Source organism: Astatotilapia calliptera, unplaced genomic scaffold (assembly GCF_900246225.1).
Source record: "Astatotilapia calliptera unplaced genomic scaffold, fAstCal1.2 U_scaffold_17, whole genome shotgun sequence".
NCBI classification, from domain to species: Eukaryota; Metazoa; Chordata; class Actinopteri; order Cichliformes; family Cichlidae; genus Astatotilapia; species Astatotilapia calliptera.
Genome location: NW_020535696.1, coordinates 170,808 through 314,986, shown reverse-complemented (window position 1 = coordinate 314,986; position 144,179 = coordinate 170,808). Strand labels below are relative to the sequence as shown.

The 144,179-nt window shown below is 39.5% G+C and overlaps 4 protein-coding genes, 5 long non-coding RNA genes and 1 pseudogene across 9 annotated transcripts; 8 read left to right on the top strand and 2 right to left on the bottom strand.

The window, feature by feature from the left end:
* The first annotated feature begins 22,733 nt into the window (after nucleotides 1-22,733).
* Nucleotides 22,734-23,783, top strand: LOC113017646 (uncharacterized). Its single transcript, XR_003271528.1, has 3 exons — nucleotides 22,734-22,997; nucleotides 23,108-23,374; nucleotides 23,754-23,783. It is a non-coding gene; the product is annotated as an uncharacterized LOC113017646 (long non-coding RNA).
* A 14,695-nt stretch (nucleotides 23,784-38,478) lies between these two features.
* Nucleotides 38,479-41,195, top strand: LOC113017640 (zinc finger BED domain-containing protein 1-like). The gene is made up of 3 exons (XM_026160782.1): nucleotides 38,479-39,827; nucleotides 40,004-40,256; nucleotides 40,446-41,195. Exons 1-3 carry the CDS (start codon nucleotides 38,710-38,712, stop codon nucleotides 40,860-40,862), a joined length of 1,788 nt encoding a protein of 595 aa, XP_026016567.1. The 5' UTR covers nucleotides 38,479-38,709; the 3' UTR covers nucleotides 40,863-41,195.
* A 6,430-nt stretch (nucleotides 41,196-47,625) lies between these two features.
* LOC113017651 (uncharacterized) lies at nucleotides 47,626-48,644 on the top strand. Its single transcript, XR_003271533.1, has 4 exons — nucleotides 47,626-47,853; nucleotides 48,054-48,173; nucleotides 48,310-48,325; nucleotides 48,405-48,644. It is a non-coding gene; the product is annotated as an uncharacterized LOC113017651 (long non-coding RNA).
* An 18,131-nt stretch (nucleotides 48,645-66,775) lies between these two features.
* On the top strand, nucleotides 66,776-134,675 carry LOC113017644 (uncharacterized). The gene is made up of 15 exons (XM_026160787.1): nucleotides 66,776-67,041; nucleotides 90,487-90,765; nucleotides 90,881-91,156; nucleotides 127,080-127,343; nucleotides 127,466-127,744; nucleotides 129,229-129,492; nucleotides 129,615-129,893; nucleotides 130,677-130,940; nucleotides 131,588-131,704; nucleotides 131,864-131,879; nucleotides 131,959-132,050; nucleotides 132,436-132,492; nucleotides 132,591-132,650; nucleotides 133,004-133,066; nucleotides 134,338-134,675. Exons 1-15 carry the CDS (start codon nucleotides 66,966-66,968, stop codon nucleotides 134,460-134,462), a joined length of 2,511 nt encoding a protein of 836 aa, XP_026016572.1. The 5' UTR covers nucleotides 66,776-66,965; the 3' UTR covers nucleotides 134,463-134,675.
* On the top strand, nucleotides 72,631-76,338 carry LOC113017645 (immunoglobulin superfamily member 1-like). Its single transcript, XM_026160788.1, has 6 exons — nucleotides 72,631-72,869; nucleotides 73,933-74,199; nucleotides 74,683-74,961; nucleotides 75,071-75,352; nucleotides 75,555-75,854; nucleotides 76,010-76,338. The coding sequence occupies exons 1-6, from the start codon at nucleotides 72,743-72,745 to the stop codon at nucleotides 76,321-76,323; spliced, it is 1,569 nt and encodes a 522-aa protein (XP_026016573.1). The 5' UTR covers nucleotides 72,631-72,742; the 3' UTR covers nucleotides 76,324-76,338.
* On the top strand, nucleotides 108,704-109,616 carry LOC113017652 (uncharacterized). The gene is made up of 3 exons (XR_003271534.1): nucleotides 108,704-108,720; nucleotides 109,107-109,139; nucleotides 109,512-109,616. It is a non-coding gene; the product is annotated as an uncharacterized LOC113017652 (long non-coding RNA).
* Nucleotides 109,619-119,692, top strand: LOC113017641 (Fc receptor-like protein 2). Its single transcript, XM_026160783.1, has 13 exons — nucleotides 109,619-109,751; nucleotides 111,162-111,434; nucleotides 111,569-111,835; nucleotides 112,841-113,113; nucleotides 113,312-113,578; nucleotides 114,062-114,338; nucleotides 116,348-116,469; nucleotides 116,606-116,621; nucleotides 116,701-116,792; nucleotides 117,178-117,234; nucleotides 117,331-117,390; nucleotides 117,731-117,793; nucleotides 119,072-119,692. Exons 1-13 carry the CDS (start codon nucleotides 109,706-109,708, stop codon nucleotides 119,194-119,196), a joined length of 1,938 nt encoding a protein of 645 aa, XP_026016568.1. The 5' UTR covers nucleotides 109,619-109,705; the 3' UTR covers nucleotides 119,197-119,692.
* Nucleotides 117,941-118,982, bottom strand: LOC113017649 (uncharacterized). Its single transcript, XR_003271531.1, has 3 exons — nucleotides 118,794-118,982; nucleotides 118,631-118,720; nucleotides 117,941-118,552 (listed from the first exon to the last, which is right to left on the bottom strand). It is a non-coding gene; the product is annotated as an uncharacterized LOC113017649 (long non-coding RNA).
* On the bottom strand, nucleotides 133,301-134,166 carry LOC113017650 (uncharacterized). The gene is made up of 3 exons (XR_003271532.1): nucleotides 134,060-134,166; nucleotides 133,897-133,986; nucleotides 133,301-133,818 (listed from the first exon to the last, which is right to left on the bottom strand). It is a non-coding gene; the product is annotated as an uncharacterized LOC113017650 (long non-coding RNA).
* Nucleotides 134,676-140,263: 5,588 nt separating the features above from the next.
* LOC113017637 (carcinoembryonic antigen-related cell adhesion molecule 5-like) overlaps nucleotides 140,264-144,179 on the top strand; it is an 8,192-nt pseudogene continuing 4,276 nt past the window's right edge.

The following is a 144,179-nucleotide window of genomic DNA, read 5'->3' as shown; positions in this document are numbered from 1 at the left end:
CCGGTATAATGTTAGGCAACGATAGGAAAATGAAATATCGCGATAGAATATGAGTAAAACGCGCATGCGCAGTGCCTTTGTTTTCATACGCACATGGCCGATTGTTGAGTGAAACAAATGAACCAGAATTGGTTTGTAAAAATGGTGCAACTTCAGTGATGTGGAACTGGTTTGGTGTTTGTCCGTCAGCAGAGATGGGCAGTAACGCGTTACTTGTAACGTGTTACTGTAATCTGATTACTTTTTTCAAGTAACGAGTAAAGTAAGGGATTACTATTGCAAAATCGGTAATTAGATTACCGTTACTTTCCCGTAGGAACGCTGCGTTACTGCGTTACTAAAACCGTGATTTTTTTTGCGAGAATGTCTCATGACAGTGACGTTGGTGACAGCAGCTGTGTGCAGATCAACAATGGATAATATATCGAGTGCGGGAGAGAGTATGAGCGTGCAGCGTTTAAAGTGTGGAAGTACTGACCTTACTTTGAGTTTGATTCCATAAAAAGTGACAAAAACATTAGCGTCCATCGTGCGTGGGAAGAAAACTTCTTTTTACAGCGAAAAAAACCCCTAAACTTCCGAGCAGGCACCGAGTAGCTACGACGTGATGGGAAACTCACAGAGACACTCGCGCGGATTCTTCAACTGACCGCAGCACACCTGCACCAGGGTAACCCTCCGCCTACCCTGCTCCTGCTTTACAGGTGAAAATAGAGCAAAAGGACCGCTGAGTCTTTGACTTTATTTATTTTCTGCTGTGTTTTACTTGCATCTGTTTGAAAGAGTGAGTGAAAACACAAAAAATATTTTATTTTATGTGCTGGAATGTGTAGAAAATAGGTTTAAATGTTAAACTAATTTATTCAAGTCAGAGAATGTTGCATATAATTAAATGTTTTGCTTGATGCATAAAGTTAAAAGATTAAAACTGATAAAACAAGTTAAAAAAAGAGACTTTTCCATTTGATTACATTTTGTATGATGGATTATGTAGAAAAAGTAGAATTGGGCTGAAAGATCTATCACTTTATCACCTCTTCAGGTTGTAAATCGTGTTTTTAAAAAGTAACTACGTAACTAAGTAACTAAGTAATTAATTACTTTTGAAAATAAGTAATCAGTAAAGTAACGGGATTACTTTTTTGGGGGAGTAATCAGTAATTAGTTACTGATTACTTTTTTCAAGTAACTTGACCAACACTGTCCGTCAGATACACGACAAAGCACATTTTTTTGCAGAACATGCAAGCGGTCGTCGTTATTGTCGTATTTGTCGGACTAAGATGCTCTTAAATCTGGGAGTAATCTGGGTCCTAAACTCTGTATGCTTCAGGTCAAATGAACACTGCAGCATCACTGAGAGTTAAAAACTGTCTAAATTCTTTCATCTTTAATAAAACGATCAGCATTGCTGCTTTACCAGGTGTAACTATGAAGTTTAACTTCCAGGCATCCATGAAAACAAAATTTATTACATTTAACGTAGTTAGAAGTTAGCAGGAAGCTAGCGGAAGTTAGCTCGCTAGTTTCGCTAGTTACCTAAGCATGATATAGCATGTTCTGACTGAGAGATTTCTGAAAAAATTCAAACGTACAGCTCTGCTATCACTTCCAACATAAATGAAGACAGGAAACTAAACAGCAGTGACGTTTGTAGGGTTACTGAAGTTGGGCTAGCTGGTATATAATGATGTGCTACGTGATCGCTAGCGACACAGCTATGTTAGCATAACATAAACAGTGAAGCTGGAGGACGAACACTAACACTTTTCCACTTATAAAAGTTAACGTTAAGGTTCCTGATAGTTAGAGACAAATTCAGTCGCATGGCAGGATGCTGTAAACGGACCAAACTTCAGTCAGGAGAACAACTGAGATAATCCATCCACAATACAAGGTTAATATACTGCAACAACATGGGAATAGAGCAGCTGCCAGAGAATTCAACATTAATGAATCAATGGTACAGAAGTGGAGGAAGCAAGAATGAGTCTAATAAAGTTTGATTTATCTGACTGCTTTGTTTCACTTAATGTGCCTTATAATCCCGTGCACCTTATGGTCCGAAAAATACGTACTGCACACTGCAGTTTAATGTTGCAAAGCACCTCTTTTTAACTTCAGTGGATATTATACATGGTTATGCTCAGGATATGTCAGCCCATTTCTACTGGAAATGCCTTTTAGTTAAACTTTCAGCAAGGAATTTGCATTTGCACTGTTACATTTTTATAAAGCTTTAATGTACATAAAAACCAGCTTCTTGTTTAAGTGAAAATAAATGGAAGGTTGTCTTTTTGCGCTAGTAATGTTGTGGAGTTGTATTTTGTCTCGCATCAATTATATCGTCAGTTATATCGTTATCGCAAATTTTCAAATATATATCGTGATAAATATTTTTGGCCATATCGCCCTGCTCTAATCATGATACCATTTGAAGCACATGCGGTAACGATATATATCACGATATATTCTTTTCTTCTGTATAACGTATTTTTCACACTATAAGGCACACTTAAAATCCTTTAATTTTCTCAAAAATTGAGAGTGTGCCTTATGTATGAATTCTGGTTGTGCTAACTGACCTCGAACCGATTTTGGCGTGCAGAAATCTGTTAAAAAATGTTTTAGTACAACTTTGGTAAGCCACACTGCTTGATGGATTGTCAGAGCATTACGGCTGCCATAGTGAGGAGCTTCGCGGAGTAATCTGGGTCCAAAACTCTGTCAACTTTAGGTCCCAAAGTCAAACGAACACTAAGAGTTAAAAACGGTCTAAATTATTTCATCTTTAATTAAATCATCAGCGTTGCTCCTTTGTCTGGTGTAACAATTAAGTTTTACATCCATGCATCCATGAAAACAGAATTTATTAAATTTAACGGAGTTAGAAGTTAACAGGAAGTTAGCTCGCTAGTTTACACCTAAACATTTCATGCCATGCTCTGACTGAGAGATTTTTGAAACTAATTAAAACGTACAGCTCTGCTACCACTTCCAACATAAATGAAGACAGAAAACTAAACAGCAGTGGCGTTTGCAGGGTTACTGAAGTTGGACTACCTGGTATATAATTTTGTGCTACGTGATTGCTAGCGACACAGCTATGTTAGCATAACATTAGCACATTGAAGCTGGAGGATGAACGCCAACTTTTTTTCCACTCGATAAAAGTTAACGTGACAGATTCTGGTGGTTAGGGACAAATGCAATCGCATAGCAGGATGCTATACACAGGCCAAACTTCAGTCAGGAGAACAACTGATATTATTCATCCACAATAAAAGGTTAGTTATTAATATACTGCAACAAAATGGGACTAGAACAGCTGCGAGAGAATTCAACATTAACGAATCAATGTTACGGAAGTGGAGGAAGCGCAGTTTTTGGCTTTCCCCATATTTCAAAAGTGCTTCATCTCTTTGCTATGACTGTCGCCCGCCATAATTTGCAGATGATAATGGTTTTAGCCGGTGCGATGCTTTCGACCAAAACAGGTGCAGCTTGATGACATCATCAACATGCGCTATCGCGATATAGCGATATAGTCAAAATCTCTATCGTTGGCCAAATTTATATTGTTTCTATCGTATATTGTTTATATCACCCACCCCTAATCTGGATGGCCGCTAACTTTCTGCTCCTTAATTCAGATAAAACTGAGGTTATTGTACTCGGCCCTGAAAAGCTTAGAAATATGGTATCTAACCAGATTCTTACTCTGGATGGCATTACCTTGGCCTCCAGTAACGCTGTGAGGAACCTTGGAGTCATTTTTGACCAGGACATGTCCTTCAACAGTTCATAACTTCTCTTCAACTCATTCATGTTAACTAAAAGGTAAACCTGTTTCTCCATCACCTGTTCAGCTCTGATGATTCAGTAAGGACATCTCCTGGTTTCATCTTCATGTTTCCCTCTCATCACATAACCAAACCGATATCATGACCAGCAGTTTTACAGCTGTGGCTCCAGCCAACATCAGCTGATACTAGAAATTAATATTAAATAAATTCTAACAACAGCTGATCAAGCTTAAAAGTGCTGCTGTTGTTTAGCGCGACATCAGCTGGTTTCCTCTTTCTGGCGCAAAGTGGGCGAAAAATAAAAAAGAGAGAAAAGCCGATCAGCTGATCATTGATCAGTTTCATGATTGAAGTAGAAACAGGAGAGGGAGGGTGAGAGGATGAGAGAAGAAGAGGCAGCTGTGCAGCGTAAACACAGAATAACTCCAGCTTTGCGTCTTTTTCATTGTAGCTGAAGTCCGGGACAAAATGTGTTCCTTTTCACCTCAATACGAAACGCGTAATATTTTCTCTGAATACGAGACGATTCCGTTTTTTACAGGACGGTTGGCAACTCTAATAATTAACCTTATGAACAAAATAAAGGTCAACATCAGTAACATAGCACCCACCCAGCTGTATAGAAACTCCGTCATGCTAGCTAGCACGCAGTACGAAAAAGTCAGCATAACGAAAATAAACTCCACCTAAACTTGGTTTATATCTGACCCAGATGGACTGCAGGTTATAACTTCTTACCTGAAGTTCAGTTCACCTGACACTCTCGGACCAGCGGCCGCTTCGGGTCTCTCTTCTTGCCTCCCTTTTCCTTCATCCACCTGCTGCCTCCACCACTTGCTAATGTTATTGAATCTGTGGAAGCTCCGCGATAGCCACCACACGAAGTAACGAATAACGAACCTATCTAAATCCCAGTAACGAGTAACGCGTTGCTGGTTTTGGCATAATAACTAGTTACCGTGCTCGTTACCACAATAATAACGTAGTTACTGTAACGCGTTACTTAATAACGCGTTAGTCCCAACACTGCATACAAGGTCTTAAATAATCAGGCCCCATCTTATCTTAATGACCTTGTAGTACCATATCACCCTATTAGAGCACTTCGCTCTCGCACTGCAGGCCTACTTGTTGTTCCTAGAGTATTTAAAAGTAGAATGGGAGGGAGAGCCTTCAGTTTTCAGGCCCCCGTCTATGGAACCAGCTTCCAGTTTGGATTCTGGAGACAGACACCATCTCTGCTTTCAAGATTAGGCTTAAAACATTCCTTTTTGTTAAAGCATATAGTTAGGGCTGGACCAGGTGACCCCGAATCCTCCCTTAGTTATGCTGCAATAGATGTAGGCTGCTGGGGATTCCCATGATGCATTGAGTTTTTCCTTTCCAGTCACCTTTTTCAATCACTGTGTGTTAATAGACCTCTCTGCATTAAATCGTACTTGTTATTAATCTCTGTGCATTTTATCCTGTCTTCCTTCTCTCACCCCAACCGGTCGCAGCAGATGGCCGCCCCTCCCTGAGCCTGGTTCTGCCGGAGGTTTCTTCCTGTTAGAAAGGAGTTTTTCCTTTTTTCCAAAGTGCTTGCTCATATGGGGTCAATTGATTGTTGGGTTTTCTCTGTATGCATTATTGTAGGGTCTACCTTACAATATAAAGCTCCTTCAGGTGACTGTTGTTGTGATTTGGCGCTATATAAATAAAATTGAATTGAATTGAATGTCTCTCTGATGTGGAGAATAGATGTCTTCAAATGTTCTGTTAGCAAGATGTTCTGTTGAATTATCATTCAAAGACATAAATGCATCACGAGGTACATTTAAAAGCAAAAGTCTTATTTTACATTTTTAATAAAGGTGCTGTTAATGAGCAGACGTTTAATCAACATCAGCAGCAGCAAGTGTACTCCTCTCTTCCTGTTGGTTAGTTTTTCATCAATTTATCATATTCTGATGCTGTTTTCAACAAGACTGTACTTATTACATCTGCTGCAGGTTTTAAAATAAATGTTATTTTCAATAATATTTGTGTTTAAATTAGCATCACAAACATGAGGTGACTGATTTTCTCTGACCTGCAGGTGATCATTGTGGCTATGAGATAATCAGAAGGTTTGAAAACACTGAAAATGGTAAAGTATAAACTTTCATTAATATTGAGCTTGTGGACGCTGGATGATTATATAATAACTGTGTTTAACATTGAAGTCCATGCGTCCAACTATTTTCTTACACTTGGGTGCCAGGTCATGGGGGCAGCATCCTAAACAGAGAGGGCACATCCTCCAGCTTGTCTGGGGGAACACCAAGGCTTCCCACACCAGCTGAGAGATATAATCTCTTCAGCATTTCCTTGTTTTGCCCCAGGGTCTCCTCACAGAGTGACATGCCTGAAAAGCTCACACATGAGGCATCCTTGTCAGATGCCTGAACCACCTCAAATGTGGTTCTACTCTGAGCCCCTCCCACATGGCCAAACACCTAACGCTATCTCTAAAGGAGAAGCAAGCCAAACTTTGAAGTAAGCTTATTTCCACTGCTTATATCCACGATCTCGTTCTTTGGGGTCACTAACCCAGAGCTTGTGACCATAAGTGAGGGTAGAGATGTAAACTGAGAGCTTCACTTTTACGGTCAGTTCTCTCTTCATCTTGACGTACCGGTACAGTGGACGTAGCGCCAATCTGCTCCCCTCTCCTCCTGCAAGTGGTTTGCCTATAGGAGGGTGGACCCATGTCCTTTTTTTGGGCTATGCCCAGCCGGGCCCCATGGACCAATGCCTGGCCACCAGGTGCTTGCTCTTAGGCACCCTCCCCAGGCCTTGCTTCATGGGGGCCCATTAACCTTTTCAAGGGCAGAGTGAACTGTTCCTTTCATTCAGGTTTTTAAATTATTCTTTGTCTGGTCCTGGGTGAGGGACCGGATAAAATTTGCCATGGGAGACCCTACCAGGGGGCAACCCCCCCTCCTCCAACAACAACACAGCCCCTGGGATCCATGGGACACACGAACCCCTCCACCACAATAATTTAGAGATTCACGGAAGGGAACATTAACATCAGTAAGATTATTATTTCAGGTCCTGCAGAAGATGTTTACGCCAATGTCGCATCTGTGATTCAGCTCAAAGTCATTAACAAGACAAGTGAGTGCACAAAACGCGAGATTTAAAATGCAAAATATACATTGGTGATTATTCTCCTCGACAATGAATGCATTTAAGCAGAGAACAGAGGGAGTTTGTTTTGAAATGCTTTCATTTGATCACCTTTACAGGGCAACGTGGTGACGCAGAGGAGAGCTCTGACTACAATAATGTCAATCTGTCAGGGTGCTGGGTCGTTGACCAAAGATTCTGAGGTTATTTTGCTTTTGTGAGTCTCTCTGTGAAAGTGTGAAGATGGTCTAAGTTTAAGTTAAGAAAAGACAATGCAGTGTCTCAAAAATGACTTAATAAAACAAGATTGGACTATTGTATATAAACACAAGGATGTCAATAAAGCCTATGAGGCATTCTTAAGCATATTCATGGCCTTATTAGAGGAAAACAGCCTACTTATTGAAGACAACAGGAAAGATAAGTATGCAGGAAGACCATGGATGACAAAGGGACTGCAAAATGCCTGTAAAAAAAAGAACACCTTATATAGAGAATTCATTAAAAAGTGAACTACAGAATCTGAAAAGAAATATAAAAGTATAAAAATAAATTAACTAACATGATGAGAACTTGTAAAAAAGAATACTTCATCAAAAAGTTAGAAGATAATAAAGATAGCATGAAAGGGATATGGAAGGTATTAAATAGTATAATAAAAAATGGACCAAGGACTAATGACTACCCTGGGTATTTTGTGGAAGGGACAAATACTATTAGTAAAATGAACGAAGTAGTAAATGGATTCAATGAATTTTTTGTAAATATAGGGCCAAAACTGGCTGCGGAAATAAAGGTTTATATGATAGAAAGGGAGACTGGAGGAAACATTGAAAGGAATGCAAGTTCAATGTTTTTAAGAGCAGTGGAAGAGAAGGAGATATATGATATTGTCAGTGGACTTAAGAACAAAACGAGTACTGACTGTCATGATATTGATATGGTAACGGTAAAGAAAGTAATTGATGGTGTTGTAAAACCACTGCAATATATTTTTAATTTGTCTTTCCAGGAAGGGGTTTTTCCACAAAAATGAAAGTTGCAAAAATTATTCCTATTTATAAATCAGGTGAAAAGCATTGTTTTACAAATTATAGACCAGTGTCGGTACTCTCCCAGTTTTCTAAGATACTGGAAAAACTATTTCTAAAAAGATTTGATAGCTTTGTGGATAAACATGATTTGTTGGCAAATTGCCAGTATGGGTTTAGAAATAATAGATCAACAGTTTTGGCATTGATGGATTTAATGGAAGAAATAACAGAATGTATGGATAACAAGAAGTATGCACTAGGAGTCTTTCTAGATCTAAAAAAAGCATTTGATACTGTTGACCACAAAATTCTAAAAATCAAACTGGAAAAATATGGGTTCAGGGGTGTGGTACTGGATTGGATAAACAGCTATGTGATGAATTGACAGCAATATGTACAAATAAATGAGTTTAAATCTAAATTGATGGATATTGAATGTGGAGTACCTTAAGGATCAGTATTAAGTCCGAAAATGTTTATTATGTATATAAATGATATTTGTAAAGTATCGAAGATACTAAAGTTTGTAATTTTTGCAGATGATACCAATATACTTTGTTCAGGTGTGGAATTTCAACAGGTTCTGGAGGTGATCACACAGGAGTTAAAGATATTAAAGAAGTGGTTTGATAGAAACAAATTGTCCTTAAATTTAAATAAAACAAAATTTATGTTATTCGGAAACTATAAGAAAAACATTAACATTGAAATTTGTGTCGATAATATATATCTAGAAAGGGTTAATGCCATAAAATTTCTTGGTGTGATCATTGATCAAAAGGCCTGTTGGAAATCACACATCACTTATGTGAGGGGAAAGTTAACACGGGGCATTGCTGTCTTGGGGAAAGTAAAACAATTTCTGGATAGGAAAACATTGTATATGTTATATTGTGCTTTGCTATTACCATACATGAGTTATTGTGTAGAGTTTTGGGGAAATACATATAAAAGTAATATTCAGACTATAATCATAATGCAGAAAAGGGCCATTAGACTAATAAATCAGGAGGGGTATAGGGCTCACACAAATGCACTCTTTATTAGGACGCAAGCTATAAAATTCCAGGATCTGGTGAAGTTTAAAACAGTGCAAATAATATATAAGGTAAGGAAAGGGATGCTCCCAATCGAAATGGTTCTTAGAAAGAGAAGGGAGGTATAATTTTAGAGGGAAGTCGAATTTAAAATTACAAAGAGTAAGAACAACATTGAAAAGGATGTCTATTTCAATAGCGGGAGTTAAATTCTGGAATGAGTTAAAAGAAGAAATAAAGGTCAGTAGTGATATAAACCAGTTTAAAATAAAACTCAAAAAAGAAATATTAAATAAGTATAAGAATGAAGAAAATGCAATTAACCCAAGACAACAGTCAAACTCATGTTTATTTTCTTCTGCAAATTAGCAAATCTAAATATAGTTTTAGTTGAACATGTAAAAATATTTTTTTGAGATGTTATGTTCTAAGTTGAAGGCAGTGTATACGTTTTTGTTGTTCAAATTTAGATGATGAGGATGTAAACCTGAGGGGGTAGGGCTAAATAAGTATATACTTCTGCGTACTCCTTTTCAAACAACTGTATGGAATGATTTTATGAAACGTTGGTGAATGTATATGTTTGAAATAAAAAAGAACTGAACTGAACTGAACTGAAGTTTATACAGTTTAAGCAGGAGTTTAGTTCTTTCTATGTTTCCGAGTTTTCTTGATTTCCAGTTTATGGTTTATTGTCTGTGAGGTTCCACTTGTGTGTTTGTCTCATCCCTGTGTCGCTTGTGAGAGTCTGTCGTGTCATCCATGTTTATGCTCACTCGCCCTCCGTGTGTCTTAGTTGTGTCAGTGTGTTTTGTCATCTCTTTTGTCTCTCTGTTTGTTTATCCCCGTTTCTGCATCAAGCTCATGTGTTCATGTACTTCCTGTTTTATTTTGACAGTATTTCATCCCGTGTTCAGTGTGTTTGGTTTGGCTTCCCTGTCTCGTTATATTTAATTCATCAGAGCTGTTTTCCAATGTGTTTCCACTTCACTGATCACCCTCTTGTGTATATATTGTGTCTGTTGTCAGCAGTGTTGGTCAAGTTACTTGAAAAAAGTAATCAGTAACTAATTACTGATTACTCCCCCCAAAAAGTAATCCCGTTACTTTACTGATTACTTATTTTCAAAAGTAATTAATTACTTAGTTACTTAGTTACTTAGTTACTTTTTAAAAACACGATTTACAACCTGAAGAGGTGATAAAGTGATAGATCTTTCAGCCCAATTCTACTTTTTCTACATAATCCATCATACAAAATGTAATCAAATGGAAAAGTCTCTTTTTTTAACTTGTTTTATCAGTTTTAATCTTTTAACTTTATGCATCAAGCAAAACATTTAATTATATGCAACATTCTCTGACTTGAATAAATTAGTTTAACATTTAAACCTATTTTCTACACATTCCAGCACATAAAATAAAATATTTTTTGTGTTTTCACTCACTCTTTCAAACAGATGCAAGTAAAACACAGCAGAAAATAAATAAAGTCAAAGACTCAGCGGTCCTTTTGCTCTATTTTCACCTGTAAAGCAGGAGCAGGGTAGGCGGAGGGTTACCCTGGTGTAGGTGTGCTGCGGTCAGTTGAAGAATCCGCGCGAGTGTCTCTGTGAGTTTCCCATCACGCCGTAGCTACTCAGTGCTTGCTCGGAAGTTTAGGGGTTTTTTTCGCTGTAAAAAGAAGTTTTCTTCCCACGCACGATGGACGCTAATGTTTTTGTCACTTTTTATGGAATCAAACTCAAAGTAAGGTCAGTACTTCCACACTTTAAACGCTGCACGCTCATACTCTCTCCCGCACTCGATATATTATCCATTGTTGATCTGCACACAGCTGCTGTCACCAACGTCGCACTTGCTTACGTCACTGTCATGAGACATTCTCGCAAAAAAAATCACGGTTTTAGTAACGCAGTAACGCAGCGTTCCTACGGGAAAGTAACGGTAATCTAATTACCGATTTTGCAATAGTAATCCCTTACTTTACTCGTTACTTGAAAAAAATAATCAGATTACAGTAACGCGTTACAAGTAACGCGTTACTGCCCATCTCTGGTTGTCAGTGCATCTGCTAATCCTTATGTCTCCATGTTCTCTCAATCCTTCAAAGGTGCTTCAAGGTATTCCCAGTGTTCCAGGTTTCCTGTTACTTTAAGTTTCAGCTTTCCCAGTTTGTTTGTTTTTTCTCAGTCAGTTCTTTGTTTATTTTTGGTTAACCTGATTTGGTTCATGTTTGTTTCCAGCCATGAAAATTGATTTTGCCTCTCATTGTCTGCATTTGGGTCCTTACAAAGAGCCACAGAGTCTGCAGCCACAGATTGTGACAAAATCCAAATTCAGCCACAGCTCTAAAGTCTTAACAGCAGCTCTTTAGCTGTTTTTTCTCTTTAAAGTCTCTTAAATACTTGAAGTCACTTTGAGTGACAAGGAGAAGGTTTTGAATTCAAACCAATGATCCTGATGCCTGAGTTTATATTTCCCCACTTCGCTCAGTGTGTTTCACTTGTTTCTCTCCCATTAGATAGTAATTTTAATGGACTTTAATGTACTGCAGATCTGTTTTTCTTTTTAATTGTTTCTTGTATTTGTAATATATTATAAATGTCTTTCTGTGAAGCACTTTGTAACTTTGTTAATAAAAGTGTGACATAAATAAACTGTGTTGTTGTGTGTCAGACTGAGAGTACATGTTACAGCTGTTCAGTGTTGTGCATGAATCCACTGAAAGAGAGCTTTTATTTAAAGGCACTCATTGTAATGTAAAACAGGGTACAACCCTCCAAAATGAACTAAAGCTATCAACATAATGGGAAGTAACAACTGCTGTGACGTTATGCTCAGCAGCCTTTTTACTGTAAAGCAGTTTTTCCAGTTTTCTCAGGGAGGTCTGGCCTGTACTTTCATGTAATACCAATTTATTTTGACAGTGTCAGTCTCATGTTCACCAAAGCCATGAAAACTCTGTGTATGACATATAAATCTTGATTTTCTATTTCTATTTTATGTATGTTATTACACTGTAGATTCTTTATTATCTGTTCAATAAAGTGAGCTGGTAAAAATCAAATCGCTACTACTTAAAATATAGTTTCTAACTTTGTCTCCTCCTTCATGATTTTTTTATGCACTGAAATTAAAGGAGCTCCTTGTCACGATCCTGGGTCTTATGATCCAGTGTTTTGAGTTTTAGTTCATTTTGATGTTTATAGTACGTTTAAGCTCATTGGGTCTCCTATGTCCATTTGCTTATTAGTTCCCCCTTGTGTTTCCAACCCATGTTAAGTCTCCCCTGCTCTTCATGTGTTTCATGTCTGTGTCTTACGTTGTCAAGTTCTGGTTGTCATGTTTCCTATTTTATTTTGAAGAGATCTTGTGTTTTTATATTATGGTTTATGTTTTGAGTCCTTTGTTGTTCTTTTTCTTGTTTCCCTAGGTCTCAGTTAGGGTTATCATAGGTTTAGTTCTTTGGCTTTGTAATATGGCTTCCCTGTGTTCCATGTTGTGTCTACTGTGACGTTTTTGTACCATGTGTCAGGTTCCTATGTTCTGTCTCCCCAGTTGCTGTTAAGTTTACATGAAGTTCAGTCAGTGTGTTTCCTGTTTTACTTTGAAGGTCTGTGTCTCATGTCAGTGTTTCTAGTTTTGCTTCCCTTGTCTCGTCCAGCCTGATTACTCCCAGCTGTGCTCTCCTTCTGTGTCTTGTTCCCTCGTTATCCCTCTGTGTATTTGAGCCCTGTGTTTCACTTTTTCAGTGTTGTAGTCTCCCTCATGGCTGTGTTTCCCTGTGTGTTAGTTAGCCATGTCCCAGTTTAGTTTTCCCATGCCATTTTGCAATAAAGCAGCTTTTGAGTTTAATTTCGTTGTCGTGAGTTTTGCGTTTGGGTCCTTCTCCTGCCTGTACACAGCCGAAACATGACACTCCTGATTTCTGACTGAGCCACATAGAGAAGAGGAAACACAGCCTGTGGTTTGAGCCACAAGTCTTCCTTTCAGCAGATTTATGATTGATTCATGTTCTCATCAAACTTCACACAGCAGAGAGGAAACAAGGAGTTCAGACAAAGAGCACAGCGGGAATTTCATGAGCAGCTGTTTTCCTGATTGTTGATTTATGATCTGTTCATTTAGTGCTTCTGTGTTCACTTTATTGCTACATGTGTTACTCGAACATTTTATGTTATTTATTATGAAAGAACCATCAAATTTATTGTTTAATTTAAGTTCTCATATTTTACTTTTTAGAGGCAAATTCATTTTCATATTAATGATATCATTTTCTGTGTGTGTGCTCCATATGTGCTGTACTGTTCTTGAATCACAGGTGGAGGTGATTCTGTGTGGAGTTTGCATCTGTGTGGGTTTCCTCCATGAACTCCAGCTTCCTAACAGCTGTTCTTATCATTATTTATGATATGTTCATTTAGTTATTCTCTTTCCACTTCACTGCTACCCGAAATCTTGCAAACAGAACATTTGAAGTCATCTATTCTCCACATCAGAGAGACATCAGTACTCAAGGTCGGTCCTGTGACAGGCTTTAAGCGTCAGTGTGGATATACAGATACAGCTCCTTATCCCATATTTCCCATGTCAAACTCTGAACACAGCTTCCAAGTCCAATCACTGGACTGTGCTTACAGCTGGTGGCCAATAGAGGGAGACATTAATCCATTTATAATTTATTGTAAGGAGTGAGAAGATGTTGATATGACTGAAGAACAGACAGAACAGAGGAATGATATTGACTTTGGACCCTATCATGAAAATAATCAGGCCCTGGATGGATGTCATAGTGATCAAAGCATTTACATTAACAAAGTTTAAAAATACAGTTTCATTAATAAAGTTTTATTGGACTCCAATAAATAGTAATCATGGGCGTATCGATCCAAATATTGATCATTTTGATACCAACATTTGTATCGATGTTGATCAATACGAGTGTAATGAGCTTGATGCTTCAGTTTCTGTTCTCCTGTATGCACCGCTGCAGTTTCATCAAAGAGGCAACCTGGCTGTCTGTGTAAATGCTGCTGCTTTCAGGTGTCACAGAGCAGCCACAGTTTGCTTCTCCTCTCTTGTGTTTTATGTTTTACTGTCACCTGACTCAGCAGTGCCAGTAAAACAAGTAAGCAAACGTGCTCAGCTAACCAGGACCATCCAGCAACCCAGTAAGTAAAGAATATCTATGTAGATAACTGTGGTAATAGTGATAATTCAGTTATATTACTTTAATTTATAGTGGAAATGGCTCATTCTTACTTTAGCCAACTCCTAAAGTCGCAATTATGCTAAACCCTTGATATATACATTTATCTAACTGAAACATTTGAATGAAAACAATTACAGGAATTGAAACAAATATACCAAACATAGTATGACTCAGATTTAATTCAATATAATTACCCTGTTGTGCTAAATGTGAAAAAGATACTGTATGATTACTGTAGTTAAAATACTATTAGATGTGCTAGATTATTGTTTTTATCTCTGTCCCAGGTTTGAACTAATTAATAATCCAAAGGAAAAAAGAAAACACTTAAAGGTCATGAAAATTCAGTCAGAATTAGCAATCTGATGATGGAGCTTAATTATTAAAAAGTATTGGTACTGGTATCAGTCTTGTATTTTACTTGAAATCAGATTAATATCAAATCTTGCATTATTACACACGTCTAGAAATAGTGAAATATTAAATTTATTTATCTTAAAATTTCAGCACCATGGACAGCGCACAAGGTTCTCACTGCTGTGCTCTCTAACACGTGACTGTATGTCGTGGTGGACCTGCACAAATTTAGCTGCATGCACATATAGATCTCTCTTTTACAATTATGGGCATAGGTTAATAATTTCTGTTAAAAAGAAAAATGAAATAATTTACTGTTGTACTGTTTCTAGGGTCCCTGTCCCTGGCTATATGTGTATTCTCTGAATGTATTCTCTTTGCAGCATTTCACTGCAAAAGTGTATGTATATTTGAATTAAGAAATCTCAAGAGAATCTGTCACTCTCTCTACCCACAAAACCAGATCTGAATATATTTTTCTTTGTGTAACTTCAGACAGTCAGATCCTTGTCATTCTCCACCTTTCTCATGCAAAAACACCTCTCAAATATAAACACTGGGTTGTGTTTAGAGCTGGTATTCAACAGAGGGTGCAATTCAGTTATTTTTTATTGCAATGCATTAGTCTGCTTGTCTGAGTGTTAAATATTTCCCAGAGTTGTGATGATAAAGGAAAAAGACTTTGACTTCAGAGTCTATTATTTACATCACAACATGTTGCAGAAGAAAAATAAATCTCTGTGTGATGTAAATGTAGGTGTAACTGTGTCCAAAGAACCAAGATCAGCATCTGAAGAGGCATATGCCTGCTGAATGGCCTCCACAACCCTGTGGAACAATTGTGACTTAGACAGGGGTCTGCCCAGAATTCCACAGTGGAAGCTCACAAAAAGCTGGTCTGTCTACCTGAACGACCAGATTTGCAAGACATGCTGTGACAAAGCACAGAGATGGCACAGGGCAACCAGGCCTGCAACCTTGTCCAGGTCCCCAGTGGGAGATGTTCGTAACTGTTGGGCCGGAGGATCACCACTTTCCAGTCCAGCAACCAGCAGCAGCATTGTCTGTGTACTGACAGAGCTCATTAATCCACCTGGCAGATTTTATGGCCAGCAAAACAAAGTGGTTTTCAGGGACAGACATTGCACTACAGCAACCTCCAGCATCTCAAAAGCACAGCACTGAAGAACCAGATCCAGGACTCATGGGAGGAAATGGGGGACCAGTCCTTCTATTTGTAAGTTACTGGGTGTCAGTCTGAAACTGTTTGCTAGTGTTGTTTTTAGACAGTAAACGTGACGAAACTATTCAGGAAAAAACACACATACATATTGTTTATCATGACTCTGGCCTATAAACACAATTTAAAAACTGGTATATATCACCCTGTTGCTTTGTCATCTTGAAGTGGTCGTGGGATTGGCTTACCACGACTACTTTATTCTTCCTCAGTCGAACAGCAGCACTCATGCGATTGTTTTGCCCCCTAAGCTCCAGGTGTTGTGCCAAAAAGTGGTCATCTTCCAGAAAGTGATTGCCGTCCACAGGAGCACGCGCAGTTACTTAAAGCCGTAGCACCCAGATGACTTACGTAGATAGCTACTTCTGTGCAACTGATATAGGATGTGGTAAGCTGAACACAGCTTCAACCGTCTGTTGACAAAAAGTAACGCAACCCCACCACATGCCGTTGCGTAACGGTTTGTAACGGTAACGATGTTGTAATGATAGAAATAGCAATTAGTTAGATTACTCATTAATCTGAAAAAAGTAACCTTGTTAGTAACACCGTTACTTGTAACACCGTTATTCCCATCACTGCAGGTAGGTGGGGCAGCAATTCACTGAGCCTCTGGCACACTCGTCAGACGCTTTCATGAGAAGCGTTCTTAAGGAGCTGCACAACGGTTGTCTCGTGTCGGAGTATTGTCCTTTTCAGGGGTGTCTGTGTAACTGCTCACCCACCTACCGGAGCTTGTGGAGATCATCTTCTCCGAGTCTATACAGAGATTCAATTCACGTCCCAGCACCTCACCTCTCAGTCTCCCTCTGTGCCTTTTAAGTCTGGCTTCTAATAACTTCCCCAGTGTCTATATGTCAGACTGTATCAAGTAAGCTCTCCAGTTCTCGTTTATTTTCCCGTTTGTGTTCTTTTCGGTTTATGGTAAAACACCACTAACACTATTATCCCTCCCCCTGAGATCAAGTGCGCCACCAGTGTATGTTCACCCTGCACGTCCTGGCTCCGTGTTTCCATACATGTCCTGTCTTGTAAATACGTTCCTTCCCTGTGTCTGTTATGACAATGACATGGTGCCCTGGAATCTGTACGTCAGACTGTATCAAGTAAGCTGGCCAGTTGTCATTTATTTTCCCATTTATGTTCTTTTTGGTTTCCGGCAAAACACCCCTAGCGCTACTGGGTCCTACTGGGAAAAGATGGAACGGTGACCCCCTTCACCTGGGACAGGAGGACCTTCAGAAAAGGGAGTCCTGGACAGGTGTAGTGGGACAGCTGGAAACCAGGCCATGTGGGGCCAAAGTGGGGCCACCAGGATCAACCCCACCTCCTCGGTCTGGACCTTGCAAAGGAATGACTGGAGGAGGAAATATAGAGGGAAGGGAAAAGCATTTGCCAGGTTGTCACATGCAAGGGGAGGGACATCGTTCTGCAGGGAGATGAACAGATAGAAAAATGTTGACTCTCTATATAAAAAGAAAAAGGTTGTCTTCTGCCCTGTCTGTTCTGACGATGACATGGTGCCCCTGCAGACACAACAGAACTTGCTTGAGTGCCAGGGTGACAACTTGAAGCTCCAGCATTTATGTGTGAGACACCCAATGACTGATCTAACAGCTGTTGAGCCGAGAGCCTTCATGGACTGTACACCAACCTGTTGGGGAGTCATCTGTGAGGACTAACTGGCAGTCACGGGACCCATCCCTTGGCCCTCCTCCAGGATGGAGTACCCTCCACAGATGGAGGGCTCGATGAAGCCCCTGTGAGACCACCACTGTTGGGACTGTGTTAAAATATGCTTCAGTTTCTCACATTTGCTGAAAGCTGAAAGTCTGAGTTTCATTTAAAATGAATTCAGGGGTTTGGGTTGGGGTGGGACTAAGGAAGTTTCAGAGTACTATTAAATGGCAGATGACTCAACCTGTAGATGATAGTACATATGAGTCTAGTGGTTCCGGTCACCCCCTCCCCGTTTGTTCTTTGTTTCTCTGAGCAGACTGTGATGACTGCATGTGTGTAAAAGACTGTTGTTGGTTTATTTTTATCTGCTGAAAATCAGACACCACAAAATTTCTGTCTGGGCCTCCAAGAAAAGAGGAAATGCAGCCTGTGGTTTCAGCCTGAAGTCTAATGTTTGTCTTCTTTAAAGTCAACACAGCACAGTGGAAATGTGCAGGTATGACAATGTGTGAAAACAGGTTAAAAGTAGCTTTATTGTGGTGATGACACATGCTGGACTAAAGAATAAATAAAGCATGTGGGCATCAAGAGAAACGGTGAAAAGCTTGTTTCTCACGCTCATGTCTTTAAGAGTCTCTGCATGGACATGCTGTAAATGTTCATTTATCTCTGAAATAAATAAAATCATCCATCACTCTCTCTGTCCACAACATCATATACAGACATGTTTTCTTCTCACTGCAACTTCCAAACAGGCCAGTTCCTCACAGTATAACACAAAACTCCAAAGTATAATCACTGCTTTGTAACCAGCAGAGGAGCCAGTAAATCATCTAAACCTACTGATACTAATGTGTCTGTTTGGCTGCTGTTACAGAAATGGTTCCTACACCTGTGATGATGACGTCAGTGTTTGACTCCAAACTGTCTGCTGGACTCTGCAGTATCACAGAGACTTGCTGTCTTCAAGCCTCATAACATATTGATATGTACTGAAACTTTTGCACTTATGTTAACATATAAACTGCAAATAACATAAAAACATGAAGTAACATCTTAATGTATTTTACCTTTCCCACAGAAAAGTGGAGGGAAGGAAAAACACACCTGCTGTTCAACAATCTAAAACACTTCGATATCGACATGTTTGTGAGTGTGTGTAGATGATACTGCAACAAACCTTAATCAAAGGTTATCTTTATAAGAAAGTGTTTGACAGAATAAGGATAGATGCTGTGTTTACATGCTTTAACTATTATTAATATTATAGACTGTATATTGAGATTGAGAAGTGAGAAACTGAGGTACACCTTATTCTCATATGGAGGGGACTACCCAATTGCAAAGTTACCACACCTTAAAGCTTTCACTGCTGTGTTGTCCTTTTGGACTCTAATGTGGGCGGAGCCTATAGTAGCTTTCATAGTGTGACAGATGAGGTCCAACTAGACAGGTTATGGAGAGACAGACAACCATTCATGTTCACATTCACACCTGCAGGCAATCACCTGAATCACCAGTTAACATAATAATATATGACTTTGGAGAGAACCCAGACAGGTGGAGGGAGAACATGCAAACTTCACACAAAAAGTCCAGCTGGTGGATTCTAACAGGAAACTTTCTTGCTGTGAGGCAACAGTATGAACTACTGTATCTATGTGCCACCTTTCTATTTCTGGTTTAATGTCTGTGTAGGTTCTCAGTCATCCAGCTCATGGTGGTCTAAGAAGTTTGGAAGGAAAGTGACTAAACTTCTTTACATTTCTGGAAGATGTGTCACCTCTCATCTAAGAGGCTCTTTGACTTCTAAAAATAAAACAGTAGATAGTCTCAGGTATTTTAACCTTAGTGAGGGTTTTACTTTAAGTGGGTCAAAGACCCACAATTAATCACGACATCACATGAGCCAAGCTGTGAAAAAAGGTGTGGGTCATTATGGACCTATAAGTTTTTGGAGTTAAAAAACACATTCATGAATCAAACCTAATCAGTGTTCTGTGTTTGGCTTATTTAGTGATTCAAAAATACAAAAGAGTGGCAGCACAAATAAAAGTTTTCAGTTTGACTGTTGTTTTAGGTTCAGTGCTGCCATCTTGGATCGCTAACTCACAGTCTGTGTGTCTGCTCAGACTTTCCAAGCGGTAAATGTGAGTTGTGTTCCACAAAAAAACTTTTCGACTGGTAACTCAGAATTTCCAACTTCTGTCTTATTCAAAAACTATCACCAGAGATTTGGGATGAGAACACTTTGAGACCTTTCCTCCCCCCATCATGTGACGTACTGAGGTCACCTGAGGAAAGTACCATGGACGGGTTGTGGCACAAGGAAGGGATCTCAAAACTACATTGTAGGTGACTGACAGCTGATGCCATAAGGCACCAACTCTGGTCATTCACAGTGGACATAGATGTACTTTTTCACTCCTCTTTCAAACCGTCAGTATTTTCTGTTCAAAATGTGAACACTGGCACCTTCGTATGAGTGATATTTGATATGATATTGGAAGCAGATGAAACCAAATAAATATTTGGAGATCATTGTCTGTGCATAATCCTGGAGAGTGAGTGTGGTGGCCAGAAACTGAAAACAACACATTTTGGGAAAACAGCATTCATGTATCGCACAATAAATGTCTGTGGATGTTCAGAAACATTTGCTGATAAGATGACTCGAGATAAAATATTCCAACATTATGATGATCCACAGCACACTGCACAAATCACATAAAAGTCTCTGAGAATAAAACATAATTATGAGCTGGTAAAATATGTCACCTGACCTGAAACAACAGAAGGTAAGAAGCAAACACAAGAAGCAAGCCTGCATGTTTGCAGTGGACAGGAAATGTGAACACGTCACACAACTGCTGTGGTCAAAGCTACAGGAGCTGTTTGAGGTTTGTATAAAGGAAAGGAAGCACAGAGAGGCCACAGTCAGAAGAAACACTCTGGTCTTATCTGTATTAAATGCAGCTTCTCTTTTTATTATTGATGTAAAGTCAAAGTGTTTGAGATCAGCTGAGGATCAGAGTGCAGCAGGGCTGGATGTGAGGATGGGGCACTCTTTGCTCTGCATGACGGGGTTATTGTGTAAGTACATTTGTGACATTGTTTGAATGGCACTGATTAATGAAAGTGTTTCTCATGTGTGAGAATTAGAGTGTATCACTGGTTTGAAGTGTTTATGTGAGAGTTTGAACAAAGCATATTTGTGATGTTTATGAAAGTTACAGACAAATGTTGGCTGGTTCCTTGGTTCAATTTAGTCTGGAGTATCGTGTTGGATACATCGCTGCTTGTTGCACTTGACTCACTGTTGTGTACAAGTTCATATATTAATAGTGTTTTATGCACAGAAATATTTTGATGAGCAGTAACTGTGTCATGTGAAAATTAATCTTTAAAAACACTTTTGTTCATTTTGATTTTGATTTTCTGTCAGTTTGATCCTGATGATGTTTAATCTTTACTTTAGTGCTCGGTTCTCTCTTCTACGTTAATGCTGAAGGTGAGAAATGGTTCTTTGTTTTCTTCACATTCATATAATATGTATAATTTTGCTCTGATATTTTGTATTTCATGCACCATTTTAAATCACACCCTGTTTCTCTGTTTGTGCATCGTTTTATTTAAGATACTAAATGGGTTTATAAACAGTGAGTGAGTTAAATCCTGCAGGTCTGTGCAGTCACTCTGTGGTTTTACTCAGAATATTAATTAACTGCTTTAATTTGTTTCATAAAAACACATCTTATTATTTTCAAGTCCAAATGTCACCAGGATGCAGTAAATCTTTTGACTCTTAACAGCAGCAATAAAAATCAGTTCAGCTTCAAAATGACTTGATGCTTCCATCAATCTCTAACTTGATGTGTTTATGTGAACAGTTCCCAATAAGCCCACCGTGATCCTCGAACCATCCTGGCCTCAGATATACAGCAGTGAGACAGTCGCTGTCAGATGTGAAGGAAGTCAGTCGCTGTTTGTATGGAGAGATGGCACATTAATCAGACCTTCAGCATCTGAATACAGAATCAGCAGAGCTACTGAGTCTGACAGTGGAGGATACAGCTGCTGCACCATGAGTCTTTCAGTCTGCAGTGACATCTTCACACTGACTGTATCATGTAAGTTGGACACATTTCATTGAGTCATATTGTTCTTTGTTTTAGTTTAGTAACAAAATCAGAGAAAATCGTAACAAACATTAAACACAGATGTGATGATCTCAGTTTCTTCAGTACCTGCACATGTGTAGTTTCCACCACTGCAGCTCAGAATTATGACACAATTATTTTGTTTTTATAATTTATTTGAAGTTGTGGATCAAACATGATCAATAAATACAGAATGAGCAGAGCTGCTGTCTGACGATGGAAAATACAGATGCTGAAAAAAGAAAAGGCTGATCATCAACAGAGAAGAGTTCTGTTATCACATCACAGCCCTGGTTGGGGTCGGGGATAGCATACAGTATGAAAAACATCTGTGTGAATTATGACTGATAAATGCTGCTGACTGTGCACTGGTTATGCATCTTTATGCATAAATATTTATGTGATCATGATCCTTAAAACAAACATTTAAATAAAAAACAGATTAACAAAAAATCTGAAAATAAGAGTTTCCACAATCAACTGGCCTCAGATCAGCTAACAGTGTCTAGTTCACCTGTCTCTGCATTTAGGAGTACAGTTTGGTGGCAGAGCATAAAAACAGTCTCACCTGATTCTTGATTCACTCTGATAAAGTTTTCATCATGTTATATACATCCAGTGTTAGCTCCTGGCTCTCTAGCTGGCTAACAGTTAGCTGAGATACCTGTGCTGTCCTCATGTGTGCTGCTGCCAGTTGTTGATTCTCATCAAATTTGCTTTGAAGTCACTTTTTTTTCTTGTGCTGTTGGTGCCTGTTTGCATCAAGTGTGATGATCACACTGAGATCAGGGACCGACCTACCTGAGAAACCTGAGATCTATTATTGAACTCCATCCATCTTCTTAACCCATCATCCAGGGTCGTGACCTATTAAGCACTTACTGAATTAAAAAAATACATAAATTGTAAATTAATAAAAATAAATTGGATTTTTTTAAAATTACTATTGAATTTTTATCTTGAAATCTTTATTTGTTATATAGCAAAGTTTTTCTTGAAGAAACTGACAGTCTGATGTTTGTCTTTCCTGTAACATCAACAGCAAGTAAACCCAGAGCCACACTGACAGCACAAAGTTCAGTCATACCAGCAGGGGGCAGTGTGACACTGAGCTGCTCTGTGGAGGGCTCTGCTGGCTGGAAGTTTGACTGGTTCAGACGTGATTCACAGTTTTCTGGAGGTCAGAAAATAGGAGCTGGAACATCAGAGCACACGATCAGTATTTCAGAAGGAGGCATCTATTACTGCAGAGGAGGGAGAGGAGATCCAGTTTTCTCCACAGAGGACAGTGCTGCAGTTACAATTCAGAAACAAGGTGAGGGAGAAATTTTGTTGTGAAATAAAACGAAACATCATGATTAAACTGAAGTAGCAATTAATTTGTGATTTTTTTCAGTTTAATATTTGTGTTTATTTGTTTGTTAGGAAAAGTTTGGGCTGCTGTGAAACTGCAGCACAGCTGGTCTCAGATATTCACTGGTGAGACAATCACTCTCAGATGTGAGATTCAGGGAGGTGAAGGAAAGGTGTGGAAATATGAATGGACAGCACCCAACACAAACAGCCCTCCAACATCCAGTGAATACAGGATCAGCAGAGTTTCAGTGTCCCACAGTGGAGACTACAGATGTCGGGGTAGCAGTGACTATCTCTTAACAGGATGGAGTGATGCCTTCAGACTGACAGTTTCATGTGAGTTGGACCATGATTCATGCTGACATTTCATGTTTTCATGTTTACATCTGTCTTAACAGGAAAACTCCAACAATGATCCAGCTGTCTGCAGGCAGCTCAGGACAACAGTTTTTCTCACTGTGCAAACAGAAAGGAGAGACACCATGGAGGCTCTTAAAATATCAGCAATGTAAAGAGGAATGTACAGAGATGACAGTTTGATAAGAGAAATGATAAATCAGTGAAATCTTTAGTTTGTTAGACAGTCTAATGTGTCACATGCAGGGAAACTAATTTTTTTTAATTACTCTGTGAATGTTTAAAGTGTGATTAGTGCTGTAAGAAATGTATTCTTTATGATGATTTAATTTTTTCAATGGTTTTGTTTCTTCAACAGCAAGTAAACCCAGAGCCACACTGACAGCACAAAGTTCAGTCATACCAGCAGGGGGCAGTGTGACACTGAGCTGCTCTGTGGAGGGCTCTGCTGGCTGGAAGTTTGACTGGTTCAGACGTGATTCAGTCTCTTCTAAAGCTCAGCTCATGAGAGGAAATGAAGCAAACAGAGTTATTAGTGTCTCACAAGGAGGTCTGTACCACTGCAGAGGAGGGAGAGGAGATCCAGTTTACTACACAGAGGACAGCAGTGACGTCACTGTTACAGAAACTCGTGAGTTTAATTGTTTTATTTCTACCACACTAAGAGGTCATTATGTAATGTGTGCTAACAACTTTATCTAATAGCTGTGAGTTTATTAACCCTCAGATAAGTTTTCTGCTCATTAAGATTACTTGGAGAGGTGGGAAAATAGAAACATTTAGTGAACTTTGTTTTTGATTTAAGTCCACAATTGTGAGATTAAGGACTCACCCTCACAGAGAATGTGCTCTCCAAAAAACATCAACAAAACAATTCAGACCTTTAAAAAATGTGTTTTAGCTACAAAACCTCAAATTGAGGAGAAAAGTGAGATCTTGCAGTGAAAAGTTTCAGATTTTGTTTTAATAACAAACAACAAAACAAATGTTTCTTTGTTACAGTGTTGATGTAAACACCAGCCGTACCTGCAGGTGTAAACATGAGACTGTGCTGTAACAATGTAAACACTGTATATGAGAGTTGTGTTGGATCTGATTGTTCAGTGTTCAGCATGGTGATGGCTGAGGGATCAAAGCTGTTCCTTAGTTTGTTAGTTTTTGTCTTTATGGCTCTGAAATGTCTGCCTGAAGGTAGACATTCAAACAGTGCATGACCTGGGTGAGATGGATCCTGAAGGGTTTTCTTCGTGTTCCTGAGACTGCGGGAGCTGTGCAGGTCTTCAAGTGAGGGCAAAGGATGGCCGACTATCCTCTGGGTGACCTGTATAACCCTGTGGAGCTATTTCCTCTGTGCTACTGTGCAGCTGTGCTATACAGTTCTTCATGTAGCACAGTATGCTATCAAAAACCAGCTACAGGTCAGGGTGTTTGAGAATATCTCAGTGCATCCTGATGAAGCCGTCCTGCCTGTCGACAGGTTTTGACTGTCTTTGTGCTGATTGTAGCTATTTTACTAAGTGGGATGTGGCTGTGATCAAAACAGTTATCAGTGGTCAGACTGGCCTGAGGTGTGGTTTAACCCTGTAGCCTGTTTGAGGTTGATTTTTTTTCCACTCATGTTACTCTCATGTTTTAAACATCAGAATTTTTATGTTTCTATTTGTGTCTAACTGGATATTTGTCTGTGAACAGTTCCCAGTAAGCCCACTGTGACCCTGCAGCCATCCTGGACTCAGATATACAGCGGTGAGACAGTCACTGTCAGATGTGAGATTCAGGGAGGTGAAGGAGCTCAGTGGACGTATGAATGGAGAGCAGCCAAGTTAAACACACCTCCAACATCCAATGAATACAGAATCATCAGAGCTACTGAGTCTGACAGTGGAGGATACAGCTGCCGGGGCAGAAGGGACTATTTCTTCTCAGAGTGGAGTGATATCATCACACTGACTGTATCATGTAAGATCTTTCATCCAGAGTATCTAAATAAGGAAAAAAGCACTTCTTCTTTCTTACAGCTTTATAACTGTCTTTCATGTTGGTCAGTAAAATGTTTAGTTTTTATTCCAACAACAAAAACCTGAACAGCAGCTTTTTATTCACAGTGAAGAGAACAAAACATATGAGAGTAACTTATCTGCTGTGCAGCTCTAATACATGAAAGATGAAATGCAGAACAAATGCTGAATCTGTCTCAGCTGCTCCACCACATCCACTAAGAAACATTAAATCCACTGATTGTTCCTCATGTGTGTTTTTAACTTAGAAATGCAGCAAATTAAATATGAAAGATTAGTGTTGTGTTTGTGTGACAGTTGTACAGTTTGTTGCAGCTTCACCATTAAAGTTATGTGATAATTATTATTGACATATTTCCACCAAGTTATTTCAACTGGTTTGATTCAGTCATTGACTTTTGTTCTTTTTCTAAACTGAACTGCAGATAAACCAAAGGCGAAACTGAGAGCTGATAACACAACTGTTCCAGTAGGGGGCAGTGTGACCCTGACCTGCTCTGTGAACCCATCATCATCATCTGGATGGAAATACTACTGGTACAGAGATGAGAAATCCTCTGAAGCCCTGACCACACAAGATGCAGTTTTCCACTCAAATGGACAAATCAGTGTCTCACAGGAAGGACTCTACAGGTGCAGAGGAGGAAGAGGAAACCCAGTTTACTACACAGAGGACAGCCAGGAAGTTCACATTAACATGACTGGTGAGTTAGTATTCAGCAACAATGTTGAATAGATTATTGATTGAGGGTTACTATGAAGGTCAAACAGCATTATATCTCATGGTAACCTCTTTGGCATTGTAAAAATGATCTTATTGAAAATGGTTGAACATGAATAGTCATGTAAAATGTGGAGTCTAGAGAATCAGTGTCAGGAATGTGATCCAAGGAGAGGAGACTAGGTGGGATTATGAATGTGAAACAATCATTTTCAGCAAATCTCCAAATCAACATAAATTCACAATTAGTTCTGTAGCAACTCTACAAGTAAGACTGCAAGTAGTGTAGAACAGGAGTCACAACATGAAACCACAGAGCAGAGTCATGCTGACAGTTTCTGACAGGAAACAGAAAATCTCAATGTAAACATCAGTTTTTGTTTCTTTATATTAAGATTTCAGATCCAAAATCTGACATTTTCTAGTTTCAGGTTTTGGATGTGAAAGAAGTTCATTTATCGTTCCGTTCATCATCGGACTTGTTAGTGGAATTATTGTCGTGCTGCTGCTGATCTGTCGCTATAAACAGATAAAGGGTGAGAGACTTTCTGTTTGACTTTTTAAAGGAAAAATAATTTATTTTGATGCTGTGACACTTTTAAACAAACTGATGTAATAATCTTTGTGCTTTTTACAGAACCCTGTTGTAACAGGTTGGTGCAGCAGTTTATTTTCATTTATATAACTTCAAATGAAACTAACTTTGAATTATTCCTCATTAAATTTTCATTATTTGTTTCAGTCTCACTCAGTCTCAGAGCACCAATCAAAGCTCTGCTTCACAACAAACATCCAACCAGAATGAAACTCAGGTTTACTCCTCTCTTCTTCATGGTGAGACCAGAAATTATTACTTTTTTCTTTCTCTTTAGAAAAAAAACCATCTTTTATTAAACAAAAACAAAAATAAATATTTTTTTTTCTTTCTTATTTTCAGTGACTTGTAGGTGATCTTTCAGTCTATGAATCAATCAGAGGCTCTGGAAACACTGGAAGTGGTACAAACAGTATAAACTTTGATAATAGCAGAGCTGTAAGAAATGTAAATATTTATTCTGACTGATCAAACTTCATTATTTCAGCAGATGAATACAACAACGTCACATCTGGATTTCAGCTTGAAGGTCTTGATAAGAGGAGTGAGTACAAGAAACATGAAATGTAATAATTGGTCGAATGTTTTTGTAACTTGTGTAATTTTAGAGGAAGACAGTCTCCATGTTATTAACTACAATAATCCATCATCACAACAGGCAGACATGATGGCACAGAGGAGAGCTCTGACTACAATAATGTGAATCCTGAATCAGCCTCATGTACAAATGTGAACTCTACACACACTGAATCATTAGTAATCAGATTACATGTGCAGTAAAATGTGTGACATCATTGTTAAAGTTTCAAAGTTTTGTGGAGCTGATGAGCAGAATCACGACTGGTTTTAGTTATGTTGTGTTTCTGTTGTGGTGTCTGAATAAAATAGCGAGCCTCTTAAATTTGCAGTTCTGTGTGATTAAAGAATGAAAGTGTAAATTAAAGGTCAGAAAGCATCATCACATCTCTGGCACCATTTTGCAACAAATGCATGTTCAAATACATTTTTACCTGTATTTAACTTTTAACCCAAATACCTATGTATTCTGATTGTTTTAACCACCATACCAGTGCTTGGTCTTAAACCAGTTTAGCTTAGTAGCTCACAAATACATGAAAGAGGCATGTGTATGCTGGCAGGGCAGGCTTAGCTTTAGCTTTAACATTCTCAAAATCACTTTTTAGAACCAGTAAACAGTCATTCTTCACTGCCAACAGCATATTAACATTCATATTCACAATATCAGGATACAACAGGGAGCTTATTCAGCTAAACGTCCTGAAACAAGTGCAAAATAAAACCAAAATGGCGCCCGCGGCTGGCTAGGCTTCGACATTTTTCCAGTCCTTCTACTTCATAAAACGTAACAAATAACAGGGTTTACCCACTGATTTATACCCCCACATTTAGCTGTGTTTCTTATCAATATTTTACAATGTTTTAATATAGTTTTACCGCAAAACAGGGAAATGATGAGACAGAGGCTGTATCCCAATTCAGGGTCTGCAGCCTCAAAAGCTGCATTTTAAGGCTAATTACGTCACAGCGACGCAACAAAGGCTGTCCCAATTCAAAAGCTGCTCGAAATGCGGCCCTCAAATGCGTCCTTCATTTCCCTGAATTTTAAGGATGTGGCTGTCACTACCCGATCCGTACCAGAAACCCGATTGGTACCCGGCATGCGCGAAAGGTGTCTACTTCCGGTCGAAGCGTTTTACGATAGTTACAGGTCAGAGTATCTGTTAAGATGTTAAGAATAATAAGTATCTCTTAAAATGTTTGCAATAATCAATCATTTCAATATAATGTAGACAAAAATGAAAAATAAAAAGATAGTTATGGATCAGGACTCACCGATCCTTACTGCGCATGTGCAAAGTACTCCCCAGTGTACGAGGATACTGCCACCTGCTGACCGAGTGAATGAACCCTATTGTAAACCGAATTAGCGTCATTACAAACGTGTGTTAAATTTGATTTAGTGATAGTCGAGTGTGTTTAATGCCTGTCTGTGTGGAGAGGATTGATTGGAATAGTGATGATGATGTCTGCTATCACTGTCAATTGTCAGTAAACACTTCATCTGGCTGATGAATCTTCACGTGACATGTTACAAAGTCTGTATTACTAACTCTGTAATTAGGCGCCATTCTTCTTATTTTACGGCGCTGTTGTTCAATCAGGGAACGCCCTCTGTTGAGGAGAAAAGCATAAATTTGTTTATATACGAATTATCCATTGTTTAACCCTTTAAAGCTGGTCGGAGCGGACACGCTCCATTTTGCATAACTATTTTTAAATCCCGGTAGCACTGCAACCACATAAGCTAGCGCAATAATTTTTTTTGCATATGAAACCGGAGGAGTTGTACTTACATCTGATGCCATCAGCTTCCTTCCACATAAAGCTTTGCAAAAACTGCATAAAAAGCACTTGCAGGAACAAAAACATAATATTCCAGAAACACGCTTTGCCGATCCAATCAGCTGTTCGTAACACTTCCTACGTCGATCAGCGTGAACTATCACATGACCGCATGACCTGCCCGAAACCGGAAGTGACGTCATTTTGCGGAAATGTAGTTTTTTACCATCGTGGCCTTATGAGCCTATACTTGTGTTTTTAAAAGTTATGTTTGACTTTATGACTTTCTGCGTCGTTTCTGGGATGCTTAGGACTCATATTGCACTGCTGGAAATATTTTATTTTGATGCATATGCTGTTATTTTGAAAATTTGCACTATAATATATTTTTTCGTTTTTCCTGCAGTATATGAAAATTGGTGTATCTCAAAAATAAAACTATGAAGACACTTAAAATAATTTTCCTTTGGTGGGAAACTAGTTTGTGCAACTTTTTTGTATTTACAGTTTTGAGGGATAAGCCTCTTAAATTTCATTAAAAAATCAAAAACGATTTTCAATTATTTTGTAGTTTATTGCACTTTTTTGCAATTTATGTAATTACTATGCACTTAATGCAGACATATTATTAAAATTTGGGCTATAATGCTTGTATTGATGTATAGCAACTTGAAATGCTCCAAAAAATGGCTCTACAACATAAAAATATGCTATAAGCCCTGGCGGACGTGGTTCTATGGTAGGTCTTAAAGGGTTAAAAATTAAGTAAATTAAGTGTTTAAGTTCATCTCTGAATGTTTGTAAAGCATTCCTATGTTAAGCTTAACAACCGATATGTGGAGCGCCGACGTCTGTTCGTTTTCATGGCCTGACTCTGCATTGTCAAGTCTGACTGTACAATGGATAGACTCAAGTTTTACTTTGCAAAACGCAGTGTTGCAGGCTAAACAATTTTTTTGTGGTTCAAAAACACTATGAAAATTACTTTTTTCATACTTACCACTGGATGTCTATTTATGTTGAGCTGTAAGTATAAAAGCATCCATTCTACAAGTTCTTGTTTTTTGTTTGTTTGTTTTTAAGTTGTTGAATGCAAACATTATTTTGTGCTGATATTACACATTTTTCAGAACGAAAGAGTTTTTGGAATCTGCATAAAATTGCATTTTAAATTGCTTTTTGAATATTACTTAAATACTTACATTTAAAGTTCTGCTAATAGTTTAAATAAAAAGATCCGTATTGCTGAACTGTGGAATATTTTTGGTGCAGAGTATGTTTTGCATACAGGTATAAAAGAATAGCTTTAGTGTTTTCTTTTTTAAAACTTGACTTTTATTGATTATAAAATACACTATATCGGATTCATATCAGTATCAGCAGATGTCCAATTTTATGATATCAGTTTTAGACATTTCTACTCAAAATCAACAACCTTCGTTTTTGACATGAAGAACTTTGGAGCTGTTGGACACCAGAGCAGACTGTTTTTGACCTCTGTTTGTGTCACTTGGAGAAATAAAGAATACAGTAGACTTTTTGATTAATGCAAAAAAAAAAATTAAACAATGAAACAAAAATACAGTAAATCCAGATCTACTAAAAATACAGTTTTGAGAAACAATATCAAGCATTAAAAGATCAAACTGGAAACATAGAGATGCAGCATAATGTTTTTTGTTCTTCTGAGCAGGCTCCAATGCCTGCATGTCTGTCAAACTGTAGATTATGATCTATTCTGCCTCAGGCTTATTGTGAATCTACTGAAAAACATCATGGTTTCGAGTCAGGCTACCTAGAAAACAGGAAATGCAGCTTGTGGTTTCAGCCAAAAGGGGTCTGTTAAAACGTGCATAGAGCAGCGTGCAGCAAGCAACAGCGAGTTGCAAAAAGCACAGTGGAAGTTTCACTTTGATCTCTGTGTGGATGGCACATGTTTATGTTTATGATTTATCTGTACTGAAATGATAGTAATAATTATCACTGCTACATGTAAGCATGCATAACATTCAGTGAAAACGGATCAAAAACTGTTGTCATGATGACACATGGTGGACTACTGATAAAAACTGTGTGGGCATCAAGAGAAACTGTGCAGAGTTTGTTTCCCACATTGACAAGCAACTGCCCTCAAAAGTCTCTGCATTGACATGATGTAAATGCTCATAGAAATCTCAGTTACATGTGTCTGTGTTCTTAGATCCCTTCTGTTGAACTCTGTAATAATGATTGATAAAGAGAGAAGCTCAGCTGTCAGCTGATCACCACCTGATGGTGAGTTGGATCAGATGGTGGGAAAGGATGCTAGACAGGCCTGATACACCATACTGTGAAGTGAGGGTGTGCTGGGGGCAAGGTCTTCAATTCTCCCCTCCAGCACAGTTTTGATAGCATAGGGTTTCGATAGGGAGACTGGGGACATGGGATTCAAATAACTTATGCTCTGCATCAGAACTACTGTATTAAATTGTGGCTGCAAAGTGGTTGTTGCCTCTCGTGATGATCCACGAACCAAAAGGTGGACACCTGAGGTGCATGGAGCCATCAAGTTAAAGTGGTGGGTGAAGTTGTGGGACGCAGGAAACAAGTGATAGGTACCAACGGGCCAAATGGTGTGTGGCTCTGGCAGTGGCTGAAGCAAAAACAATAAGGCTAGAGAACGAGACTTATTGTCATCGCCAAAGTGATTCTGGAAAACCCCTCAGTCAACTCAGGAGGGAATAGCGGTGCTCTACTTACACAATGTATAGTCCAGGTTCTGCTCACTTAAACTGAGGATACAGTTAACCAGTAAAAAGAATACTTCTACCTCTACAGTAGCTCTGTTTTGAGCTCCGACAACAAATTTGCTAAATTGTTATTTGTTTTAGGAAAAAAAAGAACAACAAAACAAACAAACTACACATTACAATAAAAATGTATCATGTGTTGGTAACCGTTCAGAGTTAATTCAGTCATATTGCTGGTAATACACCACAACATCTTCTGATGGGGTGTTATACATGCAATTAAATAGTTTGGAAAGAGGGCAGGACTTTGTAGAACTGGTTTTATGGAAGTATACAATATACATAAGTATACATAAGTTTACAGTTTATTTCTTTAGTTTTATGAAGGATGTAATTCAAAACATTTGTAAGTTAAATACTAGAAATGCATACTTTACATTTCCACATGGTAGAGTTACATAAACTTGATCCACAACATGCAGTTTTCAAAACAAACCTTTTTTTTATTGCAGCTTTAAAAAAAACAAAAATTTCACATCACATATTTGGATTCTCTTAACTATTTTTTGACCTTTAGTCAGATGTTCAGGTCTAGTCTGTATGTTTATGTCCAAGTAATACAAATAATCGTTTCAGATTAAATGTGTTAGTACTTAATGTTACTTTGCTATGCCGTCAGATAATAAATGTAACTGTGAATGTAAATGTTGTCTTTAGATTTCATCTTAAGCTTTAGCTTCAGTTCAGCCACACAGTGAGTCATTTCCTGTGTTTCGGGTCACAGCCAAATTTAAAACATATTTCCAGCACAAAGTGAGAACATTCACAGATCTATTCTGAGGCTGAGCGAGCTTTTTCACTTCAGTGCTACATGATAATCTTTAATCTAACAGTCAAATATATTTTATATCTTTTTATAAAGTATGGAGGAAGGATTTACAACATATTTCCTGTTGTAAACAATCAAAAGCAAAGACTACAAACATACAAAACTCTAACAAAGGTGAGACTTTGATACTTCATAAGTTAGAAACCCTGTGACTATTTAAACAGCAATAAAAATACACCTGTGATTTCCATTATCCAATGGGCATTAAATACATAAATAAAACATGCTGTGAATCAGACCTTTCTCAGTTTCATACCTGCCACCTCAGTCTGATGGTCGGCATCACAACATAAAAACGTAAAGAATCTCCAGAATGACTCAAAAATCACATTTTTAGTTTTAAGAAAGATGAGAATGGTATAGGAAGATCTGTGCATGAAGAACAAATTAGATTACAACTCACCAGAGCTGTCTTCTATATGCAAAATACAGTATAAATGTGAGGTCAAGCTAAAAAAAAAGGAGAGAGAGAGAACGAGAGAGAGAGCGATACATCAGACTAACAGTTACTTAAAAAGATAAATAAATGAATAAATAAATAAATAAATAAATAAATTAATTAATTAATTAATTAATTAATTAATTCTGTCTCAGACAGTGCAAAGGGCACTGCATAAGAACAACACATATAACTGCAAAAGTAAAATTTGGCTTGATATATATATATATAAGAAGAAGAATATATATATATATAAGAATATATATATATATATATATATATATATATATATATATATATATATATATATATATATATATATATATATATCAAGCCAAATCAATGTATATATGTATATATATATATATATATTTTTTTAGGGGGAGCAACAATACTCGTATCAATATTGAACCGTTTGATACAGTGTTTTTGGTTTGGTACGCATATGTATCGAACAATACGAAATTTTTATTTATTTTATCAACTTTTCTTCTGACAATGCTGTCTGTGTTGAGCTCTCAGTGGATCTGCGTTCGACTACTCCGCCTAGGCTGCACTATCGAGTGCAGATCCACTGAGCGCAGCGCAATCTAGCAAGGCAGAAGATAAGCTCGTTGCAACATGGCAACTGCCTCAACGCTACCCGAAACTGAACCTCCCCCACCCTCATTCAGATCTAGCGTTTGGAACTATCTTGGTTTTCATGTGAAGCATGACCCTGGTGGTAAGCACGTCATGGACAAAAGTTAAACAGTATGTCTGATGTGCCACGCAATGCTCAATTGGTGGGAACTAGTGCGTTAGCGCAGTTAGCTTGTTAACGTGTTGACGCCGTTGTTTCAGCAACATTAAATTTAAAAACTGTACGTTTGAGTTAAAATATATATTTATTATTTTAATATATGACAAATTAAAAAAGCATGAACATTTTTTATATCGAAAAAATATCGAACCGTGACACACCCCTAATGTATATATACATTAGGGGTGCAACGATACACAAAATTCACGATTCGGTTCGGTTCGATACTTTTGTGTCATGGTTCGATATTTTTTCGATACAAAAAATGCTCATGCTTTTTTAATTTGTCATTTAATAAAATAATAAATATATATTTTAACTCAAACGTACAGTTTTTAAATTTAATGTTGCTGAAACAACAAAGGGATAAAATAATAAATCTATCTGATTGAGGAATCACTCATCTTTGGAAAAGAGAGTTTATTACAGAAAAATTTCTCTTTCCAAAATAAAAGCTATACTATACGCTTCTTCTGGGCTATATTCTCAGGAGCATATTAAACATATCAGGTCCCCATGAGGAGAATCATGTGCTAACGGCTGTCTAAATGACTCGGGTAAAGTTTGTAGCATGCGTGCTTGTTGTTTTTGTCTGCTTCCACTTGTCTTTGCACTAGGATGCTGTCGGAGTAAATGTGCAGTCATATTCGTTGTGTTCCCATTAGTGCTGTCAGCGTTAAGCTGAATTGACCTTAACGCCACAACACGGCAAATCTCCGTTAACGAGCTACCACGGATCGCCCCGTGCGTGGGGCTGGACGGCCAACACGTTGACGAGCTAACTGCGCTAACACACTAGTTCCCACCCATGTAATTGAGCATTGCGTGGCACATCCAACATACTGTTTTACTTTTGTCCATGACACACTTACCTTCAGGGTCATGCTTCACATGAAGACCAAGATAATTCCAAAGGCCAGATCTGAATGAGGGTGGGGGAGGTTCAATTTGCCATGTTGCAATGAGCTTACCTTCTGTCTTGCTAGCTTGTGCTGCGCTCAGTGGATCTGCGCTCGACAGTGCACCCTAGGCGGAGTAATCGAACGCAGATCCACTGAGCTCTCAACACAGACAGCATCCTCAGAAGAAAAGTTGATCAAATAAATTAAAAAATGTTGTATTGTTCGATACATATACGTACCGAACCGAAAGCACTGTGTCGAATGGTTCAATATCGATACGAGTATCGTTGCACCCCTAATATATATATATATATATATATATATATATATATATATATATATATATATATATATATATATATATATATATATACATATACATATATATTAGATTTATAGATGGCACCATCTATGGATATACAAAACCTGACAGAAGAGGAACATTGCAGCTTAAAAGTGTTTCACTTCAAAAATGACGTGAGAGTTTTCAAAGAAGAAAAAGGCAAAAACTGACTTCCTGACTTGAAGGAAAACAACACATTTGTATATTATAGAGAAAGACATGTGAAACACAACATGTGAAAGAAACCTATATGTGTTTGCAATGGACAGGAAATGTAAACATGTCAAACAACTGCTGTGGTCAAAGCTACAGGAACTGTTTGAGGTTAGTGTAACAGCGAAAGAAGCACAGAGAGATGAAAAACTGACCTTATCTGGTTTAAGTTCAGCTTCTATTTCTGCATTTATTATTATTCATAGAAAACACTTTGTGATCATCTGCATCACATCAGAGTGGATCAGAGTGCAGTGAGGATGGGGCACACTTTGCTCTGTATGACGGGGTTATTCTGTAAGTACATTTTTGTCATTGTTTGAATGGCACCAATTTTGATAATTCATTCAGTCAAGTTTTAAGACATTCATTTGTTAATTTATTTTAATCTCCCAGTGTGTTCAAATTAATTTTCAGAGGCAAAAACACATTTAATTAGTTCTAGCAGTTTATGGGTGCAGGTGGAGAAGAGTTTGGTTATACTGTTTAGATTATTTATGGATATTTATTATCTTTCATTCATATATCTGTGCACTTGGAGGTTTGTAAATATTTATTAAAATTATACATATGTGTAATAAAACGTACTGTCTGTCTGTTATTGCTCAGTTTAGTCTGCATATTACAGGCCTTTTCATAAAAATCTGACAAACATGGTCAGACCTTGTTAAGTTTTAATTTCAGTGTAAAAGGAAGGAAGCTGAGAGAAGAAGTTAAAAAAAGTCTCTTTGTTTCCATCACAGCTCTTTGGTATCTGCTGTGCTGCTGCTTCACTCTCTCTCTTTGCAGAAAGTTGTAGAAGTTTTCAGACGTGTCACTGCTGGATGTGAGGATGGGAGCCACTTTGCTCTGTGAGCTGGGCCTATTCTGTGAGTACATCACTGACTCCTATTGTTTGATTCATACTGATCCATAAACATGTTTTAGTAAGAAGAACAGAGCATCAGTCATTTGTACCATTGCAGGTCATGTGATCAGAGGACTCATGTTTGTTCCCAACATGGTTGTTTGTAGACTGGATTAGATTTTAGTGCACTGACTCAGATCAGAGTGAAGCTGGTTTAGTTTATCTAAGAAAAGTTTTTTTCTCCATCAGTGATAATTTGATGCATTTTGTATTGTAATATAAAATGTAACCAATCGTACTAGACACTGATAAGACTCTAAGCAATTTAAGGAGCTTGGTAAGAAAGCGACTGGAGTTTAAACCTTAATGGCATTTGTCCCTTAAGAAGATCATAAACTGACTATTTATTCTATTTATATGCCTCACACAATGAGGAACTGTGGAATGCCAGGACTGCCAAAATGAATTAATTAAATACACTGTTAAATAATTAATTAAATGTGTCAGTAATTAATAACAATTTTAATTAATTAACAAATTAAATACATATTTATGACATATTTCATTTGTTAATTATCAACACATTTAATTAAGCATGTATTTATTTCACATTTTAATTAATTATTGACATGTTTAATTAATTATTTCATGATGTATTTATTTCATTTTGGCAGTCCTGGCCCTAGGGGTCAGGACTGCCAAAATGAATTAAATGAATAAATTAACTACACGATTAAATAATTTTCAGCGCCCAGTCTCACCGCAAAGTGTGTGATAAAGTTAACATTGTTAAAGTTAACATCAGATCTTTGTGCTTTTTGTTCAGTAATCATCGTGACCTGTGTATAAACGCATAAACTTCATTAACCCTTGTGTGGTGTTCGTATTTTTGTTACTCAGCCAGTGTTCATGGGTCTGGTGGACCCGCTAGAGTTTTGGCTTTCCAAATTAACACTATCAAACAATTTTATGTTAAATTACTCAACAGATGTTTACTTCATCCCAATTACAAGACATATGAACAGCAAACATGGTTAATTTTTTCCCTTTACCTTTGTTAGATCACATTTATGAATTAATGTGCTTCTCGTTTTTCTTTTATATAAAATGTTATAAATAAATCAGTTATAATCAAGTGGAGTGAGTGGAAAGACACAACACATTTACACGTGAAAAAATAATTAATTGTTTAATTTTTCTTTTGAAAAAAACTGAACACGGGTCTCACAGACCCGAACACCATACAAGGGTTAAAAGAGATAACGTTGGTGTTTCAGTCATGTAGTAACCATTAGCTTTAACTGTACAAAGCTTGTTAGACACTATGAAACACGTACAGACCTTATGCTTTTCGACAAATATTTTTATTGTGAATATTGGTCATGAGGGTAAACTGAAAGCTCACTTTGCTGCCTTGCAGCCCTGTACACCTCAGAGCGAGGTCAGCATATCCAGGATATCTTCAGCGCTCTAGCACACATCCTGCTCACCTGTCAGCTGTTTAACACCTGCTGCTTATTCAGGAAACGCCCACGTTACCTGGTGATATTCACTGTTTAACGTGGGCAGTTAAAGTTCAACGTAATGTCGTAACAATATTGTGCACAAGTAAATTAGTTTTTTTTTTTTTAGTTCAGAGCTGCTGGTGCTTGTGTTTCCCTCACAGTGAATGACCTGGGTTAGAGATGACAAACACAATTTAAACCGGGAGTATTGGACACCTAGAAAACTACAGAGCACTTTATCAGCGGCTGATATCTGGTCACTGGCACACAGCTTTAAAACAAATGAACACTGGACTTAATTTACTCAGGTTCTCTCTGTTGGGTCATGTTTACTTCACTGTTTTATTTAACACTGAGCAAATCGGTTTGGCTCAGATTAAAGTTACGTTTCATAACTGCATAGTTTTACTGAAGTTTAATGTCACACTGGAGCACGTTATGTTAACCCAGGGTTAACAGTGTCGGTAGTATGAAACGAATAAAATGGTCATATGAATCTAATTCACGGGTCATACTGATATTCTAGGGCCATCCCTGTAGACTGTTTGATGGACTGCTTGTCTTCCTGTTTGTAACCGCCGCCTGTTTTTTAATAAAGATTTGGATTTCTGACTTCAAAAAAAAAAAAAAAAAAAAGATATTCTAGGGCCAGGACTGCCAAAATGAAATAAATAAATACACCATGAAATAATTAATTAAATGTGTCAATTAGGGGTGTCAAATTATCGCGTTAATTGCGATTAATTAATTACAATGCTATTTAGCGCGTTATGTTTTTTAATCTCGTTAATCTAATTTTTAATCTCTTGACGTCATTGATTTTGTATGAGAGTTGCTATGTTATAAAATCCGTTTTTATGTGCTGGGCTCCTTGTGCTTGACTTGTTGGGGGTGGAGTCACGTCGTGAGGTCAAGGTGAGAAGTGGTGATTAGCTTACAGTGTGGATATGGAGGCGCATCTGAGAGTTGTTGGCCCAATGAACGGGAAATTTGTATTTCATAAACGCCCCGACGGCACCATTGACAAAGGTAAAGTGGTCTGCCTAGAGTGTAAGAAGGAGTTTGCTTACCACCGAAGCAGCTCAAGTTTGGCCTATCACCTCAACGCAAAGCACCCAGCCGCGAGTGCAGCAACAGCTAGCAGTGAAGACGTTAGCAATATAGCAAGCCAGAGCAAAGCTTTTCGCCAAACAAAACTAGAGAATACCCCTCGTATGAGCAAGTCTGCGACCGACAGGCTGACTAATGTTATTGCCAAGTGGATAGCGATGAACTGTAGGCCGATAAATATAGTAGAGGACGAAGGATTGACAGAGGTGTTGCAAATTGCGTCCAATGACCCGTCATACAAGCCGCCGTGCAGGACTACAGTAACGACCAAAATCAGCAAAATGTACGACGGCGAAAAGAAAAACAAACTTGAGATTTTGGCGGAGGATTCTCCCAACTGTGTTGCTATAACCGGAGATCACTGGACCTCAGCTGGCAACCACAGCTATTTTGGGGTGACTGGACACTTTATTGATAGTGAGTGGAACCTCAACTCATTTGCACTGACCGTCATGAGAACAGAAACCAGGCACTTTGCTGATAAATGCGCCGAACAGTTCCTCAAGGTAGCAAATGACTGGGGTATTGAAAACAAGATATCCACCATTGGCACAGACAGCGCAGCAAACATGCTGGCTGCTATGAGAGCACTTCCATATGAGCACATCGCCTGCAATGCTCACATTCTCCAGAGGACCATCACGGTATGTCTCGATAGCAGTGGTTTTGTCGGTGTACTGGCAAAGTGCCGCAAGATTGTTGGTCATTTTAAACAAAGCCCTGCGAGTACCACAGAACTTAACCAACAACAAGTAGCACTCGGAAAGAAGAGCGATCAACTTATACAGGATGTACCCACCAGGTGGAACTCGACTCTCGCAATGGTCTCACGCCTCCTATGTAACCGAGAGGCTGTCCAGGCTACGTTGCACCAACAGAACCACAGGTTGGTCTTGCCAACCGAAGCTGAGTGGGCGAAACTGCAGAGGCTGGAGCTCCTGCTTGAACCATGCAAGTAAGTTCAAATAAACACCTTCCCATTTTAATTATATAAACTACTGTTACATGTGTAAAATCAAAATTAATGAACATAACAAGGAACTTTTAAGGACAATTAAATTGGAAATCAGTTACACTTTGATTTAAATGAATCCAGCTAGGTTTATTTAGCAAACCTCTCCACCTCTGCAGGTATGTGACAGAGCTGCTGGGTGGTGAGGCCTACGTCTCTTGCTCTGTAGTGCTGCCTGCTTTTCGCCATCTGTACCGTGTCATGGACATTACTGATGATGATCCTGCCTACGTGGTGAAGTTCAAGAATGCCTTCCAGAAGGATCTGGCAGCACGACGAGCTAATGGCAACGAGATATGGTTCGAGGTGGCCACAGCATTGGATCCACGGTTTAAGGATTTGAAATGTCTTCCAAGAGAAAAGAGGGAACAGGTAGGACAATAAGGTTAAGCTGGACTAATGAGTCCAATTCATTATCAAATCAAACTTTTATTTATTATATGGAACACAAAGTTCTTTACAAGATTAAATAAAATTAAAAAAAAGCACTTAGTTTTAATCACAATCATTCATTCATTCATTCATTCATTCATTCATTCATTCATTCATTCATTCATTCAGGTGTGGACCATTCTGGAGAATATGCTCCAGGCAGCAGAGCCCAGAAGAGCAGATAGTCTCCAGCCCTCCACAGAGGATGATGGACCAGCTCAGAAGAAGAGGAGGAGCGAACTCCTTCTGGGGTCTGACTCTGACTCAGAAGATGGAATTGAGTCTGGAGAGCTGCAGCGCTACAGAGCAGAACCCAGCATCAGTATTGATGACTGTCCCCTGCAGTGGTGGTATGCTCACTCAGGAGTCTATGAAAAGCTGTCAGTCCTAGCACAAAAGTACCTGGCCTCCCCAGCTACCTCTGTACCCTGTGAGAGACTCTTTAGCCTTGCAGGCCACATAGTGCAAAAGAAAAGGGCAGCCTTGCTTCCAGAAAATGTTACCAGGCTGGTGTGTCTTAGCGACTGGCTGAGGAAGAAGAAATGAGACACATGTGGTCAGCATAGCTGCTGTGTCATTTGTAGCCTACTAGAATAGATTGCTTGATGTTCAGCACTTTTTTTTTGTGATGGAAGAATACTTTGATGTGCTAACTTGCAGCACTGCAATGTCAGTTTTATTTTTCATTATCTGAAGCAGAGGAATTTCAGTGCTGTATTGCTCAGAAAAGAGCAACTCTGATGTGCTAACTTGCAGCACTTAATTTATTTGATTTTATTTGTATTTATTTTTCCACTTATTTTACAAAAGAATACAACAGTATGTAAATGGTTGCATCTGTTTAACGTTTGTTAAACAATAAATGACTTTATAAAGTCACTTTCTTTGTTATATCAGTCTTTTGGTCTGCCACAATAAGTTGAGGGCTTTCCTCAGCTATTTTTAGGTGAGATTAAAAAAGAGATTAATTAGATCAATTAATTAAAAATCATAATTAATTAATCTCTATTTTTTTTTAATCTCTTGACAGCACTAGTGTCAATAATTAATTAAAATGTGAAATAAATAAATAAATAATTAAATGTGTCAAAAAACTATTAAATGTGTCAATAATTAATTAATTAAATACATATTTATAAATTCTAATTTTAATTAATTAATGACACATTAAATTAATTATTTAACGGTGTATTTAATTCATTCATTTTGGCAGTCCTGGCACTCCACGGTTATAAAAGGAGGATGATGTGCCAAGCGAAACAGGCACTTTGTGAGGTGCTGAGGCTGCCAGCCCCCCCCCCCCCCCCCCCCCTCCCCACACGCACACCCCAGTTACCTCTAGAGACTCTGATTATGACCCTTCACTTGATATGTGACTAGGGTGTTAGCGCTGACACAGGCACTGGCCGCTTCCCTACATGTGAGGTCAAATACACGACCGCTGCCGGTTTTCTGTTGTGTGTGTTTTGTGTTTGCCTCTGTTAATAAAGCCCAAACCTTTGACACTGACTGGGGCTGTCTCTGATGTTACCTCCTTACATCCCTAGGCGATAACAGCCACATTTGAGTGTCTTTAGTTTGATAATGTCTGAAGTTTCTGTCTTTATTGTAGTGCTATGTACGCTGCTCTGCACTGGACACGCTCAAGGTGACTGAGAGGTTTTCACTTTTATTTAATTTATTTGTTAAATATTCATCTTAAAATACCAGATAAATCTTAATTACAGTTCACATGTGTTTTATATTTTTTATTATTTAGTATATGAACAGTGTATTAACGTACTGTCACAGATTGTGTCGTGCATAAATGTTTTTCAGGTTGTTAACTTTGTGGTTGTGTTGGATTTTAGATGCTGTGCTAACTATTGAACCCAGCTTGTCCAGTTTTTTCATTGGAGAGTTTGTTACCTTCAAATGTGACATGAATGAAGGAAAAGACACTGACTGGGAATACAAAACCAACAAGGATGGTCGAGAATTAATCCGCTACAGCACCATCAAAGAGTACACATTAGAAATTAAATATTCAAGTCACGGTGGAGAATATCAGTGCTCTGGTCGCATGAAGGGATCATATTATGCAAAGATCAGTAACACTGTCTCTATAACTGTATTAGGTAAGTCCTCAATGACCAATAATGTGATGATTCATTTTGAAAATCATTTGAATCATAAAATTCTGACATTTAATGAATATTGTCACTGAAACTTGTTTTTTTCTGATACATTGAAACTAGAAACTTTAACAAGAACTACTGTATTTTACTGGTTACTTTGCTCATAGTATACACAGTATTACAAAACTCACAGACTGTCATTTATTATTACTAAACGTGTGTATTTTAATGTATAACAAGAATAACTGTGGATTAAATTAATTTTAAATAAGGAGAAGAAGAAGCATCAAAAGCTTCATAAAATTTAGGGTGATGATGTTTCTGTTGTCTAAACCTGAAACCAGGCAGATCCCTCTGAACCCATCATTGTATTTCCTTCAACAGTGAACTGTATTAGTTTACATCCAGTGTGACTTCTTCAGGCCTGAGATTGGACAAACATTTATACTGTATTTATTTAGAGATCTACAACCTGAATTACTGCAGCTCTGTCACCATGTTGAGACAGAAAAATGGCAAACATTTGAAATATCTTAAACTGCTAGGAAAGAAAAAAACAATATAATGAAAACATGTCTGTGAAGGTTCTCAGTCATCCAGGTCATCGTAGTCAAAGGAGCTTGGAAAGAAAAGCGTCTGGACTTTTTTAGGTTGCTTGAAGACATTTCACCTCTCATCCGAGAAGCTTCTTCAGTTCTAGGGTAAAATGTTGGAGAGTCCCAGATTTAAACCCCGTGGGAGTTTCCCCCCAAATGGCTTCTTTCACTCCTCTTTCAAACCATGACAGATGGTTTGTGAGCAACCATCTTTGAACAGAGGCGGTGGTTTACGACACCAACTGTGTGCGATCTATAATCCAGTTTTGAGATCCCTTCCCAGACACCTTAACGCCCACTCACATCCTGGGCCATCTGACCTCAGGAAATCACATGATAGGGTGGGGCCAGGTTTCACAATGAGCTCACCCAAAACCTTGGCTGAATGTGACCCACACCCGCTTTCACACCTTGGCTCATGTGATTAGGTAGAGGATCATCAGGGGTTCTTTGTCCCTCTTTGGGGGGAAACTCCCCCGGGGTTAAAATCTGGGACTCTCCACCATTTGACCTTAGAACTGAAGAAGCTTCTCGGATGAGAGGTGAAACGTCTTCAAGCAACTCAAAGAAGTCCAGACGCTTTTCTTTGCAAGCTCCTTAGAATATAATGAAAACATTTGGAGATTTTGTTTTGTTGGAATTTGAGTCACATGAAAAAAAATGTTTTAAAATTTAGGATTTTTTAAATCTTTATAATGAATCAGGTGAACATTGTCCTCCCTTCTTTTTCATAACAGCAGATAAACCCAGGGCCACACTGACAGCAGCAACAACAATCATACCAGTAGGGGGCAGTGTGACACTGAACTGCTTTGTGCAGAGCTCTGATGGATGGAAATATGAGTGGTTCAGACGAACCCAAACAACCTTTGAAGTTCCAATAAGAGATCAACAAAACAGAGATATCAGAGTATCTGAAGGAGGAATCTACCGCTGCAGAGGAACAAGAGGAAACCCAGTTTACTACAGTGATAGAAGTGATGATGCCACTGTTACGATAACCTGTGAGTTCAGTCATTTAGTTTGAAATATACATTCACTCGTGATTATCAAACATACAATGTTAAGTTTTCTGTGTTGATTTCATGTTTCTGTTTGTATCTCAACTGTTAATATGTGTAAACAGTTTCCAATAAAGTTGTTGTAAAACAACAACCCAACTGGCCTCAGATATTCAGAGGTGAGACGATCACTCTGACATGTGAGGTGCAGGAAGGAGGTGAAACCACACAGTGGACACACAATAATGATGTGACATTCAGAGTTTCGGAGTCCAGCCGTGGAACCTTTCACCTGGTATAGTGACGGCAATACTACCCCGATGCTACATCACCTGAGGACAATAATTACAGAAATAAACAGAAATACAAATACTACTACTACTATTACTAATAATAATAATGATAATTTCCAACAAATAGCAGCAAATCTACAATTTTTATAAGAAAGAATAAGTCACTCTGGTCTGTCATGTCATAAAGCACTGCCATTTGTTAAAATAAAACAGACACATGACCTGGTTTAATACAAAGCCAATCAGATTTGGAGCTTTAGTGAAAATATTCAGGGTTGGAGCCACACCAGCTTGAGGGCAAAGCAGCAGATGGAGGAGAATCGAGGGAAGGAAGTCAAAAGAAAAACATCAAAATAATATTACTGTTGATATGACTACTATCCTCACCGCCACCATTCACCTACAGTAGGAGGCTAGCATACTGAGGTTGCCTTTGATGGTACAAAACATTTCATGAACATTGTTGTGTTTGTTGGGGAGAAAACTTACAAATCTACAGTACAGCACTTCAGAGTCACTGCTAGCAATCAAAGATTTATGTAAATTTGACAAGCTGAATGCATTCTGTACAGGAGACATTGCACGAGATTGACTGACAATGGTCTACAGGCAATCAGGACGCAGAACACAATGCGCTGAAAATAAAAAATAAAAATAAAAAAGCATGAAAGCTGCACAAAAAATATCTGCGAAACAGAGGGGCGCGAAAGTTGACCCGCGTTATAGCGAGGGACCACTGTACCGTACACAATAGAATAGAATAAAATAAAATACTATAAACAATAGAATACAAATGCTATATACAACTGAGTAAAATACAATGTTGTCAGAGAAAGAGAATTGTACTTAGTGTTATTGCACATGTGTGGATGTGTGTGTTTGGTCAGCTGCAAAGTCTTTGTTGTGGAGTGTGACAGCAGCAGGAAGGAAACACCTACATCTGTCCCACATTGTGGGTGCCACAGCCTGCCACTGAAGGAGCTGCTCAGTGCTGTCAGAGTCTCCTGCATGTGGTGGTTATTAATGTTGGGAAGGTTACTTTTAAAATGTATTCCACTACAGATTACAGAATACATGCCCCAAAAATGTATTTCGTAACATATTCCGTTACGTTACTCAATGACAGTAACGTATTCTGAATACTTTGGATTACTTAATATATATTCATGCTGTTTACAACTACATGAATGTGATTTATTACTATTACTGAAGGTCTGCGGCTCCAAACCATAGTAAAGGGACCTCTGGCTAATATGTCAGGTTCTGTGTCAGGCTCGTAGCCAAAAAATAGCTTTACTTTGTTGTCTGGGTCAAGTTTGCTAGCGAGAGACAGAGAGAGGCGTTGAAAGGCTGCTCCAACAGAACTTATTGTTTCTGAGGAAAACACGAACACAGTGTACAGTCGAGTCTTAATAGCTTACTTACAACCGGGCTCATCAGGCACTCTTTTTGTCTGCAGTGATTATTATTATATTTACATGCTTCCAGCTCCTGTTTCTGCTCGATGACAACTCGTACTTTTCCACTATCCTTTTTCTCCCTCCTCCCCCTCACAGACACATAACGGGTATGGCAGTCCACTCTCCTTGCTGTACGGACTACACTGCCCATGAGGCTACATTCTTTAGGGCTATGCCTGTAACACTCTGCCTATTAGCTTAGCACAACAAAAAAAGGTGCTCTCTCACCCAGGAACACACGGTTGCAGAGAGATAGTGATGTGTCGTCGCAAACGAAATGGCTCTTAGAGCCGACTCTTTGAAGTGAACGACACGAGTCGGCTCCTTATCGCGAGCCGTGGTTTTTTTTTCTTTCTCTCACCCTCTCTCTCGCACTTTTTTTCCGCTTCACTCCGCACGCGAGCCTTGTGCTTTGCTGGGAAGTAGGGGGAGGGGCAGTAGTTACACTCCCAGTAGCACAGGAACAGAGCGGGAGGGAAAGAGAGCCAGGGACAATAACATCAAATTAGAAAGGCATAGCAATCATCCACAACTATTTTCAGTTGCAGATGATAAAGAAATCAGAATGTTTATTCATGCAGGCCTATATGACAGAGAATATGCATCTTCTTTTTGTTTTCATATTTTTATTTATATTTAATTGTGTTGTGGTTTGCAGTGTTTTGGAAAGGAAAAAGCGAAAATTTTAATAGTTAAAAGTTGAAACGTAAATAGTTGGTTTTTGTATTATATGATTTATTTATTACATTTTATGTGGAGTGAATAAATAAAAGTATACTTACGGTGGCCGTTAGAGACAGAGCACGTACAAACCCCGAAGCATGTAAAAATTCCAAAACACGTAAAAACTCAGAAGCACGTACAAAACACAACAGTAGTGCTCCACGATGCTAAGGGCAGTGTTGAGCTTTTGTTACCTAATGGCCACACAAGCCAAGAAGTACCAACGACCAGATTTGGTGTGTAAAAGTAAAAGGTAAATGAACATTTTTTTTAAATAATTTGAATATATATGAGTGCTTGTGTATAAATATACAAACAATACACTTATGCTTTCAATTGTGTAATTTAAGTGATCTAGGTAGCTCTGTTTTGGAAGTTCAGTTAACGCCGAAAGAGTCGGCTCTTTTTAGTGAGCCGAAAGAACCAGTTCTCTAAAAAGAGTCGGAAATCCCATCACTACAGCGAGAGCGCATCACCCTGTAACCAAGGCAACCATAACCTTGCCGCTTGGAACAACACAACATAGCAGTCAAACAAAACCCAAACAGTCCTGACCCGTGACAATATGAAACAGGAAAAGACCGCCATGTAATCCATTTATTTCAACAAAGTAACTGTATTCTAAATACCACCTTTTTAAACGGTAACTGTAACAGAATATAGTTACTTATATTTTGTATTTTAAATACCTAACGGTGGTACATGTATTCCGTTACTCCCCAACACTGGTGGTTATTAATGCATCCTTAATTATGTAATGTCTGAACACGAGAGGCACAGTCACAAACCTAAGGGCTAAGGAATAACAAAGGGAACTAGAAATAGAAAAGGCAAAACCATGAAAAACCACTAAATAAAAGAATCTTAAAGAATCAAAAACCTAAACACAGAGTCAACAGACCATGACAAATTACTTTTTAAATACATCAAAGAAAATAAAAAAGTTTCACAGTGTCAATCTAAATTAGTTTACAGTTTATTGTTTATGTTCACCATTTCCATCTAGTTGTTTAAATTGTTTAGATTGAGTCATTTATTTGTTTTTTCTTTGTCTAATCTGAACTGCAGATAAACCAAAGGCCAAACTGAGAGCTGATAACACAGCTGTTCCAGTAGGGGGCAGTGTGACCCTGACCTGCTCTGTGAACCCATCATCATCATCTGGATGGAAATACTACTGGTACAGAGATGGAAATTACTCTGAAGCCCTGACCACACAAGATGCAGTTTTCCACTCAAATGGACAAATCAGTGTCTCACAGGAAGGACTCTACAGGTGCAGAGGAGGAAGAGAAAACCCAGTTTACTACACAGAGTACAGCCAAGAAGTTCAGATTAACAAAACCTGTGAGTTTGTTAGGACATTTTAAGAGACTCGGCTCGTGTTGATGTGTTCACTGTGGAGGGTCAAGTCATTTAAACACAGCAGGGGTTGACTCAGAATCTAGTCAAGGAAAACAGATGAACTGGATCTTTTATAAAGTTATGTTATGAAATATTAAACATAAAAAAGTTGATTAATAATTAATTTTTGTTTGTTGTCACAGTAACTGTGTCAGGAGCTGACAGCTCTTCGTCTCCTGTGTGGTTGATTGTTGGACTGGTTTGTGGAGTCTCTCTCATTATTTTTCTCCTGCTCTTGTTGTATCGCTGCAGACAGTCCAAGTGTAAGAGCCTCTTCTTTTCATGCTGTATTAGAGAGTTTATTTACTACATACACTTTAATTATTCACACATATACATGTATTCTGATCGAACAATTCACATCACAAAGATGTGTAATAACATTTGTTTCTTTCACAGGTTCCTGCTTCACCAGGTTGGTAAAATACTTTTTATTATTATTTTAAACAAACATCAGTTACTTTTGAGTTTATTGTGTTTATTTCCTGTTTCAGGTCGATCCAGTCTGAGAGTCACAGTCCGGGCTCCTCCACAAATCATGGATTCAACCAGAATGAAACTCATGTGTACGACTCTGTTCATCCTGGTCAGCACTTAAACCGATCTTATACACATCGAGGGCCGTTCAGAGTTTAGTGTAAGTTTGTCTGCTTCATATACAGAATGATATTGTTATTGTACAGTATGGTATTGTCCATCTATATGTCCCCAAAATAAATAGTTTCTCTCTATGTTTTTACTCTCTCTCAGTAATTCTGCTGCCATGCAGGCTGGTTTATTCTTCACATTATTAAATGTCTTCAGCTCATAATATCTTTACATGTTGGAAATCACTTTGTCTCTTTGTGCTTGTCTTACAGGTCAGTGAGGAGAGCTGTAGCAGCAAAGCCAAGAAGAAGCTTTTTATGAAGCCACTCTTGCTCCTCTGCTGCCCAAATATCAGACATGCTCAGCTTTATGTACAGTTACAATATTAAATCATAATATCATATACTTACTTATAGCAAAAAGTAAATGGAGGTATATTCATATTTGAGTTTTGTACGTTATAGTCAGGTATTTCTTATATTCATTCTTAAAACTTTTGTTAAAGACTTTTTCAAGAGCAGTGAGAAGAAAGTTTGAAACGCGATCTTTAGTATCTGATAGGACGACTCACATTAGGACGTAATGGTATGGGCAACAACAAATATCTTTATTGGTCTAAATTGATACAAATGATATGATCGGTACTGTATGAATTTAAATGCAATAAATATGTTTCATGTATTTTTTTTCTGTTTTTTTTTTCCTAATTTCTAATTTTCTACGTGTATAGTTAGAAGGTAGAGAGTAAAGTCTTTTTACATTTGAATGTTTTATGTTGATTTTGGTTCAGTGTGTAAGATTATTTCCACACTAACAACACAACAAGAGGTTAACAGCAGCTTCCACTACAGGAGACTGTAATGTTAAATTTAGTCTATAACATTTTCTGTTTTCCAAATAGTAATTCAAAATGACCCCATGAACCACAGTAATAGGTTTGTACTTCATGTAATACTTTATTTAAAAATCATTACATCATCATTTATAACATCAGACATTACTTAAGCATATTACATACATATTTTTAATAAAGAATAATGTAGTTACCCGGGTTTATAAATTACACACTAAAGTGTAGTAATGGAGGAGAAAAGCTTTATGAGAGATTAAGTCAATATTTGCTTATACATCACTAATGCTCACTAGTATTTAAAGTGTTACTGAAGTCACAGATGTAGCCAAATCTGGGAAGCTTTTTTATTTACTGCTGAGCTGCACATGCGCAGTCTGCTGCAGGCTGTCTGTTGAATTCACAACGGCACCAGAGCGCCCTCTACTGACTCAATAAGACCTCAGCATTGCCAATATATTTAACCTGCCACACAGAGCAGAGCTGCCAGCATTTTCTTCCTCAGAAGAACAGGGGGGTGGCTGTAGCTCAGGAGGAAGAGCAGGTCATCTACTGATCAGTTCGATCCTTGGCTCCTCCAGTGTGCATGCCAAGTATCCTTGGGCAAGATACTAACCTCTAAGTTGCTCTCTGGTGCATCTATGCATTCTATGAATGAGTGTGATGTTAGTTAGTAAGATCTCACAAAAGTTAATCTTAGGTCATCTTAATTTTCTTTTTCTCTTTTTGTCCCTTGCGGGGCTCTGTAATTTGCAGCTTTCATCAACCACTGCTAATCAAGTGGGTGGAAGAGGTTTGAAGAAAAAAAACTTTAACTTTATTTACCGTAAATAAAGTTAAGTGTCAGTGTGGATATACAGATATAGTTCCTTGTCCCATATTTCCCATGTCAGACTCAGAACTAGTGACAATGATCATGTACCTTAATTATTAAAAAGTATTGGTACTAATATAAGTATCAGCGATACAGGCCCTGTATTTACTTGGTATCAGATTGATACCAAATCTTGTATTATTGAACACGACTAATAAATAGTAATGTTAAATTCATTATACTGTTATTATTTCAGCACCATGGACAGCACACATGGTTTTCACTGCATGAGCTGTGCTCTCTAACACGCGACTGTTTGTAGGGGTGGACAAATTTAGCACACATATCAACAACAACCCCAATCACAGGACCCAGTGCAATACTTCAGTCAGCGGGGCATGATTGTGGATGCCGTGTAGGTGCATCCGCCTTCCCTGCACGGCACTGCAAGCCACGCCCCGCCACAACCTCCATAGTCCTGAGAAGGCCACATGTGAGATGAGCAGAGCTACATGGCTGCAGCACTGTCCTTCAGTACAGCAAAGCGATATGGTCGGAGCAGCAGGAGAATCTCACTCACTGGGTTAACTGCCAGTCAGCCACAGAGAGGACCCACTAGCCACATGAACCCACAAGACTGTGGGCAAGACGCCAGAGGTGTTCTGACTTTCATCCATGTTTCTCACACAGCATGCTGGTGCTCTTGGCCAGGCACGTGCAGAGGGGGGGGTGGTAGAGGGGCTTGAGCACCCGCCCCGTTCCTGATGGGTGCCCAAAGTGCCCTTTTGTTGAGGCAGCTTTTTAAAAAAAATATAGATATATATTTTTTTTATGTGTGTGTGCGTGCGGAGTCCTGTCTGTGCCCCTCAACAATAATATTTAACTATTGATCACAGTTTTGCTAAATAAAAGGATCTGGCTTGCATCAGTCACATGATCACATTTAATCACTGATCGCCCTTGACGGCAGAACGCGCTGGTTACGAGCCGGGAACGAGCTCACAAAGAGCACGCGCATTTTTTCCGGTCCGGAGCTGTAGGAGAAACACAAGTTAACTCAGAGACACAGACTGATGCGACACAACCAGTAAGTAGGTGTACAGCGCACACTGTAGTGTGTAGCACCCAGGAGTATTAGCTTATTATGTACACGTTGGTAAGATGTCTTGTTGTAACTGACGAACTGAAACAAACGAGCGTGCTGTGTGTGCAACAGCGTGACAAACATTACGTGTCCTTTTATTAACTACACAAGTAGTGCTGGTCATAGCTGCTGGCTACCTGTGTAAGGCTGTCATGGGTCTGTAGCTCTGTCACCGTTTTAGGGAACATATTTAGTTTTAAAGTATTTAGAAACATATTTAGTTTTAAAGTAAGTTTCCGGGCTTTTCCTGCCTTTCTGGGGGGATTATATTTCACTAAAAAACGATCTAATATGCATGTCCACATAATTATGCATTATTATAATTATAATATATTAAAAATACACGCTGTATTTTAAAGAACATACATTAAGAAGCAGATTATATTAGATTTATATTTTAAATAAGACAAAATTTGGATTTTACAGCAGTAAAAATAAGCTTTGCCCTGCACAGAGTGGATAGTGAAACAAATGGAACACATGCCTCCGCTGCTTAAATAATGATAATATTAATGACATTATTTCATATTTATTACTTCCCCCTCCTCATTGCTTTATTATTGTAGCTCTAGTAATAAATAATAATGTAAGGATTCTGGATCATCACCATGATGCCCATAGTATATACAGTATTCTGAAGAAGGTCTAAAATGTCACTGTGTGTGCATGCATGTGTGTGTTTTATTTAGATGGATTTAAAAAAAAATATTACTCTTGATATAACATTGTCCAGACATGGCTGGTAAGGACATGAGGAGGAAACAGCAGGAGCTGTGTGAGGCTACTAAAGGCAGGGCTATAACATTTTTCTGTCATCATTTTATTATAGATTAAGTGCAAGAGTTGTTAGGTGTGGATAATTAGATTATAGTTTATTGCAATAGCAAGTTGTGCCTTGTTCTCACATAGCAAGTGGAGAGTGATATATGAAATGATGGGATGGAAGGAAGAAGAGAAGCAAAGAGTGATTCACAGGCAGAGCCTAAATTATTTCTCACAGTTTTTTGTGTCCTCATGGTTTCAAGCGCTGTCACCAATCTTTGCATTTAGTTATTATCTCATGACACTTGTTTAATCAGCTACCATCTCTCCTGTGGAGTTTTTAATGTCTACAGTCTCAGATCAACACAGCCCTGCCCTCCAGCACTATCCACAGCAACCCCTCAACAGCAACATTGTACCCATCAGGTAAAGCATCGGCTACGTTTGCTTTGCCTTGTTGCCCATATTAGATTTTTGATGAATGTGTGTTGTTGTTATTCAGCCTGGTTCAATGTGCCCCTTTTTAACTTTGAGCACCCGCCCCTTTAAACCTCTCTGCACAGCCCTGCTCTTGGCTTCTTGGTCTTATGGGATGCAGATGCTCTCTACCACACTGACAGGTGTTATCTACACTAGTGTATTCAGCTTTGCTGTAATGTTTTGATTCTGAGTCTCACCATGGTGCACTTTGCTGGTGTTTCAGGGGTTTTGATATTATGAAGATTAAAGGCACAACTTCACAAATCTTCATACACACACACACACACACACACACACACACACACACACACACACACACACACACACACACACACACACACACACACACACACACAAAGAAGAAAGAGGGGAGTGATGATGTTTCAGAATAATAGTAATTGACAAATGGCTACATATGACATGTCTAGTGGTTCAGGTCACCCTTTAATATCCCCCACCCCCCTCCGAACAGACTGTGATGACTGCATGTGTGTAAAAGACTGTTTTTGGTTTATTTTTATCTGCTGAAAATCAGACACCACACAATTTCTGTCTGGGCCTCCAAGAAAAGAGGAAATGCAGCCTGTGGTTTCAGCCTGAATCTAACGTTCATCTTTCAACACAGCAGAGTGGAAATTTGCAGGTATGACAATGTGTGAAAACAGGTTAAAAGTAGCTTTATTGTGGTGATGACACATGCTGGACTAAAGAATAAATAAAGCATGTGGGCATCAAGAGAAACGGTGAAAAGCTTGTTTCTCACGCTCATGTCTTTAAGAGTCTCTGCATGGACGTGCTGTAAATGTTCATTTATCTCTGAGATAAATAAAATCATCCATCACTCTCTCTGTCCACAACATCATTTACAGATATGTTTTTCTTCTTACTGCAACTTCTAAACAGGCCAGTTCCTCACAGTATAACACAAAACTCCAAAGTATAATCACAGCTTTGTAACCAGCAGAGGATCTGGTTACAAATCATCTATACCTACTGATACTAATGTGTCTGTTTGGCTGGTGTTACAGAAATGGTTCCTACACCTGTGATTATGACGTCAGTGTTTGACTCCAAACTGTCTGCTGTGGGGCTGTGCTATTTGACTAAAATCTCATATCCTGATATTAGACATTTATCATCCTGACGACGATATAAATCCCAAAAATTTAACATTTTCTGTAAATTCTATGAATCTCAGGCAACTCAACTTGCATGAAGTGTTTCTAGCTGGGCGTCCTTTACCTGGAATGAGTGTTTTAACCGATGCATGAAACGATACATTTTTAGACATAAGTTGTAACGGCCAAGGTTTATTTTTTAGCACCTGACGGATCTTTTTTGCTTCTCATCCATAAACTCTCTGCATACTTTTTCCACGTGAATCAGTTTATTTTGAAAAGTCTTGACCTTTATTGTGAAAGGTTCGCGTGGAAAACAAACTGGCGGAGAGCGGAGCCACGCAATGGTTTTAACATCATTTTTGGTAACGACAACACTTAAAAACAGGCGCTTGTCCGTGTGTAGTGTGGTTATATTAAATATAAGAGAAAGAGAGAACGGAATAAAGCCACTATAGTGGCCATTAAAATGATGAAAAAAATATTGCTGTAATATATTGTGCAATAGGAAACGATAGACGTTTTTATATCGTCATCCGATACATATCGTTATATTGAACAGCCCTATCCTGCTGGAATCTGCAGTATCACAGAGTCCCCAAGTTTTTAGGCTTTATTAGACGTTATATCTTGAAGCATTATAAACTCTTAAAATATTGATATGTACTGAAACACTGCACTTACTTCAAGGTATAAGCTACAAATAAGCGAAAAACAGGATGTTAAGTCTTAATTTATTTTTCCTTTCCCACAGAAAAGTGGAGGGATGGAGAAACACACATGCTGTTAAACAATATAAAACACTTGGATATCAACATGTTTGTGAGTAAGTGTAGATGATACTGCAACAAACCTTAATCATAACCTTTGTAAGAAAGTGACAGGATGTAGGATTGAGTTTGGCACTAGTCAGTGACAAAATACTTTTGAGGCCCTGAAACGAGACCCAGGTTGTGGTTAAGCAAAGAGGCTGATCGATTGTCTGAAGCAGTTATAAAAGCACAAAGCTATTGACCTGACCTCATTCCACAGTCTATACCCAGGGGAAGCCACACCAAGTCTGTATGTTTTAATGAATGCTGCGCCTTTAAGACCAATTGTCTGTATGATCCAATTGGTCACCTATAACATCTCAAAGTTATAGCTGGCTTTAATCCTCAACCCGTTGATAGGCAGTCTAAACACCACATCTAGAACACCTTGGATTTTGTTGAGAGGGTACGAGATGTTATTATGAAGGTAGATAACACAATGGACTTGTGTTCCAGTCACTGAAGCAGTGGAGGTAGTTTGTAAGCGATTACAAGATGACCCCAACCTCAGCACCAGAACCAATCTCAGCACCGACCAAGTGTGTTTGCTGTTGGAATTGTGTCTTCATTCCACCTACTTCACATACAAGGGTCAGTACTTTTATGTGAAGCATTATAAACAGCACTGTTTATAATGTTGGGGAAACCTGCAGTCAGCTGAGACTGAAGGAGTCACTTGGATGAGTGAAGAAAAGTTTTTCTCACTGAAAACTACATCCAGATGATCAGAATCAACTTTTTGAGAATGAAGGATGGAGGCTGTGTTTGTGTGCTCTACCTGTGATTGATACTACAGACTGTATATTGACAATGGCCATTGCCATGTGTTTTGATCGAGTGAAAACTGAGGTACACTGTAGGCTCATATAGAGGAGACTAACAGAGTAGCCAGAGTACCTGGAGAGAACCCAGACAGGTGGAGGGAGAACATGCAATCTCCACACAAAAAGCCCAGCTGATGGATTCAAACCGACAAACTTCTTCCTGTGAGGTAACAGTATGAACCACTGTACCTCTGTGCCACCCATTTGTCTTATTGCTTTGGTAAGTTTGGAAAGAAAGTCACTAAACTTCCTTAGGTTTCTTGAAGATGTCTCACCTCTCATCTAAGAGGCTTCTTCACTTCTAAAAGCAAATGGAGGAGAGTCCCGAGTGTTTAATCTTAGTGGGAGATTGTCCCTTAAGAGGGTTATACACCCATTTTTAATCATGTGTGTCATCCCATGAGCCAAGGTGTGAAAAAAAGATGTGCGTCATTATGGACCTAAACGTTTTTGGACTAACTCACTGTATGTTTGTCTGCTCAGACTTTCCGAGTGGAAAATCCGAGCTGAGGGGGCATTCAATGAAAAAACATCCGACATCTGGGAACTCAGAATTTACATTTTTTTGACTTATTCAGAGATTACCACTGGAGATTTTGGGTGAGATCAGGGTGACAGCTTGCCTCACCCTATCATGTGACATATTATGGTCACCTGAGGAAAGAAGGTAGGTGACTGACAGCTGATGCCATAATCCACCACTTCTGGTCAATGATCGTCATTCACAGTGGGCATAGACGGCCTCTTTCACTCCTCTTTCTAACTATTGGTCTTGTTACTTCAAAATGTGAACACTGGTACTTTCAAATGAGTAATATTTGATATGATATTGAAAGCAGATAAAAACCAAATTAAATATTTTAAGATCATTGTCTGTGCATAATCCTGGAGAGTGAGTGAGTGTGGTCGCCTGAAACTGAGAACAATACATTTTGGGAAGACAGCATTCATGTATCGCACAATAAATGTCTGTGGATTTTCACAAACATTGGTTGATAAGATGACTCAAGATAAAATATTCCAACATTATGGAGATCCACCGCACACTGCACAAATAAGATGAAGTTCTCTGAGAATAAAACATAATTATGAGCTGGTAAAATATGTCACCTGACCTGAAACAACAGAAGGTAAGAAGAAAACACAAGAAGCAAGCCTGCATGTTTGCAGTGGACAGGAAATGTGAACACGTCACACAACTGCTGTGGTCAAAGCTACAGGAGCTGTTTGAGGTTTGTATAAAAGGAAAGGAAGCACAGAGAGGCCACAGTCAGAAGAAACACTCTGGTCTTATCTGTATTAAATGCAGCTTCTCTTTTTATTATTGATGTAAAGTCAAAGTGTTTGAGATCAGCTGAGGATCAGAGTGCAGCAGGGCTGGATGTGAGGATGGGACACTCTTTGCTCTGCATGACGGGGTTATTGTGTAAGTACATTTGTGACATTGTTTGAATGGCACTGCTTAATGAAAGTGTTTCTCATGTGTGAGAATTAGAGTGTATCACTGGTTTGAAGTGTTTATGTGAGAGTTTGATCAAAGCATATTTGTGATGTTTATGAAAGTTACAGACAAATGTTGGCTGGTTCCTTGGTTCAGTTTAGTCTGGAGTATCGTGTTGGATACATCGCTGCTTGTTGCACTTGACTCATTGTTGTTGTGTACAAGTTCATATATTCATAGTATTTTATGCTACTAATAATTTGAAAACAGTTTTTTTTTTTTGTTTCCAACTTGTTACTAAATTATAGTTTATGTGCACAGAAACCTTCTGATGAGCAGTAACTGTGTCATGTGAAAAAAATTATCTTAAAAAAATACTTTAGTTCATTTGATTTTCTGCCAGTTTGATCCTGATGATGTTTAATCTTTACTGCAGTGCTTGATACTCTCTTCTACATTAATGCTGAAGGTGAGAAATGTTTCTTTTTCTTTTCTTCACATTTATAAAATATGTATAATTTTGCTCTGATATTTCATATTTCATGCACCATTTTAAATTACATCCCGTCTCTCTGTTTGTGCATCGCTTTATTTAAGATATAAAATCAGTTTATTAACAGTGAAGTCAATTAAATCCTGCAGGTCTGTGCAGTCACTCTGTGGTTTTGCTTTAATTTGTTTCGTAAAAACACATCTTATTGTTTTCAAGTCCAAATGTCACCAGGATGCAGTAAATCTTTTGACTCTTAACAGCAGCAATAAAAATCAGTTCAGCTTCAAAATGACTTCATGCTTCCATCAATCTCTCACTTGATGTGTTTATGTGAACAGTTCCCAATAAGCCCACCGTGATCCTCGAACCATCCTGGCCTCAGATCTACATCAGTGAGACAGTCACTTTCAGATGTGAAGGAACTCAATTGTTTGTATGGAGAGAAGACAAGTTAATCCTACCGCCAACATCTGAACACAATATCAGCAGAGCTACTGAGTCTGACACTGGAGGATACAAATGCTGCACCATGAGTCTTTCGTTGTGCAGTGACATCATCCCACTGACTGTATCATGTAAGTTGGACACATTTCATTCAGTAATATTGTTCTCTGTTTTAGTTTTGTAACAAAATCAGTGAGAAAGATTAAACGTGGTGATCCAAATACACAGTAATCACCACGGTGAAAAATCTGGAATAAAAAAACAACTTTATAACATAAACTACAAGTCAAAAGTTTGGACACACCTTCTCATTTCATGGTTTTTCTTTATTTTTACTACTTTCTACGTCGTAGATTCAAACTGAAGACATCAAATATATGAAGCCAGATATATGCAATTATGTAGCAAAGAAAAAATAAGTCTAAAAAAGTTTGATATTTTAGATTCCTGAAAGAAGCCTTTGCTTATTGACAGTGCTGCGACCCCTTGGCCGTCTCTCAGTGAGCTTTATGATGTATCACCTGAAATTAGTAATGTTATGTCTGACACTGAAGCCCCGAGGTCTGTGTGGAGTCAAGTGGGCGTGTCCAAATGAAGCCTGTGTGGAGGCCTGCAGCCTGTCAGTTTTTCAGAATATCACGTGAACGACGCCTCGTTTCTCTGAAATGACGTCACTACCTTGTTATGTTATTCGAGCAGTTGAAAATACGCAGACATTAAGTTTTTTACATGAACTGGATCTGAGCTGATTCTGAGGATGATCACAGCTTGCAAGGAGATTATTAGCACATTATGAAACGACCAAAAAAGAAAAAATGTATTAGCAGTTAGGGAGCTTAGTGACATGCTGTTGCCCAATAATAACATGAGTCTTAAATCAATCTAAGAGTGAGTGGTTAATTAGGTGTGTGTGTGTCTATATTTATATTATCTAGGGCCTCATGTAGGTATTCTACAGTGGCCCCTAGAGACAAAATACGTGCAAACTCCAAAACGCATACAAACTCCAAAACACAACAGAAGTGCTTAGTTACTTAGTTACTTTTTAAAAACACGATTTACAACCTGAATAGGTGATAAAGCGATAGATCTTTCAGCCCAATTCTACTTTTTCTGCATAATCCATCATACAAAATGTAATCAAATGGAAAAGTCTCTTTTTAAAACTTGTTTTACTAGTTTTAATCTTTTAACTTTACGCATCAAGCAAAAATTACATTATATGCAACATTCTCTGACTGGAAGAAATTTGTTTAACATTTAAACTTATTTTCTGCACATTCCAGCACATAAAATAAAATATTTTTTTTGTTTTTACACTCACTCTTTCAAATAGATGCAAGTAAAACACAGCAGAAAATAAATAAAATCAAAGACTCGTGGTCCTGTTGCTCTATTTTCACCTGTATAGCAGGAGTGGGGTAGGCGGAGGTTTGCCCTGGTGCAGGTGTGCCGCATCGGTTGGTGGAAGAATCTGCGAGTTTCTCTGTGAATTTCCCATTATGTCGTAGTGCACTCGGTGCTTGCTTGGAAGTCTAGGGGTTTTAGGGGGCGATCGTGGCTCAAGAGTTGGGAGTTCACCTTGTAATCGGAAGGTTGCCGGTTTGAGACCCGGCTCAGTCAGTCCCGGTTGTTGTGTCCTTGGGCAAGACACTTCACCCGTTGCCTACTGGTGGTGGTCAGAGGGCTCGGTGGCGTCAGTGTCCGGCAGCCTCGCCTCTGTCAGTGTGCCCCAGAGTGGCTGTGGCTACAATGCAGCTTGCCATCACCAGTGTGTGTGAATGGGTGGATGACTGAATGTGTAAAGCGCTTTGGGGTCCTTAGGGTGCTATACAAATACAGGCCATTTACCTTTTTTTGCTGTAAAAAGAAGTTTTCTTCCCACGCACAACGGACGCTAATGTTTTTGTCACTTTTCATGGAATCAAACTCAAAGTAAGGTCAGTACTTCCACGCTTTAAACGCTGCATGCTCATACTCTCTCCCTCACTCGATATATTATCCATTGTTGATCTGCACACAGCTGTTGTCACGAACGTCGCACTCGCTTCGTCATTGTCATGAGACATTCTCGCAAAAAAATCACAGTTTTAGTAACGCAGTAACGCAGCATGCTTACGGGAAAGTAACAGTAATCTAATTACCTTTTTTTACAATAGTAATCCCTTACTTTACTCGTTACTTGAAAAAAGTAATCGGATTACAGTAACGTGTTACGCGTTACTGCCCATCTCTGTTTGGGAGTGAGAACGTGTTGCAGCCAGAAAACACCTGCAAGGATAGAACAACCACACTTTATATTAAAGGTAATGTGCAAACTGTTGCTTTTTTTTCGTTTGTTTTTAATTAAACTTTAGCGAACAGTCAGTGTGCTTTGCTCAGAGAAAAGCTCAACACTGCCCCTAGCGTCCTGGAGCACTTCCGTTGTGTTTTGGAGTTTTTACCTGCTTTTGTCATTTTGTGTTGTGCAGAAATCAGGTTGGTTCACAGCTGACAGCCCGATTTGACAACTGTTGGAACCAATGGCAAACGAACTCAACAACTTCTTCAACAGGTTTGACCAGCCCACAACCCCCCCACCCTCACCCTCACCTTTACTACAGAGTCCTCTCCCCACTCTCCTACCTCCCTCGCTTCCCCCCCTTCCTGACACCATGACACCCCCCTCCTCCAATCCCTCTCTCAGCAGCAAGACATCTCCCCCCCTCCCCTCCTCCCAAACATCTCCCAGTGTCACAGTGGATCAGGTCAGGAGACAACTGAGGAAGCTTCGCCCCAGAAAGGCAGCAGGCCCAGACAAGGTGTGTCCTAGGATGCTAAAGGCGTGTGCTGCTGAACTTGGGGAGCCGCTACAACGAGTCTTCAATGTCAGTCTGTGACTGGGGAGAGTGCCCGCCCTATGGAAGACATCCTGCATCATCCCGGTCCCCAAAAGGAACCGGCCTAATGAGCTGAATGACTTCCGACCGGTGGCACTGACGTCACATCTTATGAAGACTCTAGAGCGGCTCTTCCTCAACCTCCTCCGACCACACGTACAAAATGCCCAGGACCCACTACACTTTGCATACAAGGCGGGTGTTGGAGTGGAGGATGCCATCCTGTACCTCCTACACAGAGCCCACTCACACCTGGATGGGGGAAAAGGCACGGTCAGGATCCTGTTTCTTGACTTTTCCAGTGCCTTTAATACCATCCGGCCCTGTATACTTCAGGAAAAACTGAACAGGATGGAGGTGGACCCCTGCCTGGTGGCTTGGATCTCCGACTACCTCACCGACAGACCACAGTACGTCAGGCTGAAGGACATCACGTCTGACACAGTGGTCAGCAGCACAGGAGCACCACAGGGAACTGTGCTGTCCCCTCTTCTCTTCACCCTGTACACCTCTGACTTCTGCTACAACTCTGAATTATGCCATATTCAGAAGTTTGCAGATGACACGGCCATCATGGGGTGTATCTGGGATGATCAGGAAGAGGAGTACAGAAGTCTGGTGAGGAACTTTGTTGCATGGAGTCACACAAACCACCTGCAACTCAACACCTCAAAGACCAAGGAACTGGTTGTGGACTTCGGGAGGTCCAGAGAAGGTCCACTGCCGGTTCAGATAGAGGGGGAGGAGGTGGAGGTGGTCAACAAGTACAAGTACCTCGGGCTGTGGGTGGACAATAAACTGGACTGGTCATGCAACACAGAGCACCTGTATAAAAAAGCCCAAAGCCGACTGTACTTCCTCAGGAGGCTGAGGTCTTTTAACATCTGCAGGAAGCTCCTGAGGATGTTTTACCAGTCAGTGGTTGCTGGAGTACTTTTCTATGCTGTGGCGTGCTGGGGGAGCAGCACAGCAAAGAAGGACTCATCCAGGCTGGAGAAACTGATCAGGAAGGCTAGCTCTGTGGTCGGCATGAAGCTGGACACTCTGGTGACAGTGGCAGAGAAAAGGACACTAAAAAAGCTGCTGGACATTATGAACAATGCTGGGCATCCTCTGCACACGGCCATTAACAACCAGAAGAGTCTGTTCAGTGACAGGTTGCTTCTCCCAAAGACAAGAACTAACGGACTTAAAAGCTCCTTTGTCCCACACGCCATCAGACTGTTTAACGCCTCTCTGGAGGGGAGAGGGAGGGGAAACAGGAGGACAAAGGAGGGGGGAACAACTAAGCTGTAGTGCCTCTTCACCTCACTGTACAATACCTTTTGTGCAATACTTTTGTTAATAGTCAACAGTGCAATAGACCTCAATACTTGAAATGTGCAATTCACTTGTATTTTTATTTTTATCCCTATTTATTCTATTTATCCCCTTCGTATATTTTATTTATATTTGTCTCTGTATTTATATATGTGTGTGTGTGTGTGTGTGTGTGTATATATATAATATTCTGTAACTGTAACTTCTGTCGGTGCTGTGCTTTTTGGAAATCGAATTTCCCAGAGGAACCCACCCGATGGATTAATAAAGTTCTATCTTATCTTATCTTATCTTATCTTATCTTATCTTATCTTATCTTATCTTATCTTATCTTATCTTATCTTATTAGCTAAACAAACAGAAAAAAACAGTCCATCATTACTTTAAGAGCTGAAAGTTGGTTAGTGTGGAAAACTGCTAAAACTTTTAATGTGTCACAAAAACCATCAAATGCTACGATGAAACTGGCTCACATGAGGACCACCCCAGGAAAGGAAGACCAAGAGTGTCACGGTCCTGGGTCTCCTGACCCAGCGTTTTTAGTTCTTTGTGATGTTTGTAATATTGTACTTGTGTGATTTATTCTATGGTTTCTAGTTTCGATCCCTTGCCCTTCATGTTGCTCTGTGTCCCCTCTGTTCTGTGTAAGTCTGTGTCTGCATGTTTGAGTTCCCCTCTGTGTCTTTCGTTTCTTAGAGTCCTCTGCCTTATGGTTTATGTCTCTGTGTTTCTTAGTTGCTGTCTCCACTGTGTCAAGTTCGCGTCTCTGTGTGATACTTCCTGTTTTACTTTGATGGTCCGTGTCTCATGTGAATGCGTCCTGCTTTGCTTGTCTCGTCAGTCCTGATTTCTCCCAGCTGTGCCCTCCTTCTGTGTCTCATTCCCCTCGTTACTCCCCAGTGTATTTAAACCCTGTGTTTCTCTGAGTCAGTGTCGTGTCGTCCCTCATGCTGTGTGTATCGACCTGTGTCGCTCTGTGAGTTTTCCAAGTTCCCGGTTTAGATTAGTTTGTATGTTTTTTTCCCTGCCAGCAAATAAAGCTGAGTTTTGAGTTCACCTCCCTGAGTCTGTGAGTCCTGCACTTTGGGTCCAACTCCTGCCTGCCGCACAGCGATTCATGACAGTACGACGCGACCAGATATGGACCCAGCAGCACTCAACCCACCAGAAGAACTGCGTCTGGACATTATCTACTCCGTGGAAAGACTCCTGCATCTGTGGCTCGAACATGAGGGGAAGGAATTTCGCCGTGCTGTGGAAACCAAACTACAGCGTTTAATCTCTGGTCTTCCCTGGCTACTCAGTGCGCTCCACCCACTCGAACAGGATTTAATCCACAACGAGCTCCACCTTCATCCTCCAGCTGCTACTACCCACCTGCCTGAAGGGCCGGTTGTGGAGCCGCTCGGCCCGTCAGAGCCATCATCAAAAAAGAAACGACGATCACGCCGCCAGCGCGCCACCCCACAGCCGGACATTCAGACTTGTACATCGCCGGCTGTGGTGAGTAAGGACTCTTTTTCTGTGTCGAACCGTGGGACTATTCGTTCAGGGGCTGTGTTTTGTGCTACGGATGGTAATGTGAACAGTTTATCAGCTGCCCAGCCTCCTGAAGCTCTCTTAGCTGCCCAGCTACAAGCTGCGTCTCCTGTGTCCCCGCTAGCACAGCCATTAACTCCACCACACGCTCCATTTTCACCTCTACCATCGCTTCAGTCATCAGTTCGGTCTGCCACTCAGTCGCCCTTAGTTCCGTCATCCACACTACCACCTGTTTCTCTTCCACCACCACCATCACTACACCCAGCCATTCAGGCTGCTACTCAGTCAGACATTCAACCCATAGCCCTGCCGTTAATATGCTCTGTAGCTGAGCCACTAGCCGCCCGACCCACAGGCACTTCAGCCACTCCTCCACCCGTTACACCTCCACTACAACCATCACTGCAGTCTCTAGCGCAGTCTCCTGCAGCTCTGCTTTCCCCAGTGCAGTCTCCAGTGTCCCCAGTGCAGTCTCCAGTGTCCCCAGTGCAGTCTCCAGTGTCCCCAGTGCAGTCTCCAGTGTCCCCAGTACAGCATCCCTTAGCACAGTCATCCACTCAATCACCAGCTCCACTTTCCCCTCAACTATCACTACCACCTCTAGTTCAGTCTCCTGTGCACTCACCTCTGGTTCATTCTCCAGTGAAGTCATCAACTCCCCTGCCTACTCCGCTCTCACCACCTCCGTTACAACAGACATCAGTTCAGTCCCTTGTGCCAGTGCAGACGCCCTCAGTTCAGTCTCCCGTGCAGTTATCTACTTCACCACCATCAGTAGCTCAGCTCCCACTCTCACCCGTGTCGCCAGTAGCTCAGCTCCCACTCTCACCCGTGTCGCCAGTAGCTCAGCTCCCACTCTCACCCGTGTCGCCAGTAGCTCAGCTCCCACTCTCACCCGTGTCGCCAGTAGCTCAGTTAGCTGCCCATCAGCCACTCTCTGCTCAGTCTCCTGTGTCGCCAGTTTTGCTCATTCACTCCATGCAGAGAGGTAACTTGATTTCTACTCAGGGTACTTTTCATGGTTTAGCCGCCGTTGGCACAGTTTGCCACTCCAGGGCTTCCCCAGAGGCTAGGTCTCAGTCCCCAGCTGATTCTGGACCCCTGAAGTATAAGCAGTCCCCTAAGAACTGCACCATGTTCGCATTGCCTGGGCAGAGTCAGTGCTCAGTGCAGCGCCAGTTGTCCTCATGTCAGCCAAAGGACTTCATGCCTGTTGGCTTTGTTTTGGCCTCCGCTGGAGGGTCCGAGGGACCGCTCCGGCCTTTGTCTCCTGTCTCCGCTGGGGGGTCCGAGGGGCCCGTTCAGCTGCCCGTCTCCGCTGGGGGGTCCGAGGGGCCCGTTCAGCCGCCCGTCTCCGCTGGGGGGTCCGAGGGGCCCGTTCAGCCTCCTGTCTCCGCTGGAGGGCCCGAGGAGCCTGTCCAGCCGCCACCTGCGGCCGCCTCGTCATCACCTGGTCCGGCTTCATCTGAGTCTTCATCCTCGTCTGGTCTCAGCCTCTGCTTCTGCTACGCCTGGTCCGGTCTCAGCCTCTGCTTCTGCTACGCCTGGTCCGGTCTCAGCCTCTGCTTCTGCTACGCCTGGTCCAGCCTCTGCTTCTGCTACGCCTGGTCCAGCCTCTGCTTCTGCTACGCCTGGTCCAGCTTCGGCTTCAGCCTGTGCTCCGCCTGGTCCGGCCTGTGCTCCGCCTGGTCCGGCCTGTGCTCCGCCTGGTCCGGCCTGTGCTCCGCCTGGTCCGGCCTGTGCTCCGCCTGGTCCGGCCTGTGCTCCGCCTGGTCCGGCCTCAGCCTCTGCGTCCTCGTCTGGCCCGGCCTCAGCCTCTGCGTCCTCGTCTGGTCCGGCCTCAGCCTCTGCGTCCTCGTCTGGTCCGGCCTCAGCCTCTGCGTCCTCGTCTGGTCCGGCCTCAGCCTCTGCGTCCTCGTCTGGCCCAGCCTCAGAGTCTTCGTCCTCGTCTGGCCCAGCTTCGACTTTGGCTTCTGTTTCGCCTACTGCAGCTCCAGCCTGTGCCCTCCTTCTGTGTCTCATTCCCCTCGTTACTTCCCAGTGTATTTAAACCCTGTGTTTCTCTGAGTCAGTGTCGTGTCGTCCCTCATGCTGTGTGGATCTACCTGTGTCTCTCTGTGAGTTTTCGAAGTTCCCAGTTTAGATTAGTTTGTATGGTGTGTGTGTGGTTTTTTTTTTTTTTTTTTTTTAATTTATTTATTTATTTTTTCCCTGCCAGCAAATAAAGCTGAGTTTTGAGTTCACCTCCCTGAGTCTGTGAGTCCTGCATTTTGGGTCCGACTCCTGCCTGCCGCACAGCGATTCATGACAAAGAGTCACCTCTGCTGCTGAGGATAAATTCATCCAAGTCAACAGCCTCAGAAATTACAGGTTAACAGCACTTCAGATTAGAGCCCAGATAAATGCCACACAGAGTTTCAGTAGCAGACACATCTCTACATCAACTGTTCAGAGGAGCCTGTTTGAATCAGGCCTTTATGGTCAAATAGTTGCTAAGAAACCACGACTAAGGAAAAGAATCAAGCAGAAGAGATTAGACAAATATGGCGTATATTATATTCAGGACGGTGGCATGGTGGTTAGCACTGTTGCCGCACAGCAAGAAGGTCCTGAGTTCAATTCCACCATCAGGCCGGGGTCTTTCTGTGTGGAGTTTGCATGTTCTCCCCGTGTTTGCGTGGGTTCTCTCCGGGTACTCTGGCTTCCTCCCACTGTCCAAAGACATGCAGCTTGTGGGGATAGGTTAATTAGATAATCCCAATTGCCACTAGGTGTGAATGGTTGTCTGTCCCTATGTGTTAGCCCTGCGACAGACTGGCGACCTGTCCAGGGTGTACCCCGCCTTTTGCCCTATGATAGCTGGGATAGGCTCCAGCGTCCCCCGCGACCCTGAAAAGGATAAGCGGAAGCGAATAGATGGCGTATATTTTCTTTCCTTGTTTTTCATAACAGCAGATAAACCCAGGGCCACACTGACAGCAGGAACAACAATCATACCAGTAGGGGGCAGTGTGACACTGACCTGCTCTGTGCAGAGCTCTGATGGATGGAAATATGAGTGGTTCAGACGAACCCAAACAACCTCTGAAGTTCAAATCAGAGATCAACAAAACAGAGATATCAGAGTATCTGAAGGAGGAATCTACAGCTGCAGAGGAACAAGAGGAAACCCAGTTTACTACACTGATAGAAGTGATGATGTCACCATTGAGATAACCTGTGAGTTCAGTAATTTAGTTTGAAATATACATTCACTCATGATTATCAAACACACAATTTGAAGTTTTCTGTGTTGATTTCATGTTTCTGTTTGTATCTCAACTGTTAATATGTGTGAACAGTTTCCAGTAAAGTTGTTGTAAAACAACAACCCAACTGGCCTCAGATATTCAGAGGTGAGACGATCACTCTGACATGTGAGGTGCAGGAAGGAGGTGAAACCACTGAGTGGGAGTATGAATGGAGAGGACCCAGGACACCCACACAGTGGACACACAATAATGATGTGACATTCAGAGTTTCTGAGTCCAGCAGTGGAGACTACATGTGTAAGAGTCGACGCAGAGATGACTCATATTCTTCAACAGAGTGGAGTGAAGCCTTCACATTGTCAGCATCAAGTAAGTCATGTTTGTTGTGTGATCTCCATTTGACAAATGTCATCATGGTCAGCACAGGATGGATTCAATGGTCTACAAAGCATGTTACATTGTTAGTCAGACAAAGAGCTGCAGCTGATAGTAGCCTCATTGTAGACAGTTTGTCACCACTTTGTGTCATGAACCTTCAGCTGGTATAGAGACGCCAATGCTGACCTGCTGCTCCATCACCTGAGGACAATACTGACAGAAATAAACAGGATAAAAAATATTGTGTTCTTCAAACTTCCTCAAGAAACAACAACAAATCTACAATTTATATAAAAATAATTTGGCTTATGATCTCATCAAATACTGCTGTTTTTTTTACAATTGATTTAAAACACACACATGTGTGGGTTTAATACAAAAAAGAAAAAAAGCTTTTACAATCTAAAGGTTTTGATTTTATTTCTGTTAAATTCATTGATATGCTTGTTCGCCTCAAATTCAGTTTATGAAAGCAAATCATACCCATTCCACTTTATTTCAAATAAATAAACAGCAGAAATGCTAGAACAATTTACTTAAAGCTGATATTTTAAGGTCTTTATATTGTATTATGACTGTGTGTGTAATTTTCATTCCTTTAAACTAAATTTCTTTCTGTGAATCAGCTGTTTTTCACTCACTTTATCTAAAAAAAAAATCAGGTAAACAGTGGAAGCTCAAATATCCCAGTTTAACAGCTGGCCTCAGATCAGCTAACAGTGTATAGTTCACCTGTCTCTGCATTTAGGAGTACAGTTTGGTGACAGAGCATAAAAACAGTCTCACCTGATTCTTGATTCACTCTGATAAAGTTTTCATCATGTTATATACATCCAGCGTTAGCTCCTGGCTCTCTAGCTGGCTAACAGTTAGCTGAGATACCTGTGCTGTCCTCATGTGTGCTGCTGCCAGTTGTTGATTCTCATCAAATTTGTTTTAAAGATACTTTTTGTTCTTGTGCTGTTTCTGCCTGTTTGCATCAAGTGTGATGATCACACTGAGATCAGGGACCGACCTACCTGAGAAACCTGAGATCTATTATTGAACTCCATCCATCTTCTTAACCCATCATCCAGGGTCGTGACCTATTAAGCACTTACTGAATTTTAAAAAATATGATTATTGCATTTTTATTCTAAAATCTTTATTTGTTATATAACAATGTTTTTTCCCCCGAAGCAACTGACAGTCTGATGTTTGTCTTTCCTTTAACTTCAACAGCAAGTAAACCCAGAGCCACACTGACAGCACAAAGTTCAGTCATACCAGCAGGGGGCAGTGTGACACTGAGCTGCTCTGTGGAGGGCTCTGCTGGCTGGAAGTTTGACTGGTTCAGACGTGATTCAGTCTCTTCTAAAGCTCAGCTCATGAGAGGAAATGAAGCAAACAGAGTTATTAGTGTCTCACAAGGAGGTCTGTACCACTGCAGAGGAGGGAGAGGAGATCCAGTTTACTACACAGAGGACAGCAGTGACGTTACAGTTCAGGAGACTTGTGAGTTTTAAACCTTCAGTTATTTAAGTTTTTTATGTGTTTCATACAAATGTAGAAATAAACATTGTGGCATCCACTCAAGAAAAGACTAGAAAAATTGCATATTTATTGCTCATTAGTTGCTGTTAGTCTTTAAACTGTGTTTTATTAAATATTTTTGGCCTCTCTTTCTAAATGCATTTTCACCTTAAACTGACTTTAAGTGGACATGAAAACAGGACATAAATTAGAGTCAAAATCCCACGTGGGCACGAGACGTGATCTGTGCGTGTCAGGTGACTCGTCCACATGTATTTAAGCTGTTGTGAGCTGTGTATTATCACCAGATATGCTGTTATTGTGCAATAAATATCTTTATGTTTTCGACCCTGAGCTGATGTATTTTATACTCAGGGCTGCCCGTGGCTGCATGAAAACAACAGAAGATGATCGCTCATTGAAACGGACTGAAGACATAATTATATACAAATAGTTTTCATGATTATTCTTCTTATTTTACAATTATTGGACCACAGCTACATTTTATTTACCTATTCTGAACTCAAACAGACCTGCAGAATGATGCTTTATTTAAAGTAGGCCTGCACAGGCCTGTGCTGTTTTTCTCCTCTTTAAAGTTTTTGTTAAAAAGTTCTTAAAAGGTAAAAAAGCTCTTCTTCTTATTAAGACATCTTGTATTGTATTAAGTATATTTATTATCATCTCTGAATTATGGACGATGAATTTTAAAGAAAGAAATCTGAAAAACAATCCAGACGTTAAAATTTGTGCCTCAATGATCAGCAGTTACTCAGGTTTGTGTCGACACATTTGTACAATAGTTTGTGTGAACTGGAGACCTGAAAAGTTGCACACAAATCACTGCACACATCTGTAAATCTTACTTTCTGCTTGTGAATCATATTATACACAGTTGTACCACTTTCAAGGTAAATTTGTTGCCATAAAAACAAGGATATACTGTCCACCTTCACTCCCTGTCTCTGTAGCTGTAAGTGGTTCTTCAAAGGGAAAATGCAGCTGTTAGCTGTAATGTTAGGATTTGTAGATCACTTTATAAATGTGGAGTGTGTGGAGAACAGGCTGTGTGAGTCAGATACACCAGTGGGCCACCACACACGTGTACCACACGGTAAATAAATGTACACTGATTTTTAAATCCAACTTCATTTAAAGTCAAAGTGTCACCAGGATGCAGTAAATCTTTCTCCTCTGAACAACAGCAAAAAGAAAATCAGGCTTCAAAATGACTTCATGTTTCTATTTGTGTCTAACTGGATATTTTTCTGTGAACAGTTCCCAGTAAGCCCACTGTGACCCTGCAGCCATCCTTGACTCAGATATACAGCGGTGAGACAGTCACTGTCAGATGTGAGATTCAGGGAGGTGAAGGAGCTCAGTGGACGTATGAATGGAGAGCAGCCAAGTTAAACACACCTCCAACATCCAATGAATACAGAATCATCAGAGCTACTGAGTCTGACAGTGGAGGATACAGCTGCCGGGGCAGAAGGGACTATTTCTTCTCAGAGTGGAGTGATATCATCACACTGACTGTATCATGTAAGATCTTTCATCCAGATTATTTCAAATTACTTATTGTGTTAATCTAACCTTTAATTGGGACAATCAGTTGTCTGCTTATTAAATAAAATCACAAATCAGATGTTAATTAGTTTTTTATTCTAGTAGACTTTCAAACATGATAACAGAAGGTTTGTGTTCATATTACAAAAAGAGATAATTTAACACATATGAACATAAAATTAAAAAAAGCCTCCATATATTTTTAGTGTTTAGTTAGTTTGGTCTCATGACGAACACAGACTCCCTCTTTTTCTTTTTTTTTAGCTGAATAAAACTTAACAGACTTCTATGTGGTCTTATTTTATTGTAGAGCTCATTGGAGTGTGTCAGCCTCTCTGATTGTTGAGTTTTCTATGTAAATCAGTTGTTTACAGTATTGGAAATTATGTTTTAAATGATAGAAAACTACCTAAACTTGATGTGGATCCATGTCAGTGATGAGTGATGGTCATGTTGCTCTAACAATAATAGACACCATTCAGTGTAGTGTCAATTTAGAATATTATTGAAGGAAAATGCAGAGAGGACACGAAGCATTAGTAATTTGTTTGTGCAGCATTTGTCTTTGAATAGATGAAGAATAAATCAGAGGGACTCTGTAGTGTAGTTTTGTACGAAGACACTCATTCAAATATGTCACATGCAGGTAAATGTTTTTTGTTTGGTGGTAGAAGCTTAATGACTGAGTGAATGTGTAAAGTGTGATCATTTCATATATAACAAAGTTCTTCCTGAAGCAAGTGACAATCTGATAAACTTTTTCCTGTAAACGCAACAGCAAGTAAACCCAGAGCCACACTGACAGCACAAAGTTCAGTCATACCAGCAGGGGGCAGTGTGACACTGAGCTGCTCTGTGGAGGGCTCTGCTGGCTGGAAGTTTGACTGGTTCAGACGTGATTCACGGTTTTCTGGAGCTCAGAAAATAGGAGCTGGAACATCAGAGCACACGATCAGTATTTCAGAAGGAGGCATCTATTACTGCAGAGGAGGGAGAGGAGATCCAGTTTTCTCCACAGAGGACAGTGCTGCAGTTACAATTCAGAAACAAGGTGAGGGTGAAATTTTGTTGTGAAATAAAACGAAACATCATGATTAAACTGAAGTAACAATTGATTTATGATTTTTTTCATTTCAATATTTGTGTTTGTTTGTTGAACAGTTTTAGCTGATGTGAATCTGCAGCACAGCTGGTCTCAGATATTCACTGGTGAGACAATCACTCTCAGATGTGAGATTCAGGGAGGTGAAGGAAAGGTGTGGAAATATGAATGGACAGCACCCAACACAAACAGCCCTCCAACATCCAGTGAATACAGGATCAGCAGAGTTTCAGTGTCCCACAGTGGAGACTACAGATGTCGGGGTAGCAGTGACTATCTCTTAACAGGATGGAGTGATGCCTTCAGACTGACAGTTTCATGTGAGTTGGACCATGATTCATGCTGACATTTAATGTTTTCATGTTTACATCTGTCTTAACAGGAAAACTCCAACAATGATCCAGCTGTCTGCAGGCAGCTCAGGACAACAGTTTTTCTCACTGTGCAAACAGAAAGGAGAGACACCATGGAGGCTCTTAAAATATCAGCAGTTTAAAGAGGAATGTACAGAGATGACAGTTTGATAAGAGAATGATAAATCAGTGAAATCTTTAGTTTGTTAGACAGTCTAATGTGTCACATGCAGGTAGGGATGGGAATGGATAAGAATTGATTGATTCTCATTGGCTCCACTTTGAGAGTCGCCACCATCTCTAAGCACAATATCAAAGACATTCATGCAGATTAGAGGCTGTGAGGTCAAATCTTTGTGCATGTTGGAGGTATTTCCCCTCTTTGTTGGAATCAGTGTTGGGATCATTTCTCAAAAATAGTAAAGCAAAAAAGTTCTTACACAAAATCAGCACAAAGAGACTTTAAAGCGGTCGTCATGGTGATTTTACTGTAGAAACTTGAACAGGTAGAAACGGAGCTGCAGCCTGACTGCTCATCAGTTTGTTACCTGTTGAAATTCATCACTCTGGGTTATTGGCTAGCTTAGTGTTAGCGTACTGTCTGTGCAGGTACTTTGAAGAGCTGAAGTTGTGTTAACAGTTGATCACGTTAATGCAGTTGTTTCTGTCCTGCAGCAGTCTCCACTTTACCATCGTTCCCATCCTTTGTGCAGGAACAATAAAAGTAATTTCTGAACCACCATTTTCCTCCTTTGATACAAACTGGAATCAGCTGATCGTAGCGAGAGTGCAAGAACCAATAAACAGGATTAATAAGCAAGTGGACTAACAATTCCCAGGACTGGGACTACTGTGATCCAGTTCTCTACTCCCATGACTACATGAAGGATTAGCAATTTCTGTTTATGTTTTTAGATTAATTATTCAGCGAATGTTTAAAGTTTGATCAGTACTGTGACAAGAGTATTCTTGGTAATGATTTAATGTTTTACTTTTTGTTTCTTCAACAGCAAGTAAACCCAGAGCCACACTGACAGCACAAAGTTCAGTCATACCAGCAGGGGGCAGTGTGACACTGAGCTGCTCTGTGGAGGGCTCTGCTGGCTGGAAGTTTGACTGGTTCAGACGTGATTCAGTCTCTTTTAAAGCTCAGCTCATGAGAGGAAATGAAGCAAACAGAGTTATTAGTGTCTCACAAGGAGGTCTGTACCACTGCAGAGGAGGGAGAGGAGATCCAGTTTACTACACAGAGGACAGCAGTGACGTCACAGTTACAGAAACTCGTGAGTTTAATTATTTTATTTCTACCAGACTAAGAGGTCATTATGTAATGTGTGCTAACAACTTTATCTAATAGCTGTGAGTTTATTAACCCTTAGATGAGTTTTCTGCTCATTAAGATTACTTGGAAATGTGGGAAAATAGAAACATTTATTTAGTTTTGTTCTTGATTTAAGTCCAAAATTGTGAGACTAAGGACTCACCCTCACAGAGAATGTGTTCTCCAAAAAAACATCAACAAAACGATTCAGACCTTTAAAAAATGTGTTTTAGCTACACAAGTTCAAATTCCAAAGAAAAATGAGACCTTGCAATGAAAAGTTTCAGATTTTGTTTTAATAACAGACAACAAAACAAATGTTTCTGTGTTACAGTGTTGATGTAAATACCAGCCGTACCTGCAGGTGTAAACATGAGACTGTGCTGTAACAATGTAAACACTGTATATGAGAGTTGTGTTGGATCTGATTGTTCAGCGTTCAGCATGGTGATGGCTGAGGGATCAAAGCTGTTCCTTAGTTTGTTAGTTCTTGTCTTTATGGCTCTGAAATGTCTGCCTGAAGGTAGACGTTCACACAGTGCATGACCTGGGTGAGATGGATCCTGAAGGATTTTCTTCGTGTTCCTGAGACTGCGGGAGCTGTGCAGTTCTTCAAGTGAGGGCAAAGGATGGCCGACTATCCTCTGGGTGACCTGTATAACCCTGTGGAGCTATTTCCTCTGTGCTACTGTGCAGCTGTGCTATACAGTTCTTCATGTAGCACAGTATGCTATCAAAAACCAGCTACAGGTCAGGGTGTTTGAGAATATCTCAGTACATCCTGATGAAGCAGTCCTGCCTGTGGACAGGTTTTGACTGTCTTTGTGCTGATTGTAGCAATTTTACAAAGTGGGATGTGGCCGTGATCAAAAACAGTTATCAGTGGACAGACTGGCCCGAGGTGTGGTTTAATCCTGTAGCCTTTTGGAGGTTGATTTGTTTTTCACTCACGTTACTCTCATGTTTTAAACAGCAGAATTTTTATGTTTCTATTTGTGTCTAACTGGATATTTTCCTGTGAACAGTTCCCAGTAAGCCCACTGTGACCCTGCAGCCATCCTGGACTCAGATATACAGCGGTGAGACAGTCACTGTCAGATGTGAGATTCAGGGAGGTGAAGGAGCTCAGTGGACGTATGAATGGAGAGCAGCCAAGTTAAACACACCTCCAACATCCAATGAATACAGAATCATCAGAGCTACTGAGTCTGACAGTGGAGGATACAGCTGCCGGGGCAGAAGGGACTATTTCTTCTCAGAGTGGAGTGATATCATCACACTGACTGTATCATGTAAGATCTTTCATCCAGAGTATCTAAATAAGGAAAAAGCACTTCTTCTTTCTTACAGCTTTATAACTGTCTTTCATGTTGGTCAGTAAAATGTTTAGTTTTTATTCCAACAACAAAAACCTGAACAGCAGCTTTTTATTCACAGTGAAGAGAACAAAACATATGAGAGTAACTTCTCTGCTGTGCAGCTCTAATACATGAAAGATGAAATGCAGAACAAATGCTGAATCTGTCTCAGCTGCTCCACCACATCCACTAAGAAACATTAAATCCACTGATTGTTCCTCATGTGTGTTTTTAACTTAGAAATGCAGCAAATTAAATATGAAAGATTAGTGTTGTGTTTGTGTGATAGTTGTACAGTTTGTTGCAGCTTCACCATTAAAGTTATGTGATATTTATTATTTCCATATTTCCACCAAGTTATTTAAACTGGTTTGATTCAGTCATTGACTTTTGTTCTTTGTCTAAACTGAACTGCAGATAAACCAAAGGCCAAACTGAGAGCTGATAACACAGCTGTTCCAGTAGGGGGCAGTGTGACCCTGACCTGCTCTGTGAACCCATCATCATCATCTGGATGGAAATACTACTGGTACAGAGATGAGAAATCCTCTGAAGCCCTGACTACACAAGATGCAGTTTTCCACTCAAATGGACAAATCAGTGTCTCACAGGAAGGACTCTACAGGTGCAGAGGAGGAAGAGGAAACCCAGTTTACTACACAGAGGACAGCCAGTCAGTCAGGATTGGGAAAACTGGTCAGTTTAACATGAAGTCAGATAAATTCCTGATTAAGGAGGAAGATGAAGAACAAAAGGCATTAACATTTTTGACATTCATGTGTTTTTATTGTACTTTCTTGAACAGTAACAGCCTCAAACAGGCCTGTTGTGACTCTGTATCCAAACTGGTCTGAGATATACAGAGGAGAGACGATCACTGTCAGATGTGAGATCCATGGAGGAGACACTGAGTGGGATTATGAGTGGGAAACAAACAGCATGATAAAAGCTCCAAATCAAAATGAATACAGGATTAGATCTGCTTCATCATCCAACAGTGGAAACTATCGCTGTAAGGGCAGAATGAAAAGTTCACAGCATGAAACAACAGAGTGGAGTGATTCAGTCACACTGACAGTTTCTGACAGTAAGTAGAGTCATAGTTCATTTAACCTGGAAATAGAAACAGTTTATAAAAATGTGTTTTTATTAGTACATGTTGAGATATTTGACATGTTTAGATAGTCTCACTCTTAAAGTTCATCATAAATATTTGTGAGTCAACATTTTAGTGACATTGAATTCAGAGTTAAGAGACGAAACATTGAGAGAAAATCTTTGTTGATCAGATGAACCCCGTCCTGTCCTCACTGTGTCTCCATCATGGCTGAGTCCTGGAGCCTCAGTAACTCTGAACTGTGAGGTTGAACATCCGTCTGCAGGATGGAGCTTCTACTGGTATAAAGCTGTTCCTGATCTATCAGAGAAATCCTCCAGTTATGAGCTGCTACCTGATGGCAGTGGGACTGCACAGGACTCCTACATCATTCATGGACAGACACACACAGCAGGATATGTGTGCAGAGCTGGAAGAGGAGACCCAGAGTATCACACTGATCACAGTCAACCAAAGTTTGTCTGGTCTGCAGGTCAGCTTGATTCTCTCTGTCCTTTCAATGAAGAGATTTTGTGTTGTAACCTTTATTCAAGAAGTGTTCAATAAGATTGACCTCATTAAAATCATTTTAATATTTTGAATGCTAACATCTGTGAGCTTTGTGTCTTCACTGCATGTTGTTCCCAGATGTTCATTCAGCAGCGTCTCTCACAGTGAGTCCTGACAGAGTGCAACACTTCACCTCTGACTCTGTCTCACTGACCTGTGAGGGAAACTTCACTGAGTGGAGAGTGAGGAAGTTCTCTGAGGACGGCCGACTGTACTCTGACTGTAGGAGAATGACTGGATCCACATGTGACATCAACACATCAGAGTCAGATACTGCAGTGTACTGGTGTGAGTCTGGATCAGGAGAGTTCAGCAGTGCAGTCAACATCACTGTACAGAGTATGTTATTATACATTTACTACTTGGATTTGGATGATTTAGACGTAACATGAACATTTGTCCCAGCTTTGCTGTATGTGAAGTCATTTCATGTGGGAAAAATAAAACACATACAGCAGTTTTTAAATACACAAGATCAGATGTTGATGATGAAAAACATTTGTACAATCTGTTCTTATTATTGTTTGTCAGCTTTTTCTCAAAGTGTGCACCAGCTGATGTGACTGAAACAATTGTGTGTGATTGTGTCACAGATGATGGTGATGGTCCTATCCTGGTGAGTCCTGTTCATCCTGTGACTGAGGGAGCTTCTGTTAGTCTGAGCTGCAGTTTGAGAACACAAAAAATACTTTCCAATGTGTTTTTCTATCACAATGACAAACTTATTCAAAATGATCCCCGAGGGGAGCTGAAGATCTCTGCAGTGTCAAAGTCTGATGAAGGTTTCTACAAGTGTCAGTACTCAGGAAGAGAGTCAGCACAGAGCTGGATGTCAGTTAAAGGTGAGCAGGATCAAAACATCTGATATGATTTATTGTAGATGAATTCTTCCCCCGTGTGCTGCAAATGTGTACGTTTGTTTAAGGATTTAGTTTTTTCATCAATAATGTTCAACATTGCTGTTTTATTAATTTTTTAATTAAGTACTTTGTGAATTTAGTTCAGCTTAAATTTTTTAAGCTAAATCATTTATTAAAAATGAAATGTTCTTATTTACAGCTGCTGTGTCCACACCTGAGAGCTCTTCATTTTCTCTTCTGATGATCTTTAGATTAATTCTTGGATTCATATTTATTTTCCTTCCACTCATTTTGTTTGGCTGCAGATGGTCCAAAGGTCAGAACTATATTTTTTTCTTCTTCTTCATATATATATATATCTTTAAAGACACAGATCATAAATAAAGTGGAAACAAGTTAGTATCACAGACATGAGGTGACTGATTTTCTCTGACCTGCAGGTGATCGTTGTGTCTATGAGACAGTCAGAAGATGTGAAAACACTGAAAATGGTAAAGTTTACACTTTCATTAATACAGAGCTTGTGGAAGCTGGATGATGATACAATAACTGTGTTTAACATGAAAGTCAATCAGATTCTTATTTCAGGTCCAGCAGAAGGTGATTACACCAATGTTACACCTGTGATTCAGCTGAAAGTCATTAACAAGACAAGTGAGTGCACAAAATGTGAGATTTGAAATGCAAAATATACATTGGTAATTATTCTCACTGATAATAAATGCATTTGTGGACAAAACAGAGGGAGTTTGTTTTGAAATGCTTTCATTTGATCACCTTAACAGGGCAACGTGGTGACCCAGAGGAGAGCTCTGACTACAATGATGTCAATCCAAATTCAGCCACAGCTCTAAAATCTTAACAGCAGCTCTTTAGCTGTTTTTCTCTTTAAAGTTTCTTAAATGTGGGCGATTGTGGCTCAAGAGTTGGGAGTTCGCCTTGTAATTGGAAGGTTGCCGGTTCGAGCCCCGGCTTGGACAATCTCGGTCGTTGTGTCCTTGCGCGAGACACTTCACCCGTTGCCTACTGGTGGTGGTCAGAGGGCCCGGTGGCACCAGTGTTTGGCAGCCTCGCCTCTGTCAGTGCGCCCCAGAGTGGCTGTGGCTACAACGTAGCTTGCCATCACCGGTGTGTGAATGGGTGGATGACTGAATGTGTAAAGCGCTTTGGGGTCCTTAGGGACTAGTAAAGCGCTATATAAATACAGGCCATTACCATTTAAATACTTGAAACCACTTTGAGTGAAAAAGAGAAGATTTTGAATTCAAAGCAATGATCCTGATAGTCTGATTTTATATTGTCTTCAGAAAGAATCACTCAGTGTGTTTTGCTTGTTTCTCTCCCTTTAGAAAATAATTTTAATGGACTTTAATGTTCTGTAGGTCTGTTTTTTTTAACTGTTTCTTTTATTTGTAATATATATTATAAAGTCTTTCTGGAAGCACTTTGTAACTTTGTTAATAAAAGTGATATAAATAAAGTGTGTTGTTGTTGTTGTGTGTCAGACTGAGAGTACATGTTACAGCTGTTCAGTGTTGTGAATCCACTGAAAGAGAGCTTTTATTTAAAGACACTCATTGTCATTTCAAACAGCTTCAAACCCTCCAACATGATCTATCAACATAATGAGAAGTAACAACTGCTCTGACGTTATGCTCAGCAGCCTTTTTACTAACTAAATTGAATCACATGTGGACGTGATTCTGTGTGGAGTTTGCATCTGTGTGTGTTTCCTCCATGAACTCCAGCTTCCTCCCAGTGTCCACTGTCCTTCTGTAACCCTAAACTGGAGACATTGTTACAGAAATGGATGAATGTGCTTCATGTTTTTCTGTGACTTGTGCTGCTTTTGTGCTACGTTTGCAGTCTTCATGTGGTCCTCTTACATTTCATGGCAGCACTTCCATCATGTGTCAGTGTTCACACGGTTTGGTCACATCAGCAGCAACAAACTCATCTGAAGAGTGTTTTATCAGAGCAGTTGCACACCAGAGCAGGTTTGTTTTCTGTAGGTGATGTTTGTGTCTTTTATGATGCTTACAGTTTAATGTGCATCAAATAATTGTGGTCCTTTTAAAAATGCAACATTTTCTACGAAATAATATCACACAACACTTCTTTGTTCCTCTAAGTAAACTGTGATGCTTACATCTGTATTAAAATGTCATTTCTAACTGTAATATGCTGTTTATTAATCATCTGAAAATGGCTCATGATTTGTATCTGAGCCCCAGAAAAGTGGAGAGAAGAGAAAAATGTTTTGTTCAGTAAATAACTTGACAACTACATGCTGTAATGGTCAAATATAAATATAAAGTATTTCCTTAGTTGAAGGCATAAAAAGTGTCAGGTTGATAGGTTTGTAGCATAAACCTATTCGCTGGAACGTTCAAGACAATTCAACCACACAGCGAAAAGCATTGAACACCAAGCAGGCAAAGTTCTTTATGTTTCTCGTGCACGGGAGAGAACTGGACAAACGCCGTTACTTTGCTTGACCCCAGTCGCTCTCGTCCACTCCCCCCGTAACACTGCTCTTTATTGAGGTTACATGAGTATGCATAGGTTCATTAACATATGACGTATGCATACAAACAAAGAGCACCTTGTCTGTGCGTTGTGTAAGTATGTGTGTGTGTGTGTGTAACTTCCCTAAACCTGCTGGTCTGGAAGTCCAGAGTCTATTAAGAGTCTATTAAGAGTCTATTAAGAGTCTATTAAGTGATGGAGGACAGAGTGTCACATTTTGACAGAGTATCAGTGAATCCTTGCAGAATGGTTATGATTGGACTGTGTGAGCACCAACATCACTGTGCAGTTTGTTTGTACCTCTTCACAGCAGTTTGATTCATCAAGAGAAAGCATCGACCCCTCTGTGACATTAAAAGGTGGCCATGAGCATAAAATGAAGGCGAGTGTATTAGAGGAGGTAAAACATGTGTTTGATGTCTGTGAGAAATTCAGGGCTCACAAATGAACATTAATATGGCAACTTTTTCTTAAAATGGTGTAATAACAAGAATGGTCAGTAGGAGGCAGTGGGGTGATCATTACTGGAGCCTCTGTGTTTCCTTCTCATTCACTCTTTTGAACTGAGCTCAGCAGCTACAAACTACAGTCAGCTGCCCACCTCAAACATATCAGCTCGTTTCTTGTTCAGAAGTTTACACAAAATTAAATCATATCCCATCATGCATCTGTGGTTATTTGCTGAATATGTTCAGTGCTCTTGAATCCACAGTGTCTGTCATGTGTTGTGTGGATATATATAACACTATGTGCATAAATTTTGCATTTTGCTAACTGTATGTGAAATAAATTGATTTCAGTGAGTCCTCACCTCAACACCTGGTTATTATCACAGGATGGAGGCCCTAAACCACACACTCACACACCATTAATATTCAGTGTCATGTTGCTGATCTGAGATCAGCTGACAACATGCAAACATGGAAAATCTGAAGCAACAGAACAGGATCAATGAGCGGCTGTGACGTCGACTGAGTCAGAAACAACATGAACTCAGAGATTTGTTGTTTGTGGATTTATATTAATTATCCTGGTTCTGTTGTTGTGTGGCTAAAGGGTGAAACGTTTCTTGATAATTGGCTGAAAGTGATTCATAATTTCTAATATTGTGACACAACATGTGTGATATTATCTTATGTTGTGTGGACATTTTTTCTTGTGGACAAATCTTTTTATAATGGAAAAATAAACACCACACTTAATTCTTTTGCTCTTTCATATTCTGCTGATAACCACCTGACCTTCCTGATCCCCGCCCCTCTGCTTCCTCCTCCTAATCTGCTGGTTAGTTTGGTGGTTTGGACATCATACATTGTCTTTGTTTTTGCCTCCAGGTGGAGAAAACTGTAGATTTTTTTTTGATAAATGCAAAACTTTTTACCAAACCTGGAAATATGTACAGTGATCTGTTTTATTTAAGAAGCAATGCACAGTAAAAATACAAGATTAATCCATAAATAAGACAATACAGAATAACATCTTTGTTCCTCTGAACAGACTGTGATGCCTACATGTGTGTAAAGACTGTTGTTGGTTAAGTCTTTTCTTTAACAGGTTTATTTTTGTCAGATACCCTTATAAGAGGAAATGCAGCCTGTGGTTTATTTTATTTAAAGTCAACACAGCAGAGTGGAAATGTGCAGATATGACAATGTGTGAAAGCAGGTTAAAAGTAGCTTTATTGTGGTGATGACACATGCTGGACTAAAGAATAAATAAAGCATATGGGCATCAAGAGAAACGGTGAAAAGCTTGTTTCTCACGCTCATGTCTTTAAGAGTCTCTGCATGGACGTGCTGTAAATGTTCATTTATCTCTGAGATAAATAAAATCATCCATCACTCTCTCTGTCCACAACATCATATACAGACACGTTTTTCTTCTTACTGCAACTTCCAAACAGGCCAGTTCCTCACAGTATAACACAAAACTCCAAAGTATAATCACTGCTTTGTAACCAGCAGAGGAGCCAGTAAATCATCTAAACCTACTGATACTAATGTGTCTGTTTGGCTGCTGTTACAGAAATGGTTCCTACACCTGTGATGATGACGTCAGTGTTTGACTCCAAACTGTCTGCTGGACTCTGCAGCATCACAGAGTCCACACGTTTTTAGGCCTTTTTAGGCTTTATATCTTGAAGCATTACAATATTAAAATATTGATAAGTACTGAAACTTCTGCACTTAACTTTTACATATAACCTGAAAATAAGCTAAAAACAGGAAGTTACATCTTAATATATTTTATCTTTCTAAAAGAAAAGTGGTGGGATGAAAAAAACACACCTGCTGTGAAAGAATCTAAAAGACTTGGTCATGAACATGTTGGTGAGTTTGTGTAGATGATACTGCAACAAACCTTAATCATAACCTTTGTAAGAAAGTGTTTGAAAGAATGAAGGATGGTGGCTGAGTTTTCATGCTTTTACTATGATTAATACAATAGCCTGAGTGACAAACTGAGACACACTACATGCTCGTGTGGAGGGACTAGCCAATCACAACGTAACCGCACTTTAAAGTATTCACTGTTCTGTCCTTTTGGATTCACTGTGGGTGGAGCCTATAGTAGCTGTCATAATATGAAAGATAACAGGTTATAGAGAGACAGACAACCATTCATGTTCACATTCACACCTGCAGGCAACAACCTGAATCACCAGTTAACATAATAATATATGACTTTGGACTGTGAGAGGAAGCCAGAGTACCCGGAGAGAACCCAGACAGACAACCAGAGTTGGAGTTGTCCCTTAAGAAGGTCATGAATCCACTATTAATTATGTGTGTCATGACATGAGACAAGGTGTGAAAAGTGGGTCATTGTGCTGCATTCCAGATACCTCCGAACTTGGAAGTTGGAAATCGGGCGTGGCATCACTCCCGAGTTGCAGAAAAAGACAGGAAACACAGGATTTGTGTTGGTTCTTGGCAAGTTAGAGCAATGCAGGTATGATAGTAGTGCAGTATGATGCTTGTTGTTGTGACTAATCAGTGTTCAAACATAATCATGGCTCATTCAAGGAGTTAAAAATACACAACAGTGTAAAGTTTTTTGTCACGGCCGGGTGGCCGGTGCGTGGTGTAAGAGTAAGAGCAGATGTTCGAGACAGGAATGAACAAAAACTGAGACGTTTACTTTAGGTTGGACCAACAATATAAATGAAGAACGAAAGGAAACTAGGACGATGTTAACAGTAAATTAAACTGGAGAGAACTAACACTAGAGACAGTGAACATGAAACTTAAATGTCACCAACATGAATGACATGAATGCCTGAGATGTGACTCGTGATGAACAGAAACATGGCCCACGGTGAAAAGATGACCTGCCAATGAACAAATGAAAACTCACACCACACGAGGGTGACGAGGGAAGTGGAAACACAGCTGGAAGCAAAACTAAACACAGAACGTGATACTGTCAAAATAAAACAGGAAACGTGCAGACTAAGAAACACAGACCTGAGACTCAGACCAGGGAAGAAACAGACATGGAAGCAGAAACGGGAGTTTGGGAAAAAATGACATAACAGGATGCAGAGCGAGGGACAGAGAGATCTTCTGTGTTATTTAGTGTGTTTATGAAGTGTAGAGGTCCAACACCTCACTGCATGTACATATGACAGGACACTGCACAAATCACATAAAAGTCTCTGAGAATAAAGCATAATTATGAGCTGGTAAAATATGTCACCTGACCTGAAACAACAGAAGGTAAGAAGCAAACACAAGAAGCAAGCCTGCATGTTTGCAGTGGACAGGAAATGTGAACACGTCACACAACTGCTGTGGTCAAAGCTACAGGAGCTGTTTGAGGTTTGTATAAAAGGAAAGGAAGCACAGAGAGGCCACAGTCAGAAGAAACACTCTGGTCTTATCTGTATTAAATGCAGCTTCTCTTTTTATTATTGATGTAAAGTCAAAGTGTTTGAGATCAGCTGAGGATCAGAGTGCAGCAGGGCTGGATGTGAGGATGGGGCACTCTTTGCTCTGCATGACGGGGTTATTGTGTAAGTACATTTGTGACATTGTTTGAATGGCACTGATTAATGAAAGTGTTTCTCATGTGTGAGAATTAGAGTGTATCACTGGTTTGAAGTGTTTATGTGAGAGTTTGAACAAAGCATATTTGTGATGTTTATGAAAGTTACAGACAAATGTTGGCTGGTTCCTTGGTTCAGTTTAGTCTGGAGTATCGTGTTGGATACATCGCTGCTTGTTGCACTTGACTCATTGTTATTGTCTTTAAGGTCATATATTAATAAATTTTAAATTAAACTTTTATAACTATAAGTTTAAAAATGTTTTCTCATGTCTCAAACATACTTTTTATGCACAGAGACAGAAAAATACTCTTAAACTCTTAAAACTAATTTCCTAATTTAGTTTGTTTTGTTTGATTTTCTGTCAGTTTGATCCTAATGATGTTTAATCTTTACTTCATTACTCTCTTCTACGTTAATGCTGATGCTGAGACATGGTTATTTTTCTCTCCTTTTTGATGCTCAATAAATAATTAGACTTTTATTTTTACTTTTTAATGTTAACAAAAGACAATCAGATTTTAGAAACTCAAACATCTGCAGTGAAATGTCAGAGACAGAAAATATCAGAGTAGTTTTATTATCATAGAGACTAGAGTCTAGAGTAGGGTTAGATATCTACACTGTGTTGTTAATCATTACTAAAACAGAATGAAGATACTCATTTGCATCAGTGTTGATATCCATAGTCTTGTCTTGGCTTCCTCCAGCTGAGGCACATCGCATGTCAGATTTACACTCTCGCATGTGTGCATTGTTGACCTTTGAAGTGTTTTTTGTGCTTCTTCCTTTCCTGCTGTATTTCGCTACACTTGCCAACCAATGAACATTCAGCAGACGCTGACATCATCAACTTCAAACAGCGTACAGTCAGGACCTTAGAGGATACACGAAAGCATGTGTTGGGTGGGTGAAAGTCCCTCCCCCTCTCTGTCCCAATGAAAAGTCTACACAGTCGACACATTTGCAGGACTCTGCTCTCGAAGCTGAATCCTGCTTCTGTGAATCAGCTGCGCTTTGATAGTTTGGAGGGACACATAGTGCCACCTGCTGCAGAGATATTGTTAAATAGTGGTTAAAAATCTGTAAATGATATCAAACATAAGATATGAATGCAGTAGAAACTCATTAACCTGAAGATGTAGAGCACAGAGCGATGAATCAAACATTTTTATTCCCATTAATTGTTTTATTGTTGAGTGTGCTCCCAGTGCAGCTGTTGATTTCTGAGGCTCTGAAACTTTAAACTGGATCAATTTAAACTTTAAAGGTTACAGTCCCACAGCCTAAAAAAGGAAACATGGACATAACTTTATTTGCAGATGAAAGTGAAATAAATTTGATTTACATGATCAAACACTCTTGCATCTGTTCTCTGTAAAAGACACTTAGTATCAGTCAGCCTAATTTCTGATACAATGGATCCATGCTTTCATGATGTTATGCCAAATTCTGACCCTACCATCTGAATGTTGCAGCAAAAACTGAGACTCATCAGATCAGACAATGTTTTTACAAACTCATGTTGTCAGGTTTTGGTTTTGAATTATAGCCTCAGTTTCCTGTTCTTAGCTGACAGGCATGGCAGCTGGTGTGGTCATCTGCTGCTATATGACATTTACTTCATGTTGTGCATTCAAAGACACTGTTCTGCATATCTCGGTTTCAATGAGTGGTCTGGCCATTCTCCTCTAACATTGAGTTATTTTCACCCAGTGAACTGCTGCTCACTGGTTATTTTCTCTTGTGACTATTCTCTGTAAAACTTTACTGCAGTGTTAAATCTAAAAACAGACATAGATCAGGAAACTAAACTAAACTAAACTAAACTAAACTAAACTAAACTAAACTAAACTAAACTAAACTAAACTAAACTAAACTAAACTAAACATGGTTTAAAGCACAAATGTTAAAACTACATTCTTCTCGTTTCACCACTTACAACATTCATATAACTGCTGTGTTTGTGGCTGTGCTGTATCCAAATATTTAACCTTCCAAATGAGTTATTATCATCTGATTTTACTGCAGCTGTTCTCACTGAAAAAAAAATATGAGAATTATTAGTATTATTATTTTATGTTAACAATATTTAAATAAAATAAATGTTTTTCACACTTAAAACAAGTCTTGGACTTGTGTTCTCCTCATTTCCTCTTTAACCTTCAGTCAGCTCACATATGTGAAATGAAACTTACTGTCTCAAATCAAATCAAATCACTTTTATTGTCACATCACATGTGCAGGCACACTGGCACAGCACATGTGAGTGAAATTCTTGTGTGCGAGCCCCACAAGCAACAGAGATGTGCAAAACACAACAACACAAACGAGCAAAATACAAGAATGGCCAACCTGAAACTAATAAATATATGTACAATATATAATAGTGTGTGTGTGTGTGTGTGTGTGTGTGTGTGTGTGTGTGTGTGTGTGTGTGTGTGTGTATACACATTTTTACAAATTAAATAGTAAAAAATAATAAAATAAAATATATGAAAATATACAGAATCTGTCTGTTATTGGTCAGTTTAGTCTTTTTATTAAAGGCCTTTTTCATAAAAATCGGGTCAGATCTTGTTAAGTTGTTATTTCTGTGTAAAAGGAAGGAAGCAGAGAGAAGTATTAAAACCTCTTTGTTTCCTTCTCAGCTCTTTGGTATCTGCTGTGCTGCTGCTTCACTCTCTCTCTTTACAGAAAGTTGTAGAAGTTTTCAGTCGTGTCACTGCTGGATGTGAGGATGGGAGCCACTTTGCTCTGTGAGCTGGGCCTATTCTGTGAGTACATCACTGACTTCTATTGTTTGATTCATACTGATCCATAAACACGTTTTAGTAAGAAGAACAGAGCATCAGTCATTTGTACCATTGCAGGTCATGTGATCATAGGACTCTCATGTTTGTTACCAACGTGGTTGTTTGTAGCCTGGATTAGATTTTAGTGCACTGACTCAGATCAGAGTTGAGCTGCTTTAGTTTATCTAACAAAGGTTTGTTTCTCCATCAGTGATAATTTGATGCTTTTGACATCCTAATATAAGATGTAACCAGTCATAGAAGACACTGATTAAATATTTAACGGCAGTGATTAAAGCCAGTGCTAGATTTAAACAGCCTTTTAATGCAGACTAACAGTGAACTGCTTCCTTAGTCCAGGTATAAAAGAGTACTACACTGACCCTACTCCTTACTAAATGAAACTTGCTTCCTAAAGGAAGATTAGAGCTCGTCCAGCCATAAATAGAGATTTTTTTAAACGCCCAGTAGGCAGGTTTAACTTCAGCTTAATGGTGTTTGCTGTTGAAGACAAGTGAATTATTTCCACCTTATATTATATATCACCTTCTAGAGAAATTCTTGTTGAGAGAAGTGACCCATTGCAATTTGTCAATGACATCAATTTTTGAGATGTCATTGATCTCAAAAATACATTTTGAGATAAAAGTCAAATACATAAAGGAAATACTGGGGAGCTCATTTCCCTGTTGGAAGCCAGTCGTTCACCTGTTGCCCAAAGAGGATGGACTGTACCGTTATTAGGACACTAATGTTTTGTTATCACCATGTTTGTTTGTAGACTGGATTCTATTTTAGTGCACTGACTCAGATCATAGTAGATGTAAATCTCCAAGTGTTTTAAGGAGCTTGGTAAGAAAGCGACTGCACTTTAAACCCTGGTGGGATTGTTCCTTAAGAAGGTCATTAACTCACCATTGATCAAGAAATGAGACACATCATTACCAACAGTGTTTTATTTATGTTACATTTCAAATCTAACATCAACAAAACACTCACATGATTTGAGTGTCTTTAGTTTGATAATGTCTGAAGTTTCTGTCTTTATTGCAGTGCTCTGTACGCTCGTCTGCAGTGGACACGCTCAAGGTGACTGAACAGTTTTCACTTTTTCTATTTCTTCCTTTTTATTTAGCAAAGATTATTCTCAACCTGTATGACTCTACATAAATAAAGTATTAATAATCAATCAACATTGAGCATAAAGTGTTTCAGATTGTCTGTTGTCTGATTGTCTGTTTGTGTTGGATTCTAGATGCTGTACTAACTATTGAACCCAACTGGTCCAGTTATTTCATTGGAGAGTCTGTTACCTTCAAGTGTGACATGAATGACGGAAGAGACACTGACTGGTATTACAAAATCAAGAAGGATGGTCGAGACTATGTCCCCTACAGGGAGAACAAAGACTACACATTCAAAATTAGCTCGACAGGCCACAGTGGTGAATATCAGTGCTCTTGTAGCTGGAAGGGGTCACATTATATAAAGAACAGTAATACTGTCTTTATAACTGTATTAGGTAAGTCCTCAGTGATTAATACTGTGATGATTCCTGTTAAAATACTCGTCTGAATTATAAAAAATGTGTGTTTAATAAATGTTTCATTGAAAGTATTGTATTTCTTATGTGTTGGAACTTTAGCAAAGATCCTTGCATTTTACCTAACTTTGGGTTTCCTTCAACAGTGAACTGCATTAGTTTACATTCAGTGTGACTTCTTCAGGCCTGAGAATGGACAAACATTCATACTGTGCTTATTTAGAGATCTACAACCTGAATTATTGCAGCTCTGTCACCATGTTGAGACAGAAATCAGAGAAATTTAAAGTGACTTAAACTGTAGGAAAAAATATATATAATGAAGACATTTGTAGATTTCATTGGGGGCGATTTAAAAAAAGGATTTTTTTTAAACCTTTTCTACATTTATATTGTATCAGGTGTGCATTTTCTTCTCTTCTTTTTCATAACAGCAGATAAACCCAGGGCCACACTGACAGCAGGAACAACAATCATACCAGTAGGGGGCAGTGTGACACTGACCTGCTCTGTGCAGAGCTCTGATGGATGGAAATATGAGTGGTTCAGACGAACCCAAAGAACATATGAAGGTCAAATCAGAGATCAACAAAACAGAGATATCAGAGTATCTCAAGGAGGAATCTACAGCTGCATAGGAACAAGAGGAAACCCAGTTTACTACACTTACAGAAGTGATGATGTCACCATTGAGATAACCTGTGAGTTTGATAGAAAGGTTTTTGATTTTATTTCTATTGAACTCATTGATTTGCATGTTAACCTCAAAGTGATTTTATGAAAGCAAATCAGACTCATTCCAACTTCTTCCTGAAAAAGTCTCATTTGTACAGATAACGACTTTGTGGAGAAAAGTGTGTTTATGTTCATTCTTAAAAAATAAGTTTCTGTCTGTGATTCAGCTGTTTTACACTCGCTTTATTTGAAAACAAAACAAAACAAACAAACACAGGTAAACAACAGAAGCTCAGATGTCCCAGTTTTACTGCTGGGCTCAGATCACTAACAGTTAACAGTTCACCCATCTCTGCATAAATAAAATAATTAAAACAAATAATGTGTTATAATTTTAAAAATTGTACAAATACATGAAAGTGATGAACATCAGCTTAACATTTTGTTTTGCTGTTGTAGTAGGTGTGTACAACATTTAAAATGAAATGTTAAATGATAGAAAATAACTTCCAGTCAGCTTTTGTGTGTGAACTTGATTTTTTCAAATAACTTTTTAATAATATTTGTAGTAAGACGACTTTAAAAACACACACATACTTCTCTTTCAAACACTCTCCTCCCACTCCGACAGAAAGTAAAGAAGTTGTTCACGGCACTGTAACTATTAAAACAGTAATGAACAGAAAACAGAGATGAGGCATTCAAACTATTTTTGATTTGAAAAAAAAAAAAAAAACTTTTCTAGGCAGTCGAAGTCTCACATGCAGAAAAATTACACGTTGTTTCCTAAATTGGTCAATGTTTAACACATAATCAGTGCTGTAAGAAATTTCCTTCTTAGACAACCAACAATTTAATGATTAACTTTTTCTGTATCTTATACAGCAAGTAAACCCAGAGCCACAATGACAGCACAAAGTTCAGTCATACCAGCAGGGGGCAGTGTGACACTGAGCTGCTCTGTGGAGGGCTCTGCTGGCTGGAAGTTTGACTGGTTCAGACGTGATTCAGTCTCTTCTAAAGCTCAGCTCATGAGAGCAAATGAAGCAAACAGAGTTATTAGTGTCTCACAAGGAGGTCTGTACCACTGCAGAGGAGGGAGAGGAGATCCAGTTTACTACACAGAGGACAGCAGTGACGTCACAGTTGGAGAAACTTGTGAGTTTTATTATTTTATTTCTGCCAAACTGAGAGATGTCATTTTGTGTTCTGTGCTAACAATTTTATTCAACAACGGTGAGTTTATTAAACCTGAGATGAGAGACAACTCCTGACAAATAGAAGAATTTATTCCGTCTTATTTTTTTATCTTCATGTTTCTATTTGTGTCTAACTGGATATTTGTCTGTGAACAGTTCCCAGTAAGCCCACTGTGACCCTGCAGCCATCCTGGACTCAGATATACAGCGGTGAGACAGTCACTGTCAGATGTGAGATTCAGGGAGGTGAAGGAGCTCAGTGGACGTATGAATGGAGAGCAGCCAAGTTAAACACACCTCCAACATCCAATGAATACAGAATCATCAGAGCTACTGAGTCTGACAGTGGAGGATACAGCTGCCGGGGCAGAAGGGACTATTTCTTCTCAGAGTGGAGTGATATCATCACACTGACTGTATCATGTAAGATCTTTCATCCAGAGTATCTAAATAAGGAAAAAGCACTTCTTCTTTCTTACAGCTTTATAACTGTCTTTCATGTTGGTCAGTAAAATGTTTAGTTTTTATTCCAACAACAAAAACCTGAACAGCAGCTTTTTATTCACAGTGAAGAGAACAAAACATATGAGAGTAACTTCTCTGCTGTGCAGCTCTAATACATGAAAGATGAAATGCAGAACAAATGCTGAATCTGTCTCAGCTGCTCCACCACATCCACTAAGAAACATTAAATCCACTGATTGTTCCTCATGTGTGTTTTTAACTTAGAAATGCAGCAAATTAAATATGAAAGATTACTGTTGTGTTTGTGTGACAGTTGTACAGTTTGTTGCAGCTTCACCATTAAAGTTATGTGATATTTATTATTTCCATATTTCCACCAAGTTATTTCAACTGGTTTGATTCAGTCATTGACTTTTGTTCTTTTTCTAAACTGAACTGCAGATAAACCAAAGGCCAAACTGAGAGCTGATAACACAACTGTTCCAGTAGGGGGCAGTGTGACCCTGACCTGCTCTGTGAGCCCATCATCATCATCTGGATGGAAATACTACTGGTACAGAGATGAGAAATCCTCTGAAGCCCTGACCACACAAGATGCAGTTTTCCACTCAAATGGACAAATCAGTGTCTCGCAGGAAGGACTCTACAGGTGCAGAGGAGGGAGAGGAAACCCAGTTTACTACACAGAGGACAGCCAGTCAGTCAGGATTGGGAAAACTGGTCAGTTTAACATGAAGTCAGATAAATTCCTGATTAAGGAGGAAGATGAAGAACAAAAGGCATTAACATTTTTGACATTCATGTGTTTTTATTGTACTTTCTTGAACATTAACAGTCTCAAACAGGCCTGTTGTGACTCTGTATCCAAACTGGTCTGAGATACACAGAGGAGAGACGATCACTGTCAGATGTGAGATCCATGGAGGAGACACTGAGTGGGATTATGAGTGGGAAACAAACAGCATGATAAAAGCTCCAAATCAAAATGAATACAGGATTAGATCTGCTTCATCATCCAACAGTGGAAACTATCGCTGTAAGGGCAGAATGAAAAGTTCACAACATGAAACAACAGAGTGGAGTGATTCAGTCACACTGACAGTTTCTGACAGTAAGTAGAGTCATAGTTCATTTAACCTGGAAACAGAAACAGTTTGTAAAAATGTGTTTTTATTAGTACATGTTGAGATATTTGACATGTTTAGATAGTCTCACTCTGAAAGTTCATCATAAATATTTGTGAGTCAACATTTTAGTGACATTGAATTCAGAGTTAAGAGACGAAAGATTGAGAGAAAATCTTTGTTGAACAGATGAACCCCGTCCTGTCCTCACTGTGTCTCCATCATGGCTGAGTCCTGGAGCCTCAGTAACTCTGAACTGTGAGGTTGAACATCCGTCTGCAGGATGGAGCTTCTACTGGTATAAAGCTGTTCCTGATCTATCAGAGAAATCCTCCAGTTATGAGCTGCTACCTGATGGCAGTGGGACTGCACAGGACTCCTACATCATTCATGGACAGACACACACAGCAGGATATGTGTGCAGAGCTGGAAGAGGAGACCCAGAGTATCACACTGATCACAGTCGACCAAAGTTTGTCTGGTCTGCAGGTCAGTTTGTTTCTGTTTAATAAGTTGTGTCATCACTGTAAACCACCAAGATTCAGCTCATCATTTTTTTTCTAATATTAATTTGATATTTTGAATCCTAACATCTGTGAGCTTTGTGTCTTCACTGCATGTTGTTTCCAGATGTTCATTCAGCAGCGTCTCTCACAGTGAGTCCTGACAGAGTGCAACACTTCACCTCTGACTCTGTCTCACTGACCTGTGAGGGAAACTTCCCTGAGTGGAGAGTGAGGAAGTTCTCTGAGGACGGCCGACTCTCTGACTGTAGGAGAATGACTGGATCCACATGTGACATCAACACATCAGAGTCAGATACTGCAGTGTACTGGTGTGAGTCTGGATCAGGAGAGTTCAGCAGTGCAGTCAACATCACTGTACAGAGTATGTTATTATACATTTACTACTTGGATTTGAATGATTTAGACGTCACATGAACATTTGTCCCAGTAATTATGTGGTAAAAACACACAGGTTTGAATATACAAGATCAGATCTTCATGATGAACATTTGTACAATCTGTTCTTGTTATTGTTTGTCAGCTTTTTCTCAAAGTGTGCACCAGCTGATGTGACTGAAACAATTGTGTGTGATTGTGTCACAGATGATGGTAATGGTCCTATCCTGGTGAGTCCTGTTCATCCTGTGACTGAGGGAGCTTCTGTTAGTCTGAGCTGCAGTTTGAGAACACAAAAAATACTTTCCAATGTGTTTTTCTATCACAATGACAAACTTATTGAAAATGATCCCCGAGGGGAGCTGAAGATCTCTGCAGTGTCAAAGTCTGATGAAGGTTTCTACAAGTGTCAGTACTCAGGAAGAGAGTCAGCACAGAGCTGGATGTCAGTTAAAGGTGAGCAGGATCAAAACATTTGATAGATTTTTATAAATGAATTTTGTTTTAAGGCTTGAAGTCACCTCGCTTTATTTTCTGAGAAGTTTCCTAAAATGATGTTATGAAATTTAAAATATAATTAAACTTTATTGTTTGTTGTCACAGTAACTGTGTCAGGAGCTGACAGCTCTTCGTCTCCTGTGTGGTTGATTGTTGGACTGGTTTGTGGAGTCTCTCTCATTATTATTCTCCTGCTCTTGTTGTATCGCTGCACAACAACCAACAGTGAGACCTTTTCCTTTACTTAACACAAACTCTTTATCCTTCAAAGACACAAATGCATCATGAGGTTCATTTAAAAGCTAAAGTCTTATTTTACATTTTTAATAAAGGTGCTGTTAATGAGCAGACGTTTAATCAACACCAGCAGCAGCAAGTGTACTCCTCTCTTCTTGCTGGTTAGTTTTTCATCCAGTTATAATATTTTACTGCTGTTTGCAACAAGACTGTACTTATTAAATCTGCTGCAGCTTTTAATATAAATGTTATTTTCAATAATATTTGTTTTTTAAAATAGCATCACAAACATGAGGTGACTGATTTTCTCTGACCTGCAGGTGATCGTTGTGGCTATGAGATAATCAGAAGGTCTGAAAACTCTGAAAATGGTAAAGTATAAACTTTCATTAATATTAAGCTTGTGGACGCTGGATGATTATATAATAACTGTGTTTAACATTGAAGTCCATGCGTCCAACTATTTTCTTACACTTGGGACCAGGTCGTGGGGGCAGCATCCTAAACAGAGAGGCCACATCCTCCAGCTTGTCTGGGGGAACACCAAGGCTTCCCCACACCAGCCGAGAGATATAATCTCTTCAGCATTTCCTCTTTTTGCCCCAGGGTCTCCTCACAGTGGGACATGCCTGAAAAACATCACACATGAGGCATCCTTGTCAGATGCCTGAACCACGTTAAATGTGGTTCTACTCTGAGCCCCTCCCACATGGCCAAACACCTAACGCTATCTCTAAAGGAGAAGCAAGCCAAACTTCGAAGTAAGCTTATTTCCACTGCTTATATCCACGATCTCGTTCTTTGGGGTCACTAACCCAGAGCTTGTGACCATAAGTGAGGGTAGAGATGTAAACTGAGAGCTTCACTTTTACGGTCAGTTCTCTCTTCATCTTGACGTACCGGTACAGTGGACGTAGCACCAATCTACTCCCCTCTCCTCCTGCGAGTGGTGGGCCTATAGGAGGGTGGACCCATGTCCTTTTTTTGGGCTATGCCCAGCCGGGCCCCATGGACCAATGTCTGGCCACCAGGTGCTTGCTCTTAGGCACCCTCCCCAGGCCTTGCTTCATGGGACCCCATTAACCCTTTCAAGGGCAGAGTGAACTGTTCCTTTCATTCAGGTTTTCTTTTTTATTATTCTTTGTCTGGTCCTGGGTGAGGGACCGGATAAAATTTGCCATGGGAGACCCTACCAGGAGGCCCCCCCTCCAACAACAACACAGCCCCTGGGATCCATGGGACACACAAACCCCTCCAACATAATAATTTAGAGATTCACGGAAGGGAACATTAACATCAGTAAGATTATTATTTCATTGCTGCCAATGTCGCATCTGTGATTCAGCTCAAAGTCATTAACAAGACAAGTGAGTGCACAAAATGTGAGATTTTAAATGCAAAATATACATTGGTAATTATTCTCACTGATAATAAATGCATTTAAGCAGAGAACAGAAGGTGTTTGTTTTGAAATGCTTTCATTTGATCACCTCAACAGGGCAACGTGGTGACGCAGAGGAGAGCTCTGACTACAATAATGTCAATCTGTCAGGGTGCTGGGTCGTTGACCAAAGATTCTGAGGTTATTTTGCTTTTGTGAGTCTCTCTGTGAAAGTGTGAAGATGGTCTAAGTTTAAGTTTATACAGTTTAAGCAGAAGTTTAGTTCTTTCTATGTTTCTGAGTTTTCTTGTATTTCCAGTTTATGGTTTGTTGTCTGTGAGGTTCCACTTGTGTGTTTGTCTCATCCATGTCTCTGCTCACTCGCCCTCCGTGTGTCTTAGTAGTGTCAGTGTGTTTTGTCTTCTCCTTGTGTTTCGTCTTTTGTCTCTCTGTTTGTTTATCCCCGTTTCTGCTTCAAGCTCGTGCGTTCGTGTCCTTACTGTCACGGCTGCCGAGTCAAGCAGTGTGGATTTGGAAGAAGGACCCAAGATGCAGGCAGTGGATGAAATGCTAGTGAGGTTTATTTACAAAGTTGTAGTGGCAAACAAGCAGTGGGGCATGACAAATAACTGAAGACACCTAAACAGGGAGAACTAAAAAATAACAGACCTGGGAGCATACGACAACGGGATGCGCCACAGACGAGGAACAGGACACCGCCGACCACAGGGTACAGCAGACTGACACGGCGTAACACAAACAAACCAGCAACAGGCAGGAGAACACACAGGGCTTAAATACACACACCAGTAATCAGGGGATGAGAGACAGGAGGGCAACACGGCTGGGAGGAATCAGAGCTGATGGGACAGGGGAAACGTAATCTGAACACACTCACATCAGACAGAGACCTTCACAATAAAACAGGAAACTAACAGACAGAGAACCAGACAGGACACTGAACTTGACAGGCGGACTCATAAGTAGACACAATAACACCATGGACAGACAGAGGGAACACAGAGAAGTGGGAGCAGGCAGGCAAAGAACAGAAACCCAACAAATGGCAAAATCACAACAGAATACATACTCGGAATGAACAAAAGCATAAGGAAACACAAACCACTGAGTCCTCAGACTCAGGACCATGACACTTCCTGTTTTAGTTTGACAGCATTTCATCCTGTGTTCAGTGTGTTTGGTTTGGCTTCCCTGTCTCGTTATATTCAATTCATCAGAGCTGTTTTCCAATGTGTTTCCACTTCACTGATCATCTCTCAATCCTTCCAAGGTGTTTCAAGGTATTCCCAGTGTTCCACATTTTCTGTTAGTTTAAGTTTTAGCTTTCCCAGCTTAGTTTTTTTTTTCTTTATTTATTTTTGGTTAACCTGATTTGGTTCATGTTTGTTGGCCATGAAAAACGTTTTTTTGTTAAAATCTTGATTTTGTCTCTCATTGTCTGCATTTGGGTTCTTACAAAGAGCCACAGAGTCTGCAGCCACAGATTGTGACAAAATCCAAATTCAGCCACAGCTCTAAAGTCTTAACAGCAGCTCTTTAGCTGTTTTTTCTCTTTAAAGTCTCTTAAATACTTTAAGTCACTTTGAGTGAAAAGGAGAAGATTTTGAATTCAAAGCAATGATCCTGATGCCTGAGTTTATATTTCCTTCAGAAAGAATCGTTTAGTGTGTTTCACTTGTTTCTCTCCCCTTAGATAATAATTTTTATTTACTAAAATGTACTGTAGATCTTTTTTAAAATCTTTTTAATTGTTTATTTTATTTGTAATATATTATAAATGTCTTTCTGTGAAGCACTTTGCAACTTTGTTAATAAAAGTGTGATATAAATAAAGTGTGTTGTTGTTGTGTGTCAGACTGAGAGTACATGTTACAGCTGTTCAGTGTTGTGCATGAATACACTGAAAGAGAGCTTTCATTTAAAAGCACTCATTGTCATTTAAAACAGCTTCAAGCCCTCCAAAATGAACTAAAGCTATCAACATGATGGGAAGTAACAACTGCTCTGATGATGCTCAGCAGCCTTTTTACTGTGTAGCAGTTTTTCCAGTTTTCTCGAGGTGCTCCGGCCTGCACTTTCATGTAATACCGATTTATATTGACAGTGTCAATCACATGTTCAGCAAGACCATGATAACTCTGTGTGTGACAAATATATCAAAATCAAATCACTTTTAAACTACTTAAAATATAGTTTCTAACTTTCTCTCCTCCTTGCTTCATGACTTTTTTATGCACTGAAATTAAAGGAGCTCCTGATTTCTGACTGAGCCACATAGAGAAGAGGAAACACAGCCTGTGGTTTGAGCCACAAGTCTTCCTTTTAGCAGATTTATGATTGATTCATGTTCTCATCAAACTTCACACAGCAGAGAGGAAACAAGGAGTTCAGACAAAGAGCACAGCGGGAATTTCATGAGCAGCTGTTTCATCTGTTCATTTAGTGCTTCTGTGTTAACTTTACTGCTACATGTGTTACTCGAACATTTGAAGCTATTTATTTATTATCAAAGAACCATCAAGTCGTTGTTTAATGTAAGTTCTCATATTTTACTTTTTAGATGCACATTCATTTTAGTTTGCATCTGTGTGGGTTTCCTCCATGAACTCCAGCTTCCTAACAGCTGTTCTTATCATTATTTATGATATGTTCATTTAGTTATTCTGTTTTCACTTCATTGCTCCCCGAAATCTTGTGAACAGAACATTTGAAGTCATCTATTCTCCACATCAGAGAGACATCAGTGTTCAAGGTCGGTCCTGTGACGGGCTTTAAGTGTCAGTGTGGATATAAAGTTATAGCTCCTTGTCCCATATTTCCCATGTCAAACTCTGAACACAGCTTCCAAGTCCAATCACTGGACTGTGCTTACAGCTGGTGGCCAATAGAGGGAGACATTAATCCATTTATAATTTATTGTAAGGAGTGAGAAGAGTTGATATGACTGAAGAACAGAGAGAACAGAGGAATGATATTGACTTTGGACCCTATCATGAAAATAATCAGGCCTTGGATGGATGTCATAGTGATCAAAGCATTTACATTAATAAACTTTAAAAATACAGTTTCATTAATAAAGTTTTATTGGACTCAAATAAATAGTAATCATGGGCGGATCGATCCAAATATTGATCATTTTGATACCAGCATTTGTATCAATGTTGATCAATACGAGTGTAATGAGCTTGATACTTCAGTTTCTCTTCTCCTGTGTGCACCGCTGCAGTTTCATCAAAGAGGCAACCTGGCTGTCTGTGTAAATGCTGCTGCTTTCAGGTGTCACAGAGCAGCCACAGTTTGCTTCTCCTCTCTTGTGTTTTATTTTTTACTGTCACCTGACTCAGCAGTGCCAGGCAAACAAGTAAGCAAACGTGCTCAGCTAACCAGGACCATCCAGCAACGCAGTAAGCAGAGAATATCTATGTAGATAACTGTGGTAATAGTAATATTTCAGTTATATTACTTTAATTTTCAAAGTGGAACTGACTGATTCTTACTCATAAAGTGTCATTTATGCTAAAACATTGATATAATACATTTATCTGACTGAAACATTTAAATGAAAACAATTACAGGAATTGAAACAAATATACCAAACATAGTATGACTCAGATTTAATTCAATATAATTACCCTGTTGTGCTAAATCTGAAAAGGATACTGTATGATTACTGTAGTTAAAATACAATTAGATGTGCTAGATTATTGTTTTTATTTCGGTCCCAGGTTTTAACTAATTAATAATCCAAAGGACAAAAGAAAGAACTTAATGGTCATGAAAACTCCTTCATTCAGGATTAGCAATCTGATGATGTAGTTAATAATTAAAAAGTATTGGTACTGGTATCAGTATCAGTGAGACAGGCCTTGTATTTTACTTGGTATCAGATTAATATCAAATCTTGCACACACATCTTATTGCACACGTCCAGAAATAGTGAAATATTAAATTTATTAAACTGTTACAATTTCAGCACCATGGACAGCGCACAAGGTTCTCACTGCATGAGCTGTGCTCTCTAACACGTGACTGTTTGTCGTGGTGGACCTGCACAAATTTAGCTGCATGCACATATAGATCTCTCTTTCACATTTATGGGCATAGGTTAATAATTTTCATTAAAAAGAAAAATGAAATAATTTACTGTTGTACTGTTTCTAGGGTCCCTGTCCCTGGGTTACATCATGTCACTGCAACAGTGTAATTATATTTGAAATAAGAAATCTCAAGAGAATCTGTCACTCTCTCTGCCCACAAAACCAGATCTTTGTGTAACTTCAGACAGTCAGATCCTTGTCATTCTCCACCTTTCTCATGCAAAAACACCTCTCCAATATAAACACTGGGTTGTGTTTAGAGCTGGTATTCAACAGAGGGCGCAATTTAGTTATTTATTGCAATGAATTAGTCTGCTTGGCTGACTGTTAAATATTCCAGTCCTTCTACTTGTAAGTCACTGGGTGTCCATCTGAAACTGGGAAATTAAGGAGGAGTCGGCCTCATTAAGTGCTAAATGACCCAAGAGAACAGCCTTGATTGCTGCCACCATGCCTCGCAGGGTAACTGCACATTTATCACCTCCAGCTGGGACTGCAGAAACTGCAGGATCATGTCAACTGTGGGGGTCCAGTTGGTGGACCACACCAGGAGGCCAACAGCCACCAGCAGAAGGATTAGTAGTCCTGGTGGGTGGTGTAAAAGACTCCTGTAGTGTTCTCACTTCTGGATCAGGCTGGATCAGGGACTACAGAAACTGCAGGATAATGTCAACTGTGGAGCTGGATTATTGTTGTGTTTTTTGTTTTGTTTTTTTTGTCTCCTTTTTTATGGCACAGGTAGGCAGGGCACCAATTCACTGAGCCTCTGGCACACCTGCTACTCGTCAGACGCTTTCATCAGAAGCGTTCCTAAGGAGCTGCACGATGGTCGTCTAGTGTCAGAGTATTGTCCTTTTCAGGGGTGTCTGTGTAACTGTTCGCCCGCCTACCGGAGCTTGTGGAGATCATCTTGTCCGAGTCTATACGGAGATTCAGTTCATGTCCCAGCACCTCACCTCTCAGTCTCCCTCCGTGCCTCTTAAGTCTGGCTTCTAATAACTTCCCCAGTGTCTATATGTCAGACTGGATCAAGTAAGCTCTCCAGTTCTCGTTTATTTTCCCGTTTGTGTTCTTTTCGGTTTACGGCAAAACACCACTAACACTATTATCCCTCCCCCCTGAGATCAAGTGCGCCACCAGTGCATGTTCACCCTGCACGTCCTGGCTCTGTGTTTCCATACAAGTCCTGTCTTGTAAATACGTTCCTTCCCTGTATATAGCCTTTCACTGTAAATAAACTTCCTTCACTGCAACCCCCGAACTTCCGTGTTTTCTGCTCTTGAGTCCACCCATAGCTACACCTAACAACAGGCTGCCAGCCTGAGCCCGACTGGGAAAAGGTGGAACAGTGACCCCCTTCACCTGGGACAGGAGGACCTTCAGAAAAGGGTGTCCCTTTCTGAGTGGTGGGACAGTTGGAAACCAGGCCATGTGGGGCCAAAGCGGGGCCACCAGGATCAACCCCACCTCTTTGGTCTGGACCTGGCAAAGGAATGACTGGAGGAGGGAGTATGGAGGGAAGGCAAAAGGGTTTGCCAGGTTGTCACACACAAGGGGAGGGACATCGTTCTGCAGGGAGACAAACAGATGGAAAAATGTTGACTCCCTGGAAAAAAAGAAAAAGGTTGTCTTCTGCCCTGTCTGTTATGACAATGACAAGGTGCCCCTGCAGACACAAAAGAACTTACTTGAGTGCCAGGACGACAGCTTGCAGCTCCAGCATTTACAGTGAGGTCAGTAAGTATTTGATCACCCTGTGATTTTTTTTCTCTTACTTAGAAATCATGAAGGGGTCTACAATTTTCAGCATAGGTGCATTCACACAGTGAGAGACAGAATCTAAAAGGAAAAATCCAGAAATCACATTGTATGATTTTCGAACAATTTATTTGTGAATTACTGTGTCAAATAAGTCAAACTTGAGTCAAAAAATGTTAATATTTGGTACAGACGCCTTTGTTAACAATTACAGAGGTCAAACGGTTCCTGTAGTTCTTCACCAGGTTTGCACACACTGCAGGAGGGATTTTGGCCCACTCCTCCATACAGATTTTCTCTACATCTGTCAGGTTTCGGGGTTGTCGCTGAGCAACACAGTTTCAGCTCCCGACAAAGATTTTCTATTGGATTTAGGTCTGGAGACTGGCTAGGCCACTCCAGAACCTTAATATGCTCCTTACGGAGCCACTCCTTGGTTTTCCTGGCTGTGGGCTTTAGGTCATTGTCATGTTGGAAGACACAGCCACGACCCATCTTTAATGCTCTAACTGAGGGAAGGAGGTTTTTGCCTAATATGTCACAATACATGGCCCGTTCATCCTCTCATTAATACAGTGCAGTCGTCCCCTATGCAGAAAAACACCCCCAGAGCATGATGCTTCCAGCCCCATGCTTCACTGTACGTATGGTATTATTGGGATGATACTCATCATTCTTCTCCCTCCAAACACGGTGAATGGAGTTAAGACCAAAAAGTTCTACTTTGGGCTCATCTGACCACAGGACTTCCTCCCATGACTCCTCTGGATCATCCAGATGATCCCTGGCAAACTTCAGACAGGCCTGGACATGGGCTGACTTAAGCAGGAGAATCTTCTGTGCGATGCAAGATTTTAAACCATGATGTCTTAGTGTATTACTGATAGTAGCCTTGGAAACGACCAGCTCCTCCCGTGTAGTTCTGGGCTGATTCTTCACCATTCTTGGCATCACTGAAACCCCACGAGGAGAGATCTTCCGTGGGGCCGACGGACATTGACAGTCATCGTTAGCCTCTTCCATTTCCTGACAATTGCTCCAACAGTTGTTCTTTTTTCACCAAGCTGCTTAGCAATTGCCCCGTAGCCCTTTCCTTTCCTTTTTTTTTTTTTGTGTCCCGTTTGGATCTATAGCCATCAGAATTGTTGTCTTAAGGCCAAGAAAGATGCCAAGCGGATTTATTTTACCAAGTGGATCATCATGGCCTTGCCATATTGGTCCATTTGATTGACCTTTATTATAATTATGAATTTATTTTATTTTCAGTTGCTACAAACGGGACAGACATGACTTGGGGATAGGGCAGGGAGAAAGAATGAAAGAAAGAGAGGGAGAGAAAGAAAACCAAAGGGGAGAAGAGACGGTGAGAAGGGGGGGAAGAAAAAAAAACAAAAAAACACCTGGGTCACCTGTATGGAGAAAAAAAACAGAAGAGAAAGCAAACAACAAAGAGCAACATAATAAAAATAAAAAGCACCATCACAATGAACTAGCTAGCAGTAGATAACAGTAGATACTAAATAATAAACGATATTGTGCAGCACGCAAGATAGACACCGCACAATGTGCTTTGAGGCAGCAGCCAAGAAAGCTGTAGTCCGCGTCTGTGAACACCCGTGTGTACACTTGTGTGCATACCTGTGTGGATCAGCATGCTTGCATTCCAAAGGTTTCTCCATGTAATGATCTGCTAGGGAGTGTGGGGAGCCACAGCCCCGTCCTCCAGGGTATGAAGCAGGTATGGAGGAGATCAAAACTCCAGACATCCAGATGCCCCCAGAACACAAGAGACCAAGGAAGACCAACAGAGGGGCAGCCGTGCCACTGTCCCAGTAAGAGCTAAGGAGAGTGCCAGATGAGGGGTCATTCAGCAGCCGCGGAGCAGAAGCCAGGGGGAGTTGCAGTGACGCGCCCGTGAGCTCCGCCGGCAGCCAGCTGTGCCTGAGTGACCGAGCCCCAGGCCGAGAGGCCGGGGGGACCCCACCTCCGAAGTGGCCCGAGCGAGCCCCAGGCTCCAGGACCCGATAAGCGGCCGCCAAGGAGTGAGCCGGTGTGTACCCGGACGCCCACCCCCAGACACAAAGAACCACCAACGCACCGACACCTGAGGGAGTCCGCCACTGGCAGGGGAAGTGGTGGTGGGTGGAGATAGGCCTCCAAACCTTTGAGGGCCTGAGATGTCCCCAGAGAGGTGGCACCCGTAGCCCTTTCCAGCGAGGTCTACAGTTTTGTCTCTTGCGTCTTTTGACAGCTCTTTGGTTTTGCCTATGTTGCTACTTAGACTTGGCTGGTGCCAGGATGACACAGGTGTCTTTATGACAGCTAACGACCTCAAACAGGTGCTACTTATTTAGAATCATGAGCAGAGTGTAGCTGGACTATTTGAAAGCAAAATAACAGGCTGGTTGAGTACCCTCCACCGATGGAGAGCTCGAGCCCCTGTGAGACCACCACTGTTGGGACTGTGTTAAAACATGCTTCAGTTTCTCACATTTTTATGCAATCCTTGTTCATCCTACAGAGTTATCAGTTTCATCAAAAAAAAATCAGGGGTTTGGGGTGGGATTAAGGAAGTTTCAGAGTACTGCAGATTCCTCAACCTGTAGATGATAGTACATATGAGTCTAGTGGTGCACGTCACCCCCTCCCTGCTTGTTCTTTGTTTCTCTGAGCAGACTGTGATGACTGCATGTGTGGAAAAGACTGTTGTAGGTTTGGTTTATTTTTATCTGCTGAAAATCAGACACCACAAAATTTCTGTCTGGGCCTCCAAGAAAAGAGGAAATGCAGCCTGTGGTTTCAGCCTGAAGTCTAACGTTTGTCTTCTTTAAAGTCAACACAGCACAGTGGAAATGTGCAGGTATGACAATGTGTGAAAACAGGTTAAAAGTAGCTTTATTGTGGTGATGACACATGCTGGACTAAAGGATAAATAAAGCATGTGGGCATCAAGAGAAACGGTGAAAAGCTTGTTTCTCACGCTCATGTCTTTAAGAGTCTCTGCATGGACGTGCTGTAAATGTTCATTTATCTCTGAAATAAATAAAATCATCCATCACTCTCTCTGTCCACAACATCATATACAGATACAGTGATACAAATAAATTATTTAAAAATCATGCAATGTGATTTCCTGAATTGTTTTTAAAATCCTGTCTCTCACAGTGGGAATGCAGCTACATTGTGAATTTCAGATCCCTCCATGATTTCTAAGTGGGGAAACTTGCAAAGTCGCAGGGTGTTCAAATACTTCTGTTCCTCACTGTATGTTTTCCTTCTTACTGCAACTTCCAAACATGTCAGTTCCTCACAGTATAACACGAAACTCCAAAGTATAATCACTGCTTTGTAACCAGCAGAGGAGCCAGTAAATCATCTATACCTACTGATACTAATGTGTCTGTTTGGCTGCTGTTACAGAAATGGTTCCTACACCTGTGATGATGACGTCAGTGTTTGACTCCAAACTGTCTGCTGGACTCTGCAGCATCACAGAGTCCCCAAGTTTTTAGGCCTTTTCAGACTTCATGTCTGGAGGCATTACAACCTCATGACATATTGATATGTACTGAAATTTTTGCACTTACTTAACATAAGCTGTAAATAACATAAAAACATGAAGTAACATCTTAATGTATTTTTCCTTTCCCACAGAAAAGTGGAGGGAAGGAAAAACACACCTGCTGTTCAACAATCTAAAACACTTCGATATCAACATGTTTGTCAGCTCACTCTACAGGTGGGGGAGAGATATAGGAGAGGTAGAGAATGAACTCAACCTGGGTGTCTATTGTCTTGTGTCGTTTGGGAGATGATTGGATGATGGGGTGGGTGCAGTTTTCTCTGCGGTTGGGTCGGGTGGGCTGCCCCGGACTCTGTGGGGCTGGGCGGTGCTGCTGCTGTGGGCCCCTGTAACAGGGCAGCCCTTAGCGGCTGGAAACACAGTGAGACAGACCAAGGCAAGTGTAGTGGAACAAAGTATTTATTTGCTATATGGCTCTCCTTACAACAATTAAATGGTCGCGCTTCTTCACAGCACAAAAAAAATCCACCCTCTAATGACAACTGGCAGCCTTAAATATGTTCAGCTGTCACAGACTTAACCATTATTCCACTCTCAGGTAAATTCTTAAATCCCAACCTTCCACCACAGTATACAATATATCAATAAGAATAAATAAATACATAAATACATTTTCACATTTACATATTAATAAATATTTCACACTTTAATGTTACACCAAACCCAATATTATAAAAACCCAGAAACCTAAGCACAAAAAGATTCACCACACTCTTTACCCATGGTCTCTCCCGGAACCTTTAAATGGTGTCTGGACCCCCAGGGAAACATTTGCCCAAACACCTTAAAGAGGACACAAGCAAGAAAGGTGAGTAATCATTAACTTACAAACACTTATTTGCACCACTTTTATCCCTTGATTTCACACACACATTTGCATTAGTTTTCCTTATTGGTAAACCTTAATCTCAATCACCATTCTTCTCTCCTGACAGACAACCACCACATTCCTTGACGAGGAGCAGCTGTGCAGGATCTGAAATAAGGCCACCAACTGATTTTAAAATTCCCAATAAATAGTCAATAAATATTTAAACTTCTTGTGTGCAAATCCATGCTTAAAGTGCAATGCTCATAAATTGCTTGATAAGTGATGGGCAGATGAAGCCCCATGAAGCTGATAAGGTGCTTTTAATAAAGTGAAAGGTGTGCTCTAAAGTGCTATACAGACAATACAATATAAATAAATGCAGTAAGGGAGTCCTCTTCCTTACAGCCCCCATCCGGATGGGCCTGGGCCCCCTTGCCCTGGTGGGTTCCAGAGTGTGGGGGTTGCTACTGGGGTCAGCGGGGGAGCTGACCCCAGGGAGGGGCCGCTTTCCCCTCCCTTTCCTCAGCTGCCTCCCTCTCATCTCAGGCCCTCCAAAGTATGGAGGCCTATCTCCCCTCACCACACTCCCTGCCGGTGGCTCAGACATTGGTGTGTTGGTGGTTCTTGTCGACTGGGGCTGGGCGCTCATGTATGTACCGGCTCACTCCTGGTGGCCGATTGGTGGGGCCTGGCGCCTGTGGCCCGGCTGAGCCCCTTCCGGGGGGTGGGGTGCCCTCAGGCCTCTGGCCTCTGGGCCTGAGGCTCGGTCCTCTCTGGCACAGCTGTCTGCTGGCAGAGCCCACGGGCACGCCACTGCAACCCCCTCTGGCCTCTGCTCCGTAGCTGCTGGGTGACCTCTTGTTTGGGGCTCTACTCTACTCAGCTCTTCCCCGGAGGGTGACACGGTTGCCCCCCTTTGGTGGTCCTCCTTGGGTCCTCGTACTCTGGGGCCTCTGAATGTCTGGGGCCTGGATCTCCTCCATACCTGCTTCATGCCCTGGGGGACGGGGCTACGGCTCCCCACACTCCCTAGCAGATTGTTACGTGGAGAAACCTTTGGAATACAAGTGTGCTGATCCACACAGGTGTGCACAGACACAAACTACAGGGAGTGCAGAATTATTAGGCAAGTTGTATTTTTGAGGAATAATTTTATTATTGAACAACAACCATGTTCTCAATGATCCCAAAAAAATCATTAATATCAAAGCTGAATGTTTGTGGAATTAGTTTTTAGTTTGTTTTTAGTTTTAGCTATTTTAGGGGGATATCTGTGTGTGCAGGTGACTATTACTGTGCATAATTATTAGGCAACTTAACAAAAAACAAATATATACCCATTTCAATTATATATTTTTTTTACCAGTGAAACCAATATAACATCTCCACATTCACAAATATACATTTCTGACATTCAAAAACAAATCAGCGACCAATATAGCCACCTTTCTTTGCAAGGACACTCAAAAGCCTGCCATCCATGGATTCTGTCAGTGTTTTGATCTGTTCACCATCAACATTGCGTGCAGCAGCAACCACAGCCTCCCAGACACTGTTCAGAGAGGTGTACTGTTTTCCCTCCTTGTAAATCTCACATTTGATGATGGACCACAGGTTCTCAATGGGGTCCAGATCAGGTGAACAAGGAGGCCATGTCATTAGTTTTTCTTCTTTTATACCCTTTCTTGCCAGCCACGCTGTGGAGTACTTGGACGCGTGTGAAGGAGCATTGTCCTGCATGAAAATCATGTCTTTCTTGAAGGATGCAGACTTCTTCCTGTACCACTGCTTGAAGAAGGTGTCTTCCAGAAACTGGCAGTAGGACTGGGAGTTGAGCTTGACTCCATCCTCAACCCGAAAAGGCCCCACAAGCTCACCTTTGATGATACCAGCCCAAACCAGTACTCCACCTCCACCTTGCTGGCGTCTGAGTCGGACTGGAGCTCTCTGCCCTTTACCAATCCAGCCACGGGCCCATCCATCTGGCCCATCAAGACTCACTCTCATTTCATCAGTCCATAAAACCTTAGAAAAACCAGTCTTGAGATATTTCTTGGCCCGGTCTTGACGTTTCAGCTTGTGTGTCTTGTTCAGTGGTGGTCGTCTTTCAGCCTTTCTTACCTTGGCCATGTCTCTGAGTATTGCACACCTTGTGCTTTTGGGCACTCCAGTGATGTTGCAGCTCTGAAATATGGCCAAACTGGTGGCAAGTGGCATCTTGGCAGCTGCACGCTTGACTTTTCTCAGTTCATGGGCAGTTATTTTGCTCCTTGGTTTTTCCACACGCTTCTTGCGACCCTGTTGACTATTTTGAATGAAACGCTTGATTGTTCGATGATCACGCTTCAGAAGCTTTGCAATTTTGAGACTGCTGCATCCCTCTGCAAGATATCTCACTATTTTTGACTTTTCTGAGCCTGTCAAGTCCTTCTTTTGACCCATTTTGCCAAAGGAAAGGACGTTGCCTAATAATTATGCACACCTGATATAGGGTGTTGATGTCATTAGACCACACCCCTTCTCATTACAGAGATGCACATCACCTAATATGCTTAATTGGTAGTAGGCTTTCGAGCCTATACAGCTTGGAGTAAGACAACATGCATGAAGAGGATGATGTGGACAAAATACTCATTTGCCTAATAATTCTGCACTCCCTGTACACCTTTCTTGGCTGCTACCTCAAAGCACATTGTGCGCTGTCGATCTTGCGTGCTGCACAATAACATTTATTATTTATTATCTACTGCTACCTAGTTCAGTGTGATGGTGTTGTATTTATTATGTTGCTCTTTTTTGTTTGTTTTCTCTTCTGTTTTTTTTTCTCCACATAGTTGATCCAGGTGTTTTGTTTGTTTTTCTTTCTTCCCCCCTTTCTCACCGTCTCTTCTCCCCTCTATTTTTCTTTCTCTCTCTCTCTTTCTTTCATTCTTTCTCCCTGTCCTATCCCCTAATCATGTCTGTCCTGTCTGTAACAACCGAAAATAAAATAAATACATAATTATAATAAAGGTCAATCAAATGGACCAATATGGCAAGGCCATGATGATCCACTTGGTAAAGTAAACCTTTCTTGGCCTTAAGACAACAAGTCTGATGGCTAAAGATCCAAATGGGACAGGCAAAAAGTGCGAGCCGTTATGGAGCTTTTTGTACTTAAAAACACATTAATGAATCAAAGCTAATCAGTGCTCTATGTATGACATATTTAGTGAGTCAAAAATACAAAAGAGTGGCAGTACAAATAAAAGTTTACAGTTTGACTGTTGTTTTAGGTTCAGTGCTGCCATCTTGGATTGCTAACTCACAGTCTGTGTGTCTGCTCAGACTTTCCAAGCGGTAAATGTGAGTTGTGTTCCACAAAAAAAAAAAAAACAATTCCAACTTCTGGCTTGTTCAGAAATTATCACCGGAGATTTTGGGTGAGAATGCTGTGAGAGGTTGCCTCACCCCATCATGTGATGTATTGAGGTCACCTGAAGAAAGATACTAGTGGGGGTTGATGTGCCTGGGAAGAGATCTCAAAACAGGATTGTAGTTGGCTGACAGCTGACGCCATAAGGCACCACCTCTGGTTAATGATGGTCATTCACAGTAGAGACGGCCTCTTTCAAACCATCATACTTGTCTGTTCAAAATGTGAACACTGGCACCTTTAAATGAGTGATATTTGGAACAGAAGAAACCAAATAACTATTTTAAGATCATTGTCTGTGCATAATCCTGGAGAGTGAGTGAGTGGGGTGGCCAGAAACTGAGAACAACACATTTTGGGAAGACAGCATTCATGTATGGCACAATAAATGTCTGTGGATGTTCAGAAACATTTGCTGATAAGATGACTCAAGATAAAATATTCCAACATTATGATGATCCACAGCACACTGCACACATCACATAAAAGTCTCTGAGAATAAAACATAATTATGAGCTGGTAAATATGTCACCTGACCTGAAACAACAGGAGGTAAGAAGCAAACACAAGAAGCAAGCCTGCATGTTTGCAGTGGACAGGAAATGTGAACACGTCACACAACTGCTGTGGTCAAAGCTACAGGAGCTGTTTGAGGTTTGTATAAAAGGAAAGGAAGCACAGAGAGGCCACAGTCAGAAGAAACACTCTGGTCTTATCTGTATTAAATGCAGCTTCTCTTTTTATTATTGATGTAAAGTCAAAGTGTTTGAGATCAGCTGAGGATCAGAGTGCAGCAGGGCTGGATGTGAGGATGGGGCACTCTTTGCTCTGCATGACGGGGTTATTGTGTAAGTACATTTGTGACATTGTTTGAATGGCACTGATTAATGAAAGTGTTTCTCATGTGTGAGAATTAGAGTGTATCACTGGTTTGAAGTGTTTATGTGAGAGTTTGAACAAAGCATATTTGTGATGTTTATGAAAGTTACAGACAAATGTTGGCTGGTTCCTTGGTTCAGTTTAGTCTGGAGTATCGTGTTGGATACATCGCTGCTTGTTGCACTTGACTCATTGCTGTGTACAAGTTCATATATTAATAGTGTTTTATGCACAGAAATATTTTGATGAGCAGTAACTGTGTCATGTGAAAACTTATCTTTAAAAAACAATTTTGTTCATTTTGAGTTTGATTTTCTGTCAGTTTGATCCTGATGATGTTTAATCTTTACTTTAGTGCTCGGTTCTCTCTTCTACATTAATGCTGAAGGTGAGAAATGGTTCTTTGTTTTCTTCACATTCATATAATATGTATAATTTTAATCTGATATTTCATGCACCATTTTAAATCACATTCTGTTCCTCTGTTTGTGCATCGTTTTATTTAAGATACTAAATGGGTTTATAAACAGTGAGTGAGTTAAATCCTGCAGATCTGTGCAGTCACTCTGTGGTTTTACTCAGAATATTAATTAACTGCTTTAATTTGTTTCATGAAAACACATCTTATTATTTTCAAGTCCAAATGTCACCAGGATGCAGTAAATCTTTTGACTCTTAACAGCAGCAATAAAAATCAGTTCAGCTTCAAAATGACTTTATGCTTCCATCAATCTCTAACTTGATGTGTTTATGTGAACAGTTCCCAATAAGCCCACCGTGATCCTCGAACCATCCTGGCCTCAGATATACAGCAGTGAGACAGTCACTGTCAGATGTGAAGGAAGTCAGTCAATGGTTGTTTGGAGAGAAGACAAGATAATCAGACCTCGAACATCTGAATACAGAATCAGCAGAGCTACTGAGTCTGACAGTGGAGGATACAGCTGCTGCACCATGAGTCTTTCAGTCTGCAGTGACATCATCACACTGACTGTATCATGTAAGTTGGACACATTTCATTGAGTCATATTGTTCTTTGTTTTAGTTTAGTAACAAAATCAGAGAAAATCGTGACAAACATTAAACACAGATGTGATGATCTCAGTTTCTTCAGTACCTGCACATGTGTAGTTTCCACCACTGCAGCTCAGAATTATGACACAATTATTTTGTTTTTATAATTTATTTGAAGTTGTGGATCAAACATGATCAATAAATACAGAATGAGCAGAGCTGCTGTCTGACGATGGAAATACAGATGCTGAAAAAAGAAAAGGCTGATCATCAACAGAGAAGAGTTCTGTTATCACATCACAGCCCTGGTTGGGGTCGGGGATAGCATATAGGGGTGGCTGTAGCTCAGGTGGCAGAGCAGGTCAGCCACTAATCAGAAAGTCGGTGGTTCGATCCCAGGCTGCATCCTGGCTGCATGCCAAATATCCTTGGGCAAGATACTAACCCCGTGTTTGCCTACTGGTGGTGGTCAGAGGGCCCGGTGGCGCCTGTGTCTGGCAGCCTCGCCTCTGTCAGTGCGCCCCAGGGCAGCTGTGGCTACAATGTAGCTTGTCATCACCAGTGTGTGAATGTGTGTGTGCATGGGTGAATGACTGACTGTAGTGTAAAGCGCTTTGGGGTCCTATGGACTAGAAAAGCGCTATACAAATGCAGGCCATTTACCATTTACAGTATGAAAAACATCTGTGTAAATTATGACTGATAAATGCTGCTGACTGTGCACTGGTTATGCATCTTTATGCATATATATTTATGTGATCATGATCCTTAAAACAAACATTTAAATAAAAAACAGATTAAAAAATCTGATAATAAGAGCGACCACAATCAACTGGCCTCAGATCAGCTAACAGTGTATAGTTCACCTGTCTCTGCATTTAGGAGTACAGTTTGATGGCTGAGCATAAAAACAGTCTCACCTGATTCTTGATTCACTCTGATAAAGTTTTCATCATGTTATATACATCCAGTGTTAGCTCCTGGCTCTCTGGCTGGCTAACAGTTAGCTGAGATACCTGTGCTGTCCTCATGTGTGCTGCTGCCAGTTGTTGATTCTCATCAAATTTGCTTTGAAGACACTTTTTTGTTCTTGTGCTGTTGGTGCCTGTTTGCATCAAGTGTGATGATCACACTGAGATCAGGGACCGACCTACCTGAGAAACCTGAGATCTATTATTGAACTCCATCCACCTTCTTAACCCATCATCCAGGGTCGTGACCTATTAAGCACTTACTGAATTAAAAAAATACATAAATTGTAAATTAATAAAAATAAATTGGATTTTTTTTTAAATTACTATTGAGTTTTTATGTTGAAATCTTTATTTGTTATATAACAAAGTTTTTCCTGAAGCAACTGACAGTCTGATGTTTGTCTTTCCTGTAACATCAACAGCAAGTAAACCCAGAGCCACACTGACAGCACAAAGTTCAGTCATACCAGCAGGGGGCAGTGTGACACTGAGCTGCTCTGTGGAGGGCTCTGCTGGCTGGAAGTTTGACTGGTTCAGACGTGATTCAGAGTTTTCTGGAGCTCAGAAAATAGGAGCTGGAACATCAGAGCACACGATCAGTATTTCAGAAGGAGGCATCTATTACTGCAGAGGAGGGAGAGGAGATCCAGTTTTCTCCACAGAGGACAGTGCTGCAGTTACAATTCAGAAACAAGGTGAGGGTGAAATTTTGTTGTGAGATAACACAAATTAATGATTATATGAAAGTAACACATTATAAATATGATTTTGTTTTTATTCCTTGTTGATTTTTTTTTCAGTTTAATATTTGTGTTTATTTGTTTGTTAGGGAAAGTTTGGGCTGCTGTGAATCTGCAGCACAGCTGGTCTCAGATATTCACTGGTGACACAATCACTCTCAGATGTGAGATTCAGGGAGGTGAAGGAAAGGTGTGGAAATATGAATGGACAGCACCCAACACAAACAGCCCTCCAACATCCAGTGAATACAGGATCAGCAGAGTTTCAGTGTCCCACAGTGGAGACTACAGATGTCGGGGTAGCAGTGACTATCTCTTCACAGGATGGAGTGATGCCTTCAGACTGACAGTTTCATGTGAGTTGGACCATGATTCATGCTGACATTTCATGTTTTCATGTTTACATCTGTCTTAACAGGAAAACTCCAACAATGATCCAGCTGTCTGCAGGCAGCTCAGGACAACAGTTTTTCTCACTGTGCAAACAGAAAGGAGAGACACCATGGAGGCTCTTAAATTATCAGCAATGTAAAGAGGAATGTACAGAGATGAGAGTTTGATAAGAGAATGATAAATCAGTGAAATCTTTAGTTTGTTAAACAGTCTAATGTGTCACATGCAGGTAGGGATGGGAATGGATAAGAATTTATTGATTCTCATTGGCTCCACTTTGAGAGTCGCCACCATCTCTAAGCAGAATATCAAAGACATTCATGCAGATTAATTAGAGGCTGTGAGGTCAAATGTTTGTGCATGTTGGAGGTATTTCCCCTCTTTGTTGGAATCAGTGTTGGGATCATTTCTCAAAAAAAGTAAAGCAAAAAAGTTCTTACACAAAACCAGCACAAAGAGACTTTAAAGCGGTCGTCATGGTGATTTTACTGTAGAGGCATGAACAGGTAGAAACGGAGCTGCAGCCTGACTGCTCATCAGTTTCTTACCTGTTGAAATTCATCACTCTGGGTTATTGGCTAGCTTAGTGTTAGCGTACTGTCTGTGCAGGTACTGTGAAGAGCTGAAGTTGTGTTAACAGTTGATCACGTTGTTGTTTCTGTCCTGCAGCAGTCTCCACTTTACCATCGTTCCCATCCTTTGTGCAGTAACAATAAAAGTAATTTCTGAACCACCATTTTCCTCCTTTGATACAAACAGGAATCAGCTGATCGTAGCGACAGTGCAAGAACCAATAAACAGGATTAATAAGCAAGTGGACTAAACAGTCTAATGTGTCACATGCAGGGAAACTAATTAATCTTTGTGTTTGTAGATAAATTACTCTGTGAATCTTTAAAGTGTGATTAGTGCTGTAAGAAATGTATTCTTTATGATGATTTAATTTTGTGGTTTTGTTTCTTCAACAGCAAGTAAACCCAGAGCCACACTGACAGCACAAAGTTCAGTCATACCAGCAGGGGGCAGTGTGACACTGAGCTGCTCTGTGGAGGGCTCTGCTGGCTGGAAGTTTGACTGGTTCAGACGTGATTCAGTCTCTTCTAAAGCTCAGCTCATGAGAGGAAATGAAGCAAACAGAGTTATTAGTGTCTCACAAGGAGGTCTGTACCACTGCAGAGGAGGGAGAGGAGATCCAGTTTACTACACAGAGGACAGCAGTGACGTCACAGTTACAGAAAGTCGTGGGTTCAATTATTTTATTTCTGCCAAACTGAGAGATGTTATGTTGTGTTCTGTGCTAACAATTTCATTCAACAACTATGAGTTTATTAAACCTGAAATGAGAGACAACTCCTGACAAATAGAATAATTTATTCAGTCTTATTTTTTTTATCTTTATGTTTCTTTTTGTCTCTAACTGGATATTTTTCTGTGAACAGTTCCCAGTAAGCCCACTGTGACCCTGCAGCCATCCTGGACTCAGATATACAGCGGTGAGACAGTCACTGTCAGATGTGAGATTCAGGGAGGTGAAGGAGCTCAGTGGACGTATGAATGGAGAGCAGCCAAGTTAAACACACCTCCAACATCCAATGAATACAGAATCATCAGAGCTACTGAGTCTGACAGTGGAGGATACAGCTGCCGGGGCAGAAGGGACTATTTCTTCTCAGAGTGGAGTGATATCATCACACTGACTGTATCATGTAAGATCTTTCATCCAGAGTATCTAAATAAGGAAAAAGCACTTCTTCTTTCTTACAGCTTTATAACTGTCTTTCATGTTGGTCAGTAAAATGTTTAGTTTTTATTCCAACAACAAAAACCTGAACAGCAGCTTTTTATTCACAGTGAAGAGAACAAAACATATGAGAGTAACTTCTCTGCTGTGCAGCTCTAATACATGAAAGATGAAATGCAGAACAAATGCTGAATCTGTCTCAGCTGCTCCACCACATCCACTAAGAAACATTAAATCCACTGATTGTTCCTCATGTGTGTTTTTAACTTAGAAATGCAGCAAATTAAATATGAAAGATTAGTGTTGTGTTTGTGTGATAGTTGTACAGTTTGTTGCAGCTTCACCATTAAAGTTATGTGATATTTATTATTTCCATATTCCCACCAAGTTATTTCAACTGGTTTGATTCAGTCATTGACTTTTGTTCTTTTTCTAAACTGAACTGCAGATAAACCAAAGGCCAAACTGAGAGCTGATAACACAGCTGTTCCAGTAGGGGGCAGTGTGACCCTGACCTGCTCTATGAACCCATCATCATCATCTGGATGGAAATACTACTGGTACAGAGATGAGAAATCCTCTGAAGCCCTGACCACACAAGATGCAGTTTTCCACTCAAATGGACAAATCAGTGTCTCACAGGAAGGACTCTACAGGTGCAGAGGAGGAAGAGGAAACCCAGTTTACTACACAGAGGACAGCCAGTCAGTCAGGATTGGGAAAACTGGTGAGTTCAAAGTTAATTAACCAAAAATCACTACATTTGATGGAAATTGACCCATTTTATCATTCATTTACTCATTTTGTGAATACATACAGTCCCAATCAGACCTGTTGTGACTCTGTATCCAAACTGGTCTGAGATATACAGAGGAGAGACGATCACTGTCAGATGTGAGATCCATGGAGGAGACACTGAGTGGGATTATGAGTGGGAAACAAACAGCAGGATAAAAGCTCCAAATCAAAATGAATACAGGATTAGATCTGCTTCATCATCCAACAGTGGAAACTATCGCTGTAAGGGCAGAATGAAAAGTTCACAGCATGAAACAACAGAGTGGAGTGTTTCAGTCACACTGACAGTTTCTGACAGTAAGTAGAGTCATAGTTCATTTAACCTGGAAATAGAAACAGTTTGTAAAAATGTGTTTTTATTAGTACATGTTGAGATATTTGACATGTTTAGATAGTCTCACTCTTAAAGTTCATCATAAATATTTGTGAGTCAACATTTTAGTGACATTGAATTCAGAGTTAAGAGACGAAAGATTGAGAGAAAATCTTTGTTGAACAGATGAACCCCGTCCTGTCCTCATTGTGTCTCCATCATGGCTGAGTCCTGGAGCCTCAGTAACTCTGAACTGTGAGGTTGAACATCCGTCTGCAGGATGGAGCTTCTACTGGTATAAAGCTGTTCCTGATCTATCAGAGAAATCCTCCAGTTATGAGCTGCTACCTGATGGCAGTGGGACTGCACAGGACTCCTACATCATTCATGGACAGACACACACAGCAGGATATGTGTGCAGAGCTGGAAGAGGAGACCCAGAGTATCACACTGATCACAGTCAACCAAAGTTTGTCTGGTCTGCAGGTCAGCTTGATTCTATCTTTTTTCAAGTAATGCAACAGCAAAAAAGTGTAAATTGATGGTTTTTTTTTTTTGGGGGGGGGGGGGGTAGCATTGAAGGTGAAAATTATACGAACATTGCATCTTTTAGCACTGACCTTTAAACATTAAAGCAAAAGAATATTTTCACTGTGATATTTTGAATCCTAACATCTGTGAGCTTTGTCTCTTCACTGCATGTTGTTTCCAGATGTTCATTCAGCAGCGTCTCTCACAGTGAGTCCTGACAGAGTGCAACACTTCACCTCTGACTCTGTCTCACTGACCTGTGAGGGAAACTTCCCTGAGTGGAGAGTGAGGAAGTTCTCTGAGGACGGCCGACTGTACTCTGACTGTAGGAGAATGACTGGATCCACATGTGACATCAACACATCAAAGTCAGATACTGCAGTGTACTGGTGTGAGTCTGGATCAGGAGAGTTCAGCAGTGCAGTCAACATCACTGTACAGAGTATGTTATTATACATTTACTTCTTGGATTTGGATGATTTAAACGTCACATGAACATTTTTCCCAGCTTTGCTGTATGTGTGTAATTTATCTGGAGAAATAGCGTTTTTTTAAATACACGAGATCAGATGTTGATGATGAAAAGCATTTGTACAATCTGTTCTTATTATTGTTTGTCAGCTTTTTCTAAAAGTGTGCACCAGCTGATGTGACTGAAACAATTGTGTGTGATTGTGTCACAGATGATGGTAATGGTCCTATCCTGGTGAGTCCTGTTCATCCTGTGACTGAGGGAGCTTCTGTTAGTCTGAGCTGCAGTTTGAGAACACAAAAAATACTTTCCAATGTGTTTTTCTATCACAATGACAAACTTATTCAAAATGATCCCCGAGGGGAGCTGAAGATCTCTGCAGTGTCAAAGTCTGATGAAGGTTTCTACAAGTGTCAGTACTCAGGAAGAGAGTCAGCACAGAGCTGGATGTCAGTTAAAGGTGAGCAGGAGCAAAACATCTGATGGATTTTTATAAATGAGTTTGATGACTGAGAGGCAACATTCGATTTTCTGATTTAAGTCTCAAAGTCGCCTGGCTCAATTTTGTAAAATTATATATATAAATACATATAATTCATTAATGAATAATTATTGTTTCTTGTAACTGTGTCAGGAGCTGACAGCTCTTCATCTCCTGTGTGGTTGATTGTTGGACTGGTTTGTGGAGTCTCTCTCATTATTATTCTCCTGCTCTTGTTGTATCGCTGCAGACAGTCCAAGTGTAAGAGCCTCTTCTTTTCATGCTGTATTACAGAGTTAATTTACTACACACACTTTAATTATTCACACATATACATGTATTCTGATCGAACAATTCACACCACAAACATGTGTAATAACATTTGTCTCTTTCACAGATTCCTGCTTCACCAGGTTGGTAAAATACTTTTTATTGTTATTTTAAACAAACATCAGTTACTTTTGAGTTTATTGTGTTTGTTTCCTGTTTCAGGTCGATCCAGTCTGAGAGTCACAGTCCGGGCTCCTCCACAAATCATGGAGTCAACCAGGATGAAACTCATGAATACAACTCTGTTCATCCTGGTCAGCACTTAAACCGATCTTTATTATCATTATTAATATTGACTTTTCATTCAGTCTCCATTAACAGGAACATTTCTTAGGTTCAGTTTGTGCTCAGCAGCTTCTCAAAGAACATTTATCAAAATCCAGTTGGACAAACATCCAAATAACCAACTGACTACATGCACAAAAGATCAGAAACAAACAGGATTTTACAACCTGATTGTATCTTTAACTCGACTGAAAGAATCCACAAATGTTGTTGTTTCATATCAGACCAACACAAACAGTAACACCATGATGGGTTCATGCTCTGAAAATATCTGACAGTCCTGGATTTGACTTAAACACAACTAATGAAATTGAATGTGATGTGTTCACAAACATTTTTACATTTCAGGTGCAGATGAAGCGCGAGACGTCACATACTCTCTTATTAAACTTCAAAACCTTAGAAAGAAGAGTGAGTACACAAAACACAGTGTAGAAAAAAGCCTGGGAAGTTTTTAAAGTGTTTAAAATGTTTTAATTATTTTCATTAATCTGATCATCTTCACAGAGAAGCATCATAAAGCAGAGCAGAGTGCTGTTTACTCTGAGGTGAAGACGGGAGCTGCAGGTACAGTCACAAGTCTCATTCAGTGTTTGTACTTGAACGTGTCATCAAATCGTTATATTGCAGGTAATTATAGGTCAACATGGAGTTTAGTTATTCACTGACCAAGCTTAGCTACTACATACGACCACTACACATCAGCAGACTGAATCTTATACACATTGAGGGCCGTTCAGAGTAAGTTTGTCTGCTTCATATACAGAATGATATTGTTATTGTACAGTATGGTATTGTCCATCTATATGTCCCCAAACTTAGTTTCTCTCATGTTTTTACTCTGTAATGTTCTTGTCATCATATCTGTGCTGAACAAATGTGTGCTGAGCTCTGACGTCTCTTTTAGAGGACAGTCTGATGTATGCTGAGGTCAAACAGCCCAAAAAAGAAAAAGCCAAGAAAAACAAAGGTGAGCAAAGTCTGCCATCATCTCCACTGAATATTGTTCAACATGTTTATCTGCTCCTACAATGTAAATCTGTTTGTTTTAATATTTATATTTATGTATTCACAATTCATCAGCTTTTAAAAATCTACTCTTTTATCTTTGTGTGACCCGTGGTAGGTACCTATTTAAAATAGGACAGAGCCGTAGGCGCACAGTCAGTTTAAAAGAGTTTAATTTTTGATACAAAATAAAAGAAACAGTGTAACAGCGGCACCTAAAAACAATTAAAAACGTTACCTCATTAAAAACGATAAAACTGTACGATTTCCCGTGAGACAGGACAAGCGCTGCAGGGAACCGTTTAAAAACAAATCGACATAGCACACAGGTTAAAAATGGACGGCAACTCACACATGACCCCAAATGGGTAAAACACTATAGAAAAAAAGTCAAATCTTCGGTGCCGTCTTCACTCGAGCCCACCGCTGTGCATGCAAAAGCGGGGAGACAAAAAAAGGATTTGTTTTCCCTGCAGCGCCTTCACCGTCTGCGACAATATATATATATATATAAAAAAAAGGGTTAAAATACTAAAAGAATCCATATCTGTGGTGCCTACTGATACAGAAAAGATTTAAAGAAAAAACAAACAAAAACATCGACAGCCGCAACAGTCAGTCTGTCGACTTACACCAGTTTAAAACAAATTAAAACACACTGAAGTGTCGGGTCCTTTGCCCGCAGCCAGAGATCCACCTGGCAAAGCAGCAGCTCTGTACTCTGTAAATAAAAGGCAGGAGATCACTTAGCTGGACAGTAAAACACAGGAATATTCCTCAACTGAATGGGTTTTGTTACCTGTCCACAAGTTCGTGTCACACCCTAATAAATGTGGGTCAGTGGCGATGAAGTCCACTATACCGTTCTCGCGGGAGCAATGTTTCCCACCTACAAGGGTGCAAATAACTGTAAACCTCTGCCAACAGCCAGAGCTCAAGTGGTACATTTTTGTGTAACCTACCGTTCTAACAGAAGTTTAGGGGAAGACCCGTATCAGACTTTCATAGTTAAGAAACACCAACTTGCCCAACTCGGACCAAGCACTCGCAGTTTCAGGTTTGCAGAGGAATACCCAATTGCCCACACCTGCGCTTATGAAAGGAGCAAAGACCAGCTCCGCCCACCAGGGGCGGTCCCGAGTCTCCAGGTCTCACCTGTCACATTTGCATCAGTGGAGACATCCAGTTTCCTCCTGGTTAATGATATTATTGTTCTCAATGATCTTCTCTTCATTCACAGGAACATCAAGTCCTGCAGCTGATGCAGCAGTTTATTCTGAAGTCACATCAGGAAGCTCTCTCAGTAATTCTGCTGCCATGCAGGCTGATTTATTCTTCACATTATTAAATGTCTTCAGCTCATAATATCTTTACATGTTGGAAATCACTTTGTCTCTTTGTGCTTGTCTTACAGGTCAGTGAGGAGAGCTGTAGCAGCAAAGCCAAGAAGAAGCTTTTCATGAAGCCACTCTTGCTCCTCTGCTGCCCAAATATCAGACATGCTCAGCTTTATGTACAGTTACAATATTACATCATAATATCATATAATTCAGTATAAACCAAATGGAGGTGTATTCATAGTCAATATTCATGCTCTTTATCTTCGGTTACTTTTATAAAAAAAATTGTAATAAACCTTGACTGTATCTAACATGTTCCAACAGCAGTGAGAAATATGTGATGTTTAGTATCTGACAGCACAATTTACAGTCAGTGTTTGCAGTGTAAATACTGATATGGGCACCAACAAATACTTTAACTGTGTTTGTTTACATTATATAAATACGAATTATATCATAGGCAGTGAATACATTTGAATGTATTTCATGTATATTTTTGTGTTTCTGATCATTTTTTGCATCTTTTAGTTAGAAGGTAGAAATAAAATCTTTTTACATTTGAACATTTTATATTTATTTTTGATTTTTGTTTCCTGTATGAAATTATCCACAAACTAACCAGATCATCTCTCTATGTGCTGATAGTTAAATGAAAAGATAACTTGTACATGGGCTAAATCTCATATGACAGATTGCATGGAGACAGAACATCACAGAGAATTAAAGCTCTGCATCAATCACGGTCAGCACGACTCAGAGAAGTAGCAGTATTATAATTCATTAATACGACACAAACCTCAGAGCTAAAAATCCAGACAGGTTCAACCAAGAACAAGACAGCAACAAAACATCTGTCTGACCCTGCAGAGTCTGATTGTTTAGTCACAGTGAGGAGGAGGCACAGGTCAGTCAGGTGTAAACTTAACCAGCTGGGTTGAGCCTGGTTGGCATTTTTCTGCAAAATCAGCATGAGGGTGATAAACAGTGCTGATCATATCCTCTAATACAGGGTGACCATAATTTGATTTCCAAAAAAGAGGACACTTGCGCCAGTCATGAAGAACCTTTATAATACTGTTTACATGAAGAAAACATATTTAAACAATAACATCTCTGTGCAGTTAATGAATGGTGAAATAAAAAATGTCATATAGTCTTTTACAAGTCAACAAGTGGTCACCGTACTCTAATAGCTCAGCTGTGCTGTAGATGGGTTTCCCTCTTCACTATCAATCATGTCTTTGTCCTATAAAGTGGGAGAGCAACTACAACTACACTGGTGACTTTTCATTTTGTCCTGTTACCATTTGTAACTAATTTGTTGACTTTATGTCATTTTAGTTTCTAATAAAATGTCATGCAGTCCTGTGTTCCCTGATTTAATTAAATCTGTGAATTAGGATGCAGAAGCAGAAAGTTTAGAGGTTTTATTGCAGGGTTAATAAATGGTGGTGTGAGAGAAATTCTGCACAGACTCTGAGTCTGAAAGACGAACAGTGTTTGGAGTCTGCTGTTACCATCACAGCTGTGTAGGTGGCAGTAATACAACTGTATGCTGGTTCTCAGCTACTAATGAAAAAGAAGTGAGCTTCTTACAGCTCTTCATAACTTACTGTTATTATTGTATTTTTATTTTATCTGATCAGCAATAATTCAGGTCGTTAAAGTGTTTGAAATGTTATTAGTGTTATTGCTCATTATTATTACTGTGATTAGTGTAACGGCTTTAGGACCCAGGGGATCAAACAGAGGGTATAAAAAAGGAAGTAGCAGCAGGTGCTCTTCTTCTTCTTCTCTCCTTTGTTCTGGTGTGAGGCTGTGGACTGTGGTGTTTTTGGGATGCTGCAAAGTTTTGGAGTGTGAACAGAGTGTGCTGAGGAGATTGTGTCACCATATAAGTGAGCATACTGCCCTTTAGCAGAGATTCAAGGTATAGACTGAATGTTTTTAATTTATCTTTCTTTAAGCCTTTAAAATAGATTAATTTAAATTAATCTTTAAATTACCAGTTAAAATATTATCCTACAGGATCGAGGCCTCAGTGCTCCGCTGTTTTTGATTATTATATTAGTGTATTTTTGTTTATTTGATCAGCAATAATTCAGTTTATTATGTGTTTGAAATAAATTGAATGACTGAATCACAGCTGAAAGTGTTTTTTGTTCTTGTTGTTTTATGCATTTACTCTGAGTGTGTGATTATTGTGCTGCTGTTACAGTCTTTCTGTTTTACTTCTCAGCACTGCCATCATGTGTCTGAATACACAGCGTACAGTCAAACTCAACAACCTCAGTTAAAGATTTGCTAACATTTAAAGCTGTTGAGCACCAGTGCAGGTTATTTTTGACCTGTGTTTGTGTTTTTGAATAAATCTCTTGAAGTTTTTGCAAGTGGAAAATGTTGTATATTTCTGATGGATGTAAAACTTTTAAAACACTGAAAGAAATTTTAAATAAATTCAGATCTGCAAAGAAATGCATTGATTATGTTTTATTCAAGAATCAATATCAAACAGTATCACAAGATCAAACTGCAAAGAATAACGTCTTTACTCTTCTGAGCAGCTTACATGTGTGTGAAAGACTGTTGGTGGTCACCATCTTTTCTGCCACAGGCTTATTTTTATCCACTGACAGGCCTCATGGTTTCTGGTTGGGTCACCATGAACAGAGGAAATGCAGCCTGTGGTTTCAGCCTCAAGTCTTCGGTGTAGCTGATGTTTAGTTTTATGTTATCAGCTCACAGCAAAGAGTTAACAAGGAGCACAGACAAAGAGCACAGTATGAATTTCACTTTGACCTCTGTGTGCATGACACATGTTTACATGATGTGCCTGTACTGGAATAACAGTACTGATCATCAAATATTCAGTTATCTTTATAAAATAGTGCCTCTTCTTCATCATTTTTCATTAATCAATGTAATAAATCCGTAAATCAAACAATCATTTGCACCAAAGTTAATTTATTCAAAGCTAATAACTGAAAACAAAATGAAATTTCTTCATATTTTTGTTCATTTTTTGCACTTTAAGAAAAGTTTTTTCTTTAACGTGTGAATATTTCTGTAACTGTTGGTGACCTCATAGCTGCAGGCTTATCTGCACCATCTCTGCACTTAAACGTTACAGTGACTTCATTATTTCCATCAGCCTGCAGAACTAAAATGAGGAAGAACAATTGAAGCTAAATATGAGCTGCCTTCCAGATCACATGCTTTAGCTCTGACAGCACAGACAGATGATGAGGAGACTGTGAGACGTTAAACAGGCAGAATACAGAGCTCAGAGTTTTACACGTTCTGGTTTGTTGTTTTCACACTCCTTAAAACATGAGAAAATATTTACTGATCTTCATTTTATTATAAATAACACCTCGGTGTGTAAATTGCCTTGATTGCTAATTTACTGTTAATAGTTAATATTTATTATTATTATCTGAAAAAGAAAACCATAAGAATCTAAAATCTAAAACAAGATGCTAAAACAGGGCCAACTTTCTCTAAATGTAATCACACAGAGCTCAGATGAGTAGAGAGTGAACAGGCAGGTGTGTGTTTCCACAGCAGGTGTGTGTTTGCACAACTGAAGGTTTGCAGGTTGAACACTGGAGAAGATCAGAGACAGAAGAAGACTGGATTAAGTGGATAAACTACAAGGGTGATTCTCTGCAGTCAGGCTAGTTTCCTCAGTGTGCTGTAACTCAGTGAGTGGATGAACATTCGGTCCTTTTATGTGCAGCTATTTGAGGATGGAGAACAAATGTGCCAACCTGAGCTGACTGGAGCAGGTGAGGAAGATGACTAACACATCCCACTGACAAGGAAGAGCTGTGGAGCTGTGACAGACTGTGGCAACATCAATGAAAAAAGGCAGAAATCGAATAATTATTTTATTACAGTCCTGATATCAGACCTCTGTTTATTTGTTTATTAGAAGCTCAGATATTAACCCTCTAAAGCCTGAATCATAAATAAAATGAAAACTTTTTAAAAGCTGGTGTGTTTATTTGAACCTTCTAAAAAATAAATATTTTTCACATGAGGTGGAAAAAATCTTTTTTAGCTACATCTGGCATTTTTGTACAATTTGTTGCTCAGTTTATCTTCAAATAAAAACATTAAAGTTTCTTTTTAACACATTAAACTTTGAGTTTCCTTTCAAAATGTTCAAAAATCTTTTAGAAAACTGGTAAAAATGTCTTTGAGGAATCGTTGAAGGCTCGTTGACTGATGTCAGCCATGTTGGATGTCTCAGCTGAGGGCTCTGCATGAGTTGCTGATCCCCGCTGGTTAATCTGTGCACTGCATGTGTGTCTGTAGACATCAGGTTCTTTAACGTGAGCAGAAAAGGCCAAGCAACAAACTTTGTTAAAGAGGATGAAAAGAAACTTGATGAATGTTGGTCGGATATTCTTCTGTCAGAGGAGACAAAGATAAATTTGTTCACATTCAGTCAGACAGATCAGTGAGTCTGTAGTTGTGATACTGAAGGGTGGAGGCAGGACATGACAACAAAGATAAAACTATGACCTGCAAAGTGTGTCAGTAACTAAGCAACGGATCACCTTTGTATATCACAGAGAAAGGTAGGAACACTAAACAGGAAAGAAACTTAAATGTTTGCAGTGGACAGGAAATGTGAACACGTCACACAACTGCTGTGGTCAAAGCTATAGGAGCTATTTGAGGTTGGTGTAAAAGGAAGGAAGCACAGAGAGGTGATAGAAGGAGGAGCTGAATATAAACTCTGGTCTTATCTACATTAAGTGCAGCTTCTCTTTATCAAGGCAAAGTCGAAACCTTTGAGATTAGATGCAGATCAGCGTGCAGGGCTGGACGTGAGGATGGGGCACTCTTTGCTCTGTTTGCTGGGGTTATTCTGTGAGTACAATACACACCTTTACTGTTTGAATGGCAGTGATGAAGGAAAATGTTTCTCACTGGTGACAATTACAGTGTATCACTGCTTTAACCTGTTTACCTGACAGCTTCAACACAGCAGACTAGATGTTTCCAGCTGGTTTCACAGCTAATAGAAACACATATATTTGGTGATGAGTAATAACTGTGCCATGTGAAGATTTAAAAAAAAAAACTCAGTTTATATATTTATTGTGATTTTGTCAGTTGTATAATGTCTGATGATGTTTCATTCATTATTTTAGTGCTCGGTACAGTCAGACATGGAAACACTGAAGGTGAGAAACTGTTTTCTTCTTCTTGTGTTGCTCTAAATGACGTCCTCTGTGTTATATTTTGTATCATGAACCAAACATTTCATTGATTTATTGGTTAAAATGTTAATATAACCATGTTAACTGTGTGAGCAATCAAACACACACCCACGATACAAACTGTACATTTACTGAAGAGCTGTGGCTTCATACATGTAGATTTTCTTTTCATGTTTATCTGATCTGAAAACATCAACAGTGTGTGTAGTGCAGTTTATCTCACTGAGTTATGCTGTTCTTCACATCACACTGACCTGTGATGTGAAGAACTCTGCTGACTTTGAATATGACTGGTTCAGAGAACCCAGTGTTTACTCTAACCAGAAGACCACAGTAGCTGGTGAATCAAAGGGAGAACTTGTGACCTCTAAAGGCGGCATCTACGCCTGCAGAGGACGTATAAAAGGGACAAATTTACTCACAGTAGAAAGTGATCCAGTCATCATTCAGGAAACTGGTGAGTTTAAAAATGTCATAAGAAATAAAACAACATGGATTCCCCAAAGTTTGGAGATCAGAGGGGGATAATATTATGACAAAAACTTATGTTACAAAGTGATTTACGGCCCCAACCTGCCAAGTTATTTCTGAATATAAAGTGTTATAAAGTTAAAAAATAATAAACAATAATGGGGTTATAATATTTGATAATATTGTTTTTTATTTTTAATGATAATATGTTAATCAGTCAGAAATTAAATGTGTGGCTCAGTCGTTCATAAACGTGTTTTGTGATTTGGCCCCTGATGCTCCAGTTGTCACGGTTCAGCATTTTGAGTCTCGTGTGTTTTGGTATTTTATAATATGTTTTATGTTCTGAGTCCTTTGCTGTTTTGATTATTGCAGTTATTATTATTATTACCCCAGGATCAGTTATGGCTGTTACGGTTTTAGTTCTTAGGTTTTGTTTTATGTGTTCATGTTGTGTTTACTCTGTGCATTTCTGTCCCACGTTTCAGGTCTCTATGTTCTGTCTCAGTCTCTGTTAAGTTTACATGTCTAGAGTTCAGTCGGTGTGTTTCCTGTTTTATTTTGAAGGTCTGCGTCTCATGTCAGTGTTTCTAGTTTTGTTTCCCTTGTCTCGTCCTGCCTAATAGACCCTGTGCACGAGAAAATGCTAACTTCCTGCTTTGAGACCGGATCTGGGGTTGTACATTTCTGGTAGCTTTACTTTGTGGTCAATCGCTACTGCGAAGACATACTCCAAAATCATGTCCAAAACACAAAAACTGAAAGATCGCGTTAAGTTACAAAGAGCAGAAGGTGGGAACACTCACCACTGTGTGTCATAAAAAAATCTAATGATCAATTTTGACGTTTAAAGAGTTTAGATCAATCAGTTGTTTACATCACTCAACACAAGCTGAACTGCATCACTGCAGCAGAAGACACATCGTCCACATTCAGAAGCACATCTCTGTATAGTGACTGGTCTTATAATTTAAACAGGCAAATGTTCAGCATTCAAACTACAGCTGAAGAATAGTCAAACCAGATGTTTCCCTGTTATGTCGATATCAGCTAGTCAAGTACACACCTACACAGCATGTTAACAAACTGTGAAAAAAGCCACACAAAAAATGAATGATTGCTGGTAAGGGTTTCTATACATTAGTATTTATGAAGGGTATGTTGTGACTTACCTTCAAAATTACAGTGGTCCTTCGCTATGACGCGGTTCACCTTTCAACTCGCTGTTTAGCAGATTTGTTAGTGCAAGTTTGCACGTTTTTTTCTACATCACATTGTGTCCTGCGTCCTGATCGCTGCAGACGATCTCCTCCGTGCCGTCTCTGCTGCACAGTACAAAATCGCTGCATCGATGGCTAGCAGTGTGACTCTGAAGTGCAGTCACACTGCTTTTTCCCCAACAAACACAACAATGTCGACGAAACGTTTACCACCATCAAAAAAATAAAATTGGCTACTTGATTTCACCTATCGCTGGTTATTTTTAGAACATAACACCCGCGATAAACGAGGGACCGCTGTTTACAAATACTGAGAAATATAGAATTTAAATCCTTTCTCTGTTCTGCTCTGAGGCGCGGGGGAAAAATATCGACAGGTCTATGAACAGCATCTACATACATATTCCGTAAATGCCCAAGACATCTCGAGAAATGTAAATCTCACCTCGATTCATCAATTTGGTTGACTTGTTTTGGAAAAAGCGGCAGTAAACAAGGAGCGAATATAACACCGGAAACGAAGCGCCCTACAGGAGTTTCCCCACCGGAAGTAGCATATGCTAATGTGCACATAGTCTATTACTCCCAGCTGTGCTCTCCTTCTGTGTCTCATTCCCTTCATTATACTGCAGCTCTGTTACCATGTTGAGACAGAAATCAGAGAAAATTTGAAATGTCTTAAACTGAGAAGAAAGAAAAAAACAATATAAAGAAAATATTTGTGTAGATTTTGTTTTGTTGGAATTTGAGTCACTTGAAGAAATCTTTTAAAATTTAGGATATTTTACATTTACATTGTATCAGGTGTATATTTTCTTACCTGATTTTTCATAACAGCATATAGACCCAGGGCCATATCCATTTACCCAGAGTCACTAACTGAAAATCTTCAGATCTGTTTTAGGTATGATTGATTGTTTTTATGCAATTTTAATGAATCATCTGCATATTTATATAATTTTCCTCCTTTTTCATAACATCAGATAAACCCAGGGCCACACTGACAGCAGGAACTACAATCATACCAGTAGGGGGCAGTGTGACACTGACCTGCTCTGTGCAGAGCTCTGATGGATGGAAATATGAGTGGTTCAGACGAACCCAAAGAACTTCTGAAGGTCAAATCAGAGGTCAACAAAACAGAGATATCAGAGTATCTGAAGGAGGAATCTACCGCTGCAGAGGAACAAGAGGAAACCCAGTTTACTACACTGATATAAGTGATGATGTCACCATTGAGATAACCTGTGAGTTCAGTCATTTAGTTTGAAATATACATTCACTCATGATTATCAAACATACAATGTGAAGTTTTCTGTGTTGATTTCATGTTTCTGTTTATATCTCAACTGTTAATATGTGTAAACAGTTTCCAATAAAGTTGTTGTAAAACAACAAGCCAACTGGCCTCAGATATTCAGAGGTGAGACGATCACTCTGACATGTGAGGTGCAGGAAGGAGGTGAAACCACTGAGTGGGAGTATGGATGGAGAGAACGCGGGACACCCACACAGTGGACACACAATAATGATTGGACATTCAGAGTTTCTGAGTCCAGCAGTGGAGACTACATGTGTAAGAGTCGACGCAGAGATGACTCATATTCTTCAACAGAGTGGAGTGAAGCCTTCACATTGTCAGTATCAAGTAAGTCATGTTTGTTGTGTGATCTCCATTTGACAAATGTCATAATGGTCAGCACAGGATGAATTCAATGGTCTACAAAGCATGTTACATTGTTGGTCAGACAAAGAGCTGCAGCTGATAGTAGCCTCATTGTAGACAGTTTGTCACCACTTTGTGTCATGAACTTTCAGCTGGTATAGAGACGCCAATGCTGACCTGCTGCTCCATCACCTGAGGACAATACTGACAGAAATAAACAGAGATAATAATAATAATAATAATAATAATAATAATAATAATAATAATAATAATAATAATAATAATAATAATAATAATAATAATAATAGTAGTAGTTTACAACAAATAACAATAAATCTACAGTTTGTATTTTTTTTTAAGTCATTCTGGCCTGTCCTCTCATAAAACACTGCCATTTGTTAAAATAAAACACACACATGACTGTGTTTAATACAAAAAGCAATGATGACCAATTAGATTTAGAGCTCAATTGAAAACATTTATGGTTGGAGCCACACCAGCTTCACTCCAAAAACGACACCAGAGCAAAGCAGCAGATGGAGGAGAATCGAGGGAGGGAAGTTAAAAATATAACATAAACATAAAAATATTGTTACTGTTACTATGACTACCATAATCTCCACCACTAGTCACCTCCAGCAGGAGGATACTGAGATTGAGCCCTTTAAAGTCACTCACAGAACCTGAAGATGGTCCAGTTCAGTGTGTGTGTGTGTGTGAATGTAGAACCACATAAGTGATGGATATGTTTGATTTACTGATATTATTAATGATGTGATTTTTGATATTTGATGTTAGTTACTGTCTCTGACTGTATCAGTGAAGACCTCCCTGCTTTATCACTGTAACCAGTAGCATTTATTCATAATGTGTGTTCAAATATTCAGAAATAGTATAAAATACAGAGTATCTTTAATTAATTTTGTTATGGAAACTTTTTTCATGCTGTGAAATTTGAAACTTTAACCAGGACTGCTGTATTTTACCTGTTACTTTGCTCACAAATGCTGTAATCGATCATTACTACATGTATGTGTTTTAATGTATAATAACAGCAACAGCAGATAAAAATATAGTTTTAAAAAGGAAAAGAAACATTTAAACCTTCACAAAAGGTGACTTCTTTCTATTATACAGTATAAAACAAACACCAAACATTTCCCTCTTAACACATCATTGTGTTTCCTTCAGCAGTGAACTCCATTAGTTTACATTCAGTGTAACTTCTTCAGGCCAGAAAATGGACAAATAGTTTTACTATTCTTACTTTGTGATGTAAGAGTTACTGCAGCTCTGGCATCATGTTGACATAGACACAATTCAGCAACAGAAAATCAAACTGTCTTAAAGTGCAGAGAAAAAAGTTTGTTCTTTCATCTGGGGAGTTTTTAAAGTTTAAATGTATTTTCTTGTATTTTTAGTCAAGAGGATGAAAAATGTACATGTTTCCTTTTTCATAACATCAGATAAACCCAGGGCCACACTGACAGCAGGAACTACAATCATACCAGTAGGGGGCAGTGTGACACTGACCTGCTCTGTGCAGAGCTCTGATGGATGGAAATATGAGTGGTTCAGACGAACCCAAAGAACCTCTGAAGGTCAAATCAGAGATCAACAAAACAGAGATATCAGAGTATCTCAAGGAGGAATCTACCGCTGCAGAGGAACAAGAGGAAACCCAGTTTACTACACTGATAGAAGTGATGATGTCACCATTGAGATAACCTGTGAGTTCAGTAATTTAGTTTGAAATATACATTCACTCATGATTATCAAACACACAATTTGAAGTTTTCTGTGTTGATTTCATGTTTCTGTTTGTATCTCAACTGTTAATATGTGTAAACAGTTTCCAATAAAGTTGTTGTAAAACAACAAGCCAACTGGCCTCAGATATTCAGAGGTGAGACGATCACTCTGACATGTGAGGTGCAGGAAGGAGGTGAAACCACTGAGTGGGAGTATGAATGGAGACGACCCAGGACACCCACACAGTGGACACACAATAATGATGTGACATTCAATGTTTCTGAGTCCAGCAGTGGAGACTACATGTGTAAGAGTCGACGCAGAGATGACTCATATTCTTCAACAGAGTGGAGTGAAGCCTTCACATTGTCAGCATCAAGTAAGTCATGTTTGTTGTGTGATCTCCATTTGACAAATGTCATCATGGTCAGCACAGGATGAATTCAATGGTCTACAAAGCATGTTACATTGTTAGTCAGACAAAGAGCTGCAGCTGATAGTAGCCTCATTGTAGACAGTTTGTCACCACTTTGTGTCATGAACCTTCAGCTGGTATAGAGACGCCAATGCTGACCTGCTGCTCCATCACCTGAGGACAATAATGACATAAACAGGATAAATAAATAATATATTCAAACAAATAACAATTGATCTACAATTTCTATAAAAAGAATAAAAGTAATTCTGAACTATCATCTGATCAAATAAATAAACACACACAGACATACCACCAAAAATAGTGGTACTGTTTCTATGATTAACAGTCTCATAACTCTGAGTCACTGCCACTCACCTTTAGCAGGAGGCTGATTGAGATTGATCCCTTTAAACTCCCAGGTCCTAAAGACGGACCAGCTTATTAATCAATCTTCAAGTACTTTTTAAATACAGCAAAGAAAATATAAAACTTTCACAGCTTTGATCAAAACGATTGTACAGTTAGTATCTCTTCAAGATCACCAAGATTTGTTGATGTTCACCATTTACATCTAGTTATTTAAACGGTTTTGATTCAGTCACATGCAGCACACAGGACAGACAGCGCACAATCTGCTTTGAGGTAGCAGCCAAGAAAGATGTAGTTTGTGTCTCTGAAGAGTGAACATCCGTATGTACACGATTCAGTCATTGACTTTAATTCTTTTTCTAAACTGAACTGCAGATAAACCAAAGGCCAAACTGAGAGCTGATAACACAACTGCTCCAGTAGGGGGCAGTGTGACCCTGACCTGCTCTGTGAACCCATCATCATCATCATCTGGATGGAAATACTACTGGTACAGAGATAATACCACAGTGGATGTTGTCCCCACATCAAATGGACAAATCAGTGTCTCACGGGAAGGACTGTACAGGTGCAGAGGAGGAAGAGGAAACCCAGTTTACTACACAGAGGACAGCCAAGAAATTCAGATTAACATAACTGGTGAGTTTGGATTCAGCAACAATGTTGAATAGATTGATGATTGAGGATTACTATGAAGGTCAAACAGCATTATATCTCATGGTAACCTCTTTGGCATTGTAATAATGATCTTATTGGAAATGGTTGAATATGAATAGTCATGTAAAATGTGGAGTCTAGAGAATCAGTGTCAGGAATGTGATCCAAGGAGGGGAGACTAGGTGGGATTATGAATGTGAAACAATCATTTTCAGCAAATCTCCAAATCAACATAAATTCACAATTAGTTCTGTAACAATTCTACAAGTAACACTGCAAGTAGTGTAGAGCAGGAGTCACAACATGAAACCACAGAGCAGAGTCATGCTGACAGTTTCTGACAGGAAACAGAAAATCTCAATGTAAACATCAGTTTTTGTTTCTTTATATTAAGATTTGACTCTTTGACATATTTATATAGTAAAAGTTTGTAACGCAGATTTACTGAAGTCAACATTTAAGAGGAAATTTAAGAGACTTGTGTTTATGTGTTCATTGTTGGGAGTCAAGTCATTTAAATACAGCAGGAGTTGACTCAAAGTGGTTTCAAGTCAAGGGAAATCGATGAACTGGATTTATTATAAAATTATCTTATAAAATATCAAATATAATTAAACTTTATTATTTGTTGTCACTATCTTTGGCAGAATTTTCATCTCCTGTGTGGTTGATTGTTCGACTGGTTTGTGGAGTCTCTCTCATTATTATTCTCCTGCTCTTGTTGTATCGCTGCAGACAGTCCAAGTGTAAGAGCCTCTTCTTTTCATGCTGTATTACAGAGTTTATTTACTACACACACTTTAATTATTCATACATATACATGTATTCTGATCTCATGACACAAAATATCAGTGGAACAATTTATACATGACAAAGATGTGTAATAACATTTGTCTCTTTCACAGATTCCTGCTTCACCAGGTTGGTAAAATACTTTTAATTATTATTTTAAACAAACATCAGTTACTTTTGAGTTTATTGTTTTTATTTCCTGTTTCAGGTGGATCCAGTCTGAGAGTCACAGTCCGGGCTCCTCCACAAATCATGGAGTCAACCAGAATGAAACTCATGAATACAACTCTGTTCATCCTGGTCAGCACTTAAACCGATCTTTATTATCATTGTTAATATTGACTTTTCATTCAGTCTCCATTAACAGGAAAATTTCTTAGGTTCAGTTTGTGCTCAGCAGCTTTTCAAAGAACATTTATCAAAATCCAGCTGGACAAAGATCCAAATAACCAACTGACTACATGCACAAAAGATCAGAAACAAACAGGATTTTACAACCTGATTGTATCTTTAACTCGACTGAAAGAATCCACAAATGTTATTGTTTCATATCAGAACAACACAAACAGTAACACCATGATGGGTTCATGCTCTGAAAATATCTGATAGTCCTGGATTTGACTTAAACACAACTAATGAAATTGAATGTGATGTGTTCACAAACATTTTTACATTCCAGGTGCAGATGAACCGCGAGACGTCACATACTCTCTTATTAAACTTCAAAACTTTAGAAAGAAGAGTGAGTACACAAAACACTCAGTGTAGAAAAAAGCCTGGGAAGTTTTTAAAGTGTTTAAAATGAATTAATTATTTTCATTAATCTGATCATCTTCACAGAGAAGCATCATAAAGCAGAGCAGAGTGCTGTTTACTCTGAGGTGAAGATGGGAGCTGCAGGTACAGTCACAACAGTCTCATTCAGTGTTTGTACTTGAACGTGTCATCACATCATTATATTGCAGGTAATTATAGGTCAACATGGAGTTTAGTTATTCACTGACCAAGCTTAGCTACTACATACGACCACTACACATCAGCAGAGTTGAATCTTATACACATCGAGGGCCGTTCAGAGTTTAGTGTAAGTTTGTCTGCTTCATATACAGAATGATATTGTTATTGTACAGTACGGTATTGTCCATCTATATGTCCCCCAACTAAATAGTTTCTCTCATGTTTTTACTCTGTAATGTTCTTGTCATCATATCTGTGCTGAACAAATGTGTCCTGAGCTCTGACGTCTCTTTTAGAGGACAGTCTGATGTATGCTGAGGTCAAACAGCCCAAAAAAGAAAAAGCCAAGAAAAACAAAGGTGAGCAAAGTCTGCCATCATCTCCACTGAATATTGTTTAACATGTTTATCTGCTCTTACAATGTAAATCTGTTTATTTTAATATTTATATATTCACACTTTGTCAGCTATTTAAAATCTTCTCTTTTATCTTTGTGTGACCCCGTGGTAGGTACCTATTTAAAATAGGACAGAGCCGTAGGCGCACAGTCAGTTTAAAAGAGTTTAATTTTTGATACAAAATAAAAGAAACAGTGTAACAGCGGCACCTAAAAACAATTAAAAACGTTACCTCATTAAAAACGATAAAACTGTACGATTTCCCGTGAGACAGGACAAGCGCTGCAGGGAACCGTTTAAAAACAAATCGACATAGCACACAGGTTAAAAATGGACGGCAACTCACACATGACCCCAAATGGGTAAAACACTATAGAAAAAAAGTCAAATCTTCGGTGCCGTCTTCACTCGAGCCCACCGCTGTGCATGCAAAAGCGGGGAGACAAAAAAAGGATTTGTTTTCCCTGCAGCGCCTTCACCGTCTGCGACAATATATATATTAAAAAAAAAGGGTTAAAATACTAAAAGAATCCATATCTGTGGTGCCTACTGATACAGAAAAGATTTAAACAAAAAAAAAAAACAAAAACATCGACAGCCGCAACAGTCAGTCTGTCGACTTACACCAGTTTAAAACAAATTAAAACACACTGAAGTGTCGGGTCCTTTGCCCGCAGCCAGAGATCCACCTGGCAAAGCAGCAGCTCTGTACTCTGTAAATAAAAGGCAGGAGATCACTTAGCTGGACAGTAAAACACAGGAATATTCCTCAACTGAATGGGTTTTGTTACCTGTCCACAAGTTCGTGTCACACCCTAATAAATGTGGGTCAGTGGCGATGAAGTCCACTATACCGTTCTCGCGGGAGCAATGTTTCCCACCTACAAGGGTGCAAATAACTGTAAACCTCTGCCAACAGCCAGAGCTCAAGTGGTACATTTTTGTGTAACCTACCGTTCTAACAGAAGTTTAGGGGAAGACCCGTATCAGACTTTCATAGTTAAGAAACACCAACTTGCCCAACTCGGACCAAGCACTCGCAGTTTCAGGTTTGCAGAGGAATACCCAATTGCCCACACCTGCACTTATGAAAGGAGCAAAGACCAGCTCCGCCCACCAGGGGCGGTCCCGAGTCTCCAGGTCTCACCTGTCACATTTGCATCAGTGGAGACATCCAGTTTCCTCCTGGTTAATGATATTATTGTTTTCAATCATCTTCTCTTCATTCACAGGAACATCAAGTCCTGCAGCTGATGCAGCAGTTTATTCTGAAGTCACATCAGGAAGCTCTCTCAGTAATTCTGCTGCCATGCAGGCTGATTTATTCTTCACATTATTAAATGTCTTCAGCTCATAATATCTTTACATGTTGGAAATCACTTTGTCTCTTTGTGCTTGTCTTACAGGTCAGTGAGGAGAGCTGTAGCAGCAAAGCCAAGAAGAAGCTTTTCATGAAGCCACTCTTGCTCCTCTGCTGCCCAAATATCAGACATGCTCAGCTTTATGTGCAGTTACAATATTACATCATAATATCAAATAATTCAGTATAAAACAAATGGAGGTGTATTCATATTCAATATTCATGCTCTTTATCTTCGGTTACTTTAAAAAAAAATTGTAATAAACCTTGACTGTATCTAACATGTTCCAACAGCAGTGAGAAATATGTGATGTTTAGTATCTGACAGCACAATTTACAGTCAGTGTTTGCAGTGTAAATACTGATATGGGCACCAACAAATACTTTAACTGTGTTTGTTTACATTATATAAATAAGAATTATATCATAGGCAGTGAATACATTTGAATGTATTTCATGTATATTTTTGTGTTTCTGATCATTTTTTGCATCTTTTAGTTAGAAGGTAGAAATAAAATCTTTTGACATTTGAACATTTTATGTTTATTTTTGATTTTTGTTTCCTGTATGAAATTATCCACAAACTAATCAGATCATCTCTCTATGTGCTGATAGTTAAATGAAAAGATAACTTGTACATGGGCTAAATCTCATATGACAGATTGCATGGAGACAGAACATCACCGAGAATTAAAGCTCTGCATCAATCACGGTCAGCACGACTCAGAGAAGTAGCAGTATTATAATTCATTAATACGACACAAACCTCAGAGCTAAAAATCCAGACAGGTTCAACCAAGAACAAGACAGCAACAAAACATCTGTCTGACCCTGCAGAGTCTGATTGTTTAGTCACAGTGAGGAGGAGGCACAGGTCAGTCAGGTGTAAACTTAACCAGCTGGGTTGAGCCTGGTTCGCATTTTCCTGCAAAATCAGCATGACGGTGATAAACAGTGCTGATCATATCCTGTAATACAGGGTGACCATAATTTGATTTCCAAAAAAGAGGACACTTGCGCCAGTCATGAAGAACCTTTATAATACTGTTTACATGAAGAAAACATATTTAAACAATAACATCTCTGTGCAGTTAATGAATGGTGAAATAAAAAATGTCATATAGTCTTTTACAAGTCAACAAGTGGTCACCGTACTCTAATAGCTCAGCTGTGCTGTAGATGGGTTTCCCTCTTCACTATCAATCATGTCTTTGTCCTATAAAGTGGGAGAGCAACTACAACTACACTGGTGACTTTTCATTTTGTCCTGTTACCATTTGTAACTAATTTGTTGACTTTATGTCATTTTAGTTTCTAATAAAATGTCATGCAGTCCTGTGTTCCCTGATTTAATTAAATCTGTGAATTAGGATGCAGAAGCAGAAAGTTTAGAGGTTTTATTGCAGGGTTAATAAATGGTGGTGTGAGAGAAATTCTGCACAGACTCTGAGTCTGAAAGACGAACAGTGTTTGGAGTCTGCTGTTACCATCACAGCTGTGTAGGTGGCAGTAATACAACTTTATGCTGGTTCTCAGCTACTAATGAAAAAGAAGTGAGCTTCTTACAGCTCTTCATAACTTACTGTTATTATTGTATTTTTATTTTATCTGATCAGCAATAATTCAGGTCGTTAAAGTGTTTGAAATGTTATTAGTGTTATTGCTCATTATTATTACTGTGATTAGTGTAATGGCTTTAGGACCCAGGGGATCAAACAGAGGGTATAAAAAATGAAGTAACAGCAGGTGCTCTTCTTCTTCTTCTCTCCTTTGTTCTGATGTGAGGCTGTGGACTGTGGTGTTTTTGGGATGCTGCAAAGTTTTGGAGTGTGAACAGAGTGTGCTGAGGAGATCGTGTCACCATATAAGTGAGCATACTGCCCTTTAGCAGAGATTCAAGGTATAGACTGAATGTTTTTAAGTTATCTTTCTTTAAGCCTTTAAATTAGATTAATTTAAATTAATCTTTAAATTACCGGTTAAAATATTATCCTACAGGATCGAGGCCTCAGTGCTCCTGTGTTTTTGATTATTATATTAGTGTATTTTTGTTTATTTGATCAGCAATAATTCAGTTTATTATGTGTTTGAAATAAATTGAATGACTGAATCACAGCTGAGAGCGATTTTTGTTGTTGTTGTTTTATGCATTTACTCTGAGTGTGTGATTATTGTGCTGCTGTTACAGTCTTTCTGTTTTACTTCTCAGCACTGCCATCATGTGTCTGAATACACAGCGTACAGTCAAACTCAACAACCCCAGTTAAAGATTTGCTAACATTTAAAGTGCAGTGCAGGTTATGTGACCTGTGTTTGTGTTTTTGAATAAATCTCTTGAAGTTTTTGCAAATGGAAAATGTTGTATATTTCTGATGGATGTAAAACTTTTAAAACACTGAAAGAAAATTCAAATAAATTCAGATCTGCAAAGAAATGCATTGATTATGTTTTATTCAAGAATCAATATCAAACAGTATCACAAGATCAAACTGCAAAGATTAACGTCTTTACTCTTCTGAGCAGCTTACATGTGTGTGAAAGACTGTTGGTGGTCACCATCTTTTCTGCCACAGGCTTATTTTTATCCACTGACAGGCCTCATGGTTTCTGGTTGGGTCACCATGAACAGAGGAAATGCAGCCTGTGGTTTCAGCCTCAAGTCTTCAGTGTAGCTGATGTTTAGTTTTATGTTATCAGCTCACAGCAAAGAGTTAACAAGGAGCACAGACAAAGAGCACAGTATGAATTTCACTTTGACCTCTGTGTGCAAGACACATGTTTATATGATGTGCCTGTACTGGAATAACAGTAGTGACAAACAAATATTCAGTTTTCTTTATAAAATAGTGCCTCTTCTTCATCATTTTTCATTAATCAATGTAATAAATCCGTAAATCAAACAATCATTTGCACCAAAGTTAATTTATTCAAAGCTAATAATTGAAAACAAAATGAAATTTCTTCATATTTTTGTTCATTTTTTGCACTTTAAGAAAAGTTTTTTCTTTAACGTGTGAATATTTCTGTAACTGTTGGTGACCTCATAGCTGCAGGCTTATCTGCACCATCTCTGCACTTAAACATTACAGTGACTTCATTATTTCCATCAGCCTGCAGAACTTAAATGAGGAAGAACAATTGAAGCTAAATATGAGCTGCCTTCCAGATCACATGCTTTAGCTCTGACAGCACAGACAGATGATGAGGAGACTGTGAGACGTTAAACAGGCAGAATACAGAGCTCAGAGTTTTACACGTTCTGGTTTGTTGTCTTTCACACTCCTTAAAACATGAGAAAATATTTACTGATCTTCATTTTATTATAAATAACACCTCGGTGTGTAAATTGCCTTGATTGCTAATTTACTGTTAATAGTTAATATTTATTATTATTATCTGAAAAAGAAAACCATAAGAATCTAAAATCTAAAACAAGACGCTAAAACAGGACCAACTTTCTCTAAATGTAATCACACAGAGCTCAGATGAGTAGAGAGTGAACAGGCAGGTGTGTGTTTGCACAACTGAAGGTTTGCAGGTTGAACACTGGAGAAGATCAGAGACAGAAGAAGACTGGATTAAGTGGATAAACTACAAGGGTGATTCTCTGCAGTCAGGCTAGTTTCCTCAGTGTGCTGTAACTCAGTGAGTGGATGAACAGTCGCTCCTTTTATGTGCAGCTATTTGAGGATGGAGAACAAATGTGCCAACCTGAGCTGACTGGAGCAGGTGAGGAAGATAACTAACACATCCCACTGAGAAGGAAGAGCTGTGGAGCTGTGACAGACTGTGGCAACATCAATGAAAAAAGGCAGAAATCTAATAATTATTTTATTACAGTCCTGATATCAGACCTCTGTTTATTTGTTTATTAGAAGCTCAGATATTAACCCTCTAAAGCCTGAATCATAAATAAAATGAAAACTTTTTAAAAGCTGGTGTGTTTTTTTGAACCTTCTAAAAAATAAATATTTTTCACATGAGGTGGAAAAAATCTTTTTTAGCTGCATCTGGCATTTTTTGTACAATTTGTTTCTCAGTTTATCTTCAAATAAAAACATTAAAGTTTCTTTTTAACACATTAAACTTTGAGTTTCCTTTCAAAATGTTCAAAAATCTTTTAGAAAACTGGTAAAAATGTCTTTGAGGAATCGTTGAAGGCTCGTTGACTGATGTCAGCCATGTTGGATGTCTCAGCTCAGGGCTCTGCATGAGTTGCTGATCCCCGCTGGTTAATCTGTGCACTGCATGTGTGTCTGTAGACATCAGGTTCTTTAACGTGAGCAGAAAAAGCCAAGCAACAAACTTTGTTAAAGAGGATGAAAAGAAACTTGATGAATGTTGGTCGGATATTCTTCTGTCAGAGGAGACAAAGATAAATTTGTTCACATTCAGTCAGACAGATCAGTGAGTCTGTAGTTGTGATACTGGAGGGTGGAGGCAGGACACGACAACAAAGATAAAACTATGACCTGCAAAGTGTGTCGCTAAGCAACAGAGCACCTTTGTATATCACAGAGAAAGGTAGGAACACTAAACAGGAAAGAAACTTAAATGTTTGCAGTGGACAGGAAATGTAAACATGTCAAACAACTGCTGTGGTCAAAGCTACAGGAACTGTTTGAGGTAGGTGTAAAAGCGAAGGAAGCACAGAGAGGTGATAAAAGGATGAGCTGAATATAAACTCTGGTCTTATCTACATTAAGTGCAGCTTCTCTTTATTAAGGCAAAGTCGAAACCTTTGAGATTAGATGCAGATCAGTGTGCAGGGCTGGACGTGAGGATGGGGCACTCTTTGCTCTGTTTGCTGGGGTTATTCTGTGAGTACAATACACACCTTTACTGTTTGAATGGCAGTGATGAAGGAAAATGTTTCTCACTTGTTAGATTTGTATTGTTGATTGTCATTTATGCTTAGAAATATTTACTTATATATGCTTAGAGTTTTGTAATTAGTTGTAGATTGGTAGAGGTTTTGATCCTTGATAGTCTGCAAACTTTGTGTGTATTAGACAGCACTTTGGGAGCATGAGAGGTCATACCGTGTCTTATTGTTTTATGGTAGGATTAACGTAGCTACGTCTGTTCTAGTCTAAGTGCTCTTTGTTTAGATGAACTGCAGGACTTCCTCACCGTGTTATCTAGGATGAACCATCTAGGGTGAGGGGGAGGCTACCCTCTTCCTGACCAAGGATGTTTGACCCTTTGATCAGCAACACACACACACACACACACACACACACACACACACACACACACACACACACACACACACACACACACACACACACACACACAGGCAAGGTACTCTTTGTTTGTATGTAGACGTCGTATGTTAATGAACCTATGCATATTCATGTAACCTCAATAAAAGAACAGTGGTACGGGAGAACGGACGAGAGCTACTGGGGTCAAGCGAAGGGATGGCGCTCTGTCCAGTCTCTCCCGTGCACGAGTACCATGAAGAACTTTGCCTATTTGTGTCTTGCTCAGCAGTGTAATTATATTGTCTTCAACGTTCCAGCGGATGGGTTCAAGCTACAAACCTATCATCACTGGTGACAATTACAGTGTATCACTGCTTTAACCTGTTTACCTGACAGCTTCAACACAGCAGACTAGATGTTTCCAGCTGGTTTCACAGCTAATAGAAACACATATATTTGGTGATGAGTAATAACTGTGCCATGTGAAGATTTAAAAAAAAAAACTCAGTTTATATATTTATTGTGATTTTGTCAGTTGTATAATGTCTGATGATGTTTCATTCATTATTTTAGTGCTCAGTACAGTCAGACATGGAAACACTGAAGGTGAGAAACTGTTTTCTTCTTCTTGTGTTGCTCTAAATGACGTCCTCTGTGTTATATTTTGTATCATGAACCAAACATTTCATTGATTTATTGGTTAAAATGTTAATATAACCATGTTAACTGTGTGAGCAATCAAACACACACCCACGATACAAACTGTACATTTACTGAAGAGCTGTGGCTTCATACATGTAGATTTTCTTTTCATGTTTATCTGATCTGAAAACATCAACAGTGTGTGTAGTGCAGATTATCTCACTGAGTTTTGCTGTTCTTCACATCACACTGACCTGTGATGTGAAGAACTCTGCTGACTTTGAATATGACTGGTTCAGAGAACCCAGTGTTTACTCTAACCAGAAGACCAAAGTAGCTGGTGAATCAAAGAGAGAACTTGTGACCTCTAAAGGCGGCATCTACGCCTGCATAGGAGGTATAAAAGGGACAAATTTACTCACACTAGAAAGTGATGCAGTCACCATTCAGGAAACTGGTGAGTTTAAAAATGTTATAAGAAATAAAACAACATGGGTTCCCCAAAGTTTGGAGATCAGAGGGGGATAATATTATGACAAAAACTTATGTTAAAAAGTGATTCATGGCCCCAACCTGCCAAGTTATTTCTGAATATATAAACTGTTGTAAAGTTAATAAATAATAAACAATAATTGGGTTATAATATTTGATAATACTGTTTTTATTTTTACTGTTAATATGTTAATCAGTCAGAAATTAAATGTGTGGCTCAGTCGTTCATAAACGTGTTTTGTGATTTGGCCCCTGATGCTCCAGTTGTCACAGTTCAGCATTTTGAGTCTCGTGTGTTTTGGTATTTTATAATATGTTTTATGTTCTGAGTCCTTTGCTGTTTTGATTATTGCAGTTATTATTATTATTATTATTATTACCCCAGGATCAGTTATGGCTGTTACGGTTTTAGTTCTTAGGTTTTGTTTTATGTGTTCATGTTGTGTTTACTCTGTGCCTTTCTGTCCCACGTTTCAGGTCTCTATGTTCTGTCTCAGTCTCTGTTAAGTTTACATGTCTAGAGTTCAGTCGGTGTGTTTCCTGTTTTATTTTGAAGGTCTGCGTCTCATGTCAGTGTTTCTAGTTTTGTTTCCCTTGTCTCGTCCTGCCTAATAGACCCTGTGCATGAGAAAATGATAACTTCCTGCTTTGAGACCGGATGTGAGGTTGTAAATTTCTGGTAGCTTTACTTTGCGGTCAATTGCTACTGTGAAGATATACTCCAAAATCATGTCCAGAACTCAAAAACTGAAAGATCGCGTTAAGTTATAAAGAGCAGAAGGTGGGAACACTCACCACTGTGTGTCACAAAAAATCTAATGATCAATTTTGACGTTTAAGCGTTTAGATCAATCAGTTGTTTACATCACTCAAAAGAAGCAGAACTGCATCACTGCAGCAGAAGACACATCGTCCACATTCAGAAGCACATCTCTGTATAGTGACTGGTCTTATGATTTAAACAGGCAAATGTTCAGCATTCAAACTACAGGTGAAGAATAGTCAAACCAGATGTTTCCATGTTATGTCGATATCAGCTAGTCAAGTACACACCTACACAGCATGTTAACAAACCGTGAAAAAAGCCACACAAAAAATGAATGATTGCTGGTAAGGGTTTCTATACATTAGTATTTATGAAGGGTATGTTGTGACTTACCTTCAAAATTACAGTGGTCCTTCGCTATGACGCGGTTCACCTTTCAACTCGCTGTTTAGCAGATTTGTTAGTGCAAGTTTGCACGTTTTTTTTTCTACATCACATTGTGTCCTGCGTCCTGATCGCTGCAGACGATCTCCTCTGTGCCGTCTCTGCTGCACAGTACACAATCGCTGCATCGATGGCTAGCAGTGTGACTCTGAAGTGCAGTCACACTGCTTTTTCCCCAACAAACACAACAATGTCGACGAAACGTTTACCACCATCAAAAAAATAAAATTGGCTACTTGATTTCACCTATCGCTGGTTATTTTTAGAACATAACACCCGCGATTAATGAGGGACCGCTGTTTACAAATACTGAGAAATATAGAATTTAAATCCTTTCTCTGTTCTGCTCTGAGGCGCGGGGGAAAAATATCGACAGGTCTATGAACAGCATCTACAAACATATTCCGTAAATGCCCAAGACATCTCGAGAAATGTAAATCTCACCTCGATTCATCAATTTGGTTGACTTGTTTTGGAAAAAGCGGCAGTAAACAAGGGGCGAATATAACACCGGAAACGAAGCGCCCTACAGGAGTTTCCCCACCGGAAGTAGCATATGCTAATGTGCACATAGTCTATTACTCCCAGCTGTGCTCTCCTTTTGTCTCATTCCCTTCATCATACTGCAGCTCTGTTACCATGTTGAGACAGAAATCAGAGAAAATTTGAAATGTCTTAAACTGAGAGGAAAGAAAAAACAATATAAAGAAAATATTTGTGTAGATTTTGTTTTGTTGGAATTTGAGTGACTTGAAGAAATCTTTTAAAATTTATGATATTTTACATTTACATTGTATCAGGTGTATATTTTCTTACCTGATTTTTCATAACAGCATATAGACCCAGGGCCATATCCATTTACCCAGAGTCACTAACTGAAAATCTTCAGATCTGTTTTAGGTATGATTGATTGTTTTTATGCAATTTTAATGAATCATCTGCATATTTATATAATTTTCCTCCTTTTTCACAACATCAGATAAACCCAGGGCCATGCTGACAGCAGGAACAACAATCATACCAGTAGGGGGCAGTGTGACACTGACCTGCTCTGTGCAGAGCTCTGATGGATGGAAATATGAGTGGTTCAGACGAACCCAAACAACCTCTGAAGTTCAAATCAGAGATCAACAAAACAGAGATATCAGAGTATCTCAAGGAGGAATCTACCGCTGCAGAGGAACAAGAGGAAACCCAGTTTACTACACTGATATAAGTTATGATGTCACCATTGAGATAACCTGTGAGTTCAGTCACTTAGTTTGAAATATACATTCACTCATGATTATCAAACATACAATGTTGAGTTTTCTGTGTTGATTTCATGTTTCTGTTTGTATCTCAACTGTTAATATGTGTGAACAGTTTCCAATAAAGTTGTTGTAAAACAACAACCCAACTGGCCTCAGATATTCAGAGGTGAGACGATCACTCTGACATGTGAGGTGCAGGAAGGAGGTGAAACCACTGAGTGGGAGTATGGATGGAGAGAACGCGGGACACCCACACAGTGGACACACAATAATGATTGGACATTCAGAGTTTCTGAGTCCAGCAGTGGAGACTACATGTGTAAGAGTCGACGCAGAGATGACTCATATTCTTCAACAGAGTGGAGTGAAGCCTTCACATTGTCAGTATCAAGTAAGTCATGTTTGTTGTGTGATCTCCATTTGACAAATGTCATAATGGTCAGCACAGGATGAATTCAATGGTCTACAAAGCATGTTACATTGTTGGTCAGACAAAGAGCTGCAGCTGATAGTAGCCTCATTGTAGACAGTTTGTCACCACTTTGTGTCATGAACTTTCAGCTGGTATAGAGACGCCAATGCTGACCTGCTGCTCCATCACCTGAGGACCATAATGACAGAAATAAACAGAGATAATAATAATAATAATAATAATAATAATAATAATAATAATAATAATAATAATAATAATAATAATAATAATAATAATAGTAGTAGTAGTAGTAGTTTACAACAAATAACAATAAATCTACAGTTTGTATTTTTTTTTAAGTCATTCTGGCCTGTCCTCTCATAAAACACTGCCATTTGTTAAAATAAAACACACACATGACTGTGTTTAATACAAAAAGCAATGATGACCAATTAGATTTAGAGCTCAATTGAAAACATTTATGGTTGGAGCCACACC

Bases quoted from the DNA above. Each gene is read 5' to 3' on its own strand.
- LOC113017640 (XM_026160782.1), top strand. From the start codon at position 38,710: ATGGAGGCGCATCTGAGAGTTGTTGGCCCAATGAACGGGAAATTTGTA. The intron at 39,828-40,003 runs GTAAGTTCAAAT...CCACCTCTGCAG, and splicing joins CTCCTGCTTGAACCATGCAA to GTATGTGACAGAGCTGCTGG. The intron at 40,257-40,445 runs GTAGGACAATAA...TCATTCATTCAG, and splicing joins CAAGAGAAAAGAGGGAACAG to GTGTGGACCATTCTGGAGAA.
- LOC113017644 (XM_026160787.1), top strand. From the start codon at position 66,966: ATGTGTAAGAGTCGACGCAGAGATGACTCATATTCTTCAACAGAGTGG. The intron at 67,042-90,486 runs GTAAGTCATGTT...ACTGAACTGCAG, and splicing joins CTTCACATTGTCAGCATCAA to ATAAACCAAAGGCCAAACTG. The intron at 127,745-129,228 runs GTAAGTCATGTT...TCATAACATCAG, and splicing joins CTTCACATTGTCAGTATCAA to ATAAACCCAGGGCCACACTG.
- LOC113017645 (XM_026160788.1), top strand. From the start codon at position 72,743: ATGAGAGGAAATGAAGCAAACAGAGTTATTAGTGTCTCACAAGGAGGT. The intron at 72,870-73,932 runs GTGAGTTTAATT...TCCTGTGAACAG, and splicing joins CGTCACAGTTACAGAAACTC to TTCCCAGTAAGCCCACTGTG. The intron at 74,200-74,682 runs GTAAGATCTTTC...ACTGAACTGCAG, and splicing joins CATCACACTGACTGTATCAT to ATAAACCAAAGGCCAAACTG.
- LOC113017641 (XM_026160783.1), top strand. From the start codon at position 109,706: ATGAGTCTTTCAGTCTGCAGTGACATCATCACACTGACTGTATCAT. The intron at 113,579-114,061 runs GTAAGATCTTTC...ACTGAACTGCAG, and splicing joins CATCACACTGACTGTATCAT to ATAAACCAAAGGCCAAACTG. The intron at 116,793-117,177 runs GTCAGCACTTAA...TTTCAGGTGCAG, and splicing joins ATACAACTCTGTTCATCCTG to ATGAAGCGCGAGACGTCACA.